At 41.0% G+C, this 144,179-nt stretch overlaps 3 protein-coding genes across 3 annotated transcripts; 2 read left to right on the top strand and 1 right to left on the bottom strand.

The window, feature by feature from the left end:
* The first annotated feature begins 45,036 nt into the window (after nucleotides 1-45,036).
* Nucleotides 45,037-75,152, top strand: mcm9 (minichromosome maintenance 9 homologous recombination repair factor). Its single transcript, XM_085373233.1, has 14 exons — nucleotides 45,037-45,207; nucleotides 47,216-47,381; nucleotides 49,671-49,777; nucleotides 52,653-52,859; nucleotides 53,022-53,103; nucleotides 53,395-53,595; nucleotides 53,683-53,808; nucleotides 54,889-55,008; nucleotides 65,090-65,264; nucleotides 68,284-68,486; nucleotides 68,633-68,836; nucleotides 69,617-69,699; nucleotides 73,049-73,194; nucleotides 73,634-75,152. The coding sequence occupies exons 1-14, from the start codon at nucleotides 45,037-45,039 to the stop codon at nucleotides 75,150-75,152; spliced, it is 3,510 nt and encodes a 1,169-aa protein (XP_085229359.1).
* Nucleotides 75,153-77,108: 1,956 nt separating this feature from the next.
* Nucleotides 77,109-77,867, bottom strand: LOC146617846 (gap junction Cx32.2 protein-like). The gene has a single exon (XM_085371796.1). The coding sequence runs from the start codon at nucleotides 77,865-77,867 to the stop codon at nucleotides 77,109-77,111; it is 759 nt and encodes a 252-aa protein (XP_085227922.1).
* A 5,014-nt stretch (nucleotides 77,868-82,881) lies between these two features.
* gja1b (gap junction protein alpha 1b) lies at nucleotides 82,882-85,866 on the top strand. Its single transcript, XM_085373159.1, has 2 exons — nucleotides 82,882-82,951; nucleotides 84,351-85,866. The coding sequence occupies exon 2, from the start codon at nucleotides 84,367-84,369 to the stop codon at nucleotides 85,531-85,533; it is 1,167 nt and encodes a 388-aa protein (XP_085229285.1). The 5' UTR covers nucleotides 82,882-82,951; nucleotides 84,351-84,366; the 3' UTR covers nucleotides 85,534-85,866.
* Nucleotides 85,867-144,179: the final 58,313 nt, after the last annotated feature.

The following is a 144,179-nucleotide window of genomic DNA, read 5'->3' as shown; positions in this document are numbered from 1 at the left end:
CAGTCACAATTTTCAGAAGACTGACGTGGAATTTTAAATATGTAAACCTGTTGAAAATAATAATTTAGATTTTTGTCTTTGTAGGATCACAGTAATGTATAGATTTCTAATACAGTCCAAGTTTGTCTACGAAAAAACACCAGCAAGCAGGGTATGTCCTACAACTATTGTATCACTGTAAATGACTAAGGCTATAATCGAACTCTCTTCCTTAAACAACGAGAAACATGAAGCGTACTCAGGAGCAGATTCGGGCACAGGCTCCGAGTGAAGTTAACAGAAAACGTTCTTTCCGTCATCATTTATTAATATAGCACTTTAAAAACACACCTGATAGACCAAAGTGCTGTACAATAGAAATATAAATATAGTAATAAAATAGAAAAAACCAGACAAGTATGTGTATGTGATGCAAAAGGTAAAATTAAAAACAAGGCTAGAATGCGTTAATGTTAACTTTGAGTTCTACAACTAGGAGCAAAATGCTATGAACATGGACTACGGTAGTTCATATTAGAGGGAACAGTAACATGATCTGTGGCCGCCGGAGCTTGGCAAGTGAAACAGTGGTGTGAGAGTTGATGGTGGAACAGCACTGTGGGAACCATTTTTGTGTTGTTACCTTACGTGTGCCGCTACAGGTCACCTTTTGTGTTTTTACGTATGGTGTGTTTATGGAAATGTATTTAAGAGAACCGTAACTCAAGCCAGGTGTTTTTGGTCAGAACAAGCAAACAGTTTGTAAACTCTGTGCCGTTATGATAAATGACATTGGTCAAAGACAAGCAAATAAAACTGATGACTATAAAAACAATCTTAGCCGTACAAGACAAGTATAGCTTGGAGTTGGGCTGTTACAAGTTTAATTCATAACAGTTACATTGCCTCACCCCTGCCATCAAACACTTCAGTGGCTTCAAGTGTAGGCATAGCCTCTACAGGTACTGCAACAGAGGGAGAGCAGAGTCAGGAGGGTCTTGGAAGAAGTTCAGAAAAGATCCAAATAGGCAGTCTGAACAGTCTTACTTGTTTGCAGGTGGAGTAATGCACGAATGGATAAAAAAGAGTGAGAGGTTATCAGCTGTTGAGGAGCAAGTGGAGATCCGCGTCCAGGGGAGTGAGGCTATTGCGAGTGTGAAAGGTTGTCCAGGAAGTAACTAAGAAGACATGAACAGAGAGGTAAGTACTACAGCAACGTGAGGCCAATAACTAACATATGTTAACAGATAATATGGCAAAGACTGGTTGTGAACGGTGGTCTTAAATACAGCTGGCTTGATTTGTCTAAGGTGGTGATCCTCAGTTAACGTTAAGGAGGTATGATCAAAGCATGATCGAAAACATTTAACATTTAAACTTGCATAAAATGTTTAAGGGGGATATGGCCTGAAAATATAACATGAATTAAGAAGAAATTTTTTGATATCTTTGAGGTTGGAGACAATGCAGAGAAGCCTTCGGTGGGCAATAGGAAGACTGATCAATGTAACTGCAGCAGATCAACTTCTGTGTGACTTGGCTGAATTGATTCAGGAGGTCGAACTGTCTACTCAGCATGGCCAACAAGGTAAGCACACACATTCCTTGACTCATCAAAAGTGTGAAATAAATTTTGACTCTGTCTTAACCTATTTTCCAAATACACCAAACATATATTTTCCGGCTGTTTTGGATACCAGGCACCTGTGGTTTTCAACAGAGGTAGAGGTAGATCCATTTTCCTTATCACTCGGGAACAGCTTTCATTCCTGAAGTCATGTGGATTCACTGCACCTCAGATGGCTGATATTTTGAATGTTTCACTTCGTACAATTCGAAGACGTCTGCTGTCAGTGACTTTTGAAACCAGTGTGACTTTCAGTTCTTTGTGACACACACACACACTCACTGTTTATTCAAATTAAATGGTATTGTGAAATTGTAAAAATTTGTATATTTGAATGTGCACCACTAGTCAAGTAATGAAGTGTGTTGTTATTGTAGTGATACATTACTCATGTTTTTTTGCCTGATTTCAGACAGTATCATTTCACCCGTGCATCAATGTATGCGGAACTGACTGATGAACATGTGCAGGACATTGTCGCTGGCAATGAACAAATTTGTCCTAAGGCTGTCAGAGCCTCCCTGCGAGTACGTGGACTATGTGTATAGCGAAGGAGGGTTCGAGCAAGCATGTTACAGATAAATCCTGGAGCAGCTGCCCTTAGAGCAGTTTTGCGGAGACCAGAATGAAGACCATATCAGGATGCAGGTCCAAACTCATTGTGGCACATTGATGGAAATCACACGCTGATAAGGTAACCAAACACACTGATTTGTTGAACACCTATTTTGACCAAAGTGAAATTCAGCATTACATCAAATATAATTGTTGAACAGTAAGATACGTCCAATAGAGCCAGGCCCTGGGATGGGCAGTCCTCTAACACAACTGATTATGTTTAAAGGAGAAGATGAGAGAACAGACAGCGCAAGCAACATACAGAGAAAAATTCTAACTTGACTTGCAATAGTGCCATGTAAATTAATTAAGAGTGTGTTTTCCATTGTTTCAATAACAAAGCAAATAATATTTCTCTTCTTATGGACCACTGTTTTTAGGTGGAGGATAGTCATTCATGGGGCTATTGATGGATACAGTCGTCTTCCTTCATGCCTCAAACAACAACCGTAGCAGTACCGTTTTATCAAGTTTCATCAGAGCCGTGGTATCCTATGGTGTACCCTTGAGGGTCCGGACAGACAGAGGAGGGGAAAACAATGCTGTCTGCCTGATGATGAACATTTTCAGAGGCTTTGATCGTGGAAGTGCCCTAAGAGGAAGGAGTATCCATAATCAGAGAATTGAGATGCTCTGGGGTGATCTGTGGTGAGGAATGACCAATGTCTACTGTGATTTATTTCACCGCCTGGAGGAGGAAGGCATCATTGACATTGACAATGATGCACCTTTGGGCTCTCCATTACATCTATCTCCCAAGGATCAACAGAGATTTGAAAGACTTCACTCAACAGTGGAACAATCATGGCTTGCGGACAGAGAGAGACACTTGAGCCCATTACAGATTTTTGTCTGAGGCAGCCTCCAGCAACAGGGCCGAGCCTCAACTGCCATGCAGGACATCTTTCAGACTAGAGCAGCTGCTGCAGATGGGACTATTGGTGGGACAGCTGATGGTAGTGTGACAGCCACTGAGAGTGAGATGACTGCTGCTCAGGGCTTAGGTACTGATTCTGGTGGTGCTCATGGTACAGATTAGCTGGGATTGCTGGTCGACTGGCCTGAGAGGATTACTGTGCCAGACATTGAATTTACTCTGGACGGACCGATGATTGAGCAAGTGGCAGAACTATTTAATCCACTAAGTGGCACCAGAGGGAGTCATGGTATTGAACTCATCACTGGCTTAATATCCTTTCTGGACTCCACATATCACTGAGACAGTTCAATTAATGACTGAAACATAATAGCAGCAAGTGGAAAGACTTCAAAATATCTAGGTGACTGGATACATAATGTGAAAAGTTATAATACGCGTTTACTATGTACCATTGAGTAGTGGAGATACAAGAACAAGCTGTGTGACACTGACAATAAAAAATGTTCAGTGATTTTTAAAGTGTGTAAGATGGAAGTTGTGAAGTTGAAAGTTTACAACTGAAACAATCTCGATAAAGTCAACTTGATTAATCTAAAAGTTACAGCTGTTGATATTGATAAATACAACTAAAGCATTGAGAGTAAATAATTAAAAAAAACTGTATAGTAGGTCTTGAAGTGGCTCAGTATAGTGTAGTAGATATAAAGTGTGTTGTGTGAAGGCTGTGTGCAGGCAGGAGTGGTAGTAGGAGGACCCAATGTGCAGACACTTGGAGGCGGAACGTGAACTCAAAACAGCTTTAATGCTGAACTCAAAAGGGTAACAAAACTAAGACTCCAAGGTAACCTTTACGCAAACAGACTACACAGCACGATAAGGGTAGATCGCAACACGGACACAGAGAAACACAGGGCTTAAATACACAAAGGGAGTAATCAGGGAATAGGTAACAAGAGGGGCAAATCAGGCCTAATGAGACGCAAAACCATGGAAGCAAAACCAGATGCATTTACATGAGTCATGGACTTTCAAGGTAAAACAGGAAACATAACACAGACTCACAGGCAGGCACTACAACAGAGGGAACAGAGATGTGGGACCAGGGCAGACACAGACACTGACTGGACACGGGGATATAGCAACTAAGGATTACACCGAGACATAAACCATAAGACAGAACTCTAAGAAACCAAAGACTAGAAATGATAAATAATATAATAAACTCAAAACCCTGGGTCAACGACCCAGGCATTCTAACAAAGCGGTTTAGCGTGTGTTTAATGTTGCGACAGTTCACAGCAGAAAAAAAGTGTTAACATTAGTGAGCAGATTATGTTTTGCTTTGTACAGATTATGCTTTTTACAAACATAGTTCTGAAAATACTGGACTCCGGTGTAAAATGTGAATAAAAAAGAGCAAGCAGTGATTTGCAAATGTCAAATGTTTACACCGAGACAACGTTGTTAAAAATAAGTCCATTTTAATTTGATGGCAGCAATATGTTTCAAAACAGTTGGGATGGGGCAAGAGAAGGCTGGAAAAAAGTGGTACTAAAAAGAAACAGCTGCAGGGATATTTTAAAAGTAACAGGTCAGTTACATGATTAGATATTAAAAGAGCATCTTAGAGAAGCAGAGTTGCTCTGGAGGAAATATGGGCAGAGGTTGATCAATCTGCAAAAAAACTCCATTAACAAATTGTGCAACAATTTCAGAATAATGTTCCCAAGTGTAAAATCTTAAAATATTCCATCCTCTAGAGGCATAAAAATATATTTTATCAAAAGATTCAGTGACTGGAGAAATCTCTTTGCGGAAACAATGAGGCTAAAAGCCATAATGTCAGTGATTTTCAAACGCTCATAGGAAAGTTATCATCATGGAGCATTAAACAGACATGATTCTGTCATGGAAATCAGTGCATTTCCTGTATCCTTTGGGGCAACAAACCTGAGTCACACTTGTAGAGAAGTACCTGGTGAGGTGGATTGAGAGGAATATCCATGATGCATGGCAGTTTGTTCACTCACTTCCTCTCCACCACAGCTTCCGAAGTGCAGCCAATCACAGAGCTTGCTCTCCTGATCCAAGAAGAACACATCAAAGTGCACCACTCACCTGAACTAACAGAACATCTGTCATTAACATTTTGATGCACACACAAGCTTGCTCACAAAAAACAGCCTGCCCATCCACTTCTTGTGTACAGCCTCTGTTTTGATCTTCCAGTTCAGCAAATGTATATATGTGGGTGTCCAGGTATTTGTACTCCTCCACCACATCGTATCAGCGGGTTCAGTATCTTATACTTTTGTCAAGATAATGCAGCCGATTGGTATCGACAGTTATCAGAAAGAAGCCATAACCAAGTTACATGGATTCTTTTTTTTTTATAACTTCATGTCATACAGGTAAACTAGTTATGTTATGTTCAATGCTGTCATGTGCCACTCTCTGGTTTTATGTTTCAAATTCGTGTAAGACATCCAGAGTACTCTGATGACATTGACAAGGACATCTCCAATTTACATGGGAAACTATTATTTCATGTTCTTGAGATTACTTATTTACATCACTTTTCAGAAAACGTACATACAGATCTGATTCAAAACTGCATATCTATTTTTTTAATGCATGTTGAAAGGGCAAAAATATTCCTGAGATACTATTAACATTATTAAATTTGAAGGCTATTATACAGTGGTATCAATTTAAACTGAGTAAAACGGTATTTTGATAAAAGTTAAGGTCTCCGTTTGTTTCAGAAAAAGCATACTGTCATTTATTTGCTTTTATTATTTATTTATATGCCCTCCGCGGACCATCTCTGCACTGCGTGGGTGATTGGTGGCTCCCTGCACACTAAGGGCTGCACACAGGGACAAGGCGCTCTAGGTTACGATCAGATCTTCCCTGGGCAGGGAGAGGTGATGAACTGTATGGCACTTTTTCATTGGCATACATTTAGTACAATGTTTTATTGCCTATGGTGGGGCAGGTCACATACTGGGTGAAGGTGGGCAGTGTGGAGTCCAGCGAGACATGATTAAAGTCCCCTGATATTAGAAGAAGAGCTCTCGGAGATTGCGTTTGCAGTCTGCGGACCACAGAGAGTCACAGGCTGCCTCCACGGATGCTAACGGCTAATAGCTCAATGTCTATGTTGCAGAGTTGTTCTTTCGCAGCGATGTGCCCAGGGATACCACAACTGTCTTTAACAAACACTGCCAGTCCCCCTCCTTTCCTCTCACCGCTGTCTCTCGTCTTGTCCGCCCGCAGCAGCTGGAAGCCGGGCAGCCTACTCACAGAGGGATTACAGGGCAGTGCCGGGGTACTGCCACTGTGACCGGGTTAGCGTCATTAGCTCCTCAGTCATATCAGGGAGCGATCTAATATTTACAGTAATTACAGGAAGGAGAGATTGTGTGTAAGGTGTCCTTCTCGGGAGACATCAACCCCGTCTCTTCCCTCACTGGGGATGTAGGGTCTGTCTGCCGGTAGCGCCTGCAGGGCGCAGCGCTAACAGCTGATCCCTAACGTAAACAAAGGAGCCATGCACCGAGTGTCCAAATACGGGTGAAAAAAGTGGAGACAAAAGAAGAGAAAAGTCAACATATAGCACGAAGCGGTAATGCATGATGGCAGAATCTGATTGTTAAGACACAAGTTAAAGGTTAAGAGAAGTAAAGAGGAAAATAAGAAAGAAGCTCAGAAATGAGCAGAGCTGCTATAACAGGTAACACAGTTAAGGTTTCAGAAAAAGCATTCTGTCATTTGTTTGCTTGATCATGCTTTAAACACATCAAAATGCATAGTGGGATTATAATACAAGTCAATACTGTGACAAGCACTGGTACTGAATAGGCAATCACTCAGCAGCAAGGTGAATTGGTGATGCATTAGTGTGGTCTGCACTTCCTCTTCTTTGATTGGGTGAAATGAGTTGAAAGTAATTGGATGAGGGAACCATGGGGAGTGCCCTGCATAATTTCAATAAAACGCAGTTTTAAACGCCTTTACAGCTGACACAGAATGCCGTAAAAAACGGCGTTTTCTGCCGAGTGACGTAAAAAGCGGTGTCCAAAGACAGACGATAACGCCTTTTTTTTCCGGTTTTTTAATTAATTAAACGGCATTTTTTATGCCATTTCTTAACCAAACGGGTTAGAAAAGGGGCGATATTTGGCACTAATGGCTTGCCATAATGGCTTGCCATACACACATACACCTGCGCGCGCACTCACACGCGCACACACATTGCATTAGGACAGCCTGGTAGCATCATATTCAAAAATTAATTAATTATCAGCACAAAAAACGAAAACAAAACAAAAACCAACCAGAATCACATGCATTTAAAGTCATTACCCCCCCTTTACCATCTGTTCACCCACAGATTTTAAAAAGAAGCTACAAAAGTGAACTCCCATCCTTTGTGCTCACTTCCTACTTACCTGGAGGCACCCTAAAGACAACCGGCCCCTCTCAACAGTTGGGAGAAATCATCTGGCAAATAAATAAGCAAAGGAGACCAAACACTGAGGAATAAATCCTCATTTCCTCCTAAGACAGATAGATAGATAGATCTTTATTGTCAATGTTACCAGAACAATGCAACACAGTGAAAAACATGAGGTGTAATCTTATGCAAAACATTAGACGCTATATATAGGCGGTGCAAAATTTTGTTCAGTTCAGTTCATTTTTATTTCAAACATGTGCCTTCACAATCATTACAAAATATCATTCCATTATATGTTTGAAAAGGAGTAGGCAGAAGTATTTACTTATTTGTCCCTACCCCCTCAAGTGCAAAATTTTGTATTGGGTTTCTCCCAAGTGGTTGCAAGTAAAACTAGATCTAGTTATGTGAATGGCTCCTTTCCAATCCTCATCAGTATATTGATTATTCAGATCTCTCTCCCATTTTTAAACAGCACTCATTGTACTGCTACTATGAGCATACAATAATGAATAAAATGCAGAAATAAAATGAGTTATGTCTTTTCACTTAATAAAAAACTGTCTCCAAATTATCATATAGCTGTTTCTGCAGATTGTGAAATTTTGGGATGAACAAATTTAGGAACCTGAAGAAAGCCAAAAAAAAAAAAAAAAAGTTCTGTAGGAATATTAAAATGTGACTGCAATTGCTGAAAGTTCATCAGTGTGTTGTTTTGATACAAGCCCCAAATTATCCTTAGCTCATTGTTATGCCACATGTCAAACAGACTGCTAGGCATTCCTGGAACAAAGTCTCAGTTTCTTAATAAAGGAGTCAAAAATTAAGTGCAATCTTCTCTACCCAACCTTTTACACATCTCCCTTCAAACCCTAACTGTATTATAAATAATTGGGTTATTCTTAATCTCTGTTTGTGATTTCTTTTTGTCACAGACAACCAAGCTCCAAAGTGAAGAAGTTAAAACAGACCAAGAGTGTAGGTGGGAAGAAGAATTGAAATAAGCATGTTATCACTCCCATAGAAAACAGGCATGACATGCCCAGTTATAGAAAATACATTTGGCAACCCTCAGTGCTCAGGAATAATAGAATACATGTACCTTCATTATGTATTTAAAATACAAAATATGCGTAACTGTATTCTGTTACAGTTACTGTTTAAAAAGGTAATAATTAGAATACTTTGTTGAAATAAATGGATTACATGGCTTTTCCTGTTTCATATGTTAAGCTATCCTCTCGCTATCCCCTCCTAATTTTGGTAAATCCACACATTGCTGGAAACCCAACCAAAACAAGAAATAAGAGGCTCTAATGTAAGTGTCCTGTTAATGTTGGTGTTCCATTCAATGCAAACTTTGCCAGGAACCAAGCTGCTCTCAGCGTCAAAAGACTTTTTTTTTTTTTTTTAAACTAATGTTAGCCAGTTAGTGGTAGCTACATGAGTTATGTGCAATTTCAGTATCTTCAATGTCCTATTGCTGTGTGACTTATTGCTATTACTGAAGGCTACTAGCCACCGAGCTACAATTGTTAGCTGACATTAGCTGAGGTTAATTCATAGACCACAGACTGTTAGACTTGATGGATAGCATTAACAACCTGCTAGCTGCAAATAATCCTGTGCAGTTCTGAAGGTAGTCTATGAACTAACCTCAGCTAATGGCAGCTAACAATATGAAAAAACTGTTCATGTCAATAAAATATCAAAGACTGAGAATACTCCTGCCATGGCACTCAGGAACAAAATGACTGTAAGTGGAGCATCCAGCAGCAATCCCACGAGCACAAGGGCTATTATTAAGACATAAGGGACGCCTTCCACACACTGTCTTATTCGCCTGCACGATTACTTAGCGTCTCTGTGTGTTGATCTTGCTGAAGACTGTTCTTCCATTGAGTCTGTTTATCAAACTGTTTGTGTTTCAATCCAGGGTCAAATTATGAACTCACTGTGACCGATTCCAGGGACTCTTATGTTGTGGCTAACCCTTGTATAAGTAAGGCTACGTTCACACTGCAGGTCTTAATGCTCAATTCCAATTTTTTGATCAAATCCGATTTTTTTGTCTGGTTGTTCACACTACAAATAAAGTGTGACAGCAAGCGCGCTCTAGTGTGAACCCTCAAAGCGGCCCGCATGCGCAAAGAAGACGTCACACACAACACGCTCTGTTTAGACCCAGACCAAACAGTATTGTTTGACTGATGGCCCTTAATATAAAGACTTTTTTCGGACTTTACGTTTCCCAATTTTGCTTTAAGTTATAAAGTTATTTATATATGGCCTAATAATTATCCTTATTGCTGTTTTAGAGAGGAGCGGTGCTTCAAAGGATAGCTGCAGATTTCTGTCAGAATCTGCAGATTATACAGTACAAATAAAATGTTCACGTTTCTCCAACGCTGTCTTCCCAACAGTTTCACTGGATGGCCAGGAAGCGTTCATGATGTCTTCTCGGGCGCTTCTCCGGCGCTGATAATTGGCGTCTGTCTTGTGTCAGTGACATAAAAGATGGATTTAATGCGACATGACCATTTAGACAGCAGTCGCTTTCTGAAACATCAGATATGTATCGGATTCAGTACCACATACAAAAGTGACCTGGGTCGGATTTGAAAATATCAGATTAGTGCTGTTCAAACTGTCATACCATGATCGAATATGGGTCGCATAGGGTCAAAAAAGTCAGATTTAAATTTGAAAATTTAAGTAACGTGCCCATAAACACTGATATGAGTGTTTTTCATGAGGCTGAACTGATTAATTTCAAGGTTGACACTGTCAGAGTCATGCTGTGAGACTGAAAGAACTGTGTTTAACTGTTTAGAGGGAGCATCTGAGGAAAACATGGACCATGTCAAAGACTCAGGAAATTCAAAGACTGTTTCAAGTGTTGCTCCCATATCAGCACCTCAAGAAGTTAATGTTCTGGACTCTACTCCTGCTCCAGGGCGGACCACTTGACCTCGCACCCACGTCTGATCCTTGGGCGGGAGGCAGTGGTCATCTGCCTGTGCCAGTTTCGGCTCCTAGGGTCAAAGCAGCCATGAATCAGCCATCTCTTGCACCTGTATCGATACCTCGGGTGAGAGTGGCTGGTGTCCGGTCTGTCCCTGCACCCACGCCAGTTCTCAGGGCGAGGCCAGTCAGGACACCAAGACACCCAGTCTCTCGGGTGGGAGCCATTGGTGCTCAGCAGGCGTCTGAACCTGATCATGTTTCAGCTGGAGTCTCTGGTGAGCTCTCTCAGTCACCAGCTGTCTCTGCTGGTGGTTCGGGGGAGTCCACACAGCCGCCTAGGGCTTCCTAGCCAGCCGGAGGCTCAGCCGAGCCCGTCAAGCACGGCCTGCCTCCCCAAATCCACGTTCAGTACCGCCTGTCAAGACAGCACGTTCATGGAGACCCAGTTATGTTTTTGGACTGGGTGCTCCAGATTGTTTTGTTTTGTTGGCTGTTCTAAATTTAATATAATAAAAAATATTTTATTTTTAAAATAATCTTAAAATGTTACTCTACAAAATTTGCAGCAATTTGTTTATTATTTTTAGGTGCGTCTGTGGGACCCAGGAAGATCGTATACCTGCATCTCTACCAACTTGCATTGCACTTTCTGTGCACTCCAGCCTCTTCTGTTCGATGTGAGATTATTTTCTCTAAGGCAGGAGAAATTATCTCCCAGAAAAGAAACAGACTCGGCCATCGCACAGTGGAACAAATTCTCTTAAATAAAACCCCAACATAATAACTTTAAATGCATCATGTTTTTACTTTACAAGTTCATAAGCATTTTCCCTTTCCAATTCACAATCAATTCCAGGTTCAAAAATATGTATAAGAAAATGGCCTAATATAATATTATTTATAAACATAGTTGTCCAGCTGTCCAGTGATTAAAGTACCTGGAGTCAGGACCTCACAGCAGAGGCATACTCCAAAATGTGTTGTACGTTATTATTATGTATTTTTTGTCTATTGTATTTACCAACATCAAGAAATCACAGCTCCCCCAAGAAAAAAACCCCATTCATATTCTTTGCCACCAATGGTCACCAGAGAGGACTGTATTGAAAAGAGCGTAATGAACCTTTTTTTTTTTTTTTTTTAAACACAAAATACAATGGTAAATGGACTGGTTCTTATATAGCGCTTTTCTACCCTTCTGAGCACTCAAAGCGCTCTATAAATGCTTCAGAAAACTTTGTTTGGCCAGAAATACCTAATACCCCCCTTCCCTCCCCAAATAAGCTGATCTTGTGATCCATAGGAAAAAGGAAACTGGGCCCCGTGAAACCAAGCTAGAGTCACCGACAGAGGCAAAAAGAGAAAGAAAAAGCAAATAAAATAAAAAATTCCCCTCCATACTTCCGCACACTACTGTGAAAATAAACAAACCTCGTTATTCAATTATATTTCTACCTTAAACATTCTAGTTTATGACAAAGACGTAAAAAAAAAAAAAGGGATGAGGGGGGGACGTCAAACTTTTGACACAATCCTCCTCCAACGAGTCTACATCTGGGCCAAGTTTCATCTCTATCCGCTGCAATATTCATCGAAATTTATAGAACAATTATGTGTCAAGGCTTGCTGTGTGCCTTTCACAGTTGCACTCAAGAGCAGAACTCGGGCACATCAGGGAATAATCCAAACGGTGATTTTATTAAACCACAACAACATACAAAATACCACGAGCAACAATACAAGGGGGGGGGGAGGGGGGGGGGGGATCAAGCCTTCCACTTAACTCATTCACTGCCATTGACGTCTATAGAAAAACTTACGTTGACTGCCATTGACGTCTATAGACGTCAATTGAAAAACTTACGTTGACTGCCATTGACGTCTATAGACGTCAATTACGTTTTTCAATGGGAGGGGCTAGAATACAACCTCAGGCAACTTGAAAAACTGAAGCCCACCAGCAGTAAAAGTAGACCTGCAAGGAGGTGCAGGGTTTGCGCACGTAAGGGATTGCACAGTGAGACAAAAATGTGGTGCAAGTCTTGTTGTGTGCCCTTGCATCCCGGAAAGTGTTATAATGATTACCACACAAAAGTGAATTATTCATTGTGAATAAATGTTTCACTATGTACATTTTATTTTTTCATATATTTGTAAATAAATTGTTTTGATATAACATAACCTTTCTCAGTGTTATTTCTGTTTTATAGAAGTGAAAAACTATTTTATATGTTAGAGGTGTCACAAAGCAAGAAATATTAGTGTTAAAGGCACTTTTCTGCTTGAAATGTATTTTTCACAAAAAGCTTGTTTTCTCCCTTTTTTTGGTCAAAACAGGCATTTTTGGTGGAACCCACCTCTCTTCTACAGCTGATTACTAAAGAATGGAAAATGGTAGAAACAAGCTTTTTTTTTTGGATGAAAGAAGAGAGTCTGTTCTTCATTTTGGTAGGTTCAGCGTTTATATGATCATAACACACAGTTTTCTGTGGCTCTTCAAAAATGAGTAAAAATGCTCAAAAACCCTGGCAGTGGGGAGTTACCTGATTTGAAAATGGCTGGCAGTGAATGAGTTAACAGGGAAATCATACTGTTAGTGTGAAAACACCCAGGAGGAATAACATGATCAAAAAACAAAAACTCAACAACATATATACGCCAGGTTATTAGGGACATGAGAAACACCAGGGAACATAGCTGAACAGAATCTTACTAACGAGACAAGGAAAAGCAAAACTAAACACAACACACACAACATATACAACATATCAAATAATAAAATTGACAACATAAATAAAACAGGAAGTAACAAACATAGACTAGGACTAAGACATATGAACTGAGTGGAAAAAAAGGGACACTTAGAAGCACAATGAAACAATATTATAGTGAAAAGACTAGAGACAGCCCAAATATAATCCACATCTAAAACTCCAAAAGAACAAGTCATAAGTTTAAGTTAGAATGGAAACGTCCTAAAACTGAAAATGCAGGGTCAAAGACCCAGGACATCATGTTCATGTTCTTTTATGATATTTATTGACTCAATGTCATAGTGTTTAGCTTATTTGCATGACAGGTCTAAAGTTCCATGGCTTTGAACAGCCAGAGAATCCAATTCCCAGCCCAGAGCAGCTAAACGTAACTTTTAACATTCTGTCATTCTGCTTCTATATCAAAAATCCACTTAAAATAGTAAAAAAAAAAAAAGAAAAATATTATTTGTCACTTTCTGATAAAAACACTTAAAGTTAAATGAAATTATTCAACACTATATACATTATTCACAAGGACACAAAGACTTCAAAATGATAAAGAAAATGTTAGAAAACCCATTTGTTGTCTTGACAACATACATTCATCTTCACACAGAGAGCGGTCCCATTCTCCAGCCTCTGCTTTCCAAAACTGCTCTGTGTTCATCTGGAGGCACTGTGTGTGAAACCACCTGGAATAGCTGTCACACTGGATGTTCAAAAAAACAAGTATCTTATCACCTCATTTTAGATGACTATATTGATTAATCTGCCGTTAGTAGGTGTTGGACACTGTGTTCCTTATCAAATATTCAAAAGCCAAAAAAAAAAAAAAATTACATGCAAGCTAAGGGTGAATTTTCCCTTTTGCTCACTTACATCACTACGAAAAATAATAATAAAGGCAAGTATACAAAATAGACTTTCTAAAATAAATTCCTCAATTATAAATAAGTCTTACCCATTTGGTGATTGAAGGCCCTGGAATCGGTGGTTTTCGAGTAGAACACATGGAACAATTGTTCTCTGCCTCAAACACTATTAGAAATATCTTTAAGTTAGGAGCTAGGACATATTAACATACAAGTGCTTTCTTTCTGCTTTAACAGTTCACACACCTGAGGCTTCCAGTATTTTTGTAGCAATTGCTCCACGTTGCTGTACCATTGCCTTCATCGTTGTTCGAAATGTAAATTTGATACTTGTCCACATCCTCGGTGTGGCATCCTTCACATACAAAAGCAGTAAATGTAAATTAGACTATTAAGCAATATCACAAAATAACCACCACCAATTACTTTTTGATACTCAATTATTATTACATAGGCCCACCTACAGTACTTTCCCAGTCCACCAATGGACCCTGGCCTACATATTTGGGAAGCACTGCTGCTCTAATGGAACATTTTTATTTATTCACTATACTACATTTACGGTATTTTTGAAAACACAGAGTCACCTGTGCAATACACAGCACAACGATCAAAACCTTTTTCACATATGTGGAAAAAAAAAGGTTAAGTCATTCAGTCACATCCACTCTGTGATGGCTGTATAAAAAAACCTTCTCCACTTTTTAAAGACTCAGTCATCAACATGTTTTTCACTTCTACCAAAACCTTACTGACTTTGGAAAGGGTACTGCGAAATTTAGCTGTAGAGTATGAAGTGATTGATGAGGTTCCAGTGGTTTCACCTCACTGTGGTGAACACCCTTTTATCTGTGATGGAATCACAGTAACAACAACTTCTGTTTCCTTTCTTTTCCACAGCACAGTGCCTATATGCCTACTTTGAGAAGATATTTAAAATTTCTGTCAAGTAAAAGTGCTTTCATTCTGTTTTATCATATGGAAACACATAAATTACTATACTGTAACATACCCTCATAGAAACCTAAAATATTTAAAGGCCAACTAATGCATGTATGGTTTTTGTGCACAGCATTGTGACTTTAACAATTTAAAGTTGGGAACGTGTCACGAGTTTCGTGTTTCATTTTGTATTCCGATTTATATTTAAGTCCACTTTGTTATGCTAAGGATTTATTCTATAGTGCCAAGGTTGTTCTTTTTAGCTTTTTGATTATTAGAGTCCCTCTTGTGTTTTTGCCCTCTGTGTGTCTGTGTTTATCTTTGTTGCGAGTTCTTGTGTCTCGCTTCCCTCGTGTTTCATTCTCTTCCCCCTGCCTGTCATGTTTATCGATGTTTCCCCAGTCATGTCTGTGTGTCTGTCTGCATCTATGTGTTTGTGTTCCCGCTACTTCCTGTTTTACTTTTGTAGTCTCCTGTCTGTGTGCACCATGTTTTGCTTTGCTTCTTTTACTTTGAAGGTACCTCGTCTCATGCGTTATGTTTAGCTTTCCATTCTCTGTCTCGTTGTGTGTAATTGGTCCCAGCTGTGTTCACCATCAGTTTCCCGTTCCCTCATCATTGTCTGTGTATTTAAACCCTTTGTTTTCTTCTGTTCAGCTTCGCGATCTCCCTCATGCCCGCCTGTGTGTTCTTTTCATAGTTTTCCAGTTTGGTTTTGTATTGACTCGTGCCAGCAATAAAGCTGAGTTTTTTGAGTTGAAGTTTCATGTCCTGGAGTCTGCATTTGGTCTTCCCTTCCTGCCTGCTGCACACAGATCATAACAGAATGCTAATTTCCTCAATTTGACATCTGTGTAACCTACCGCAATGAAAAATTAATCAGCAGGGGAAATCTATTAAAAGGAAGACTACTAGAAATGGAAGAGAAATAATTTTCAGCACAAGAGAACACAGTGTTGCACTTTGTTTAATACACAGCTTTCTGACTTAAAAATGCTCAGGTTCTTGTGATGTAACCGTCTCCTTTCTGAACTGTGTATGAAAGACAGAGCTGCACCTCTAGTGATCATTATGTTAGGACTGATCATTATGTTTTCATTAAAGTTTATAATGATTGATTTACCTGTAATTTATACACTGTGTTGCCCTTTCTCTCCTTGTGGTCTTCTCTGGAGGTGGCTCGTATATTTGATCCTTCCGTATCTTCTGGGCTCTATAAGACATGCTGTGACTTTAATTCAAGCAACAGTTGACCAATAAAATATTGTTTAATGAAGTGGTTCTTATACTTTTCTTGCTAGGCCCCCCTTTGGTTTTGTTTTCAAACTCCCGTGCAGTTTATTTCGTAAACAAATAAAAGTAAACTGCAATAAATTACAGGTAGCAATAAAATAAACTACTAACTCTTTTATGCTACGCTCACACCTACATGGGTATTTTTTTATAATGCAATATTTATTTGCTTTTAGAACAAAGGGAAACTGTCTTTTACAGCACACCAAAAACAATATATTAGGTTTCTCGAGAACATTACAGTACATGGGTATTTTTGAAAACGCAGCTTTTTCTGTGTTTGGATCTTGCGTCCACACATAAACAGCGTTTCGAATCACTGAAAACTGAGATTTTTTTTTTTCAACTCAGTTTTTGCGTTTGTGGACAAGGAATACGGAGTTCATCACGCAACGTCAAAGCTGTGCGCCACATTGTTGTTTACATGAGATAAATTTCTACAGTGGTAGATGGCGACAAAATACTGTTAATCTTAATATCTGCAGTTTTTTGTTTTTTTTACACACACACACACACACACACACACAGTCCCTCTATTTAGAAAGACAGAGGCGTCATGGTGTAATTATTTTACATGTAGTTGCTTTTTTTCCTGTGTAATAATATTCAACATTGCTATCAATACGTTTTTCAAAAAATACCTCTCTGTGCAAAATGGGTTCAAAAACATGAACAACTGTGAGATACTGTTTGTCTGTAATTTGGGCTGGAGGAACAAATTGTGACGGATCAGACTGATATTATTTGTATCTTTACTGTATAAAGAGCGAACATCTCCAAAATGTCAGGAGTAGTTAGTCAAGAAGTAAGAAGTGTTTATAAACTAAAAATCAAGAATGTGGGATACGGACAAACAGTGATTTGGACAGCCCACCGCGTGCTCCTGATGTAGGGGAAACTAATTCTGTCGGGGAGACCTACCTCGGCACTTGTGCAGGTGAAGCTAAAGGCAAGATATGCTTTATCATATTTTCTAGTATTTGACTTGGAAGGAAGTTTGTTTGGAAACATATTTGGCGATGCTTCATCTCTTGCTTTGCGTTTGTGTGGGAGCCCCATCAAAAACCTGTCCAGTTTTCATACTGCATCCCCCTTTGCAATGGCTCTGCGCCCCACACTTTGGGAACCTCTGGTTTAATGTGTGATGTTTAATGGTATATTGCATTTCATGGTTTTCAAGTGTTTAGTCTTGCAACACTTTTATGTTACCATATTTTTCGGACCACAAGGCGCACCGGATTATAAGGCGCACTAAGCGAAACAAAACAGTCAGATAAGTCAAATTTTGCTCAACTCATTCTAATTGCTTTCTCCACTTCCATACCATTGATTCATTAATGTTGAATTCTCTCGCAGCTGCATTATTCCCACGTTGTTGCAGTATATTAATGACTAACCTCGTATTGTGGATGGATTATCTCAGTAGTTCTCCTGACTGAAGTTTACAGCATCCTGCCAAGCGATTGCATTTGTGCCCAACCATCGGGAACCCTCACGTAACTTTATCAAGTGGAAAAAAGTTAGCAATTATCCTCCAGCTTCATTGTGGCTACGTCCACACGTACCCGGGTATTTTTGAAAACGCAGATTTTTCTATGCGTTTGCACCATTCGTCCACGTAAACGGCGTTTTCGGTCACTGAAAACGGAGATTTTTGCATTTACGTGTGGACGAGAAAAACTGAGAAAACGCAGCGTCAAAGGTGTGCGCCTTTTTTGACGTCACACTGTGCCGAAAATCTCAGTTTTCAAAAATACCCGTGTACGTGTGGACGTAGCCTGAGTTTATTATGCTAACATAGTTGTGTTGCTAGTGATCATTTGGACTAGCTTGTATATAATGATGTGCTACATGTAGCACATCATTATATACAAGCTAGTCCAACTTCAATAACCCTACAAAAGTCATTGCTGTTTAGTTTTCCGTCTTTATTTATCCTGTTAGTGATAGCAGAGCTGTATGTTTTAATTTTTTTTTTTTTTTTTTGTTGAGAGAAGTCTCTCAGTCAGAACATGGTATATTACGTTTAGGTGGAAACTATTCTGTTTTCATGGATGCGTGGATGTTAAACTTAATTGTTGCACCTGTTAAAGCAGCAACACAGATCATTTTATTAAAGATGAAGGAATTCAGACAGTTAACTCTCAGTGATGCCGCAGTGTTCGTTTGACTCTGGGACCTGAAGCAGAGTTTTCTCCCAGATTACTCCAAGGCTCCTGACTACGGTAGCTGTAAAGCTCCAACAATCCATCAAGCGGTATGGCTTCATAGCTTACCAAAGTCGTACTAAAACAGATTCTTGAGTGCCGTGTACCACAGAAAATCTGTTCAAGGTCAGTAAGCACAACCAGAATTCATAAGGCACACTGTCGATTTTTGAGAAAATATAAGAATTTAAAGTGCGCCTTGCACTGCGGAAAATATGGTAGTCTTGACATCAATGGAAACTGAATTACCATAATTAGTAAATTCATAAACCAAAAGCAATGATTACCTTAGGTCAACTTCTTAAAGTTGTAGTTGGATCCTCTGTCAGATTTCCTTGTCCTTCACTATCTGCAAATGAGTCACACAACAGTTCTCTGCATGCCCTCTCAATTTCCCCTATAGTTTCTTCCTCCTTATCAATAAGACAAATCTGAAACTGCTGATTTTTTTTTTTTTTTTTAAGTCACTTTTACATTATCATGGTAGTCTCAACAATGACATCAGCACATGCCCTGGTAGAAAAGTTGTAGATTCCAGAACTTATTGCCGGGATTGCAATTGAGTACAAAAATACATATGCCACAATGAGGATATACACAAATGTTTTAAATGGAGGTCCAAATGCTGTTTCTCGGGTATACCTGAGTTTTGGATCAGAGAGAGCGCTATGTCCAGTCTGAGCCTGGCAACCCCCTCCTCGTCAACAGGGTAGAGTATATTGGTCCCTGAAAGTATTTGTTCTGCAAGCTGAACATTGTCTACTCATTAGAATCTGTTCATTCAGGTACAATACACCATGAGCATTTTACTTACCTTGCATACAAAGACGCCACAGGATGTTAGGTCCTGCTGTTTTGGATGGGCAACAGTTGAACACGTCCATTTGCCAATGGTTGGACATTTTCTCCTAACCAGAGCTGTGTAAAAAAAAAAACCAAAAAACAACAACAAATACACCAGGTACTGAATGTTATTCAGTGCAGCAGCCTTATGTAATTCACATGTAGAAAAATGACTGCTGTGGTTAACATTAGCCTTTTTTACTTACCTTGTTACATTCCTGCACTTATCCATTTGTGCTTGTGTTGCCCCAAATGGGTCAACAAAGACAACCCGCATCTCTTTTAGATACATTATCTTGAAAAACAAATGGAGATCATGTTAAACCTAGTAATTTCATTTCAAATTCTCATGGTTGTGTGATGTCTTATGTTGTGAAAGCAGTTTCACCCCGGTTCGTTGATTCCTCAGGCCTCCAGAAAGAACACCGGGACTCAGTCAATTCACAACACTTTTATTAATCCACACTCATTGATTACACCTTCTAGAAGGGAGATGTACAGGACCCCGGAATTCCTCTGCAGATCTCAACTCCTTTGTCTGTTAAACAGTTTTGTATATGTGACCCACCCCTTCTAAGCCCTCTGCCAGGTGCCATAAAACTAAGCACTATGTTTACATGTTTGTGTGTGCGAGCATGTGTGTCATGCGTGTGCGCATTCCTGTGTGTAAGTGCATGTGTATACAGTGTTGGGAAGGTTACTTTTAAAATGTATTCCATTACAGAATACATGCCCCAAAATGTATTCTGTAACGGAGTAACTGTCAGGTTTCAGTTAACGGACTCAGGCGCAGACCGGGACTCCTTACAGGATTTACAGATTTTATTTACACAACGACACCAGGTGATGCTATTTACAAAGTGCTGGAGGGAGGGGAGGGGGGTCCAGGGTTCCGGGGTATGTGAGGGAAAAGACGGGAATCTGACGTCCTCCAAAGGCTCTCTCTCTTCACTCCCCACACTGGGGAAACACCATCCACTCACTCGTCCACGGGATGACAGGCAGGCAGGGAAAGGTCCGGGATAGATCTGTACACAGAGATTATAGTTAGAGGCGAACAGACAGAACGAACTCACAGATCCTTACTTACAATCTACTGAGCGACTGACGCTGATAACTCAACGATCCAGCGATCCATCCTGGAGCACTTCTGTTGTGTTTTGTACGTGTTTTCAGTTTTTACGTGTTTTGGAGTTTTTCCGTGTTTTGGAGTTTGTACGTGTTTTGGAGTTTGTACGTGCTTCAGAGTTCGTACTTGATTTGAAGTTTGTATGTGCTTTGTCTCTAGGGGCCACCGTAAATATACTTTTATTTATTCACTCCACATAAAATGCAATAAATAAATCATATAATACAAAAATCAACTATTCACATTTCAACTTTTAACTATTTAAATTTTCAGCTTTTTCCTTTTACAAATTTAAAGTGAAAACAACACAAAACACTGCAAGACACAACACAATTAAATATAAATTATAATATGAAAACAAAAAGAACATGCACATTCTCTGTCATATGGACCTGCATGAATAAACTTTCTGAATCCTTTATCACCTGCAACCGAAAATAGCTGTGGATGATTACTATACCTTTCTAATGTGACGTTGTTGTCCCTGGCTCTCTTTCTCTCTCTCTCTCCCTCTGGCTCTGATCCTGTGCTACTGAGTGTAACTACTGCCCCTCCCCCCTCTGCCCAGCGTAAAGCACAAGGCTGGCGTGCAGAGTGAAGCGGGAAAAAAGTGCGAGAGAGAGAGAGGGTGAGAGAAGAAAAAAAAAATACAACCCACGTGACGGCTCGCGATAAGGAGCCGGCTCGCGTCGTTCACGTCAAAGAGGCGGCTCTAAGAGCCATTTCGTTCGCGAACGACCCATCACTATTTTTGATGTACTGCAGATTATTTTTATAAAATCCCAGGCCAGGAAAATCACCTTCATGTTTTTCTGTGTTTTATCTTCAGCTACTTTGACACAAAGGCATCTGCTGTGATGCTCACACCTTTGATAAAGTCTTGCGTGTGTCAGCTTCCTTTTAATAGATACAAAAATATGTAAATGTATTGATCTGAATTATAATATTTCTGACTGTCAAAATTTCCCAGATTCAAATCGAATCGAATCTAATTAAATCGAATCGATTCGGGACCTTGTGAATCGGAATTGAATCGATTCTAGAAATCAGTGACGATACCCAGCCCTAATTTTCACCTATAAACACGGACCCCGAGACAGGCGCACCCACGAGCGCGCACAAACACACAGCCTCAGGCGCGCTCCCGTACACACATACACGTTTTTCCAGCCACGTGGGCACTTCCATCTAGGAGGTTACGCATGGGGACACAACATTTCTAAATGTAATAGAGGTATTATTAAGGCATAACTTGAACTCTTAATTTTTTTTTTAGGGCCCAAACATCTATTTTGGTACCACAATTTGTTAAATTTACAAAATCCAATTTTTGTCAGGTTTTTCTACCTGGTGGGGACACAGCTTTTATGTCTTTTCACAAACCACCACCAGGTGACACTGTTGCACGTTTACAACCCAGAGTAATCAAAGCTGGTATAATGAAAAAGCTTTCAAGTGCTGGTTGGATTTCAGAGAATGGTGTCTGCTACATATTTTCATTTATTGATTTTTATATTGTTTTTGTTATTTTGTCATTACGCCTTGTATTTGTGCACTGGCCTGCTTTCAATAAAAAAAAAAAAAAATGTTTCAACTAAAGAGCTTAGCTTCCCAACTTATCTTTCAGATATACAGTATAAAAAGAAATACTGAAATATCAAAATACCACAAGGGGATACAAAATACTGAAGATTTAATATGTATAATGTGCTCATACATTTAACATTCTGCTTCATGTGGTCTACCCTTTTAAAAAACAGTGAATGTGAGAAGACATTAAGACAGTTTTAATCACTTTGGTATTTTAGACCCCAGCCTAATCAAGACTACTTCAGTACCACAATTTTGCCTTAATTGTATGATTAATGTGGCCAATATTATCCAAATGTAATTTATCAATATTTTTTATTTATTTTAGATTTTGCAGACCCCTACTAATCATTATAATTAGCCTCCCAAATTCAATAATAATTTAAAAAGACACCACCAATCAAAAACAAATTCTCCATCTCATGCTTGCATAAACTCAAAGTATTAATACACTAAACCTAAAGGCACACATGGACTGAAAAGAAAATTTAGTATAAACAAGTATGGTCACATGTTATACTCGCATGGTTATAGAAAGGGTTCACAGACCCTTTAATTCTGTCCACAGCAAATTATATAGCTGCAGTTAAATGTGAGAGAAAACTCCCTGCTCAAACTTAACCTGAACAGCAAAGAAAACAATCTTTTCAATACTAATGTACCATTGCAGTCATGGCTGTGTGTAGATGGGCAGGAAATGGTGGACCCAAAATGCAGACTCACGGAGACGAAAGTGAACCGAAAAAGCAGCTTTATTGCTGAACACAAACTAACTTAACCTGAGAATACAAACTGAGGAAATAGCAGGCAGGATACACGGGCAGAAACACAGCAGGGTGAGGGTACGATGCGACACGGAACTGAGGGAGATGCCGACATAAATACACAGGGGAATAACAAGGAGCGTCAGAACACACGAGGAACACAGCTGATACAAATCACAAAGACGAGGGCAAAGCAAGAGGCACAGAACTTCAAAGTAAAACAGAAAACACACATGTGAAGACAGACTGAGAGACATGGGCTTAACAAAGGGACCTGACTAAACTGGAACAGAGGGAGCCCACAGGCAGGGATGACAGGACACAGAACAGAGGGGTCACAGCATAACACGAGCCCGCAATAATAACAAAGAACACTGGGTCCCCGACCCAGCACCGTGACAATTGCCTGGTTGAAATGAACAATCCTTTTTTTTTTCTCTAAACAGGAGAAAATTTTAACTGTAACTGGAGCTGTTTATGTTCCATTTGTTTGACATTAGCTTGTTTTCACTGACTCTCACTATATAGCATTAATTCGGTTTTTCACGTAAAACTTAACTCCCTCCCAACGTCTCTCTTTCAGTGCTAATGGTGAAGTCTCAATAAATTTGAGACACTGTCTTCCCAGGAACCTTTCCAGAGCTGATGTACTCCATTAGTGTCTTCTCCACAGCCTTTATTTCTGCTTCAGTCCACTTCCTTCTTGTGGTTTGTGATGCCCCTGAATAAAGTAGACAGTAACCGTGTTATTCAAAAAGAAGAGCATCAAGTTGGTGTGTAATCACATGACTCCCCTTATGACCAGATCTGATACTTGGAGTATGTCGACAAGTATAACAAAAGCTATAGGTACATTTGGACTATACTTTGTACTTGTTGGTATTCCTCAAGTATAAGTACAAGAAAATGCCCATAATGCATTGCATAAAAGCTTCACCTCTGACATTACCTCCACAGCTGCATTTGTGACAGACTGACAAGTTATAGCGTGAATCCATGATATGACTGCAACCTACATCTGGTATCTTTTTCTTGTGCTTAACCTGCAATAGCCCTTATGTTAATGGTAATACTTTAGCAACAGCAGAGTAATCCACAAGTTAGCAACATACCTGAAGATTTTGTCAATGAGAGTGCAGCAGCAGATGAGAGTGCAGCAGCAGATGACGCAGCATCTGTCACACTCGTGTTATCCTCATCTTCACTGTTTGATGCATCACTGTCAACAGCTACGTTCTCTGGGAAACACAGCAACCATTTGGAAAAAAAAAAAAAAACATTACGACTGCTCCTAAGCAATGTTAAGAAGTATCACACAATAGGGTATAGGGAGAGGATAGCTGTAGTTAAAGCTCTGTATACGTATTTGTCTGAAGGTTGTCAGTCATCCAGATAAAGTTTTCTAGAAACTGCATCAATTGAACTTCTTGTTAGGTTAAAGTGTTTTATTACTCTACCAGAGAGTTTCTTCAGTCTGCAGAAAGTTGGTAGAACACAAATGTATCCACCAGGTGGGTTTCATTTCACACATGACCTGAAAAGGCTTATTACAAATGAGCCCTTTTCAGTCTCCTATTTGAGGCCTCCTACCAATTTTCCTCAGAAAGAAGCTCCTTTCATGAGTAATAAAACATTTGTAGACAGTGTAGAAGAACAGAACTTATCATCCACCGTGCTTACGGACGCACAGTCTTAGCTACTCTACACCAATGGGAGCTCTCATCCCTCATGGGCCATCTGCATAATACTGCATGATTTTTGAAATACTTCGATTTTAAATACACAATTTATTAACACATTTTTTTTTTTTTACCTTGTGGATCAAGATTTCTTCCTTTGAAATCTGACAGCTGTCCTCGTTCCATGGCCATAAGGACTTTGCTTATCTTGGCCAGCTGTAACGTCCCCAGTCGGTAATATTTGCGATGCACTCGAATATCATGGCCAAGGAAGTCTGCCAGATTATCCATTTCATTGTCTTTTAAGTTAAGGATCTTGGACATGGTGGCCATGTGCTTCCTTAATTTAGTAGAGCACAACGCTTCTGGTTGTTTTGCTCCACAGCTCTGCGTGATCTGTCGAACAACATCTGACCCTCTGATGTGAGTAAGTGCTTTCGGTCTCGCAAACATGAAAGGATTTTCATCTAATACTTCACAATTTCAGCGAGTGTTCACGAGCAAATCCATTGATGTCATCATATCAGGTGTGAGGAGTATGGGGACTTTTCTTCCACGTTTGCCTTTTACGGAGCCCCGCAGGGGACATGGGAGAAAAAAAAAAATTAAGACTGACTTTTGCGAGATCTCGCTTTTGCGAGATCTCGCAAAAGTTTTAGCCGCAATCCTCGCGTTAGCTTCGAGCTAACAGGAGGTCGAGACCTACTACAGCCGGGAGGAACACCGCTTTCCCGGCACATCGTGCCTCGACCTCCCGGTCGGCTTCGAGCCGGCGTCCGAAGAATGCGGCTAAAACTTTTGCGAGATCTCGCAAAAAAAATCTGACACCATTTTCAACTTGCCATTTTTCTGTCCTTGGAGCACCAGTCGCCCTGTCTCACGCATCTTCTGTCTGATATAATCATGTTTAGTGACATCATGCCAATGCTTATTGAAAAGATGCTCCCCAAATTTCAGTATGCAACTCTGTGCGGACAACATTTGTTATCTCATCATCATGCATGACTTGTACCAATTTCCAAAATTGTACATTGGGACTGGCTCTGCATATTTACATGGAGCCTGGACTGTAGATGTTCCTGGCCTTAAAGCTTTGACCTTCCTGCTGAGATGACATCTCTGCATGTGCCTCCATAGTGACCTTCTCTTGAAGCAACCCTGACAATTAATACAGTGCAAGTAATCACTGGCTTTCACAGGTACACTAGATTGTTGACGAGGTATCAGCGTTCCTCGTCCTTTTTTAATCACCTCATTGTGGGCACGGTTCCCTTGATTTCTTAATAAACTCAACTGTATTTTCTGCTCTTTAGACCCTACTTGGAAAGCCATTGCTTTTGCCACTTCTGGTTTATCTTTGTGTTTTGATTGCAAATGGCGTGCCATCTTGCTGAAAGGTTTACAGCAAAACTTACAGTAGAACTTTTTGTTGTACAATCAGCCACCATGTTTCTTCTTCCTTAGTGTCATAACCGTCACGTCAGAACAATCAGGTGAAGAGAACTCTCTGGTGTCATCAAATGAAGCAGATGTGTTTGTGTCTTCTGCAGCATTTGAATTTGAGGAATTGCATTGAGTTAGGGTACACCTTCTCTTCAGTTGTCGGACATCTTCCTGAGAGTTACCTGAAGTAGTTTTCCGTGCTTTTTTTCTTCTTACTTTTGTGTCGTATGATACTTTCTGCAGAACTGTCACTTTCTTCAGCAGTTTGAGGAGCATATTCTTCCTCACTGATGTCAGGACTTGATATAGATAGGCATCCAAGCATTTGTCTGGTAAGCTAAAAAAAGAAAGAAAGAAAATAGTTAAATTTTTCCACTCACACAAGCATTTAAAGACCAGAGGTAGTACAGTAGTAGTTGTAACAGCTGTACTGGTATTGACAGTGGTATTAATACCATTTACCGTACCACACATGTCACAACTTAATTTGAACTAGTCATATTAAGTAATCTTTCCTCTGCTGCATCACATTTACCAAACAACCCTGGGTGGCTTTGTCTGGATATGCTGTCATTACCCAAAGACTGTCAATACAGCTGTGGTGTCACACTCATTAACAGTCACTTAGTGTTAGCTTAGAGATTACATTGTCCCAGATGTTTAAAACTAACCTGTTTCTAGGAAATTGCTGAACTTCGTTTTCTTTTTGTATATATACACTAATGTTTATAGAAATTGATTTTTTTTATTTAAATATATGATATAATTTTTTACCTGGACCAATAACCTTTGAAGAACATTGTTTTATGATTGTAAGGTAGAATAATATCTACTCATCTACTGTGTTCCAGGTAAACTGAAGATTTTAGTAGTGCATTGCATTTTAGGATTGTCAGGGGATGAGACTGACAAATGCTTAATTAGTAGGCGACAAAAGCATGACAGTCAGTTGTTGAGCTCCTTTTGTCAAATTCAAAGAAATAATTTTTAGTCATAGCGCATAAACAATAAAATGGGCATTTTGGAACCACCTCACAAGAAATAATGATCCAAACGATCCTATCACAATGAAGAATCCTGTTGCCTCACTACACAAAAGAGACTTTAAAATGTGTCACAGATAAAATATAAGTAGGCTTAAAAATAACATGTATCACCTTTTATGAGAACATACAGAATATACAGTTGATTCATTTTAAGTCATTACGTACTTTAAGCTATTCCTTAAAATCTTTTATTGCAAACGAAATGCAATCATACATTACTACCTATGCAAATGCAATGCTAATTGAATTTAAACTGCTGTTATTACTGTAGCTGTAACACCTTGAAAACCTTTGAACTTGAAGCACTAAAACCTCTGAACTTCAGACACTAGAAAAGACATTAAACATCAGTGTCCCTGACAATATTGATAAATGAGAAACCCCTTGTCTCAAGCTTACAGTCGTTCTATCAAGGCTTGCTCTTAATCCAAGAAGGTGACATGATTGTACAGGATAGTTATTGTAAATTTTTTTTTCACAACACTTAGTTGTTAGTTTTAAATTTGACTGTTACCATCTATTCACTTTGTGCTCTGTGCACAAGAATCTGAGATCTGTTGTGGAGTTATACGAATAAACTTACAATAACACTGTCTGTCCTTCTGAGCTCAGGTACACTTGTATCCATGTCAGAATCAGCTGAAGTGGGTTTAATGATAATGGTACTGTTGCTGTCACTGGACAACTGCTGTTCCATCTGAAAAGTAAATAGAAAAAGATACAAATAACAATTACAGATTAATATAAATTCCAGAATAATTATTGCTACAACACAGATTTGTAAATGTGTTAATGCATTTTTACAGCAGTTGCTCTAGCAATATCACAGTTGTTGTCAATTTCAGATAAGATGGGTCACAGTTTTGATTTGGCCAGCAAAATATAAACTCTAAACAAGGGTTTGTTTGTTTTTGTCATTGTGAAAGGCTCACACTTTCCGGCAGGGTGGAAAGACCTTTCTGAGTATTACACTGTTTAGCATGTTGAGTTATCATAAAACTACTTTCTCCTTGTGCTTCTGCACTGTACATAAAGCACCATTCTTAACCGCACACTTTATTATCAGCAGTCTGACAAGCTGTCACCACAATACACTACTATGTTCACCTTCCTCAACCTAAGCAAGTGAAGCAATAAAATCATACTGTAGCGTATGAAAATCATCTTCTGTGTGACTCAGTGTAGCACATCTAAGCTATACTACTGCAAGATGTAATATACCTAAATCAATAAGTACACATATCAGACAACCTCCTCTCCTTCAGCTCAAACCACTGCAGTGTATTTATTTTCTTTGTTAGAACCTGGAAAAAGTCTTACAAAGCTAAGACAGACACTGCAGCTGAAGCCAGAAATAATCTTTACCATGACAGAAAAAAAAAAAAAAAGGAAATATTTCAGCATTACACCATTTTGTCTAAAGTACATTATTAGAAGATGTAGTAAAACTCAGCCACAGGGGGGTGGGAGTACGGACTCTAGGGACTATATAATTGGTAAAGGGAGAGAGCTGGAAGTCATGATGGAAAGAAGGAAGGTAGATTAATTGTGTGTGCAGGAGCCCAGGTGCAAGGGAAGCAAAGCCAGGAGCATTGGAGGTGGATTCAAGCTGTTCTACCAGGGTGTTCATAGGAAGAGAAATGGAGTACGGGTAATCCTGAAGGAAGAGTATGTGAATAGTGTGGTAGAGCTGAAGAGAGAGGCTATGTTGAATGTTGTCAGTGTGTATGTCCCACAGGTTGGATGTCAGGTAGACGAGAAAGGAGTTCTGGAGTGAGTGAGATGAAGTAGTAGAGAGTTTTACTAGGAATGAGAGACTGGTGATTAGAGTAGATTTCAATGGACATGTAGTTGAAGAAAACAGAGGTGATGAGGAGTTATTGGTTAGGTATTGTGTTAAGGATAGAAATGCAGAAGGACAAATGTTGGTGGATTTTGCCAAAAGAATCGAAGTGGCTGTGGTTAACTCATACTTCAAGAAGAGGGAGGAACATATTGTGATGTATGAGAGTGAAGATAGGTGCACACAAGTGTGCAGAAGGTGCATAAGAGACTGTAAGGTGGTGTCAGGGGAGAATGTAGCTAAGCGGCATCATATGGCAGTCTGTAGGATGAAGTTGGACGTAACGACAAAGAAGCAAGTGAAGGCAGAGGCAAAAATTAAATGGTGGAAAATGAGGAAGGAAGACAGTTGTTCATGACGGAGCTGAGACAGGCGTTGGGCAGTATAGAAGAGTTACCAGATGACTGGGAAAGTACAGCTGAAGTGGGAGGGCAACGGCCAAGAAAGCGCTTGGGGTATCCTCTAGACAGAGAAAAGATGACAGGAAACCTGATGGTATTGTGAAGTACAGGAAAATGTCCAAATGAAGAGGTTAGCAAAGAAAAAGTGTGATAGTCAGAGAGATTAAGGAAGTAGACATGAGCATTGGGAGTACAGCCAAGAGAGAGGTGGCAAAGAAGAAAAAGGCTTATAGTGAGTTGTATGTGAGGATCGAAGGAAGGACTTGTACTGATTGGCTAGACAGAGATCGAGCTGGAAAGGATGCGCAGCAGGTTAGGCTGATTAAAGACAGAAATGGAGATGTGCTAACAAGTCAAGAGCGTGTGACAGCAGGATGTTAGGGATAGAGTGAGATGGAGGCAGATGATCCGCTGTGGCGACCCCTAAAAGGAGGATCCAAAAGTAGTAGTAGTACAACTGACCTTCGTATTGAGGCTACGGTGTAGAAACAAGGTCCTCTCCCTCTGGTCGTTTAACTTTTTACTATGTGCCCTCTCGTAGCGTTGCTCACATACACTATGTCTCCTGAGTTTCTGGAGGCTAGGCAAGCCACGACTTTGAACCTGCAAACAAAGAAATAAATCAAAACCCTTGTTTTATTGTTTTTTGGTTTATTAGATAGTAGTGGAGAGACAAGACAGAACAAAGAGGGAATGACAAACAGCAAAAAGCCTAGGTACGAAAAGAAGCCTTACTGCTGAGACAAGGCCTAATCATACCTTGTATTTAAACAACTGTATTATAATGAATGATTTGTTTTTAACGTTGTCCTCAAACATTTTAATGTGGCTGACATTTGTAATTTTTTTAAATTAAAATTAAGAAAAAACAAAAATCAAGGCCACAATTTGATTCCACTTAGCTCTCACATCACAACATGTACATATCTTGACATAAATAAAATATATGGACCCAATCATGAAAACAAATACTAAGAATATCACATCAGAAATCATGAATATGTATCTGCAGTGCATAAACTAATTTACTACCTTTTATATTGAGGTCCAAACTGGAGGAGTTTGCCTACTTAATCCTTCTACCAATTTAACCGTCTAAACACACTGCAGTCTAACCTTTGCTTTAAGCTGAATGAACTGTACATATTACACATCAAACTATCCCAGAATGTTTATTTTCAACGGCAAAAACATAATGTGTGCATGTGATATTTTCAGCAATCATTCTTAGTCATTCTAGCATGATGTACACTGAATAGTGAAAATTTCAATATTAATGGATTATTAATTGCAATATTGGCTTGACAGCTGTATAATGTGTAGATGAGAACTCAAACAACCCTAAACTGCTCCTTAAATAATAATGTAAAGTGAATATGTCAGCGTTAACAATGTGCAATGTCTATCACAGCTGTTTAAGTGCACAGCTGGTTTACTGGTCCATTTTAAGAACCAAAGAAAGATGACATATCCTACCTCTTTCTTGTGTGCAGGGTTAAAGGCATCTGTCCCATCAGCAACTGCAAAATTAAAAATTTTGACTTGGTTCAAGATGAACTAACAATAGCAAGTTGAGACTGTCTTTGAGCAATGTGTTTAATTTACAATATATTGAGTTTTGCCTTAAAATAGCCTAAACACTTGAAAGGCTGAATTTATTGGAAAAGAATAGTTGTTGCACAACCTCTACTTACACCAAATTTATTTCTAACAAAAAAAAAAATATTTCATGTTATTTACCTACAGTGACAGCAGAGTATCTGCTGAAGACACATCTGAATTGTAGCTTTTCATTTCTCTGGTGATTTGCTGTTCTACCTCAATGAGAATTATAACTGCATTTATTTGATATATTCAGGTTTGGAACCAATTGTACAATTTGCAATTTAAAAATGACAGAAGCCAATTTACAGTTTTACCAACAATGAAGGAAAAAAGCAAAATGTAGGGTAATACAGAGCTTTGTTACCTGTGCATTCAGCACTGCCATTGGTAGATGCAAAGCTTGGGCCATCCTCCTATCAGCACAAGTGAAACAGTTAGTCAAACTTTAAGGATCTACATAATCAAATTTCACTGTATTTCAGTGAGCTCCAGTTGTACAATTTGGCAGTATATTGATGTATGTTACTTTGTGACATGATAGCCTGTCATGGTGGTTATCATTACCCACAACATTTCCTAATATTTTCCTGTCTGTGACATCTTTATGAAAGTACAGTCATTGCCAATATACAGTCAAGTGACAAAGCTACTAACTTAAATTCTGATGTATGATTAAAGCAGTACAATGACAGGGGGGAAACAGGACGGAGGGCTCAAAACAAACCAAACAAAGAGCCAGAAACCAAAAAAAAAAAAAAAAAAAAAAAGTGCAAACACCGGAGCCCGGAAAGCAACATAACAAAACACAGGCTCACGACAGGCGCAGGCGGCCAGGAAAAACAGTTCACACAAAGGTCAGGGGGCCGGCCCGGAGGCTGACGGCCCAAGAGCCCAGAAAACAGTTCAGGGGGCCGGGCAGGCGGGAGGCACCGGCGGCGACGTAGTTCAGGGGGCCGTCCATGACGGCAACGACGTCCAGTCATCGGCCTGGAAAGCGGCCGGACAGGACGTGCAGGACGAGCAGGCCGGACAGGACGTGCAGGACGAGCAGGCCGGACAGGACGTGCAGGACGAGCAGGCCGGACAGGACGTGCAGGACGAGCAGGCCGGACAGCATGGGGACCTCAGGCGCAAACGAAGCTAGACGGAGCGAGGCTGGCGCTGCAGGCGACGGCTTGGGAGCCGCTGCAGGCGACGGCTTGGGAGCCGCTGCAGGCGACGGCTTGGGAGCCGCTGCAGGCGACGGCTTGGGAGCCGCTGAGGCTGGCGCTGCAGGCGACGGCTTGGGAGCCGCTGAGGCTGGCGCTGCAGGCGACGGCTTGGGAGCCGTCCCTCGGACCCTCCAGCGGAGACAGAAGGCTGAACGGGCCACTCAGACCCTCTAGCGGAGACTCAAGACGGCTGGAGCGGTTCTCCAGAACCCCCAGCGGGACCAACAGATGAAGGCCGGACGGACCCCTCGGACCCTCCAGCAAGACCAGGTTGCAGAACAGATGACTGGAAAACTAAACAATCCAAAGAAGCAACTTTGCTAACAGTCTCTGTATTAGCTGGCTCAGGTGAAACAGATTCCTCAGACTGAAACATAATGTTACTCACAGTGGGTGCGATGTCAGAATGTCCAGAGTCAGAATGCTTAAATGGAGCGTGCAATAAACAGTCACCGTCTCCCCCGAGAGGAGTTTGTTCAACGGTTCTGGAGTGGCGGCGGCCTGAACGCAGTTTCCTTTGGGATGAGGGAAGAAGAACCGGTGGAGAAAGAGACCTCCTCATCCTCCGACCACATAGCCGCCAGGAAAAAGGCAGGCGAACGAGAACCCGGCTGTTGTGGGGAGGGAGAGGAAGTCCGTGGCAATGTTGAGACAGGGGGAGAGTGTGTGTTGTCCTGGGGCAGCGGTGGGGAAGATGTAGTGAGTGAGAGAGCAAGCTCACCAGCCTTGACTTGCTCTCTCCAGGCAGTAATGGTGCCATCCAACTTAGTGTCCTTAGCAAACTGAGAAAGCTGAGGGTTATGACGAATGGTGGCATCTACTGCACTTAGCCCGACTGCCATAGTCCGTATATCCTGTGACTGGGCAATGCGGTCGAGCAGACTCACCATCCGCATCATCTCGCCGTTGAACTCCGAGGAAAAAAAGAGTCTGCAGGGTCCATGTTCTGGTTGCGATCTTCTGTTATGTGACGGCTGTGTGCAGGCAGGAAAAGGACCCAAGGTGCAGACTCCAGAGACAAACGTAAACTGAAACAGCTTTAATGCTGAACTCAAACAGAACAAAAGTAAGAATCCAAATAACTTATACAGGCAGACAAAACACACAGCAACATAAACGGTAGAACGCGACACAGAGAAACACAGGGCTTAAATACACAGAGGGAGCAATCAGGGAATGGGTAACAGGAGGGAAACACAGCTGGGGCAAATCAGGCCTAACGAGACAAGGGGAAGCGAAACCAGATACATTAACCTCAGACAAGGACCTTCAAAATAAAACAGGAAACATGACACAGACTGAACTAAAGACACAGACTCGCACGCACTGCAACAGAGGGAACAGAGACGTGGGACCAGGGCAGACACAGACACTGACTGGACACGGGGATATAGCAACTAAGGATACACAGAGATGCGAACTAGACAAGGGGATACAGGTGACAGGGGAGACAGAGCAACTAGAGAGGACAGAGACATAAACCATAAGACAGAACTCAAAGAAACCAAAGACTAGAAAGTATAAATAATATAATAAACTCAAAAACCCTGGGTCAACGACCCAGGCATCCTAACAGATTCAGGTGTGTTGACCCAAGTTGAGATCTAAAACCTGCAGGACACCGGCCCTTGAGGCCTGGAATTGCCCACCCCTGATCTACAGTCACGTAAGTCTAATGACTGTAAAAAAAAACAAAAACAAAAAAACCCTCGACCTTAACATATGTATTTCAAATTTAAAAATGTAGTTGTCCTCTGCTGCCCCTTCTACCGCTTCCGTAGCTGCCGCCATTGTTGGAAAGTGAATTGACTGGGCCGCACTATAAATTCTGGGATAGACTGGACCACGAAAGATACACCCGACCCATCCTTCAAATCCAGGGAAATGAAGGATGCATTTGGAGAAGCCCTCGAATTGGGAGTCTGGCTGTGACGTAATTGGCCTTCAAATGTGGCTTAGGAATTGGGACATAAGGTCTTTATGTATGTGTTGTTGACTCCTAAATTTTTTTGGGACTATGATATAAGACATGTAGCATCAGTTCATCCAAAAGAGAGAATGAGTATATCAAAGTTGTCTGTGTCTCTGTCCAGTGATAAGCTGAAAGTATCTCTCCAGAAGGTCTTCCAAAGCTACTCTGCAGAATGTTATTGAAATGGACTGTAGAAGCACAAGAGAGCCATCACATATAATCATCACTGGCCTTTTGTTTGTCCTACTTCTATACATCCTATAATCTCTTTTTGAAAAGCCTGAAGAAAATATGTCACAGACACAGTAGTGTGGTCACATGTCACATATGTTGCAACTGGTAGTGGTGATGATCCCTTGAATGGATTTCTCACGATGACTTCACAGACATAGTGCGGAGTAGCAGAAGAATTATCTTTACAGATAATTCTTGCTGTCGCATCAAAGGAAACAATGACTTCTTTGCACCTCTAGTAAAAGACTGAAAGAGTGTTTATCCCCTTAGGATGCAGGAGCACGCTTTGAATGACTTCATTTGGAAATCCTTGCTGTCTGTCTATGAATACTTGGCCATCTCATTTGAATGAGGTCTTTTTTTTTTTGTTCTGTGTGACCATGAAATATTTTAAAGGACATCTTTTGATGGCGCCTCATCCCGACACTCTGCTTCTTGTTCTGGGATTTTATGTTCTGGGATTTTAGGATGAGAATCCAGGTAAAGACTTTGTGGTAATTTGGGTTCCAGTTTTTCCACTATGACATTTCTGGACTCTCCACGCACCGCATCTTGTTTTCAGTTCTTTTGTGTTGTGGCACATCTCACCTCCTGGGAAAACACTTCAGGGTTTTTTCATTGTTTCCCATAGTCACTGGACAATCCTGAATACGGCAATATGCCGTACAAGAAAATACAGGTGCCTTAGTCCTTGACTGACTGGTTTTGATGCTCTGCCTCTTAAATACCAAAATGCAAAAGGGGTGTACTGACTTTATGCCAGTGGCTATAACATTAGTCCACTGCAGACCTTGGAAAAGCCTCCCTTTCTGTGTTTTTTTGCCATTCTTTCTGATCAATGACAAAAAAACCCCAAAATGGTTGCTGTGGCAAAGAGCATTTGAAAAAAATCCTCTTCGGCATTACTGTCAGCACTACTATTGGTCGATGAATTTGTATTCCACTCCATCAGTGTGTGGCTGTTTCAGTTCAGCAGAAACATTTTGGACATTGCCATTGTCCTCACTGGCCTCCAAAACATCCTTTAAATAACAGTAGATTTGGCAAATAAACATAGTTTGTAACTAGAGACACTGTGTTCATAGAGGGAAAGTCATTTAAAATCCAACCTGTTTGAGGGAATACAGAGTCATTCTCTTCCTTTGAAGGTGGAGACATGTTCAAGTTGCCAGTGTGAGTGTGAAATAATTAACAACTTAAGAGCATGCTTTGGTAAAACAAGAACAAATTGTTTAAATTATTTAACATAGCATAGCACCTACTGTATAGTACAAATATAATAGATATTTAAATTACAATTTTTATGGATTTCTTTGGTGCTGTTCTCACACGAGCAAGTTCATTCTCACCACAGTTAATGCAGTTATCAAAACAGTTAAGGCATATTTCATAAGTTATGCTCACAAAATACAAAGTAAAGTAAAATTATTAAAAGCTTTCGGTCAAAAATGGAAAGTCAGTCACTGATTTGTCTCAGTGAATGGTGAATAAAAACCCTTTTACTATAGTTTTAAGACTTTTAAACCAAACGATTTCATACTCTAACTCAAAGCTGTCTGAATTTGGAAAGAGTACTTCAAAAATGTATGCCTAATGTAGAGTAAAAACTGCTATTAAATATCACATATTTATTTGAAAACTACAAAAGATGACATGTAGGCTTTTTGTGTAACTGGTGGTGCCATGACATGCATTTGTGACACAAGAGTATGTATATCTCAGGAATTCATGGAAACATGGAGGCCTGAGCTAAAATTGTTTGTTATGATTGTTGACAATTGGTTGGTACAATGTCTGCAAAAAGACAAATTCTAAACTCTTGGAAACTAGTTTCTTCAGCACCACACTGTTATGATGGGTGAGCTGGCTGTATATGAAAATAGTCTTCTGCAGTAGTGAGAGAATGCAAGTAGTGCAATTTCACACCCACAAATATAGAACATAGACACAATTTAGATTTGTTTGATACAAGATTTCAATACTAGGCAGTGCTAAAAGTATTGCTGGTTGACATAATTTACATTTTCTCAAAATTTTTTGAAATCTGTAAAATGTGTAACTCCCAAACAGAAAAAAAATTGCTTTGATGAAACAGAAGTGTTGAAATACAACAAAAGAATAATCGCACTTTTTGTCAGGGTATGGCTATGTGGTAGGCAGGATGTAGGATCCAAGCGCAAGACACTCAACGGAGAAATAAACTCAAAGAGGCTGCTTTATAGCAGTTCAATAATTTTCACAAAAATAAACTTAAAACTAAAAACTCTGTAATACCGTGACTGGGAAACCTGGAAACTAGGGACAGAAATCTCAGGAAACACAGAAGGAGAAACACACAGCATGGTGAGGGGACAACGTGAAACTGACAGAGAGAAACACAGAGTTAAAATAAACTGAGGGAAATGAGACACATGAGGGGAGCACAGCTGGGAGCAATCAACATGATGACACCAGGGTGAAGCAAAACTAGAGACACTAACATCAGACAAGGGACTGTCAAAGTAAAACAGGAAGAATAACACAGATGTGGACTTGACACTAAACACAGGGAACATGGAGCACGACTGGAGCAGTCGGAGCAACGAGCAAAAACAAAACAGAGTCCAAAAATACAATTCTGGAGGCCGGCCCGAAGGTTGACTGCTCAATTGTCCAAAGCCAAGAAGCTCCGGGGGTTGACCAGGAGGGCAAGTGAAACAGTTCAGGGGGCCGGCCTCGTGGGGAATGGTGGCGACTCAACAGTTCAGGGGGTCGGCCTCGTGGGGAGGGGTGGCGACTCAACAGTTCAGGGGGTCGGCCTCGTGGGGAGGGGTGGTGACTTAACAGTTCAGGGGGCTGGCCACGTGATAAGCGGCTGCAACTGAAGAGGCCAAACCGTGGGGACCGATAAAGTGTTCCAAACCACGCCGCTCTTTATTGATCTTTGCGTCTAGGTCTCCAATAAGCAAGACTATGTCATGGTGAGGGATTTCGCGTAAGGCTTCATGAAGGTGGTTGTAGAAGGTCTATTTGGCAGTGTAACATATACTTGGAAGATCGTGATCTTCGTGACGTTTGTGCGAAATCAGGCTGTGAGTCGTTGACAGACTTCCAGCCTACGAGAGCTGTCCCCACCTTCTTGGACATGACAATGCCTACTCCTCTGATGTGTTCCGGTACTGTGTACCAATTGAATTCAAGCAGCAATTGGGCCAGTTTCCTGCATTGGAGGAAAGTTCTTACATTCCATGCCTCAATTCTTGTTAGTGACTTTGCGTTGAAGACAGAGTCTCGCGTTTAGTCACTAAACGCTGGCCAGTCTAATTTTACATTGGTAGCAATATTAGCTATATTATTTACAGTTGTTGCTGTTTTCTAAAGTTGCATGTACATCAGCTATACAGATACAATGGTCCAGCCATGATGTACTATGCCAGGCTTCACTTATGTATATGTAGCTATCTGGAGGCAGTAACAATTTGATAGAAAGGATAAGATTATTATCTTCACAGAAATGGATTAAGTGGTTAGCAAACCGAGAACTGATGTCTGAGTGGCATTAAAATCACCCACAACATATATACTGTAAGTATCATTATCTTGAATAAATGCATTAATAAAAGCCAGACTACTGAGGTATTCCTCCTCATTTTCAAAAGATTCATAGGGAGTAAAAACATTAAGAATAATAAAGCTATTATTATTCTGTGTATATTGTATACCAATACACCAGTCTACATCCAATCTAATGGGCTTTATCACAGGGTCTATTTTTTGTCCCAGAGAACAGCAACCCCTTCTGGTATTGTGCTTCTGACTATAGTTGTGCTGGGATCAGTTGTTGATTCCCCCCACTCCCAAAATCTTGCATTAAGGCAATTGAGTTTTCCCAAGTCCTGTTTGGACAACCCTGTCTCTTGCAAACATAAAATGTCTGCATTCCGACTGTCTATAACAATCCATCGAACTTTATCCCCTGCACTCTGTCCTAAACACAAGCCACGACAGTTGTAAGATAATCTCCGAAGATACATTAGCACCAGAAGGTGCAGTTATCTCCCCTGCTGGATCCACTGTGCTTGACCGGGCCTGTGTGGTTCATAAAAACACCAGACCAGAGCCCCTGTGGAGCCCCTTGTGGAATTCAGCAGTAACCTTGAAAGAATCGAACCTGCTCTCTATAAGATGCTCAGTAAGTAAGATGCTCAGCTTGGACCTCAGACTGACACTTAAGAGCAGTCGCACGTTGTTTGACCTCAACGTCGTTGGCCAGAACGATTGAAACGAGACAGTCCATGGGCCGGTTGCAGAAGATTTTGCTGCTTGGTGTGATAAGGCATTCCTTTCATTAAATGTGTCAAAAACAAAAGACATGATTATTGATTTTAGGGAGTCTTCTTATAGCCCATCACCTACTATCATTAAAACTGCTGATATTGGGATTGTGGAGAGTTACAAGTATCTGTGGGTTGTTCTTGACCACAAACTGTGTTTTAAACCTCATGCTGATGCCAGTACCAAAAAAGTTCAGCAAAGTCTGTTCTTTTTATCAAAAATGAGATCTTTTAATGTCTTATCTGAAATGGCCAGATATGGCAGTCTCGCTTCTGTCAGTCTGCCCCAGGGCAGCTGTGGCTACAACTGTAGCTGCCTCCACCAGTGTATGAATGTGAGAGTGAATGAATAGTGGTATTGTAAAGCGCTTTGGGTGCCTTGAAAAGCGCTATATAAATCCAATCCATTATTATTATTATTATGTTGTCCTTGTTTTACAAAAGTTTTACTAAATATGTTTTCTTTCTGTATCGCTGCCTGGTTTGGTAACAGGACTCTGAAGAACAAGAATTGGTTGGGACTTTTGGTAAAAACTCCCAGCAAACTCTCAAGGCGTTTGCAAGATGGATTTATGGCCATTTATAACAAGCACGTGCTGGGAAAGGCTTATTCTATTAATTGTTTTAACCATCCACTTTACAATGAGTTTGACCTCTGGCCGTCGTTTTAGAGTACCTGTGAGGAATACCAAAAGACTCCATATTTCCCTTATCCCCACTGCAACCCGTCTCCTTAATGGCAAATAACTGTCTTGTACCTTTTTATTATTGTTTTGTTTACTCTTATTGTTGCCCTTGCAGCTAAACTACACTCAACAAAAATATAAACGCAACACCTTTGTTACTGCTCCCATTCCCCATGGGATGGACGTAGAGACCTAAAATTCATTCCAGATACACAATATAACCATCCCTCCCAAACAGTGGTCACAAATCAGTCCAAATGTGTGGTAGTGGGCACATCTGCTATATTGAGATAATCCATCCCACCTCACAGGTGTGCCACATCAGGATGCTGATCTGACATCATGAGTAGTGCACAGGTGTACCTCAGACTGCCCACAACAAAAGGCCACCCTGGAATGTGCAGTTTTTTGCGCTATTGGGGGTCTGGGGACCCAGAACCGGTCAGTATCTGGTGTGACCACCATTTGCCTCATGCAGTGCAACACATCGTCGCATGGAGTCTATCAGATTGTCAATTGTGGCCTGTGGAATGTTGGTCCACTCCACTTCAATGGCTGTGCGAGGTTGTTGGATATTCGTGGGAACTGGTACACGCTGTCGTATACGCCGGTCAAGCACATCCCGAACATGCTCAATGGGTGACATGTCCGGTGAGTATGCTGGCCATGCAAGAACTGGGACATTCTCAGCTGCCATCTGCCCTGAACAATGTGAACCATGATTCATCCGTGAAGCGCACACCTCTCCAACGTGCCAGACGCCATCGAATGTGAGCATTTGCCCACACAAGTCTGTTATGGCGACGAGCTGGAGTCAGGTCAAGACCCCGATGAGGACGACGGGCATGCAGTTGAGCGTCCCTGAGACGGTTTCTGACAGTTTGTGCAGAAATTGTTTGGTTGTGCAAACCAATTGTTCCAGCAGCTGTCTGGGTGGCTGGTCTCAGACGATCTTGGAGGTGAACCTGCTGGATGTGGAGGTCCTGGGCTGGTGTGGTTACACGAGGTCTGCGGTTGTGAGGCCGGTTGGATGTGCTGCCATATTCTCTGAAACGCCTGTGGAGACGGCTTATGGTTGAGAAATGAAGATTCAATGCACGGGCGACAGATCTGGTTGACATTCCTGCTGTCAGCATGCCAATTGCACGCTCCCTCATTGCTTGTGGCATCTGTGGCATTTTGCTGTGAGACAAAACTGCACATTCCAGGGTGGCCTTTTGTTGTGGGCAGTCTGAGGTACACCTGTGCACTACTCATGATGTCAGATCAGCATCCTGATGTGGCACACCTGTGAGGTGGGATGGATTATCTCAATATAGCAGATGTGCCCACTACCACACATTTGGACTGATTTGTGACCACTGTTTGGGAAGGATGGTTATATTGTGTATCTGGAATGAATTTTAGGTCTCTACGTCCATCCCATGGGGAATGGGAGCAGTAACAAAGGTGTTGCGTTTATATTTTTGTTGAGTGTAATTTCCCCTGGCGGGACAATAAAGTATTGAATTGAACTGAACTAGGTTAGTTCACTGAGGATTAGGGTGTTTTGTTTTTCACTGTCACCCTTTAATAAATCACTTGTGTAAAATGCAGCTGAGCTCATGGTGTCTGCTTTTGGATCCGAACCTCTCGTGCTGGCCCCTGGCTGTCTGTGACAATGTTTTGCAAAACCCTCTGCACTTCTACATGACAGTCATGATAATTCAATTCAGTCATAGAGCTGAATTAAGCTTTTGACCCTCATTTCATGGAGTGCCAACTCTTTAATGAGCACATAGCAATGTATAAAAATAATTAAAAACAGCTTTATTTAATCCTAACAAAACCCATCTTTCTTTACCACAAGAAAAATGGGGCTACACCAGGCTCTGTGTAACAGTTAACATTATTTCTCTAATTTAGGATTATGTGTATGATAAACTCATTGCTTAGATATTAGTTTTCACAGACAATCATTTTCACTACTCAACCTAAATTTCTCATTTATATATTGATCAAACTTATTTTGATTTATCTTTGTTTCTGAATAAAAATGCTTTATTATGAGGAAATAAAGAAAAGCTCTGTTTTAGCACTCTGATCATTCTTACTCACATTAGGCTGTGATGTAGGGGTGACCAGGGAGGGAATTAGAGAGTCTTGGGGTTAGGCTTGTGCTGTGAAATCCCTGCTGCCACGTGGTTATGAAATTAACCACTGGACGGGTACAATTATGTATATAATACATTATAACTTCTATGTAAAGTGTACTTTTTTGTATGTTTTTGACTTGGGGGTAGATTATGAAAAAGTAAAATACAAACCTAACACATAAGGTTATTCTTATTCTGATTTTAATTTAGGAACAAGCAGAACATCTCTCAATATGTTGCACACTTTCTCATGGTTCTTTGTCTTGGTCGCAGCATTTTGAGTTTCTTGTGTTTTTGTGATTGTTATGCATTATGATCACGATTTAAGGTTCATTAGCAGTCTATGTTTCTGAGTTCCTTGTAATCCCTGTTTAGTCTTCAAGAGGTGAGGGTCAGCAAGGGTTTGTGTGCAGGGACCTGGGTGTTGTCTGCTCCAACCATAAAGCTGGCTGTTAGACTAGTGGGAAGAAACATCGGGAACAACATCTCCGAAAATATCAAAGCACTTTTGCATATAGGGTTCATTTCGACTGATTGCCCAGATGGTTGAAGTTTACATCACAAAATTGTTGCCTAGAAAAAAAATATCAGAAGTGTATTTGCTGACACAAAAACAGTAGTATTTTAAAAGATTACTGACAGTCTGGGTTCCATTAACAACAACAACAACAATCTTTATTTATAGAGCACATTTAAAAGCCTTGGGCATACCAAAGTGCTTTACATAAAACAATAAAAGGTTCAAACATTGATAACGGATAAAAAAAAAATAAGGAGTTATGTTCATAGATAAAAGCTACCAATAAGAATGACTACAGCACATGGGTAATAGCAAGATAAAAGCTGTACCACCATAATAAAAAACACCAATAGAAAGATAGGAGGGAATTAATACAAGAGGTCAATAGGTCACAGCAACCAAACAAACAAACAAACCAGCAATTAAAAGGTGGAGAAGGCAAGTTTAAAAAGATATGTTTTAAGCTGTGATTTAAAAGAATGAATAGAATCAGATGCCCGGATGCCAATCGGGAGATTGTTCCAAAGCACAGGTGCAACAAGAGCAAACGATCGATCACCTCTAGTCTTAAGTCGAGATCTGGGCTGAGCCAGCAGTAACTGTGACGATGACCTTAAAGCCCTGGCAGGAGCATAAGGGTTTAAAAGGTCCTTAAGGTAGCTGGGTGCAGTGTTGTTAGTAATTTTAAAAGTAAACAACAAAATTTTAAATTGAATACGATATTTGACAGGCAACCAGTGCAGATCGGCAAGGACAGGAGTAATGTGGGCAAACTTGCTGGTTTTAGTTAGAATGCGAGCTGCAGCATTCTGAACTGTCTGTAATCTCTGTAAAAGGGAAGAGTGGAGACCACAATAAAGTGAATTACAATAGTCTAGCCTCGACGTTACAAAGGCGTGGATGAGCTTTTCGAGATCTTTATGCGGGATATAGCGCCTAGCCTTAGAGATAAGACGAAGCTGGTAAAAACTAGATCTGACAACAGCAGACACTTGTTTGTCAAATGAAAAGGAGCTGTCAAATAAGACACCCAGATTCCTGACAGTATCAGAGAGAGAACAACTAAGAAAACCAAAGGCATCCCGGAGTTTGGCACGAAGGGCATTACTACCAAAAATCATAATCTCGGTTTTCTTCTCATTAAGGATAAGAGAATTCGACAACAACCACTTCTTGGCCTCAGACATGCATTCTCGGAGGCTATTCAGAGACAGAGCAAGATCGTCGTTTAGCTCAAAATAGAGCTGGATATCATCTGCATAATAGTGATAAGCAATATGGTATTTCTCAAAGATGGCACTTAAAGGAAGCAAGTATAATGAGAAAAGGGTAGGGCCCAGCACAGATCCCTGGGGGACACCACAGCAAACAGGTACAGCCGAGGAAGAGGATGTAGCCAGATGTACCGTAGAGAGCCGATTGGAGAGATAGGATTTAAACCAATCCAGGGCAGCGCCCTTGATGCCTACAGTGTGCTCAAGTCTCGCTAATAAGATATTATGGTCAACCATGTCAAATGCCGATGATAGATCCAAAAGCACTAAGACTGAGGGGCGTCCGTTGTCAGCCATTAGTAGGAGATCATTGAAAACACGAAGCAATGCTGATTCTGTGCTGTGATGTTGTTTGAAGGCCGATTGAAATTTATCATTTATATTATTCTCATCAAGGTAGGTCTGCAGTTGGAGCAGAACCACCTTCTCAAGTATTTTAGCCAGAAAGGGAAGCTTAGAAATTGGCCTAAAATTGGCAAAATCACTAAGTCCAAATGAGCTTTGGGTATTGAGAAATGCCCACTAAACAAATCGGCATTGACCCCGCCTTGTTACTTTGATGAGCAAGGTTGAAATTCATGAACACTGCATCAGCGCCAGGAGTGTCAAAATGTTTGAACTAAATATGTCAATATTTTATGGAAATTACAAATAAACACATTTATTTAATGTTTCAAATGAAATAAATCAATATTTAATGAATTATTATTTTCTACCTTCATTATTAATAAATGAAATATTAAATTAACTGTGTAATTATTTATTTATATCCTTTTGGCACTTGTAGCCCTCCATACACACCGTTCCAAGCTCCTGCATGAGAATGTGCCGATACACACTCCATACCAGTTGGCGGCAATGACAAACTCTTTTGTTGTTTGCCAACCGTTTACAAACAAGAAGAAGAAGAAGCAGAAGCCAGTTTAGACGTAGAAGAAGACAGCTGTAAGCCCGCGCAGCACAAGTCGCTGTGGCTGTACAAGTGGGTTTCTTATTAGAAAATGTTCGTGTGTCTGACAAACGGTATGTGAGCCTTTACATTATTACAGCGAGACAGGATATGAACGTAATTATCAGCGGGAGAAACTTGTTATACAACTTTTAGTATGCAGGGTGTTTACGCTAATAGATGACATGTAAAGTGGTATTTTTGTTTGAAATCAATGTGACTGACGTGTACTAATCCAATTACAAAGAAGTGCCTTTTGTAACTCTCGGGTAGACAGTAGGAGTGTCTATAGTTAAAATCTCTGTCTTTGCCTGATGAGCACCGGGAAGACATGGGAACATTATTTGTTGCTTTGTCGCGCAGTTTTAGGCAGTTAGAACAAAGGTGATAACTTCTAATAGAGCAGTATTGCATTTGAATTTTATTTGTTTCCTCTCTCCCACACGGCTTCTTTAAATGTGCAATAGCTGTGTTGCAATTATGTGTTTAACCTAATCATATTTTCTAACGTTACGGGTTTTTAATATTAATATTAATATTGAGAGTGGGCCACTCTGCTGCCAATAGACCTGTCCACGTTTGTATTCCATGTCTTTTGTGTGCAGCTAGCCAGCAGCTTAACATCTTTGTTTGACTGCTGAGCACGCATAAAGAGAGATCTTTAACTGTGAATGCACATGGATATGGAATATTTAAAATGATGTTTAAGACCAGCACACAACGTGTTTGTAACATTAGTCTTTATAAACGTCAGTTTCATTGTTTATGTTCTTGCAGGGATTCAAATTGTTGCATCATGTTGATAAGCCCGGAACAGGAGGCACTGATTGATCGGGTGTTTGAAACCTATCTGACAGATCATCATCACAATGACATTCTTCAACTTATTGAAGAGACTGAAGATAATGAAGACACTCATCGCCCTCTAGTGGTTAATGCCATGACATTGTTTGAGGCCAATATGGAGGTAATGTTAACACAGGTTTCTGTGTTTGGGATATAGATAAAGTAAGCTCCTTGAGATTTGTATGTCTGTTTAAAAAAAGAAGAAAAAAAAGTCATGTGTCATGGTTAAACTCAGAATAGTATTATTATAATCCCGGTTCCTAAAATGATGGGCATTGGAGTGTAAAGTTTAAATAACACAGAAGGCAATGATTTCTAAATCTCAAACCCACATTTATTCACAAAAGCACCTCAAAAACATATCAAATGTTTAAACTGACCAAATTTAACATTTTAAGTTGGGAACTGTAGAAAAAAAGGCTGGAAAAGTAAATGATACTAAAGTGAAGCAATCATAGAAACATTTTGCAACTAATTTGATTCATTGGCAACAGGTCAGTAACATGATTAGGTTTGAAAAGAGCTTGGAGAGCTAATGTTTCTCAGAAATAAACATGGGCAGGGTTTCACCATTCATCCGCCAAACACTATGTCTACAAATTATGGAATATAGACTTTTTATATCTCCTTATAATACAGTACATAATATCAAATAATTCTGAGGAGCAGGAGAAGTCTTTGTGTGACAAGTCTGGAAGCTTGTGATCTTTAGGCCATCAGGTGGCCCTGCACTGTCAGCATGTGCTTAGGAACACTGCCAGAAAACACTATTTGTGAGTATAGTTCATCATGCCATCAACAAATGGCATGTGGAAAAACTATTTGCTTCCTGATTTCTTCCTTTTCTGCATATTTGTCACTTTTAAATGTTTCACATCAAAGTTTTATTTGTTTTAGTTAGGGTATATTGACGGTGGGGATACTTTTTTTTCTGTTAAGCCGGGCTTTCTGGGTTAGCCTCTGTGAACGCTCATATAAAAGGGGTCTTCTTCAGTTCATTAATCTTTTTATACACAAAAATCATCCCTAGGAACACCGTCGAACATGAGACAAGAGATTAATCCTTTTGGGACTTAGGGCACAGAGTGGTTACTTATTAGTTAATTATTATATTGCTGTTTAAACTGGATAAATTTAAACATTAAATGCTACTATCCCATATCTTAATAAAGGAGATATGGTTTTACAGTGGACCAAAGTGAAATTAAATATGTTAAAATTAATTAATTTTCAATTGACTATACAAAGATATTTTACTATGTATAGTTAGAGGATATTGCAATCAATTGAAAACTGATAGCATAGTTTAAAAAACAAAACAAAAAAAACTTATTTTGGGGTGGCGGGGAGTGCTGCTTTTTGGCACCAGATTATTAAAATAAATTGCAAACGTGATATACTAAGATTAGGGCAGACAGCTTGAGTAACAAAACGATAAATCATCTATTCATTTTCTTCTGCTTATTTGAAGTCAGCAGGCCAAACAGGGAAGCCCAAACCTCCCTCTCCCTGTCCTACCTTCCTCTGGTAGGACATGTCCAGCTGGAACAGCTTACCCAGGAGGCAACTGCCTCATGTGGCTCCTTTTAATGTGGAGGAGCAGTGGCTGTACTCTGAGCCCCTCCCCAATGACTGAACTCCTCACCGTATCGGTAAAGGATCCATCCAACCCTCGGAGAAATCTCATTTACGCCACTCGTACCTGCGATCTCATCCTTTCGTCTTTAATAGAACGAACAGTAATATGTTAACAAAATGATCAGGCCCACATGATCAGATTTGTTTCTCAACAATGATGCTCCATCTGGTAAAAAGACAAAAAGTATCTTATTTTATGGCTTAGCTGACATGTCTGTACTTGGGTTTTTTTAATTTTTGCATTTTAAGAAAAATTTTCTTAAAATGTTTATTTATATATTTTTAACAGATGCAGTTAAACTATTAAAAAGGAATTTTCTAAATTGGAATCCAGTGAGCAGTTCATTTTGAAACATTGTTTTTCTTTCTTGAATATTTAGCCTCTAAGTATTTCTTATCCAAACACTCATTTATTATTTTGACGTACTTACACTTCATTATTTAATGTGGATTTGCACTAATGTCATGGTTATTGTACTGTCTTCCCACAGATTGGGGACTATTTCAATGCATATCCCACTGATATCCTGGCTATATTTGATAAAGTATTAAACAGAAAAGCCAAAGCGGTAACAGACGACGGCTCACTCAAACATAATGAAGGGCAAAGAAAACAAGACCAGAGATCGGTCCACACTCTTCATGCTCGCATCACAGGTTAGTCATGCAGTTATACTAGTTACAGCTCTCAATTTGGATTGTGTGTCTATGTCAACCAAAATGCTGTCAAGCCTAAATAAACTGAGTTATAAATCTATGCTATAGATCCGGTCACTCTCTACAAAAGCAGCACATAGTTTCAAAAGCAGTTTTTTTTTTTTTAAAGATGGTGACCAAGTTTGTTATTGTATTTTTCAGGAAGCTAAGAAAAAGCCTTTATATCAGTCTGATTTTTAAAATATTTAACTGGATAAACTGTTATTTTAATTAACTAGGAATAGTTGCCTTTCTTTGTCTGCATAAAGAGTTTGAGTGCTTAATCAGATGTGTACATTTTAATAAAGATAACAATACAATTTCCCAGTTTGATAGTTTAGCAGGTGCATTCAAATTAAATTAAAGTTTATATTAATATAAAATATTTCATGTTAATGTTATATTAAAAACAAGAAGCACTCTGAGTACAAACCTCTGCCTTGGTAGCTCAATCTCTCTGGGGAGTATTAACTTCCAATTTTAGTTTGTATATGTTCCTTTTGTTTCTGAAATGTAAAGGTGAGGTCAAATGTGATGTATTTAGTTGAAAACTATAATGTGATATTTAGAATTCTCATATGATTTTCTAAATATTGCCAGTTTGACCCTATTTGACCTTGAATCCCCAAATATCATTTTCTAATAGTTTATATGTTGTCAATGCAAACAGTGGCAGTAAGAATCTGAGAGTCCAATATAGGCTTATTATCACTTTGACATTTAGATCAGTTTGATTGTGAAGGAGAAGTCAGTTATTTCAAATCTTTATTCGGCACATTACTTTTTCGACTAATAATTGACCTTGAAGACGCTGGTAAATGCAAGCTACATTTTAACGCAATGACCCCACTCTGTACTCCTGCAAACTTTTATTCGAATTCATTCAAAACCTTTTGAGCTGTTGTATTCACAGAGGCACACATGGAGCAAAGGGTACTGAAAATATAACCTTCTTGGCAGAGATCAAAATTTTACACAGAATCCCAACTTGGAAACAGAATTCCAACTATTGGAAACATGGTTATGCCGTCACAAAGAAAAATATATTAGAGAATGACACTCAAAATGTTTTTAACCTTAGTTCCCAGATTTCAGCGTGCAGCTGTACGTTAGTTGTTGCCTTAAGCTCTAAGTCCAAGTCCCCACAGTTATATCAGTAAAGCTGTCCAAATAACCAAAACTGGAATTATGTATATATCTAATGCAGGGGTGTCCAACTCCAGTCCTTGAGAGCTACTGTCTGCAGCTTTTAGATGCATCCCTACTCCAACACAGCTGAATCAATCAAATGGCTGAATTACCTCTTCAGCATGCCATCAAGTTTGGTAAAGGCCTGGTAACGAGCCATTCATTTGATTCAGGTGTGTCGGAACAAGGATGCATATAAAAGCTGCCGGCCAGTATCTCTCGAGGACTGGAGTTGGAGACGCCTGATCTAGTGTTTATGTGCTTGCACTTAGTTTTTGCATCTCCTATATGGTGTACCTAGTTTTATAAATCTGAACATTACGGCTAACAGCTATATTCTCCCATTTTAGTGCAGCTAGCCAAACAACAAAGAACTATTGACTGCTTAAGAGACAAGCAGTGAAAGTGGACAGTAGATCCTTGGTTTCCTAAGATAAAACTCATTGCTACAGCCAATGGTAGTACAAAATTGACCCCCTCTTAGTAGAAAATAAGACAAAAAATAAGGAGCCACCTGAGTTATCGGCTCTGTCACTAGTTAGCTAACATAAAGTAATGTTAGACTAAAGTCTATTGACCACAACCAACCAAGCTGGTCACGTCATGTTTTGTACTGACACAAGATGGCACTAAACATGTTCTATCAGCATTTCTCTCTTAAATCCAGCTTCACAGACAGTGTTACATCAGTATCAGTTTTTCAGTGCAGTGCTCCAGGGTGTAAATTACCCTTTATACTTGTAGCGTTTCATGTCCAGTTTAAAAGCAGTATGGGAGTTAGAGCCTTCAGCTTTCAGGCCCCTTGTCTGTGGAACCAGGCTCAGGGAAACAGCCATCTACTGTGACCGTTTCGGGGTCACCCCCCTTAGCAACAACAACTACAATCAGGCATTTGTGTCGACTGGTAATGAGTCTTTTACACCACTGTAGATGAATTTTGGCCCACTCATCTTTGCAGAATTGTTGTAATACAGCCACATTTGAGGGTTTTCGAGCGTTGCTGCTCTTCACTGTTGCTTGTTTGAGTCACTTCACATAACTTTTTTTTTCTCCTGTGTCCAGGTCTGCCAGTGTGCCCAGAGCTGACAAGAGATACAATTCCTAGGACTAGAGATGTAGGACACTTTTTGTCTGTAACTGGTACTGTAATACGTACCAGTATTGCCAAGGTAACAGCATTTCATATATGTACATGTGCTATTCAATTAAATGGAATGCTGCTTCCAACACTGCAAAAAACATGAGCAGTATACATATAAGCCACCAGTTAATAGTGGAGTAGAGATTTAGACGGCCACACATCGTGTCAATATTTGAATTAAATATTTGTGAAAGGACCCAGTTGATACAACCCGTCTTTTTTGGGTAGGTCAGGGTGCAACATGTGACCATCATTTTTTTATCACTTGGTCAAAGACCTAGCATATAGTGTCATCATAAGACTGCTTTAGTGGGAAGTCTTCCATGGAGGGAATTTCTTTAGCTGATGAGGCATCACAAGAAGGCCCTGCCGTCTCCTCCAGGCCAGAGTCAGTGTTCGATGACCCCACGTCACCGCTTAGTGCAATGCAGACACTACACATCATTACTGGTTGTGAATGCATCCCCACACACTGCCCTAACAGGGGGTCAGTGTCCACCAAGGATTTGGTAGACCAGGGTGTGCGTGCAACCCATATCCACCATAGACTGGCATGTACCCCCTTCGCACCTTACCGTTATGCTGTACGTACCTCTTAGACCGAAGGAGGGTGTTGGAGGGCCAGCAAAATGGAACATCTATCTCACACGTCTGTGGGCGCTCCCAGCAGACGTGTCCTGGCCCCCCCCCCGCACTCAACACTCCTGCCCCAGCGGCTCCCGGTGAGTGGAGGATGGTGTCTGTAGAGGGGAAAAGGGTTAGATGAACCATCAGGTGCTGCTCTGCAGATGATGCACTGCAGCCTGCTACTGATGCATAGCGGCTAGCTCCACCACCATCTTCGCCAGCACTTCCACCAGCCGAATAGGTTGCGGTCCATCATCCCATGACTGGGTTTCGGCATCATTGTGACAAAAAGACCCGAAGCACACAGCATTGCAAGTCGATTGATATTATACATACAGCACACTTTTTGGTTTGTACAACTTCCCAGCTGTCCTCCTGTCAGGTCCCGGCATCCTACTGAAATGGGGAAGGCATGATCAGGTGATTGAGAACACCCCCGTTCTCTGCGGCCTGCTGGAGCGGGGGGGCTAGGAGGAGGAGTTGGCCGTCCGACTGCGGTCTGGAGTGTGGGGCCTCCCTGCTGTTGCGGAGTCGGGGCGGTCTGCCTCTCCCCACCGCAGGGAAAAGGGTAACACCACCTGGGTCTGGGTGCAGTTCCCCCCTCCAGGGGCAAGGGTACCTAGACCCGGTTCGTAGAGTACGCTTGGGGAGTGTGATCGTGTGTACAGCGTCTCTTTATGTCTGTCTCCACGTTGGTTGAGTGTGGAGTAAGTGCATATGAGAGCATGAGGGTGGGAATGGATGTTTGTATCTCTGTGTGCCTGTATGTCTGTGTCTATATGTCAGGTTGGGTATCAGATGCCACCTCTCTGGGGGACATCTCAGGCCCTCCAAGGTTTGGAGGCCTATCTCCCCCCACCACCACTTCCCCTGCCAGTGGCGGACTCCCTCAGGTGTCGGTGCGTTGGTGGTTCTTTGTGTCCGGGGATGGGCGTCCAGGTACACACCGGCTCACTCCTTGGCGGCCGCTTATCGGGGCCTGGAGCCTGGGGCTCGCTCGGGCCACTTCGGAGGTGGGGTGCCCCCGGCCTCTCGGCCTGGGGCTCGGTCACTCAGGCACAGCTGGCTGCCGGCGGAGCTCACGGGCGCGTCACTGCAACCCCCCCTGGCTTCTGCTCCGCGGCTGCTGAGTGAGCCCTCATCTGGGACTCTCCTCAGCTCCTTCTGGGACAGTGGCGCGGCTGCCCCTCTGTCGGTCTTCCTTGGTCTCTTGTGTTCTGGGGGCCTCTGGATGTCTGGAGTTTTGATCTCCTCCATACCTGCTTCATGCCCTGGAGGACGGGGCAGTGGCCCCCCCACACCCTCTAGCAGATCATTACATGAAGGAACCTTTTTAAAAAAAAAACAAGCGCGTCCATGCTCACAGGTGTACACACGGGTGATCACACCCACAAACTACACCCTTTTTGGCTCCTACCTCAAAGCACACTGTGTTCTGTCGATCTTACGTGCTGCACAATAATGTTTAATATTTAGTATTTACTGTCATATTCCCATATATCATTGTGATGCTGTTTATTCTATTACTCTTGTTCTCTTCTGCTTGTTTTCTTTTTTCTTTCTCAACAGGTGATCCAGGTGATTGATATATGCATTTTTTTTAAAAAATTTTTCTGCCCATTCTGTTGGTTTTTGGTTTTTGCCCTTCTCCCCCGTCGTCCCTCTTCTCAGCTGTTTCTCTTTCCCTCTTTCTTTCTCCCCTTCTTTCCCCCAATCAAATTTGTCCTGTATTCAGCAAGTGAAAATAAAATAAACAATAAAAGGTGAATCAAATGGACCATTACGGCAAGGCTGGGATGGTCAATTTGGTAAAGTAAATCCGTTGGGCATCTTTCTTTGCCTTTAGACAATAATTCTGATGGCAAAAGAGCCAAACGGGACAGGCAAAAAAAAAAAAAAAAAAAGTGATTGAGAACAGCTGTGTGGGTTAGCCTCCCCTGACGTCCCACCCTAAACCCACTGCTCCATGCCTCCTCTGCAGCTTAGCCAAAACCACACCTCCCTACAGACAACTTCCAGTTTTTATTCTTATTCATGACCATTGTTAGTTATGTGTAAATGTTTCTTAATGTCAAACAAGCCTTCTACAGTTAAGCTTAACTGTTGAAACAGTTATTCGATTAAAAAATTGAATGCAAGTTAAAAATTCAACGAGACACAAAAAGTCACTTTGTAAACTTTGAGGTGGTGTTTGGACAAGGAGCAGAGCCTTACGCAGATCCACTTTGGTTTCTTTGAGTTTTACTGACAGCCGTGTCTTTTTCCTCCTCTCGTAGGTTCTGGAATATGAGCGTGATTACATGTGCACAAAGTGTCGTCATGTTTTCACAGTGCAGGCAGAATTTGAGCAATTCTACACGTTTGTCCCACCCGTAGCCTGCCCTAACCCCGATAGCTGTAACTCATATAAATTCACTTGTCTGTCTGAAGGATCTGAACCTGCTGCTTGCAGGGATTACCAGGAGATCAAAATTCAAGAGCAGGTTAGGCTTTTAAACATGAGCTTCTTGATTTTATTTAATTAATTTATGTATTGATTTTAAAAATTTCTAAACATAGTTAAAGCGTTAAGTTATGTTGTTAAAACTTCACATGCTGAGTGCGTAAAATGTCATTTTTATCGAATTGTACCCATCTTACAACAGGTGCAGAAACTTTCAGTGGGCAGTATTCCTCGTTCTTTACTGGTAGTTCTGGAGAATGACCTCGTCGACAGTTGTAAATCTGGTAAGAAACATTAATGTGTAAGAACTGTCCAGATACGCTTCTCCTGATAGCTTACAGTTTGTGGCTCAAGGCAAGTTGAGTTTAAAATGAGTAGCAAAGCAAACATAAGTTTGTCACTGGAAATCCACATCAGTGCTGGAAATGTATGTTTTCTAACTCTTAATAGATGTTTGTAGTGAAAAACGATGCAACAAAGGTAGTTGTATTATGATTACTTTGCCAAAATCAGAACTGAAAATAAAATTTTAATAATTAATCTCATGTATTGGCTTTTGGACTGTATGCTCCCAGGAGATGATGTCACTGTTTATGGAGTGATGTGTCTGCGCTGGAAAACCTTTTATGATGGTGCACTTTGTGATGTGGAGTTGGTCCTCAAAGCTAACAATATAGAGGTAAACAACCAGCAGGCTGCTGCTGGACAGCTTGTAAAGGATGCTCAGGAAGAATTTGAAGAATTCTGGAATAGCTACAAACATAATCCTATAGCTGGTATGTATAATTTACTGTGTAAGACTATTATATTTGTGTATCTTGCTCTATATCCATTTATTTTGTGTCCCTCTCTCTTATTTGTAGGTAGGAACCATATCTTATTGAGCCTGTGTCCACAGGTTTTTGGCATGTATGTAATTAAACTGGCAGTGGCCATGGTCTTGGCTGGGGGAGTTCAGAGAATAGATTCTTCTGGGACCAAAATTAGGGGTATGCAATTTTTCTTTTTTAAATTTTTAAATAATACATATTAATATTCTTAAGTATCTGCAAAGAATGACTCCTACAAACCAGTAAATAAACTTAAAAAAACCCCCAAAACATTTCTAAGCTGTGCCTTTGAAGTGGAATCTGGCCCTTTGCAGTTCATTTTCTTTTGAACCAACCATCAATCAAATTTCTGCTGCTCATCTGGGTTCTGGTCGTGGCTGGAGCAGAAAAACTGAAACTTCCCTTACCCCAGCCACCTCCTCCTCCTGGGCCTTCTCCTGGTAAGACAACCGGAATACTTCACCTAGGAGAAGTCCATGAGGTATCCTAGTCAGATGTCAGAAGAACCACCTCCTTTTGAGTCCCTCACCCTACCTCCAGGGGAGAGCCCCGCTACGCTTTGCAGTAAACTCATTTCTACTGCTTGTGTCTGGAACCTCATTCTTTTGGTCACTCCCCAGAGCTTGCAACAAGAGTGTAGGAACATAGGTTGACTGGTAAATGGACCACTTTCGTTTTATGCTCAGGTCTCTCTTGTCTACAACCGATTGGCATAGCATCCGTATCACTGCAGACACCTCTCCAATCAGTCTGTCACTCTCGCACTCCCCTGTCCTCTCACTCGTGAACAACAGATACTTGAACTCCTCCACTTGGGGCAATAACTCATCCGTGTCCTGGAATCAGCACTCCACCCTTTGCCGACTGAGAACTTAGACTTGGAGTTGCTAACTCGCATTCTCGCCGCTTCACACTTGGCTGCATACTGCTCCAGTGTGAGCTTGAAGTTCCTCACCTGATGAAGTCAAGAGAATCACATCATCCTCAAAAAGCAATGATGAGATTTTGAGGCCACCTGTGGGCTCACCACCCACAGGAGGGGCCACAGAGATGGTCAGCCCACAGGAGGACAGACCCATGTTGCTTTTTCGGGCCCTTTAAATAGCTTCATGAAAATTAAAATTGTGACTGTCTTGTGACAGAATGTAAACTCTGACAAATCAGTGCCTCTATGTTGTTTTTTGTGTTTTACAAATGGCCCTCTGTGAAATGTGTGTATTCATGATTTGCTCCTTCTAGGCGAGTGTCATATGTTGCTGGTTGGTGACCCAGGTACAGGGAAGTCTCAGTTCCTGAAATATGCTGCCAAGATTATGTGTCGTTCTGTACTCACAGCTGGAATTGGCTCAACAAGTGCAGGTAGGTCCTGCTTTTCCCTTTAAAAAAACAAAAAAAAAACCCAAACAAACAAAAGAAACTATATATACACACACAAAGGAGACACAAAATGCCGCTTCTTATTATTAAGGGGAAAAAAATATTGTATCACATCTCGGAAAACTGAGTTCAGTTTCTCTAGCCACACCCAGGCCTGATTACTGCCACAGCTGTTCTCAATCAAGAAATCACTTAAATAGAGCCTGCCTGACAAAGTGGAGTAGGTCAAAATATCCTCAAAAGCCAGACATCATGTTGCGATCCACGGAAACTCAGGAATAAGTGAGAAATGAAGTAAGTTATAAAGCCATGTCTAAAGCCTAGGGACTCCAGCGAACCACAGTGAGAGCCATTATCCACAAATGGAATGATCCAAAACACACCAGCAAGTTCACCTCTGAATGGTTTAAGAACAACAAAATGCAGACTTTGGAGTGGCCTAGTCAAAGTCCTGACCCGAATCCGACTGAGATCCTGTGGCATGATCTTAAAAAGGTGGTTCATGTGCGAAAACCTTCCAATGTGGCTGAATTCTGCAAAGACGAGTTGGCCAAAATTCCTCCACAGGGCTGTTTTTTTAATTTAATTTTATTGTTATTATTTTTTTTAAAAAGGTGTTGTTGCTGAGGGTGGCCCAACCAGGTATTAGGTTTAGGGTGTCATCAATTTTTCACACAGTCACGGGTCTTCATCCAGGTCTTTTTGCGTTACTGAAGTTCACCAGTGCTTTCTTTCTTTCTCATGAAAGAAGGGAATTTTTTTTCAGTCCAGTGTCCAATTACTTGTGATCCCTTATAAAAAGAAGGTGGCACATGTTAAGGAGCAGAAGCTCCTAAATGATCAATCCAATTCGAATGTGGATACCCTCAAATGAAAGCTGAGAGTCTACACTGTCCATGTCCATTATAACTATAATTGGAATGTTTCAGTAAACAGGTGAAAAAAATAATAATTCTTTTGTGTGTGTGTTTGTACCTGTTTAGACATACTTGTGGGGACCAACAGTCGTTGTGGGGACCAAAATCCTGGTCCCCACAAGTTTGAAGAGAATTTTGAGACTCAAAATGTGGTTTTAGTGTCAGGGTTACAGTTAGGTTATGGTTAGGTGTTTAGAAATTGTGGCTCAGTTTGTATTTCTTTAAAACTTCGGTGCACGGTCTAAGGGTTTGGCTGTAGCATCCTGTTACCCCTTGGTTCCTCTTCTTCCTTCTACCACCATTCTCCTCCTCTTCTTCGTCATCTTTTGTGCATACCATTCTTGTGTATTACTGATATTGTTCATCCCCCCCCCCCCCCCCCCCCCCCCCCTTTTTTTTTTCCCCCAACACTCTCTGGAGGCGATTCAGCCACAGATTTCTTGAACTTCTTGATTTTAGTTTTTTATTTTTATTTTTTTTCATTAAAAATTGCAATTTCCAAACTCATGTGATTAGTAAATCACCGAATATAACAACATACTGTTAGTATTTAAACTCTATTTGTCAGCCAAATGCCATGCAGTTTCTGTGGAGGGAGCCTGTGTTTACTAGGATTTCTCACAACAGCTCTCACATCCTTAACCTTTTAATTAATTTGTTTTTTTTTTGGTAGATTCATACACATGAAATAAGTCTGTTCAGGGCTCTCTTGGTGTTTATTTCACTTTCTCACATGAAGCACTTGTGGTGGTTTTTCACATCTCCTCATCTCTGCTCCTGTGGCACCGAAACAGTAGGCCTTCAGTCAGTTTTCTTTTTTTTGAAGCTTCCTTTGTTTATTTCACACTCTTAGTCTATTAACCATACATCACATGGATGTAACCTATGCCTTTATTTAGGTCAGAACAAAGATTAAGAACAGACAAACCACCAATATACGGGCAGGTCCTCCAATCTTGGCTCCTGGAGTATCACAGCAGGTCATCCACTCCATCTCCCATCCCTCCCCCTCTGGGTCCTGATGGATTCATTAGTGTCACATATTCATTATATATCATAATCACAATACCTCAGGCAACCAATACAAGAGACAACTAAAAAGCAACCCCTTTCACCCATACTGTATATCCATCCATCCATCCATTCGCTTCCGCTTATCCTTTTCAGGGTCGCGGGGGGCGCTGGAGCCTATCCCAGCTGTCATAGGGCGAAAGGCGGGGTACACCCTGGACAGGTCGCCAGTCTGTCGCAGGGCTAACACACAGGGACAGACAACCATTCACACTCACATTCACTCGCACATTCACACCTAGTGACAATTTGGATTAATCAATTAACCTATCCCCACAAGCTGCATGTCTTTGGACGGTGGGAGGTAAAATCCTGCTTGCTTTTTTTTTTTTTAAACGTTTAACTTACTGAACTGTAAAAATTTTAAAAAAGGAATATATTTTCTAATTTCTAATACTGTATATGTGGTCCTCTAATTCAAGAAGAAAAAAAGTACAATCCACATCTCATATGGGTACATTCAGGCCTAACAGAACACAAGTGTTTAGTCGCTCTATCCACCCCCTCTCCCTCCTTCTCCGCTGACCGACCGACCACCCCGGATTAACCTGCAAACCCATGATGATCAATGCTCCTTAAAGTGGGTGTACCACTGTACCACTAAAGTACACGACTCCGCCGAACGGATATAGGTGTTGTTGAAAAACGCACTCTCAAACGGGCCCCAGTCTCCCCTACATATATCATCCACCTGTTTGGCATAAACCACATTTTTTTTATCTCCAGAGAGAATTTCCCCATAATCGCTCAGGAGGCTATGAAGGTTGCTGATCATGTGCTTCTGTACCAAAAACTGCCTCAGTGTCTCAGGTGGTTGATTTGCCCTCCCCTCCAATGAAATTCATACCGTGAAATAAATCTGTTAAGGGCGATTTTGATGTTTATTCCACTTTCTCCCATCCCCTGATCTCTATTCCTATAGCATCAAAACAGCAGGCCTTCAGTCCATTTTCTTTATTAAAGCTTCCTAATTTATTTATTTCACACTCTTCCTCTGTCAACTATACCTCTATAGATATACCTATGGCTTCTTTGAGCTCAGGAGTTTCACAGCAGGTCATCCACCGCACCTCCCCTCCCTTTCCCTCACCTTGGGGTCTTGATGGATTCATTAGTACCATATATTCATTATACTTCATTTTCACAATACCTCCGGCAATTATTACAAGAGACTTCTAAGAAACAACACTCTCAACCCACATGTATGATCCTTTAGGTCAAAGAGAAACAAGAGTTTTTACAACCCGCATCTCATGCAGGTACAGTGGGGCAAAAAAGTATTTAGTCAGCCACCGATTGTGCAAGTTCCCCCACTTAAAATGATGAGAGGTCAGTAATTTGCACCAGAGGTACACTTCAACTGTGAGAGACAGAATGTGAAAAAAAAATCCATGAATTCACATGGTAGGATTTGTAAAGAATTTATTCGTAAATTAGGGTGGAAAATAAGTATTTGGTCACCTCAAACAAGGAAAATCTCTGGCTCTCACAGACCTGTAACGTCTTCTGTAAGAAGCTTTTCTGTCCCCCACTCGTTACCTGTATGAATGGCACCTGTTTGAACTCATCATCTGTATAAAAGACACCTGTCCACAGCCTCAAACAGTCAGACTCCAAACTCCGCCATGGCCAAGACCAAAGAGCTTTCGAAGGACACCAGGAAAAGTATTGTAGACCTGCACCAGACTGGGAAGAGTGAATCTACAATAGGAAAGCAGCTTGGTGTGAAAAACCAACTGTGGGAGCAATCATCAGAAAATGGAAGACATACAAGACCACTGATAATCTCCCTCGATCTGGGGCTCCACGCAAGATCTCATCCCGTGGGGTCAAAATGATCATGAGAACGGTGAGCAAAGATCCCAGAACCACACGGGGGGACCTGGTGAATGACCTGCAGAGAGCTGGGACCAAAGTAACAAAGGTCACCATCAGTAACACACTACAACGGCAGGGAATCAAATCCCGCAGTGCCAGACGTGTTCCGCTGCTGAAGCCAGTGCATGTCCAGGCCCGTCTGAAGTTTGCCAGAGAGCACATGGATGATACAGCAGAGGATTGGGAGAATGTCATGTGGTCAGATGAAACCAAAGTAGAACTTTTTGGTATGAACTCAACTCGTCGTGTTTGGAGGAAGAAGAATACTGAGTTGCATCCCAAGAACACCATACCTACTGTGAAGCATGGGGGTGGAAACATCATGCTATGGGGCTGTTTTTCTGCCAAGGGGACAGGACGACTGATCCGTGTTAAGGACAGAATGAATGGGGCCATGTATCGTGAGATTTTGAGCCAAAACCTCCTTCCATCAGTGAGAACTTTGAAGATGAAACGAGGCTGGGTCTTCCAACATGACAATGATCCAAAACACACCGCCTGGGCAACAAAGGAGTGGCTCCGTAAGAAGCATTTGAAAGTCCTGGAGTGGCCTAGCCAGTCTCCAGACCTCAACCCCATAGAAAATCTGTGGCGGGAGTTGAAAGTCCGTGTTGCTCGGCGACAGCCCCAAAACATCACTGCTCTCGAGAAGATCTGCATGGAGGAATGGGCCAAAATACCAGCTACTGTGTGTGCAAACCTGGTAAAGACCTACAGTAAACATTTGACCTCTGTTATTGCCAACAAAGGTTATGTTACAAAGTATTGAGTTGTATTTTTGTTATTGACCAAATACTTATTTTCCACCCTGATTTACGAATAAATTCTTTACAAATCCTACCATGTGGATTCATGGATTTTTTTTTTTTCACATTCTGTCTCTCACAGTTGAAGTGTACCTCTGGTGCAAATTACTGACCTCTGTCATCATTTTAGGTGGGGGAACTTGCACAATTGGTGGCTGACTAAATACTTTTTTGCCCCACTGTACATTCAGGCCCAATGGAGCATAAGTGTTGAATCTGTCTATCCAACCCCTCTCCATTCTTCTCCGCTGACCGACCGACCATCGCGGATTTGCCTGCAAGCCCATGATAATCAGAGCCCCCACTGCATGCTCTTTAAAGTGGGTGGCCACTAAAGTACGCGACTCCGCTGCATGAATGGCATATAGATGTTGTTGCAGCCGCGCTCTCAAATGAACCGCAGTTTCTCCCACATATATCGTCCCACACCTGTTACATTGAATGGCATAAATTACATTTTTTGTATCTCTAGAGAGAATTTCCCTCTAATCGCCTAAGAGGCTCCACTGTACAGATTACTTATGATGTGCTTCTGTACCAAAAACTGCAACAATGTGTCAGGTGGTTCGTTTACCCTCCCCTCCAATTTAGCTCTAACCAAAAGGTCACCCAAGCTTTGGTTTTTCCTTAAGCCTCTGATCCTGTGTCCTTAAGATAACTTGGATGTTTATTAGAGAGGGCTCTCAGTGTACTGAGAGATGTTATGTATTGCACCACTGCAATCGGAGACTATAGGTCTTCCAGGTGGGATCTCAGAATAGGATAAGCGTGGGTGGGGATCATCAGGACCTAAGAAATAGTCGCGCTGTTTTGTGGAAATAACTCTTGTGATGTAGTGAGTGGACAATCCTCCTAATTTGCTGCTGCACCTCGGGCTGGATTGAATTTGAAATGCATTTGTAATATTTCTCATTTCCCAGTTGTCTCTGGGCTTCCAGTCTGTACTGCTGCTTGTCCATAATTACAATTTTTGAGCCTTTATCCGCCGGTTTAATCACGATGTTCTGATTAACTTTTAATTCTCTAAGCGCCCGTTCTTCCTCCACCATAAGACTACCCTCCCTCCCCACCTGCGGCCTTAACGAGTGGAACAACCGAATATCTTTTTTTATTAGCTCTTTGAGCGACTCGCTCAACGCCCCCCACTCCAGTTCCCACACAGATGGTAGGACGAAGGGATCCCTGTGGAAGTTGTCGGTTTCAAAAAAGTCTTGTAGTTTCGGTCTTCTATGGTACCAATGTAGGTCCCGGCGAAACTCCTCACGTGAAAATTTTTATGGCGCTGGAATGAAAGTCAGGCCCTTTTCTAATAAGCTTATTTGTGCTGCAGACGGAGTAAAGAGTCTTGATAAATTTAAAATATTAGAAGAGGAAGACCAAGTTAAATCTGGTGGGGGAGTGGAGTTTCTCCCCAAACACCATAGGCTTGTTTGCTTTAATTTTCCAATCCTGTAACTTGAGGCTTGCTCGCGCCCGATGGTATGTAGGTGTGTGCCACACGACCCCGCCATTCCCCGCTCCGACACCTCGCCCGGTCATCTCCTCGTCCCGTGTCAAATCTACCTGGAGGTGCTCCATCGCTTGCATTTTTTGGCCTTAAGGCTTTAAAATCGTCAGCAGACCCGTCACCTTCCCTGCCGTCCTCACTCAGGTGGAAATTTACATTTAATTTCAAATGGTTGGGATCTGTGCGGTCCAGCGAGTCACTGCTCATATTGGCCGCCTGGTCATGTTGTTGCGGGACCTCGATTATCATTTCACCGACTTCCTCTTCACCTGTTTGAGTAATAGTTTTGATTTTTAACCATTTTTGCTGATTCGCTGCGGACGCGTCCTCCACGGGTGGAGCTTCCATGTTCATTCGCTCGCCTATGGGAGGAGACGAAAAAGGGCCTGAAGGAGCATCGCAGCAGGAGCGGCCCGGGGGGGGGGGGTCACAACCCGCGGCACCCACAGAGCATGCAGAGGGAGAACACAGAGAAGCAGGCAGAATATCATTATCCACATCTAAATCCACCGCTACATTCGATCTAATCCACCCAAAATTTCTCCCACTGGTCTGGTCTCGCGTTTCTGACATTTTGCGGATCTCCTGCTTCCTCAGAGGGATACATGCTACTGGGGCCAGGAGAGAACGAGGGATTAAATCATTTCCTGAGAGACGCCCAATCCTGTGGGCCTCTCCCAGGATAGGTTACCATTAAGTCACATGGGAACGCCTATTGTGCTCCCATGCAACATGCTCCTCTCAGGTACCAAAAACAAAAATCCTAAAACTGTGTGGTGTCACTCCTACCTTGTCATGCATTCTACTCGGGGTGTTACTTAGATATCTCATCTGTGTGAATAAAATGAGACTGTTCAGTAACAAAACTAATCAAAATATCAAAATAAATCTGAAAAAAGGAAAATAAGGGGGGGGGATAAAAAAGAACTAAAACTAAAACCGAGACACTAATTAGTCACTGGTTAGGGGAGTGGGGTCCGTGAGGGAGTCTTAGGACTGTCGCCGACCAAGGGGGAGAACCCAAGGTCTGAACTGAAACCAAGATTCACTTATTTATACCTAAATAGAGAACATTAATAACTAAATAAAAATCCATATGACAAAAAAATCACTAAAATTATGATAAATAAGTAATCAATATAAAAACCAAGTAGAAAGGGACCCCCCCCCCCCCCCAGGAGATATCACTGTGATGCATTCAAGCACCCTCGGAAAAAACAATACCACTTCTCTTCACCTGTCTAGCTTTACAATATGAATGCACACCATATTGACAGCGATCTCAATCACAAGGAAATGTTTGGGGGAAGGCACTCACCCTAATAAAACCAGGAGTCTGGCCCTGTCGGTCAGCGGAAGGCCCAAAAACAAGGAAAGCAGATTGCTTATGTGCCATTTATAGTTTCTCTTATTTAACTAGGCTTTATGATCCCTAAGCTTCTCCTTTTCTTCTCTGTCCCACTGAATTAGAGGAATACAATATCTCCTAGAGTTTTAATGTGGCCCAATAAGGGTTACTTCCTCTAGGGGTCTCACAAATGTCTTTTAAAGCCTGAGGGTTGACTAAATAAAGATGTTAAATTTTAGATTTTAAACATCCCAGAGCAGGCTTATTTCTCCTCAGGGTTTGTCATAAACTTTATCAGGTCCCCAAAAAGGTTAGGCTTAGGGTCATACAGCCTGAGTAGGGTTATCTTCTAAAAATCTCACAGACTCTGAGGGTTCTTTTAAACAAAGAGGTTAGGTGTAGGTCTTTATACGTCCCAGAATGGGACTTCCTCCTTAAGGTTCCCCCATGGTCCGTTCCCAGCCCTCCCAAAAAAGTTTAAAATTCGGGTTATATTCTCTGGGTCGGGTCATAATTTCCTGCAATTCTCTCATCCTAACCACTATTAAAAAAGAAAGCAATGGTTTCAATCTATTCATTTGATATCACCCAAACAGTTTGTGTAACCTGGGGAGGGGCACAATATGACCTTGAAGGAAACAATTCTTTTTATTAAAAATGTCTTTTCAGTTCATTTCAGGGAGTATGTCAGACACAGACCCCTGGCACAGCTGGTTAGGGTATTTAGAAGTTCTGGCTTAGTTTGTTTTTCTTTGAAACTTCGGTGCACGGTCCTAGGGATCGGCTGCACCATCCTGTTTCCCTTTGGTTCCTCTTCTTTCTGTCGCCATCCCCCTGTGCATACCTTCTCATGTATTGTTAACCTTGTCCATCACCGCCATTTCTTTAATCCTCTCGAAACACTGTGATCTCCGTCAAAGTATGGTAAAGTACGCCCTTTAGGTCTCCCAACACCCTCTGGAGGAGATTCAGCCTCCAAAGATAAAGTTTTATCATTTTGGTTTTTCTTTTTCATAATAAAAAACATAATTTCCACACTCATGTGGTTAATAAATCACAATATGACAACATATTGTTAGTATTTAAATCTGTTTGTTCAAACAAATGCTGCCATGCAATTCTGTGGAGGGAGCCTAGAGTTACTGGGATTTCACACTGTGTCTCACTTTTCTTTGACACACTGTGTGTGTCTTTTCTTTGACCTTTAGTGTTTTGATGGTTAGGGTTAGGTTAAGCGGCTAGGGAAAGCACTATGTCAATGAGATGTCCCCATAAGGATATGAATACACCCATGTGTATTCATATCCTTGTTAGGATTAGTTAGGTCCATATATATTTGGACACTGAGACAGTTTTTTTTTTTTTTTGTTTACTGAAACCTATTCCAATTACAGTTATATAAAATTATTGGGCACATAACCAATGTGTATTAACGAAAAATGAAAGGTAGGGAAAAGTATTGAGCACATGAAGAAAAATAGGTGCAAAAAGGAATGGGAAGACATGGCACCAGCTAAAATCTGTCAGATTAGAAAACAATCCTGTCACTTAACACTTGTGAGTTAATATTATCTGGCTCTGTCTCAACTGATGGCCTATACAAAGGTGTTGTATTTGCAAGATTCCACTTCTCAGAAGGTGAAAAAACAAAATATCGCCATGACCAGATACTCCCCTGCAAGATTTCAGACAGAGGTGTAAAAAGTAGTTTTATGAGCTAACCCTAACCCGAGTTCATAGATGGGGCCCATTATTACACATAACTTAATTTATGGTCATGTATAGCTTGACTTCTTTGTCATGTGTGTTTGTAACAACTTTCAGATGCTGTTCATCTGTTGTAAGCAGTTTTTTAGGTCTGCCACTTTTGTCCTCTACTTGTCCCCTTTCTCACATTGTTTAAGACACATTGAAACCTTTTCGAAATATTGGGGTGGAGATAGCTCAGTACGTAGAGTTCGCTCCATGATCGGAAGGTCGGGGGTTCAAATCCACCGAACGGCTACCCTGAGGTGCCCCTGAGCAAGGTACCGTCCCTACACACCGCTCCCTGGGCGCTTGATTGGCTGTTCACGGCTTCACTGAGGGTTAAATGCAGAGAGTAATTTCCCAACAGGGGATTAATAAAGTATACAAAATATACCAGGTTTTGGGCTAACAGCTCTTTTGGAATCACCTTGTTGATGCAAAAATACTACTTTTTGCTTTTCAAACTGTGTTGTTTCTTTGAGTAGACACAACAGTGATTCATTACTTTACATGTTTTTGTGTTAAGTGGCTTAACAAACAATAAAATATTCCTCTGATACATGGACTGGACTGAAAATGAGCTAAAACACATCCAATTTACCCCAAAACTTTGAAAGGCCCGAGAAGTATCGCTCATGATGATTAAAAAAAAAAAAAAAAATACAATAAAATCTGCCTTGTTGGAAGCAATGTCAAGAAATGAAGGGTGACTCGGACATGTGATTAACTATATATTTTTACATATAATACCAATGTATTACTTCATAAAGTGAATGTGTTTCCAAAGGACTGACAGTAGCAGCTGTGAAGGATGGAGGTGACTGGCACCTGGAAGCAGGAGCCCTGGTCTTGGCAGATGGTGGTTTGTGCTGCATTGATGAATTCAACAGCATCAAGGAGCAGGATCGCATCAGCATCCATGAAGCTATGGAGCAACAATCTATTAGTGTTGCTAAAGCTGGGTAGGACTCTCATGCATTTACATATAAATTCACATCACCAGAAGTTAGGAATTTCAAACACAGAATGACCACGATCGTATACAGTGCTGTGGGAAACTCTTTGTCCCCCTCCTGGTTTTCTTTCTTTGTTTTTGTTTTTTCATCTTTGTCACACTTGAATGTTTCCAATCAGCAAACAAATTTTAATACTAGACAAACATAACTTAAATAATGATTTCATTTATCACAGGAAACCTGCCTGGCCCTGTGGGGAAAAATAACTGTCAAATCATGAATTAAAGAGAACATGAAAAACTAATTTACATAATGGAAATATAGCACTGTCTGTTAAGCTTGATTTAGGAAATAAGTGCTTAAGGTTTTAAAAACATGTTTAGCGCCAGCTTCTGTCAGTACCGAACATGTGGTTGGTTGGTTGAGGCTAATTGACACACATTAGTTTATGTTAGTTAACTACTGACAGAAATTACAAGTCAGAGGAAAATAAGGACACTAAAACTAAAAATCAGATTAAAGGGCTCACTCCAGTACTGCCCTTGACAGCAACAATGAGTTTTATTCTAAGAAACCAAGGATAGAGTGTCCACTTTCATTCTTTGTCTCTTTAGCAGCAAGTGGCTCTACGCTGTTTGGCTAGCTGCACTCAAACAGTGCACCTGTTAGCTGTAATGTTTGGTTTTGTAAAGCACTTTATGAATGAGGAGTGTGTGGAGGAAGAGAACCTGTTTAGGTTCTCCCTAACCCTAGCTGAATCCAAACTGGGAGCTGGTTTCATAGAAGAGGGGCCTGAAAACTGAAGGCTCTGCCTCCCATTCTACTTTTAAATACTCTAGGAACAAGAAGTAAGCCTGCAGTGTGAGAGCAAAGTGCTCTAATGGGGTGATATGGTACTATCAGGTCATTGAGATAAGATGAGGCCTGATTATTTAAGTCCTTGTATGTGAGGAGCAGGATTTCAAATTCAATTCTGGATTTAACAGGGAGCCAACGAAGGGAAGCCAATATAGGAGAAATCTTCTCTCTCTTTCTAGTCCCTGTCAGTACTCTTACTGCAGCATTCTTATTATAGGATATACCTTACAATTTAAAATGCCTTGAGTTGTGATTTGGGGCTATATAAATAACATTGAATTGAATTAAAATAAATTGAATTTTGGATCAACTGATGGTTTTTAGTTGTAGAGTTTTAGGACATCTTCTTAATAACAAAATGCATTAGTCCTACCTAAAAATAATAAATGCATGAACTAGTTTTTCAGCATCACTTTGAGATAGGATGTTTCTCATTTAGAGATATTGTGAAAGTAGATGAAATCATTTAATATGCACATTGAGTTGTTTTTGACCAGGATATAGCCTTCAAAGATTACTCAAAGTGTCAGCTGAGAGGGGTTTCAGGGAATACTCTTAAAATGACTTTTTTTTTTTTTTTTTCAATGCCGTATATCAGCAAAAGACTCTCAAAGTGTTTTTTGTTGGTTTTGGGGCAGACACAGTCTCTAAGGAGATGCAGGTTTTGGGGGAATACACTCTAAATTCAAAATTGCTGACCAGCAGGTTAAGACTGACCAAATATGACGTTTCAGTTGTAGACCTTTGCCTTATTAATATTTACTTACTTTTGATAATGTCGTTTATTATCATTGGAGTCTTATTGTCTTGATTTTGCTATTGTTGAAACTTTTTTTTGTTTAGTATTGTTTATTTTAACGATTTATAAAAAATGACCTCATTTTTCTGTTCTCAAATATTCTACACTACTACCAAATATAATCTGCATTGGGCATTAATTAATTCTCCTACTGAAGTAATTTTAGTCATTATAATATCTATGCAAACTCTCCTTTAACAATGTCCACTTTTAAGTATGTTCATAAGGTTCTGGCATCTAGTCACGGTTATCAGTGGCTCGTTTTGTGTTTATGACCTCGTCCACTCATGGGTGTTTAGCAGGGTTTCCTTTTTTTCTTGTTCTACTTGTGCCAAGTGGCTCATTTTGTTAAGACCTTGTTTATGACCTAGTCTACTAAAGGCATGCTCATTGGTATTCAGCAGAATCTTCTCTTTTCTTTATCCTATTGGCTCATTTTGCTGAAGAGCTACATGTGAGCTGCCAGTTTGGATAGAACATCATTTAATCCAGCCGACAGTTTTTTTGTTTGGTTTGTTTTTTCTGGTTCTCATCAACGGGGCCTCAGGACCAACTCACTCCACTTTCCCAAACAACAGCTCAGCTCATGGGTCTCATTTACAGTCTTCTACATTCCTCTCCTTCCTATTGTTTAAACATTTACTCACCTTGTAAGTTTGTAAACATCTCCTAAGTAGCACTGAGATCTTAACAACTCTTTCCTTTCCCCTCCTTTTTTATTTACACTTATTTCACACGACAATACTGTACTCAAACTCTGACAGTAATATTATACAGCTTTTTTTTTTTTATACATTGTCACAAAACGGCTGTGTGCAGGCAGGAAAATGACCCAAACGCAAACCTTACCGAGGCAAACGTGAACTCAAAAACACAGCTTTATTGCAAGCGTGGAGGTGAAACAAAGAACAAAACTAAACTGGGAAACTAACAACAACAAACTCATGGAAGACAGGGAGAATAACACACAGCTATGAGGGAAGTGGGAACACATGGGGAAACAGCTGACACACATGAACATAATGACGTCACAGGGGAGGAGTAAAACTAAACCCATTGAACGTAGAACATAGGACCTCTTCAAAATAAAACAGGAAACATAATGAAACGCAGACATGACAACATGAATTTCACGACAAAAGACATGCAGACATGAAACGCATAAAGGACGAGGGAAACTTAACACAGGGGTAGAAAACACAAGGGGAATCTAATACAAAATGAACCTTGATAAACTAATAAATCTCCTAATCCACATACTGGATTATTTAAATGGATCATTTTAATTTAAAAAAAAAAAGTGTTTACTCATCTGTTTTTTTTTCTCGTTTTTTTTTCTGTGTGATCCACTGCTCTCTCTTTCTGCAGCATGGTGTGTAAACTGAATACCAGAACTACCATTCTGGCAGCTACCAACCCTAAAGGCCAGTATGATCCCAATGAGCCACTGTCTGTGAACGTAGCTCTGGCCAGTCCTTTGCTAAGTCGTTTTGACCTGGTTTTAGTTCTGCTGGATACCAGAAATGCAGAGTGGGACCACATCATCTCCTCTTTCATTATGGAGGACAGAGGTAGAAGACATGTTTTTGAGTTTGGAAGTGAAATATGACTAAAACAATAAAGTCTGTTGTTATAAATAATTGATTATTATTGTTCTCTCACATACCCTTCAATGGGGAGAACGTGGTAAAAATGCCCCTTCTCTTTTTTTCTTAAGGACTACCTGATCAGTGTTCGAGTCTGTGGTCTATGGAGAAAATGAAAGCTTATTTCAGCCTGATTAAGCATTTAAAACCAGTGATGTCAGAAGAAGCCAACTGTATACTGACACGCTACTACCAGCTACAAAGACGGAGTGATAGCAGCAGTGCTGCCCGCACAACTATACGCACATTGGAGAGTCTGAGCAGGCTGGCTGAAGGTAAGATGAGAAGTTTGACTTCAGACTAGTTTGGTCATATTTATTCATAAGTCAAGTCATTGATTGTGGTCAGGTCTAAAACGAGTCTTCTGATAATATTTTACACGCTGCTCTTGCAGCACCGAAAGGCATACAAGATGTTTTTTGTTTTTGTGTTCTTTCTTCCTGTTGTTGCTGCCACTTTAGTATAACTATATCTATCCCTGTAGCCTCCTTCCTCTGCTTGTCCATCACTAGTATGTTTGGTTTGTAGCCGTCCATTTGTATGTGGAAGTCCACATGACTTAGCTTAGCCTTTCTCAACCACCCTAGGAACTGCATCCCATTTTGGCCTTCTGACTTCTCAAACTCTGCTCAGGTGTTCATGTTCTTTGTTATGGCGTTCCACGTATGCCCTGTTTGCTAGAATCTTGCACCCTGCTGTTATGTGCTTGATTGTCTCAGGGGTGTCTTTGCACAGCATGCTTTGCCTTAGGGCTGGGTATTGTCACTGATTTCTAAAATCAATTTGATTCAGTTAGAGGACTAGATCTTGAAGGTTAAAGACCATTCACAGGAGCAAGTGGAGATTTTTTTTTTTTTTTTGTTTAATCAAATATTGTAATTAGTTACTAAACATTCATCATATGATGATTTAAAAGCAAAATGATTTTAAACTAAAGTTTTGTTAACTATGAAGTTGCTGATGATATGTAATAACAATAAAGCTTGTTGCATATACAAATCTGAAAAAAGTGGAACAGCAGCAGTGGCAGAAAACTTTTTTTGTTAATTTTACAGCCCATGCCAAGCTCATGTACAGAGAGACAGTTACCATAGAAGACGCTGTCATTGCTGTTTCTGTTATGGAGTGCTCTATGCAGGTAAGGCTTTTATTTGTTACTTTGAAAATTAAAACCTGTCTATGAGGCTCTTTCAATTTAAAGGGTTTTGTATTCATTGTATTTATTTTAGCAGGAAATCCCAAAAGGTTTTTTTTTTTTTTTGCCTGTCCCATTTGGTTCTTTAGCCGTCAGAATTGTTGTCTGAAGACCAACAAGGATACCCAATGGATTTATTTTGCCAAATGGATCATCGTGGCATTGCTGTATTGGTCCATTTGATCGACCTTTGTTTTTATTATTTATTTTATTTTATTTTCAGTTGTTACAGACGGGACAGACATGAGTGAGGGATAGGAAAGAGAGAAAGAAAGAGGAAGGAAAAGAAAAACAGAAGGGGAGAGGGACATCTTCACAAGCATATCCTATGTGGAGATTGAATAAAAATTAGTTGACACTAATTAATGGCACAAATAATCCAGTAAACAATTGCAGCACAGTAAAAAAAAAAGGAATCCTCTTTGAGCCGTTACTTGTGTAAAGTATTTTCCCAAAAGACAAGGACACAGACAACAGGTAATACTGAACTAAATGTAAAACCTCAACCTTTTTCATTTTTACCTAAACCGTGTGCACAAAACTCTGGAGGGATCTAAATGCTAACGTAGAATCCAGTCAGGACGTCAGCTACTGCTGTTTGCTCGTTTTGTTTTATGGGCGATCGTTTTCAGGCTTCAAGTAGCACCATTATACCAACGTTTCACATTCTAGACATTGTTTTAGGTGTATTTGACCAAAAGTTTGACTGAAAATTCACATGCAAGCTTTTTTTTCAAGGCTGTGGTATTTGCCCGCAAACAATACCTTTCAGCTAGCTAAAACAGAATATTATGCTATCACCGAGCAACATGGCTAATGCCTTTCACACAGCTTTGTCTCAACTCCAAAGAGCAACAGAAGTAAAAGCTCATAATAATAATTGAAACAATCTTTGAAAAAATGACTTACCAAGTATGGCAAACAACTCAAATATGTAGAGCAAAATGTTCTGAAACGGCTTCACTTCAGCTTCGATTGGAGCCTATGGTGCTGGGGGCGGAGTCTGTGAATTTACTCTGTTGGTGTCATAGCCCCTCTAGGAGTTCAGAGTTAAGAGGTCAAGAGTTAATGTTTCCATTGTAACACCTCCAGATTTGACAGAGAAACACTCATTTTTAACACTCGATTTTAACTACTATCATTTTACACCTCAGAGTTACATTAAAAGAATGTGACTCTACTTAGAGTAAAATTAACTCTACTTTTGCAAGAAGACTATTAACACCAAACATTTAACACTTTTGAATTTGCTGTGTAGGATAACCACATTTACTCAGGGCCTTTTTGATGTGATGTTCTTCTGCTTCCCTGGCCGTTGTGTCAGTGGGGTTGGCGTTCGCTCTGTGTTGTAGTGTCCTGATGACTCCAAGTTTATGCTCCAGTGGAAGATGAGAGTCAAACCTTAAATACTAATCTGTATGTAGGGCTGTTCGATATAACGATATATATCGGATGACGATATAAAAATGTCTATCGTTTCATTTTACGCAATCATTTGTTTTGTGGTGTCGCAAAATAAACCGTTTATGGCAATATTTTTTCATCGTTTTGATGGTCACTGTAGTGGCTATATTAATTTCTTAAAGTTCTCTCTTTCTCTTATATTTAATATAACCACACTACAGACGGACAAGCGCCTGTTTTTATGCATTGTCGTTAGCAACAACGACGGTAACACCATCGCGTGTCCACTTGTTTATTTTCCACATAAACCTTTCACAATAAAGCTCAAGATCCTATTGAGACTTTTCAAAATAAACTGAATCACGCGAAAGAGCAGATTATTTACGGATGAGAAGCAAAAAAGAGCCGTCAGGTGCTAAAAAATAAACCTTAGACTCAAACGTTAGAACAGGCTTTTCCCGGCAGCACGTCGTGTAATAAATACTCACAAGGAAAACGGCGGCCATTACAACTTATGTCTAAAAATGTATCGTTTCATGCATCGGTTAAACACTCGAGTCCAGGTACACGACGCCCAGCTGGAAACACTTCACGCAAGTCGAGCTGCCCGAGATTCACATAATTTACAGAAAATGTAAAATTTTTGTGATTTATATCGTTATCGGACGGTAGATGTCTTATATTGGGATATGAGATTTTGGTCATATCGCACAGCCCTATCCGTATGCGTATGTTTACAGTACACATCAACTTTTAAATGTCCCCCATTACTGATGGCGATCTCACAGTCTAAGAAGGCTAACCAGCAACTTTTCATATCCTCCCTGGTGAATTTGATGTGGTTTTCCAGCGAGTTAATGTGATCCGTGAATTGTTGCACATCCTGAAATTTGATTTTCACCCAGGTGTCATCCACATACCTGGACCAATGACTTGGTGGTTTTCTAGGGTCGGATACCATAGCCCTCTTTTATACTTCTTAGGAGAAACAGGAGAAGTTTTGCCAGAAAAAATTGTTGTTATCGGTTGACTGTAGTACTGATCCTGGCATTTATGCTCAGTCAGGGCAAACACGTTTTCACACCACTTGTATGTACTATGATCATTATACTAAAATAATTAGCAGCGGTGTTTACTAAAGGTAGGATACTAAAGTCTGTGCAATTTTTTTGAATGAAACCAGCTGTTAAGTTTGAAAAAATAAATTCCACATCTGATCATTTCTTGCCTAATTTTTTGGTTTTCATTGCCTTTACTGAAACAGAATCCTAACATAACCGTGTCTAAAACAGTTTTACTTGCTGAAAATCTACTCACATTGAAGCTTAGACTTGATGCTTTAGCCTAAAGTTGTATACAATACTGCAAGCAATCTGTTCGTTGTATATTGTGTTGAAGCTCCCACTTTAATTGCAGCATTGGTCTGGCAAGACTCCAATCTGGCCCACTGGACATCTCTGAAAATGTAGAGGAGGACATAAACTTTGAATTGTATTTCCATAAATTTTGGTGAAGTGCTTATAAAGACTCTCACAGCTATTCATACTACACCAAAGTAATCAAGAAATGGATAAACAATTAAACGAGTGAAAAGTTATCACTATCTAAGAGTGAGTGCTGACAGAGCTTTCATAAGTTACAGCAGCATTCACTTGTTGTAAATGAGTGATGAAGTCACACTTCTTTTTGATATACTAATTTTCAGCATTCTGGCCCACTTAAAAGTAAAGTGGGCTGTATGTGGACCACAATGTAAAATGAGTTTACAGATGACATTCTCACTTCTAGTCTCCTTTGTTTTCCAGCTGGTTGATATCATTCACTTTGTGGTGTGTTGTCATCACGCTGCTGTGTCAGTCTGTAACTGCATATTACGTTCTTCTTTTAGGGTGGCGCTCTGCAGGGAAATGTGAATACTTTATTCACCTCATTTCCTGCTGACCCTGTTGAGCAGTATCAAACTCAGTGTCAGATACTGCTCGAAGGACTGAACCTCCCACTGTTCCTTAAGAAGGAGCGAGACAGACTATCCAGGTGAGTAAATTGGTGTTTTGTTTTGTTTTTTGTTGTTGTTGTTTTTTTTTTAATTTGTTAACTTTCAAAGATAATCCCAATGTTAGATTATTACCTCCTGCTACACAACATTTGAATGCATAAGCAGTGCTGCTAGTAACTGTCTCTTTTCTGCAAAGAAATCCCCCATGACATCAAAATCATGACCTAATGATTTGACGTCCACTGATAATCTATAGTCTTTTAGGCCCCATTTTCTGTCTTTACTTGTATAAAACGTATACAAAAACACATAAGATAATTATTCTTTGACACTTAATGACATGATTCTTTGTGATGAATGTAGCCAGTGGAGTTCAAATTGGGAGCAGATTTGAAATGTTTATTTATGGATTCAACTTTGTGCACATGAGTGTTTGGAGCTATCATCATTTTAACTGCAGGCTGTTTTTCTCTTAAGGTCAAAAAGCCAGACATCAGAGTCTCCTGAATGTGATTCATCAACTACTAAACTGAAGCATCTACTCAGTGACGCAAACTCCAAAACACACACTAGCAATTTGGAAAGTGGTAATACAGTGAGGAGTGACTCGAACTGGTTCCACACCTCTCTGTCACTGTCCCCAAATGATAGGACCTCACCCATAACTACACCTCAAGAAAATACAAAAACTATTTCAAGTGGAACAGACGTGTGTAAAGTAACCAGACAATCAAGCTGTCGATCTGAAAAGTTGACTTCGAGAAGGACCGTTGCTCCAGTTGTTTTTGGAAATATTACCTCTGTTTCAGAACAAAACATACAAGGTAAGAAAAATGAAAGCGTTACAGAAGAAATCTCTAAAAGCCAAGAGGAGATACTGAAATATGAGAGAAAGAAGCATGAAGCACATCCAGAGCCATTGGGATATCATTTTCAAAAGGTTTCTAGAAGCACAATGGACTCTAAGAATATGGGAGATAAAGGCATTGGGCAACTGGACCTGAAACATCAGCGATTTCACAAAGAGGTTGGAAAAGGACACAGAGAAAGGCTGGTGTTTGGGGATGAAAGTGAAAATGTACTAGAGACAAACCTGTCCACTGACAAAGACAGCTATGTAAAGGAGGACAAATTGCACCTGACTGAAAGTAGGAAGAGCAGCGCTGTTCCAAGGGAGAAAATGGCAGTCGAAGCTGAAACACACATAGACTTGCGTGGAAAGTTGTCAAGATTCATGTTCAAACCAAGTAAGATGAGAACTTCAGTTGACAACCATAACAATAATGCCAGTCCAGAAAAGCAAATGACAGTGAGCGTTAACACAAAGAAACCAATTAGTCATAATGACGCACACCTGTGTCAGAGAACCAGAGTCAGCACTGGTGATGACAGAGATGTATTTACTTCCACCCCACTTTCAAAATCAAGTGCTTGCATCACTAATCAAACTACATTACAATCAGAACAGATGAAGACCAGTATAACTTCCTCAAGCTCAGAAATTAAACTCTCAGGATTCTCATCTATCTGGACAAGTGAACCCACAACAGCTCAAACAAAAATGGAAAAGAGTACGCTTAAAAAAGGTGATGCTGATTGTTTGAGAGCTAATTCAAAAGTCCACAAAATTCTAAACATCGCCAACCACATAGGCAAGAAGTGCCAAACCATACCCCCAGCAACAGATTACACACCAGCAAAGAAATGTGAACTAGGGATGAAGTCAACGAGTACAACAATGTCCGAGTGCAAAGTAAAACAGACCAAATTCAGTCATACTGAAAACAACACTGTAAAAATGGTAACTAGGGATTCAGTTAACTGTCAAAGGACTGCCAGTCTAAAGAGAAAGTGTTTTACGAGTCCTCAGGATAGTAATAGTAGTGGTTCCAAAGGCCTATTCTCAGGATTGTCTCTGTTTGAGTCTGCCGAGTTAAATAATGATGTTCTTGACACTGACTGGGACCAAGAGGTTTTGAAAAAAGCCAAAGTCTGAAATCACAACGTTTGTGGATAAAGAACTTTTTTCCTGAAGAAAACATAATCTGGTTGTAGGAAATGAATAAGTTTGACAGAAAAGTTTCCTGGGATATAAACTTGAGTTTAGCTCTTTAGCATAGTGTCTAGTCACACAGTTTTCACCAGCTAGCTGCAGTGTGATTTTTTTTATTTTTTTTTTCTACTCCTGTACAATGAAAAAGTACTGTGTTCATAATAGTAAGATATCCTTCCTTACATGTGCTCAATACAACTTTTTTTTTTTTTAGTTGCTTGTTCTGTATTACACCTACGTGTAACACATTTAACACCTGTTAAAAGTGAGTTGCTCACCGAGATCTTTATGTACAGCAAATAAAATAAACATAATGTGAGACACATCCATGTGTTTTGTTAATATTTTTCTTAAAGGCCTTTATTTATATTCAGTTTTAAGTGAACCTAAAAAATTATGTATATATTTTTTCAGCTTTTTGTTAGCATTGTTTTAGCCTATTATGTGAAAATATGTGTTCTGGAACACATATTTTCAAACATATAATGTAAACTGCAATCAATTTAAAAAAAAATGTTATTCAGAGAATATTTGGTAATGTTTAACTAGGCACCTGCAACAAGAGATAAGGCCTTGATTATACTTTCTGCAAGTTAGCTAGGATCAACTTGGGTTCACGTCTGCAAAAAATTTATCATCACACAATGAGCATGGAGTTTATGTGACTACGCAGACTGGTTCACCGAGACGTTATATTACAAAGGACAAACTGTGTAAGCGACCCAGACACCGATCATCAAGCATACTTCAAAGAAATATAAGAGGAATGACTACTCTGCCATTGCGCCCTTTAGCTATCCCATCAACACTGTATAATTAAGGCTTACTACATGGGTCAATGCTCATACACGGGAGCCAAGATTCAGAACTGGCTAACAGTATGCTGCTCCTGAACTTTGCTGACTTGTATTTTTAAAATGTGCACCATTTCCAATACCAGGACCAACTTGACACATAGCATTTCAGTGTTTGATTGATTGATGGTTTATTTAGAGCACATGAATACATATATACAAAATGGCGCATTTGCTCCCACTCCCTTCACATATTTATAGCTCAGTCATGTAGTTATGTAGCTTCTTCCTGAGTATATGTAATACACATTAACAACAATATATAACAGTGATGACTTGTCACATTGAAAACACCTCTTGTCATTTAATGACCCCTCTCATCCCTGTCATGAACTTTTAATAATTTCGACTGTAAAAATAAGTTTGTATGAAGAGGATATTGAACTTTATGTGTAATACCAATTGTCCTTTTTTTGTAATATGAAAAGCGAATTTAGTGTATTTTTATAATTATTTCCCCGTACCTCTACACAACAAGTTAAATACGGGAGAATTAGAGAACAACACAAAATCCAGAGAGAATTATAATCTAGAACCTGTTTAATTTTGTTCATGATTGAGGTGCTCTTGGACACTTTATTTTGTTTTTCGCTGTTAGATGAAAGTTGAAGTAAATGACCAAATAACAGATATTAGAATCCCAACATTTTTGCAAATGACATTTGTAGATCATGTTCAAGAGAAGGTTACGTTTCTGGTTTTCCGGTTGAAAATTGATGCGCAACATGGGAATGTAGTGTACATGTCAGGTGTGTGCTTGCTTAGCCATGATAACCCCTAACTACTAGTAACTACTAGTACTTTTAAAGATAGATGGATCAGTATGTGAGCGTTTAATACCGGCAGTTTATAACTTTGAATACGAGCACATCTCATTTTCAGTAGTTTCTGCATTTAACCTCGTTGGCTGTCTATGTACAATTTAACCGATGTGGGTGATTTATTTTAAACCTGAAATAAGATGTAAAATTCAAATGAAGATGTTGAGTGATGTTGTAACTAACGATAGTGACCTATGTCAATGTTTACGTCAGCTCACTGTCTTTCAACACCATGTAACTCTCTCAGTTGGGTTGTTGAGATTGAATCCCTCTGGTGGAATGGAGCTGCTGGTCCTTCTTTTCCTCTCCTTTATCTTTGAGATCATCAGGTAAAATATCTCCACAATGTTTAAAATGACAGAAAACACAGCCATTGCTAACATGAAGATAATAAAGACGCTTTTCTCTGTGGAGCGACTAATGAAGCAGTGTACCTCTGTCTTACATGGGTCCTTGAAACAAGAAACCTTATTTGGCATAAGTATGAAGCCATAGAGGTAGTACTGTCCTACAATGAATGCTACTTCAAGCAAAATCTTGAACAGCAATTGAAACGTGTAGCTGACCAGCAAGGCGCCTTTGAGGTGCACTTTGCCATGTTCATTTGAATACTTGGGGGCTTTAATCATCTCCTGCTTTTTCCTTTTTTCCTCCAGGCGTCTTCTCCGTTTGTTCTCTTTACGAATCACTAGTAAGACGTGGCCCAGATAGATAAGCGTTGGCGTGGAGACAGTGAGAATCTGGAGCACCCAGAAGCGTGTATGAGACAAAGGAAAGGTGTGATCATAGCAAGAATTCTTGCATCCAGGCGTTAGGATATTACACTTCATGTTTGATTGTTCGTCTCCCCATATTTTATCGACACCAGCTGCCAGAATGAAGATCCTGAAGAGAAAAAGAACACTCATCCAGACCTTTCCCAAGAAGGTGGAGTGAAACTGCACCTTGTCTAACAAATCAGACAGAAAGGACCACTCCCCCATAATAGCAGCCTTTAAGAGAGAAAACAAAACACAACAATGAATATGCAGTTGTGTGACAAAAGTCCATCTCGAGAAAAAGACGAGCAATATATAGTCATATTTGAAACTGGGTGGATTATTTAAGGTGATATATTCATACAAATTTCAATCAAATGTATGCTGAACAATGATGGATCATTCAGGAGTTACATGTATTATTATAGTAATACAATTATGAATACTGCTTATTGATCATTCAACCTCCACTTTATAATACAACCCATGACTTCTACATTACCACGTATATTTTTCTGAATTTAGGCTTCTCAATTCTCATTAGCTAAAACTTGAACAAGGGAGTAATTGGCACACTTTAAACATATAATATTACATATATAATACAATATTTATATATACATGTGTCTCTGTATATACACATACATAATTTGTAAAACGTAATTAAATGTATAATTATTTTTAAGTACTACTTAGAACATAATTTTTAAATAAATGATTACTTTTTGTGCAATTCAAATGAAAAGAATATGCTGCCTTCAAGGTTGTCCTGAAGCCAAAGTCCTCCTGTTGGAAGCTATCTCCACCTGTAATCACAAAAGCTGAAACAAATTACAAATTTTGAAACTGGCAAATAGGCAGAATGGAGAAGACTCGACCCACTCTAGCCTGCCTGGCTTCCTCTCTTGCTCACTGTCTGTTGTTTTGGACGGCTGAACCCAGGCATGTAAATTCAGCTACCCACACTATTTCTCCTCCTTACATGTTCACCTTTCTGTCGTCCTCTCATTTACATACATATATTCCATCTTGTTTCTACTGAATTTTATTCGTCCTCTCTCCCAGAGCATACCACCACTCCTCCAGGCTCTTTTCCACCTGCTCCCTACCCTCATAATGATGTCTGTTACCTGTATAGTTCACAGAGACTCCTACCACACCTCATCAGTTAATCTGTCCTTTATCACTGCAGAAAAAAAGGGCTTAGAGCCGATCCCAGATGTAATCCAACCCCACTCTTCATACATATCCTGTATCACTATCACATGCTTCTCTGCTACTCCTGACTTCCTCATGTCATGTTCCTCTTTTGGCACCCAATCATATGCTTTCTCCTGTTCCACCAAGAGACAGTGAAATTTAATTTACTGCCGCAGATATTTCTTTGCTGATAGTAACCAAACTAATGTAAAGGAGTAAAGAAGGATGTTATAAAGGTTTTCGATTCTGAATTACATCGACAGTATCCGATTGTGTGTATGTGTGAAATCCGGTTAAAATTAAATTCCTGAACACTGTCAAATATAATCAGAGAATTAAATTCTGTTTTCATAATACAAACAAAGATTAAGTTTTATTTATACAAAATTGACTCTTCTTGTTTTGAAAACTTTCCTACCTCGCTAAGAGTCCTCTCTAGTCCAGTCAGTTCTTGGGTTGTAACTCAGATTATTCTCACTTCCTTGTTATAATTCAGGCTAATCTTGCTAAATCATCAGATTCCTCCCTGCTCTGCCTGACTGTCCCACCCACACTCTTTACTGATGTCACTACTGTCACCCAATTATAATGACAGGGACAGCTTCACCATTTTCATCCAGTTTGGAGTGGCTAACCAACAGCAATTATAATTATTAACGACATGGTAATGTATCATATTCATATTATTTCGCTAAAAGGATGTAAGCTGTGCAGTATATTTTAACAATACCTCATTAAGAATAATTTAACCTGGTTTTTAGCCTGAATAATTGAAACAAACTGGAAAACTTAAACATAACTTTTGCTTTATCATGTCAAATGTCACCATTTGGTTACAGCACATAAATATTAGTTTTTGCAATATTTTTTCATGAATCCTGTTTCTTTTTGTGAGTTATCAGCAAACTGAGATTTTAGTAAACTGGATCTGATACTATGGGCAGTTTTTGAGTGAAGAATACAGTGAGAACATTTTCAGTCCATTCAGTAATTCATTTTCCATTAAAGCTGCATTACATCGGCCGTTAACAGGAGATCGTAGTGCACCATTTTATAAATGTTAGTGTTGGTGTTAATGCTTGTGTGGAGAGAGACAGAAACACGCTTCTGTTTGCACATATGTAATGATCAGCTCTACGCAGAAGGCTGAAGTAAAGTTCAGCTAAATAATTATTACTATTACAGTAAAGTTAGTTGGACACTTAGCAGTTCCAGTGACTTTTCTGTTTCTGCCTCATCTTCAGCTGCCTGCTGCAGGTCTCTAAACTTCTTGCTGCTTTAATATCTAACCCATGACTTTATTAACATTTAAGGACAATGGAGTGATTTCTTTAGTAAGGGCAGCTTCATTCATATTCATATCACGAACTTTTTCCAACAGCCAATGGCTCATTTTAGCTACCTAGCTAAGGACATACATTAGCCTTGAAAACACAGATTTCACTTACTGGGAAAAAAAATGCCAGCTGGTTAGTCCAGCTGTCAGTTTGAAACAGTCACTCTTTGCTTTTAGAAAGTAAATGGTGGACCTCCTCTCAGCGTTCCTACTCTCTCTGCAATTCACAGCAGACTGCACCTGCCAATCAAAGCTCCTGTGACTTGCGGTGGAGTCAGCTCTGTCTAATTCAACTACTTCTCCACCTCAGCTTTCTCTGCCAGAGCCCACTGAGAAAGTTCTGACATAACTCGAAACTTTCTCTGGTGAGGTGGAGAAAACAAACTGGGTTTTATAACTTTGTGTATGATGATCTTTGAATGGCTTTGCAAAACTTGTGCCTCTGATTTTGCATGAGAGGCAGAGCGCTGCAGTGGGCACAGGCATTTATTAATTCCAATGAGATATCTCTCACTGGAATGAATAACTGTTTCAAATGAAGTGTTGAGCAGTGCTGCTCTTTAAAGTGTTTCATTTGACACTTGAGGAGCAGAGCAGGAGGATAGTGGCTGGAAATAGGGTGATTGTTATAAATGAACTCATCCCTACCTTGATTATTGATTCCTGTTACGATCCATTGTAAAATATTAACTCCAGGCATTAGTCAACTCCAGGGTAGAGCAACGTTTTTTTTGGATTCTAATCTAGCTAAGCAATTAGGCACACCCTTGGTTTCTCTCCCCGAGACTCTGAACGGCCAAGATCTCACCAACATCATACTTCACATCAAACCCATCTCACTTCATCTCTCAGGAAACCACTGTGAGTACATCACTATTTATTTTTGATTCCCCACACTTTCCTTTGGTTCAACAACATAACCCAGTCAAAGACTGGTGTAGAAAATCTTTAGCCACACCTGTTATCAGCAGCTCTCCTCTAAATACGTGTACTTGGTAACTAACTGGGTTTAACTTGGTAGCCTGGACACTAAATTAATGGGAGACCCCAAGGATCTTGTAACCTGTAAGAATCCCTTTGAGTGATCTTATAATATGCAGGTTTTTACTGTTACTCCTTCACAAGAGATTAAAATAGGAATGTCCACAATTTAGACTTGTTGAATGCAGTATTGTTTTATTAGACCATTTAGTAGGAGAAAAGCAAAAGCCAAATCAAAAATAATAAAATAATCAAAGCACTTGAATTCTCCATTCTCATTTGTTGTGGTCCTTGAGATGAGAGAGGTTGAGGAGAGAACAATCTATCCAGGCCTGAAGATGCACTTATCTCTGGTTCATGTTGATAATAATAGTCCAGTGGATTCAATCGAGCAAGAATACAGTGGAAATCTTCTCAAAGTTATAATCCATAGAAAAACAGTAGAATTCTTTGGAAGTTGTAATTCAGCAGGAAGACAACAGAAATCCAAATCCTCTTGAATCTAACATGGCAAAAATAAGCAAAGAAATCTCAGTTAGCAGCTGATCCGTCTAACATCTCACAGAGATGAGTAGAGATCTCTGAGCACTCCAGTCACCCATATATATATATACATGTATATATATATGTATGTATATATATATATGTATATATATGTATATATATATATATGTATGTATATATATGTATATATGTATGTATATATGTATGTATATATGTATGTATATATGTATGTATATATGTATGTATATATATATGTATATATGTATGTATATATATATGTATATATATATATATATATATATATGTATATATATATATATATATATATATATACATATATATATATATATATATGTATATATATATATATGTATGTATATATATATGTATATATATATATATTCCTGTTGTATTCTATTTATATTTTGTTCCTGCACAATTGGTGTGGAGCACCACACACTATTCTATTTGATACAACACCTGCATTATTTTATTTTCATCACTAGATGGTGCTGTGTACCAATCAAGTGTGTTATGGGAGCCCAGAATGGTTTAATGGAAAGTTACTAAAAATTAAATGAGGAATTTCAGTTTGAGTGCTCGGTGAAGCATAACCAGGACCCTGTGTAAGGCCTAAAAAACGGGCTTTATTGGCAATATGAGCACTATATTATACACAGTGAAACAGAAACCGCCCAAGTATATATGAGTATATAAGTAGTAGAAGGTCCTGTTTTAAAGTGTTTGTGTTTTTTTTGAACTGATAGGCAGGTGTGTACGTTACCTATTGTCTTTTTCACATGGACCCCTTTACCTTTTTTTTAACTATCATCTGCACAGTAGCAAGTATTCCCAGCTGCCAGAGAAATGTGAAGAAGAATTGTAGCTACATAGTTACATTCTCCTACTGATGTACTGACGCAAATACATGTCAAAGTAGTTTGCACACAGGAGGTATATCTGTTGGGTCGAGGTATTTTGTATTTGTAACCCTGCGTTTTAACATTAGTTCCACGTGATGGTACGTGTTCTCATGTGCTTATGAAGCAATAAAGCCCGAAACACCACACATTGGCTGTTTCTGTAGGAGTCTTTTTTTCTTTGCCCTCCCAGCAGCAGGGGCTTCGGTCTTGACGTGGAGATCAGGTGACTGTAACTTCTCTGACGGCACCGTTATAAGGGAAGTTTGACAAGTTCGACTCAGTTTTCCTACTGATGCCAAACTTGGATTTTAACTTTGCCAAGTGGCGGGGAACGGGCCACCTTTTTTGTCTCTGTAACTTTCCAGGTAAGTAAAAGAAAGTTTGGCTTTAAAAAAAAAACGCGTCCGAAGGAAAACGCTGTCCGCCTGTTGCTCTTAGAAATATTCGGATAAACTCCGGTGCGCTCTAGACCACATGCGTCTTGTCTTAGAAACTTTGAGTATCCCTTTCTCCAAGGTGAATGCTTTGTCAGCTTTTTTCGTTTTTACAACCTGGTTTACATCTACAAGGAGCAATGGCTGATAAAAGCCAGATTTATTTATTTATTTGTGTGTTTTTACTATCTCGATTTTTTATTTATGTAGTGGGCCAATGACCTCTTTTCGATTTTAATTTAATGAAAGTTCTTTTTATATTTCAAATTCTCTGCCTCTCTTGTAGCATTTATTGCTTTGCTTAAAAGCCACTGAAGTCAGGAAACTCAGAGTTAGGGCTCACTCTCTTTTCCCTTGAACATTGTTTCTTTTCAATGAAAACCATAGTACTCTTAGTACTTTTGAGTGGTTTGCTGAGTAGGTCATTGTGTTGGAGTCCATTGTTCTGCTTTGTCTTGATCATTTCACTCAAACAAACTCATTCATGTGGAAAGTGGCGGGATGTGTTCCCTATCTAATACCAATGAAAGCTTAATTTATCTTAAATTCTTAGTAGCTCAAATTTCGCAATTCTTATATTTAAATATAAAGGCCAAACACTCCCAAACTAAAGTTAATTTTCACATTTCCAATTAATGTTCACAGAAATACATTGCATTGTGTATAACTTGTCAGCTAAGGAGACAGAACAGGTCATCTACTAATTTGAAGACTGGTGGTTCAACTCCTGGCTGCACTAGTCTGCGTGAGACATGTCCACTGGAGTGTGAATGTGTGTAATATTAGATAGAAAGCACCAGTGCATTTACCATTTACATGTATAAGTGAGATCACATGCAGTTACTTACTTACTACAGGCACCATGGGGATTAGGCTGCTGTTTCACACTTCCCCGCAAAAGTTGCCTTACAAACATATATCCAACGCTGCCATTGCTCTCTGAAGTAACATGTCTTAATGTGTGTGTATTATGTGTTACAAGCATGTGATTTATCATTTGGTAGTATAATTAACAGTACAGTCTACTTTTTGGTGTGCCTGCTGAAAACGATTCCGTGACGTCTTAAAATAGTATGACCTCTTTCAAAGGCGACATTAAACTGAATATACCAAATTATTTTGAGTACTGATGAGACATCAGACTTTGTATTATTCAGCGCAATTTAGTTTTTTGGATAGTTGTGGAAAAAATAACCCAAAATAAAGCTAATGGCAAGAATCTTAGGGATCTTTCCTAAAAACAGGGTTCCTGCTCCTAACTTTGATAACTGTTTGTGTAACACAGTTTGTACACTGCAACCACTTCAACATTGTTCTTTTTTCCCACTAGCTAATACTCCCTGAACATGGGTGACTGGAGTGCTCTGGGTCGTCTGCTGGACAAAGTTCAGGCTTACTCTACTGCTGGTGGGAAGGTCTGGCTGTCGGTGCTCTTCATATTCAGGATCCTGGTGCTCGGTACTGCAGTCGAATCGGCCTGGGGAGATGAGCAGTCAGCCTTCAAGTGTAACACCCAGCAGCCTGGGTGTGAAAATGTCTGTTACGATAAATCCTTCCCCATTTCCCACGTTCGCTTCTGGGTTCTCCAGATTATTTTTGTGTCGACACCTACACTTCTATACCTGGCTCATGTCTTCTATCTGAACAGGAAAGAGCAGAAACTCAACAGGAAAGAAGAGGATCTCAAAGCTGTGCAAAATGACGGAGGTGACGTCGACATACCTTTAAAGAAAATTGAGATGAAAAAGCTAAAGTATGGTATTGAGGAACATGGCAAAGTCAAGATGAAAGGAGCCCTCCTTAGAACCTATATAGTGAGCATTTTTTTCAAGTCTATGTTTGAAGTGGGCTTCCTGGTTATTCAGTGGTACATATATGGGTTCAGTCTGAGTGCAGTCTACACCTGTGAGAGGAACCCATGTCCACACCGAGTGGACTGTTTCTTGTCTCGTCCCACAGAGAAGACCGTATTCATTATTTTCATGTTGGTGGTCTCACTGGTGTCATTGCTGCTCAATGTCATTGAACTTTTCTATGTGTTCTTTAAGAGGATCAAAGATCGTGTAAAAGGCAAACAACAACCCACACTCTACCCCAGCGGAGGCACCTTAAGCCCTACCCCTAAAGAACTCTCTACTACGAAGTATGCCTACTATAATGGCTGCTCATCCCCAACTGCCCCACTCTCACCAATGTCCCCCCCTGGCTACAAGCTTGCCACAGGGGAGCGGGGAACTGGCTCGTGCCGTAATTATAATAAGCAGGCCAACGAGCAGAACTGGGCTAACTACTCTACAGAACAGAACCGTCTTGGACAGACTGGTGGAGGAAGCACTATTTCAAACTCCCACGCACAAGCCTTTGATTTCCCAGATGATACCCACGAGCATAAGAAACTGTCTTCCTCAGCAGGACACGAGCTGCAGCCGATAGGGTTGATGGATGCCAGGCCTTGTAGCAGGGCCAGCAGCAGAATGAGCAGCCGAGCCAGGCCAGATGACCTGGATGTTTAAAACACGGTTTCGTCTCTTTCCACCTCTCTCTGGCTGACAGAATTTCTGGTTGAAGCCAGAAACATCAGGAAACACTTTATCACATAGGTTTATTTGAGAGGTGTGACTAATCTCAATCACCGTCTTCAATATAGAGACTTTTAGTCAGTTCAAGAAACATTAAAACCATTATGTAATAATATCAAAGGTACAAGTATTTTCTGACTGAGTTTTACTTTTTAGTGCTTTTAACCCAGCCTCAAGAGAATATTGTAGCCACACGAATTGGGATTTGAAAGAGTATAACACAACCAACATTAATAATCTGTTCAAGAACACAGCCCCATAAGTTGACAGCTTTGGTTTCAATTTACTGATATTACATAAAAGATTTACTGTTTTTGTTTCTTTCAATGTTCCTCATGTTTTTCCAGTTGATGATGTCCTTTTTCATGAAATACGATAGTATGAAGCATTAGTAGCTTTGCAGCATTAATGTTTTGTAAAGTGGCTACTACACACTCAGTTTCATTTATGTTTAGTCGAGATCAGTGAACACTGTATTTGTCTGATAAACGACAGCGAGCCACAAATCTTCATACCTGTGCATCTAAATTTCCTAATGTTGTCAAATGATATAAATGTCATGCAATAGAGAATTTGGGATAACAAAAACACACTGTTTAAAATTGAGTTTTGTAGTGCAGTTATGAAGTGTGGTACCACAACCAATCAGTGCAGTTTGGTTCAGTTTCTTTACTTTCATTCTCATTTTCATTCACCCAAAGATGTGTTGATTTCTTCTAATTTGTCAGTTGCCCTAGTCACAACACAAAGTTATTGCTCAATGCTGTTGTATAAATAACTTGGTTAATTCTTTGACAGTGACTAACAGTAAAGGGTTTATATGTTTTGTAAATTAATATTTATTGCCAGGATCTTTAGGAGAACTACCACTAAGACAGAAAATTGACTACTACTCAGTAAAGCAAACAAGTCCCCCACAAACTGTTTATTGCCGTTTATTATCAGGTAATATGTCAGATAATATTGTTTATTATCTGATAAACTTTGAATTTGTGTAGTGTAAGGTTTTAGTGCTTTTATCATGTTTTGAAGTGTGCACAGGGGTGGCAGGGATGATGGTAGCAAGCTGCTGTCACTCAGCAAAATATGTTTGTTCTATTAAGAAAGGCTTTATTACTGTCAGTCATTTGCTGAAATGTGTTCCTTTTTTTTAACCTATTGTGAGAAACAAAGACACTCGAATGATTTTCTGCATTTTACATATTCGATTTTTTTTTGTTTTTCAAACTTAGTGTAGCTCAATTTAATTTGCTGCTTGAGAAGTAGATATTTAGGAATGTAAATCAAGCTAACTGTGTCGCAATCAAAATGTGAGTTTGTAGAAGACTGCTTATAGATGCGGACTAATATTTAGTCATTTCTAATAAAGATATGCCAGTGTAGCTCCACAACTACCAAACACTAAGATAAATCTCAATTTGAATGTCTTTTACTGCGATTTTGCTTCAATTGCCAGTTGGTCATTGTTTTGGAGTATTTGCATATGTAACTGATATTTTGGCTACAATAGGAGTTGCACTGAGACATGGGAGACTGAGAAGCATTATGATACACATAGTATGTGGTTTTCTGATGACATGATGAACATGTTACTAATTTATTTTATAACACAGACATTATTATAATCAATAACATCAGACTTTTATTCACCAAATATCTCGGTGAGGTACAGTAATGTTGTTCAATGACAGAAGAGAAGCAATAATTACTGCTTGCAAGTATTCAGACAATGCTCATGTGTGGGGTCCACTGCTGTAAAGTGTGAGTATATGACGGTAAAATAAAACGTTTTTAAATACTTCTTTAACCAATAAACATTTTTCTTTCTTAAGCAGTGATTGATTTTTTTTTTAATATGTGGCCATTATTAGCCATTGCTGTTGTTAGAACTAAACACCTGCCAATAAAGAACTGTTAAAGTACATTATGTCATCTATGTTAAGATGTTTTCAAAAATACTTATTTACCTCACATAAAATTTTTGGTGTTGATTAATGTTATGTTAGTCAAGGTTTATTCTACAAAAAATATTTTTCATCTTTAACATTTTTAGAACAGACATATTTAGACATGTATAGAATAGCCCTTTATTGTACAACATGTCATTACAGTTTACTTTTATGGTAAGTTAGGTTTCAGTTTTTTCTATCTTTATTTTTTGTTTTACAAGCTTAAAGAGAAATAACACTTGCCAATTGCAAGTCCTGCATGTAGCTGGAGATGAGCAGGTCAATTGTCAGACAGTGTGACTAATTTATATTTTTGACAGCTCTTATTGCTAGAGCTGTCAAAAGGTTTGCCAAGTAAAATTAATATTTTTTCCTTAGCTAAAGTTCTTGAATTATTATTTTTGAATAAAAAAATGTGCCCTGCCTCAGCTGACAGCTGAGATAGGCTCCAGCGCCCCCCGCGACCCTGAAAAGGATAAGCGGAAGCGAATGGATGGATGGATATATGCTTATGTTTTTTGTAGTTTGTTTCACTTGTTTGGTGAATTATATATTGCTAAAATGTATTACTATGCATAAAAATTTAACTCCTTGAATTATAGATCAAAATCTTCACTTCACATACATCTTGATTGTTTCATTTAAAATCCACTTTTGTGGTGTACAGAGGCAAGATTACAAAGAATGTGACATGTGACTTGCGCTACCAAATATAAACAGACATACATTTTCAATTTTAAGATTAGATGTTTTATAACGTCACTGTGATGGCATTTGTAGAATAGTCTACACTTAATGCTTTCAACACTTTCTGATCACCTCTTAAACCAAGTCATAATCCAGATCCATGAGAGTTGTTTGGCTCCAGAGGTAGTTATTCTTAAAGGGTACCTTTGGTTTCTGACAAATTGAGTTAAATTTCATAATAGGAAGGACATGGCTCTTTTTCACATTTCCAACTTTCCCATTTAATCTTTCCACAGCACTAAATCAAACCACATGTGTGCAGAGAGCTAAGGTGCAGCTTGAAGACCACATGTGACTCAAGTTAAAAAGGCAAAGAAGTGTAAGTGTGTGTGTGTGTGTGTCTTGTGATGGGGTCAGTGGTATGCTGAACTTTTTATTCTTTCCTTTAGCCTTCTGAGCCAGAACCATTTTTCTTCACTTTTGACAAAATGTACAAATTTTTACCTGAACTGAGCAAAATCTGAGCATTCCTCTGCTACAGCCAATTCTGTCTCACCTGAAAATCTGTCACATGGCTACTTTCATCTAGTACTACTTCAGAACAGCAGATTAAAACAGTCTGTGTTGCTCAAAGAAGAATAACCTCCTTGTGTATTGCTGGTAAAAACTCCAGTGCAACAGAGCCACAGCCAAACATTCAAACACTGAAAAAAAACTCTCTGAATCGCTCTTATTAAATTTAGGGAACAACTACAAGTTATGCAGAAAATCAGATACCAGACACTTAATGCCCAACGTCCATGTGCACAACACCATCATTCAGCATGCCTTCTTTAACTAAACTCCACCTCTGGTTTTTACTGGTTTTAGATTTTCCTTTTCCAAAGCTTCTTTTATTTTTTCCAATTCCAGTTTCTTCAAAAAAAGTCACAAAACAAAACTCCAGGGCTTAACGATGGTAAGTCCTCAGTGTCCTTGAGGAAGAAGCAATATCTAAAGCCTCACACAACACATTTAATTATTATTAAAATACTTTTACAATGTACTTTCACACATTCTTTTAAGACTTTATTCCCAAAACCTATTTTATAATTCTGAGCAGTTGTTTAACAGATAGTCTTGAGTATACTTATCTAAAAACTTTTCACTGGGTGCCTCCACAAAATTTCTCACAGTCTTGTCTGTAGGTTACACCTTAAAAAAACACACACACATCAAAGTTAACAAAAAGACTAATGGAATAATAGTGGTCCACTCTCAGTTTTAACATCAGAGAGAATGTTTGCTGGAACGCTTTGGAAAAAGTGCTTGTGTGAATGAGGCATGTAAGTGCTTAGGTAAAGTAGAAAAGTGCTGTTTAAGAACTAGTCTCACTACAAATGGCAAACGCCCAACTTCCATAATACAACAACATTATTCTATAAGGTTCATTATGTAATAGAAGGGAATCCCCGAAATAATATATTATGCTCTAAAAAAATCACTTTCTCTATCACCAGTCCGTCAATCCTGCCTCAGAAATTAGCAAATAACAGCAAATCACACAGTCAGTTTCAACAAATCTAACACCAGCATACTTAAAATTTATTGTCAAATTATTAGACAGACCTTCAGGAGTTATAAACAACCCATAGCCACAACAGAGAATGCAGTGCACTTAATCGTAATCATATCTGTTCAGATACTCATGTTGCCACTTTATTAGATACTCAGCTTGGTACATGTGTTGTTGCTTTATTACAGACACCGATGATGACCTCCTTCAGCTTGTCCGTGGAAACACCGGTTCCCATGTGTTCCCATGCCAGCAGAGAGATATAGTCCTTACAGCATGTCCTGGGTCTGCCCTGAGTCCTCCTCCTCACCTCACCCAGGAGGCGCCCAGGAGACATCCTTGACAGATGCCCAAACCACCTCAACTGGCTCCTTTCGATGTGGAGGAGCAGCAACTCTGCTCTGAGCCCCTCCTGGGTGACTGGACTCCTCACCTTGTTTCTAAGGGAGAGGCCAGCCACCCTTTGGAGGAGGCTCATTTCCGCCGCTTGTATCTGCGATCTTGTTCTTTCAGTCACGGCCCACACCTTGTGACCACAGGTGAGGGTGGGGATGTAAATTGACTGGAAAATGAAGAGCTCTCACACTCAGCTCTCTCTTCACCACGACGGACCGGTGCAGCGTCTGCATCACTGTGGCCACAGCCCCAATCCATCTATTGATCTATTGATCTTCTGCTCCCTTCTCCCGTCACTAGTGAACAAGAACCCGAGATAATTAATCTCCTCCATTTAAAGCAGGAACTCGTCCTTGACCTGGAATGGGCACTCCATCCGTTTGCGGCTGAGGACGATGGAGGTGCTGATTCTCATTCCGACCACTTCACACTTGGCTGCAAACTGTTCCAGTGTGAGCTGGAGGCCATCACTAGATGAAGCCAATAGAACCACATCATCTACAAAAAGCAGAGTTGAGATTCTGAGACCACCCAAGTGAAAGCCTTCCACCACTTGGCTACTCCTAAATTCCGTCCATAAAAATTCTAAACAAAATCGGGAACAAATGGCAGCCTTGACCTAGTTCATCACCCACTGAAAATGAATCTGACTAATTGCAGGGTATGCGGACCAAGCTCTTGCAAAGGTTGTATATGGTTTGAATTGCCCGTAGCAAGGGCCCAGACACCCTATACTCCTGAAGCACCTCTCACAGGACACTCTGAGGCACACGGTCACATGCCTTATACATGTCCAAAACACATGTCGACTGGTTTGGCAAACTCCTATGCACCTTCAAGTAGCCTTGAAAGGATAAAGAGCTGATCCAGTGTTCCATGACCAGGACGAAAACTGCATTGTTCCTCCTGTATCCGAGGTTCGACTCACAGATGCACTCTCCTTTCCAGCACTCTGCTATAGACCTTCCCAGGGAGACTGAGGAGTGTGTTCCCCCATAGTTGGAACACACCCCCAAGTCCCCCTTTAAGATAGGAGCCACCACCCCGGTCTGCCAATCCAGAGGCACTGCCTCTGATCTCAACACAACATTGTAGAGTTGTGTCAACCAAGACATTCCTACAACATCCATCCAATTGCCTCAGTGACCTCACCCCGAGAGTTAGGTGAGTCATCCCCCTTGTCCCCAGACCCTGCTTCCACCACGGAAGACGTGCCAGTGGGATTAAGGAGGTCCTCAGTCGAAGTCAGCAGCGCTCCACCTGCACTATACACAGTACAGGTAGAACGCCACTTCCCCCTCCCAAGTTGCCCGACGGTTTGCCAAAATGTCTTTGAGGCAGTCTGAAAGTCTTTTTCCTTGGCCTCTCTAAACTCCTCTCACTCTCAAGTTTTGGCCTTAGCCACTGTCCGATCCGCATTCCACTTGGCCTGTCAGTACCTGTCATTCTTCAGCCTACTGGCTTCCTTCACCTCTGGTGTCCACCATTTGTTTCGGGGGTTACCACCATGACAGGCACCAACCACCTTGTGGCCGCACCACAGTGCAGATGTTCAGATGTTCCTCGGCCTGGAGCACATTCTCTTGTGACAACCTCTCCAACATGTGCAGGTTTGCTCTCAGGTCCAGGAGGCACTGAATTTCATTTTTAGCTGGGCTTGGAGCTTTCTTCCAGTTTCCTTTAATTAGGTCCAACATCCCCTGTGACTTCCGGCTGAACGGTCACTCGGTGGGCGAAAATCCCATGGTGGCCTGAGGAACCTCCCACACTGCAAACAACGTAGGATCTAATTAGCAGTTCCAATTGCGTTCGTCTGTGTTAATTAACGTACAAATTATGAATTTTAAAGTCTTATTCAGCTGCTCCAGCAACCCTTCAGTCTGAGGGTGGTAGTCACTGGTCTAAAAAGATTTAATGCCCAGTAATTTGTACATTTCTTTTAGTGTGTGAAACCTGAACAATGTCCCCTGGTCAAATCAGTATCTCTTTTTCATCACAAAATTGCTCTAGTGGGAAATTTCCTTTAGAGTAAATTGCTAGAGGTGGCAGGGCCTCGCAAGAAGGCCCTGCTGTCTCCTCCACAGAGTCAAGGTTGGACAACCTCGTCTCCCCACTGAGTGCAACACAGACACTACACTGCACAATTGGTCACAAAAACATCCCCACATATTACCCCAACAGGTTATGAAATCCCAGCCAGTCTGTCCCCAGAATTAATGTGTCAGGTGCGAGCTAACTGCTGCCTTGACTCTATATATTCTACCCTTATATTTTATTTATATTTTATAGCGACACTATGGGACATTTGTGTATGACCCAAGGCACACACCTGACCTCCACCCACTCTGCCTCCAACAATGCCCCTGCCCGAACAAGGGTTTGGTGGACCAGGGTCTGTGTGCAGTCCAAGTCCAACATAGTCACCATGACAGTCGGATAGCCACCCCGCTCATGTGTGCTTTTCTTTATATTGGACATACACCTTGCCTGGAAGTGTCCGGTTATTTTGCACAGATTTGGCATTTCCAGCAGGGTTAAGCCCATTTAATCCCTTTCTAATGAACCAGGACTCAATACCAAAAATGCCAAAGTAGCAGTCAGAAGTGACCTCTGTTGCACATCCCAGCTGACACCTGGCCCCTTGCTCAGTGAGCCAGCAGGTTAGGTTACCCTCACATTTGTGACACATATTGTGACACACATATTACTCCAAGCTAAACACATGCAACTATTTATTCCAGCATGTATTTATTTCATAACTTATTTAAAATGTACATTTGAACTAAGGGGATTCTGTAGTTTTGGGGATGTGGGGAATTCCCGTTGGTTAGACATCACCACACGCACACCTTGCCTAGACATTAAGTCACGTTCTAAAATTCAAGAACAGTGCTACATGTTGCCAACAGTTCCATATTTTCTCTTTCTGTACTCTCCTCCTTTTCAGCTCACCTCATCATAAACTCATCATATTATGTGTCATGATTTACTTTTGTTTGCGTTTGACAAGGTCTGCGGTATTGCCACAAACTGCAGATTGGCTGTTTGTGGAGCTGAAATAGCTCTGCACATTCCTTCACTTGTGATCAGCCCTTATTTTCAACTGAGTTAGGACACAAGAGCCATGGCTTATGAATCATGGATTTATGAGCCATGGCTCATGAAGAGAAGCTTTATGAGCTACACAACGTGCTTCTGAAAGAGAAGCTCCATGGCTTCTCTTTCAGGTTTTGGGTTGTGGGGTGCCAGGGAGAAGGTCTCTTGCACAGTCACAGTTCATGTGGAGGGAGAGAGAAAGTCAGATTCTTACAAAAACTTCAGCAAGATCATGATAGATGGGGAAGGTTCAAAACTAGGTGCCACGATCTGGGGATAATCAAGGTGTGTTCAATATATGGCAGCGTGAACGTGTATTGGTGATTTTATAGTTATATAAAATGGTGATGGGTATAGTTACCCAAGAGCAGAAGCAAGATGGGGTTTGTATTATGGTTGGTTGTAGCAAGATTTTAGGAAAAAGATGTAAGAGGGATGTTAAGACCATTCAGGCTCAATGTTCTCAGTCTCCCTCAGAATGCTGTCAAAGCTCTGTCAAAAGTGGGGGTTGAAGATCTTGCAGATGGGGGCTTCTGCCAGACATTTATTGTTGGACCAATCAGTGATTATGTTTTTGAAGCAAGGGGTGTGCAAGGACAACAGGTGTGGGGGGCATCAAAAATGAACAGAGTTAAGTACTCACAATGGTTACCCAAGAGCAGAAGCAAGAATTGTTTTGTATTATGGTTGGTTGTAGCAAGATCTTAGGAAAAAGATGTAAGAGGGATGTTAAGCTCTTAAGGCAGATTTATATGCAAAAAGTTTTGTTTTGCCCCAGAATCATTAAAAGCACATAGAAGAATAGAGTAATTTTCAATTCCTGAGTTGCAGGACTCATTAGCTGAGGTAGGGAAGATTCATTCTTGAGTTTACCCCCCCAGGGTCCCTACTTCGACTGACAGGCTTGGGAAATGCTGAGGTTCTTGGTGGTGTTCATTAAGTCTCACACAAATAGAAGCAAGCTGATAAAAGGTACCAGGCAAATCTTTCGAAACCAAATTGCTTTTCATTTTGCCCTATACTGGGATATTTAGTTTAGTTTAGTTTAGTAATTTAGTTTAGTTAGTTACTGTTCTTAATGTCTTGGAGCAACTGTGACCACATAATTTCCTATGGGATTAGTAAAGTATTCTGATCTTATTTTGATATCCGAACTGTGGCCTAGTTCCATAGAAGTGGGGCTTAAAAGCTTAGAAGGGTGGCTGTTGCTCAGGAGGTAGAGCAGGTCATCTACTGATTGGAAGGTTAGTAGTTTGATCCCTGGCTCCCCCAGTCTGCATGTTAAGTAAGCAAACATAAAGCGTAGTAATTGTGTGAATGAGCAAATGTGCCATGTTGTATAAAACACTTTGACTGCTCTGGGAGAGTAGAAAAGCGCTGTATAAGATGTTTACCAAAGCTAAAGAATCTGCATCCCTTTCTACTTTTAAAGACCCTAGGAATCTCAAGTAAGCTTGCAGTCTGAGAGCAAACTGCTTTATTGGAATGATATGATAGCTCTTTAAGATAAGATGGGGCCTGATTATTAAGACCTTGTGAGGAGAAGGATTTTAAATTCAATTCTTGTTTTAACCCTCTCAGGCCCGAATTAAGTTTTTTGTTGCTAATGCACAACCAAGTCCTGCAGTGGTACTTCTGAGTAAAAAAAACCTCATAAAATATGTATGTGGCGTAATCAGGTTGTTAGGTCTTAACTGTTGCAAATCTGCAACGTCTGCTTTTCCACCATCCCTGGACTCGCACCAGTTTGCATACAGGGAGAACCGGTCAACCGAGGATGCGATCGCCACAGTGCTGCACACATTACTGAAGCACTTGGAACACAGGAACACCTATGCACGGCTCCTCTTTGTAGACTACAGCTCGGCTTTTAATACCATCCGGCCATACAAACTCCGTCCCAAACTCCACCAACTGGGACTTAACTCCTCTCTGTGCAACTGGATTGTGGACTTCCTCACTAACCGTAGACAGAGTGTCAGAGTGGGTAAGAACACCTCTTCCACCCTTGTGGTCAACACCGGTGCCCCTCAGGGGTGTGTTCTGAGCCCTCTGCTATACACTCTCTTCACCCATGACTGTATTTCCTCCTGCGCGTCCAATCTCATTGTTAAGTTTGCAGATGACACCACAGTGCTCGGACTTATATCCAACAATGATGAGACAAACTATAGGACAGAGGTGCAACAACTAGAGTCATGGTGCCACGACAATAACTTGGTCTTAAACACCAAAAAGACCAAGGAGATCATTGTAGATTTCCGGAAGAGGGGCCATAACAACCATCTGCCTCTCTTCATTGGCAGTGAGGCGGTGGAGAGGGTGAGCAGTTTTAAATTCTTGGGGGTAACTGTGACCGAGGACCTGTCCTGGGGCAACCATATCACCTCAGTTGTACGGAAGGCCCAACAGCGCCTCTACTACCTGAGGAGACTGCGGAGCGCACACATTCCCAGATCTCTGATGTTGAACTTCTACAACTGTGCCATCAGCAGCGTTCTGACGTATGGATTTCTAGTGTGGTTCCCCAGCTGCACCAAGGCCGATCAGCAAGCACTCCAGCGGGTGGTGAAAGAAGCTGGCAGAATTATTGGAACAAGTCTGCCAGAGATCAGTAATATCTTCCCCACTCGCTGTCTGAGGAGGGTGCACAGTATCCTGCGGGACCAACATCACCCTGCGCGCCACCTTTTCCATCTGCTGCCCTCAGGGAGAAGGTACAGGTCTATACAGGCCAGAACATCCAGACTGGCCAACAGCCTGTATCCACAGGCTGTGAGGCTCCTGAACTCTCTGCCCCCCTCTCACGGACAATAACCATATCCAACTTCTTAATAGCAATGAACTGGTCTGCATTGGTGCATCATATCTTTATTCTCTTCCCCCTCCTGCCCCCCCCTCTTTCTTAAATAGATAACTATCATATCTGATATCATATCTCACAGTACAATAATATTGAATGGGTTGCATTGTTGTATTTTGTCATGTTTCTCAGGTCTTTGTCTGAATTTCTACGAACATTATTGCTAAGGATTGTCTTATTGCATTGGAGTCACACTGGGTTAAATATGTACACTTGGGTTTTAAGGGGTATTTATTATTTTCTTCTTTTTTTTGGGTTGTATGGAAGCCCCAAACGCAATTTCATTGTTCTTGACAATGACAATAAATAAATAAATACTAAAAAATACTGGAGAGGGTTAACAGGGAGGCATAAAGAAGGAGGCATGAAGAAAAGCTAAGATGGATGTAATAACTTTATTGTAAATGAACCTAAAAAGCAGACTCAATATCACGATGCAAGTTTTTATATATATATATATACAGTGGGGCAAAAAAGTATTTAGTCAGCCACCGATTGTGCAAGTTCCCCCACTTAAAATGATGACAGAGGTCAGTAATTTGCACCAGAGGTACACTTCAACTGTGAGAGGCAGAATGTGAAAAAAAAATCCATGAATTCACATGGTAGGATTTGTAAAGAATTTATTCATAAATCAGGGTGGAAAATAAGTATTTGGTCACCTCAAACAAGGAAAATCTCTGGCTCTCACAGACCTGTAACGTCTTCTGTAAGAAGCTTTTCTGTCCCCCACTCGTTACCTGTATGAATGGCACCTGTTTGAACTCATCATCTGTATAAAAGACACCTGTCCACAGCCTCAAACAGTCAGACTCCAAACTCCGCCATGGCCAAGACCAAAGAGCATTCGAAGGACACCAGGAAAAGTATTGTAGACCTGCACCAGACTGGGAAGAGTGAATCTACAATAGGCAAGCAGCATGGTGTGAAAAAATCAACTGTGGGAGCAATCATCAGAAAATGGAAGACATACAAGACCACTGATAATCTCCCTTGATCTGGGGCTCCACGCAAGATCTCATCCCGTGGGGTCAAAATGATCATGAGAACGGTGAGCAAAGATCCCAGAACCACACGGGGGGACCTGGTGAATGACCTGCAGAGAGCTGGGACCAAAGTAACAAAGGTCACCATCAGTAACACACTACAACGGCAGGGAATCAAATCCCGCAGTGCCAGACGTGTTCCGCTGCTGAAGCCAGTGCATGTCCAGGCCCGTCTGAAGTTTGCCAGAGAGCACATGGATGATACAGCAGAGGATTGGGAGAATGTCATGTGGTCAGATGAAACCAAAGTAGAACTTTTTGGTATAAACTCAACTCGTCGTGTTTGGAGGAAGAAGAATACTGAGTTGCATCCCAAGAACACCATACCTACTGTGAAGCATGGGGGTGGAAACATCATGCTATGGGGCTGTTTTTCTGCCAAGGGGACAGGACGACTGATCCGTGTTAAGGACAGAATGAATGGGGCCATGTATCGTGAGATTTTGAGCCAAAACCTCCTTCCATCAGTGAGAACTTTGAAGATGAAACGAGGCTGGGTCTTCCAACATGACAATGATCCAAAACACACCGCCCGGGCAACAAAGGAGTGGCTCCGTAAGAAGCATTTGAAAGTCCTGGAGTGGCCTAGCCAGTCTCCAGACCTCAACCCCATAGAAAATCTGTGGCGGGAGTTGAAAGTCCGTGTTGCTCGGCGACAGCCCCAAAACATCACTGCTCTCGAGAAGATCTGCATGGAGGAATGGGCCAAAATACCAGCTACTGTGTGTGCAAACCTGGTAAAGACCTATAGTAAACGTTTGACCTCTGTTATTGCCAACAAAGGTTATGTTACAAAGTATTGAGTTGTATTTTTGTTATTGACCAAATACTTATTTTCCACCCTGATTTACGAATAAATTCTTTACAAATCCTACCATGTGGATTCATGGATTTTTTTTTTCACATTCTGTCTCTCACAGTTGAAGTGTACCTCTGGTGCAAATTACTGACCTCTGTCATCATTTTAGGTGGGGGAACTTGCACAATCGGTGGCTGACTAAATACTTTTTTGCCCCACAGTACATATATATATATATATGCCTTCTTGTTTTACTTTTACTAAGAAGGCATCGGTGGGCAAGAGACGAAAACAGGGCGTTGTTGGAATGCCACTACGCAAGTAACCCCGGCGGAAGGGGCTACATGAATAGGAGCACTAGGTGCGGTGACTCCCAAGCTAGGCGAGTGGCTCCAGCAGATCCCGGGAATAACATCGGAGATCTCTGTCCAGAAGAGCGCAGTCCTGGGAACAGCTAAGATACTGCGCAGGACCCTCAAGCTCCCAGGCCTCTGGTAGAGGACCCGAGCTTGAAGGATAAACCGCCCGCAGGGGCGTGCTGGGTGTTTTTTTTTTTTATATATATATATATATATATAGATATATATATATATAGATATATATCTCGGTCGTTGTGTCCTTGGGCAAGACACTTCACCCGTTGCCTATTGGTGGTGGTTAGAGGGCCCGGTGGCGCCAGTGTCCGGCAGCCTCGCCTCTCTCAGTGCACCCCAGGGTGGCTGTGGCTACAATGTAGCTTGTCATCACCAGTGTGTGAATGGGTGGATGATTGTGTATAGTGTAAAGCGCTTTGGGGTCCTTAGGACCAAGTAAAGCACTATACAAATACAGACCATTTACCATATATATGTCTCCTGTTTGATATTTATTCCTGTTGTATTCTATTTATATTTTGTTCAAAGTGCGGCTGGGAAGAAGGCAAGCTGAGCAGGCAGAAACTATTGGCTGTGCTGAGGAACAGAGGGGTTCTGTGAACAAACAGGATGGATTTTGGATCACCACAGCCATCTCCTAACCCTCACGATTAACAAGTACCTTCAGGTGTGAGGAGGTGAGCTCAGGGAAGCACTGCTAAACTACAGGGAGTGCAGAATTATTAGGCAAGTTGTATTTTTGAGGAATAATTTTATTATTGAACAACAACCATGTTCTCAATGAACCCAAAAAACTCATTAATATCAAAGCTGAGTGTTTTTGGAAGTAGTTTTTAGTTTGTTTTTAGTTTTAGCTATTTTAGGGGGATATCTGTGTGTGCAGGTGACTATTACTGTGCATAATTATTAGGCAACTTAACAAAAAACAAATATATACCCATTTCAATTATTTATTTTTACCAGCGAAACCAATATAACATCTCCACATTCACAAATACACATTTCTGACATTCAAAAACAAAACAAAAACAAATCAGCGGCCAATATAGCCACCTTTCTTTGCAAGGACACTCAAAAGCCTGCCATCCATGGATTCTGTCAGTGTTTTGATCTGTTCACCATCAACATTGCGTGCAGCAGCAACCACAGCCTCCCAGACACTGTTCAGAGAGGTGTACTGTTTTCCCTCCTTGTAAATCTCACATTTGATGATGGACCACAGGTTCTCAATGGGGTTCAGATCAGGTGAACAAGGAGGCCATGTCATTAGTTTTTCTTCTTTTATATTCTTGCCAACCACGCTGTGGAGTACTTGGACGCGTGTGATGGAGCATTGTCCTGCATGAAAATCATGTTTTTCTTGAAGGATGCAGACTTCTTCCTGTGCCACTGCTTGAAGAAGGTGTCTTCCAGAAACTGGCAGTAGGACTGGGAGTTGAGCTTGACTCCATCCTCAACCCGAAAAGGCCCCACAAGCTCATCTTTGATGATACCAGCCCAAACCAGTACTCCACCTCCACCTTGCTGGCGTCTGACTCGGACTGGAGCTCTCTGCCCTTTACCAATCCAGCCACGGGCCCATCCATCTGGCCCATCAAGACTCACTCTCATTTCATCAGTCCATAAAACCTTAGAAAAACCAGTCTTGAGATATTTCTTGGCCCAGTCTTGACGTTTCAGCTTGTGTGTCTTGTTCAGTGGTGGTCGTCTTTCAGCCTTTCTTACCTTGGCCATGTCTCTGAGTATTGCACACCTTGTGCTTTTGGGCACTCCAGTGGTGTTGCAGCTCTGAAATATGGCCAAACTGGTGGCAAGTGGCATCTTGGCAGCTGCACGCTTGACTTTTCTCAGTTCATGGCCAGTTATTTTGCGCCTTGGTTTTTCCACGCGCTTCTTGCGACCCTGTTGACTATTTTGAATGAAACGCTTGATTGTTCAATGATCACGCTTCAGAAGCTTTGCAATTTTGAGACTGCTGCATCCCTCTGCAAGATATCTCACTATTTTTGACATTTCTGAGCCTGTCAAGTCCTTCTTTTGACCCATTTTGCCAAAGGAAAGGACGTTGCCTAATAATTATGCACACCTGATATAGGGTGTTGATGTCATTAGACCACACCCCTTCTCATTACAGAGATGCACATCACCTAATATGCTTAATTGGTAGTAGGCTTTCGAGCAAATACAGCTTGGAGTAAGACAACATGCATGAAGAGGATGATGTGGACAAAATACTCATTTGCCTAATAATTCTGCACTCCCTGTATAGGTAGAGGTGGAGATCGAAGTGAATCTGCTCTGATAGTGCCTAGATGGATAAAATGGAAAAAAAATTAAGTTTGGGTCAGTTCCAAACATAATTATAATAATATAATTGTATTATTATAGTTATGTTACACATTTGTGTAGGTCGAAAACCCCTCTCAAATTTGCCTTGTATTGGCCTATAGACAACCCCAGCTGTCAGTAAACAAATACCTATGGAAATCCATAGGTATTTGTCTTCCATCTTCTTTGACTTATCTGGGGGCTGGGTTGCAGGGACAGCAACCTAAGTAGAGAAACCCAGCCTTGCTTTCCCCTGACACCTCAAGCTGGTCTAAGGGGACACCAAGGCATTCCTATGTCAGCAGAGAAATAAAATCTCTCCAGTGTGTTCTTGGTCTGCCCCAGGATCTCCTCTCAGTGGGACATGCACCTGTAGAATAGGAAGTCCTCGAACACTTCACCCAGGAGGTGCCCAGGAGGCATCCTTGACAGATGCACAAACTACCACAACTGGCTCATTTTAATGTGGAGGGGTAGTAGCTCTGCTCTGAGTCCCTCGAGGATGGCTGAACTCTTCACCCTGTCTCTAAGGAAGAGGCCAGCCACCCTTCGGAGAAAGCTCATTTCCGCCACTTGTATTAGCAATCTTGCTATTTTGATCACAACCCAAAGCTTGTGACCATAGGTGAGGGTGGGGACATAGACTGGCTGGTAAATCGAGAGCTTGGCTTCTAAGCTCTGCTCTCTCCACAATGGACTGGTACATGGAACGCATTACTGCAGCTGCAGTAATGCATCTGTAGATTGTCTTCTCCCCTCTAGCCTCAGTCCTGAAGAGGACTGTTACGCCCCAGTCTAGGGGTACAGGAACGCAACACAAGTTTGAAAGAATTGCCCCGCCCTGGTCCCCAAAACCATACACAAAGGGAAACCAATTTCTTAGTGAATCGTGATTTATTTTTCTGCACTGCAAAAATGAAGCTCCGGGGTGAACAAAGGCCAAAATAACAAACAAAACAAGCTAAGTCAGGAGGAGGTGTTATCTACAACCAGTGTTGGGACTAACGCGTTATTAAGTAACGCGTTACAGTAACTACGTTATTATTGTGGTAACGAGCACGGTAACTAGTTATTATGCCAAAATCAGGAACGCGTTACTCGTTACTGGGATTTAGATAGGGTCGTTACTCGTTACTTCGTGTGGTGGCTATCGCGGAGCTTCCACAGATTCAGTAACATTAGCAAGTGGTGGAGGCCAGCAGGTGGATGAAGGAAAAGGGAAGCAGAAGGAAAAGAGACCCGAGGCGGCCGCCGGTCCAAGTGTGAACTGAACTTCAGGTAAGAAGTTATGACCTGCAGTCTCTCTGGGTCAGATATGAACCAAGTTTAGGTGGAGTTTATTTTCGTTATTCTGACTTTTTCCGTACTGCGTGCTAGCTAGCATGACGGAGTTTCTAGCTGGGTGGGTGCTATGAAGTTAATGATGTTGCACTTTATTTTGTTCATAAGTTATTAGAGTTGCCAACCGTCCCGTCTGGTATTCAGAGAAAATATTACGCGTTTCTTATTGAGGTGAAAAGGAACAGTTTGTCCCGTAATTCAGCTACAATGAAAAAGACACAAAGCTGGAGTTATTCTGTGTCTTTGCTGCACAGCTGCCTCTTCTTCTCTCATCCTCTCCCCTCCCTCTCCCGTTTCTACTTCAATCATGAAACTGATCAATGATCAGCTGATCGTCTTTTCTCTCTTGTTTGTTTATCGCTCACTTTGCGCCAGAAAGAGGAAACCAGCGGATGTCGCGCTAAACAACAGCAGCACGTTTAAGCTTGATCAGCTATTGTTAGAATTTATTTCATATTAATTTCTAGTATCAGCTGATGTTTGCTGGAGCCACAGCTGCAAAAAAGCTGCTGGTCATGATGTCGGTTTGGTTATCTGGTGAGAGGGAAACATGAAGATGAAACCAGGAGATGTCCTTACTGAATCATCAGAGCTGAACAGTGATGGAGAAACAGGTTTACCTTTTAGGTGACATGAATGAGTTGAAGGGAAGTTATGAACTGTTTCTGAGAGACAAATAACACCAGGATCCTTTTTTACGTAGCTGACAGCTGGTAACTGTGCAGGTGCGGATCTAGCAAAGTGTTGCCAGGGGGGCATGTAGGGCATTAACAGGGAAAGGGGGGCACAAAGAAATACTTTTCTTTCTTATTCTCATTTAAAATGTCTCGCTTTTAAAAAATAATTATCTGAATCTTACAACAAACGATTGATAGATTGATGCATATATACCATCAAAACAGTGTACATCACTGTCACAACAGTGTTTATTTTCATTCAAAGGCGTTATGATTTTTCCTATAATGGTGGGCCGGTCTCTAGTCAAAATGCCCGGGACGATTTATTTGTCCCAGTCCAGCTCTGTATGCAGCTCATCTGCAGTCTGGTGTTGCCTACATCTTCCTATTCAGAAGGCAGAATTTCCGAGTTCTGAGTACAATCGAAAGCACCACGACTGCAGTTTTTGTGTTGGATGTAAAAGGCGCACATGACACTGTGACGTAGGCTAGAATCATGGCAGCAGTAAATGACGGTCCAGGCGTGGGATTTCTCTCGTGGAAATATGCACATTATCTTTTCCTTTCTATTGGTAGGTGGCACAGTGCACTTGTGGCAGGTAAGCAAGCTAGAAGACTGGCAAAGTTATGGAAGCAACACATTAACAAGAGAATTCTGAGTAAAACCAAAGTTACTTTCCCTAGTAACTAGTTACTTTGAAAGTAACGAGTAACTTGAAGTAACTGAGTTACTTTTGAGAGAAGTAACTAGTAATGTAACTAAGTTACTATTTTAAAGTAACTTACCCAACACTGTCTACAACCCTATGTGAAATCAAATATCAAACAAAAGACAAGCGCTACACCTAACTCCCTAACTGAAATAAACAGGAGAAAACAGTGCAAGGAAAAACAATAAGGCAGCTCACCCCTTCTGTTGCAGTGCTATTTACAAGGCTATTTACAATGAAAACTAATGTACACACTATATACAAAACTCCAAAAAAGTCGCACAAAGTCACAGGCACAAAAGTCTCAGGTTTTGGAGGCCAGGGTCAGGTCTGCTGCTGCTGTCAGTGGCTGCCCCGGGACAACTGCTGGTGAGGGATTTGAATGAAGATCACATGGCCAGGGGACCAGTCAGCAGCCGTCAGCTCATCCACTCCGGGACCTGCAAAGACTTAAAGGCACAGACAACAACAGCCACCAAAACAGATTATGGACAGGGCCATAGATTTTGCCCTCCATTTGGGCAGTTACTCACCCCTGTGCTGGAGTGGGTACCGGCTGAGAACTACTGTGTCAGACTTGGAGGTGCTGATTCTCATTCTCACCGCTTCACACTTGATTGCAAACCACTCCAGTGCAAGCTGGAAGCCACTCCCTGATGGAAACAACAGAACCACACTATCCAATAAAAGCAGAGACAAGATTCTGAAACCACCCAAGTATAGGCTTTCTGCCACTTGGCTACACCTAGAAACTCTGTCCATAAAAATTAGTGAGAATCAGTGAGAAAGGGCAGTCCAATGTCCATCAGGAATGTGTCTGATTTATTGCTGGCTGTGTGGACTAAGCTCTTGCGATGGTTGTATAAGGATTGAATGGCCTGTAGCAACAGACCAGACACACCATACTCCCATAGCATGTCCCTCCAGTGCCCCACTCAGGGGCTGGGTACTCTGAACTGCCGCTTGGCGCATAAGCACTAATGACAGTCAGGACCCGTTCCCTGACCCGAAGGCGAAGGGAACAAACCCTCTTGTCCACTGGGAGAAACCCCAACATACCAGCAGCAAGCCGAGGGGATATTAGAATACCCACCCCAGCCTGACGCCTCTCACCAGGGGCAACTCCAGACTAAGACAGAGTCCATCCCCTCTCCAAGAGACTGGTTCCAGAGCCCAGGTGTTGAGGTGAGCCCGACTGTATCTAGCCAGTATATCTCAACTTCACGCACTAGCTCAGACTCCTTCCCCACCAGAGAGGTGACATTCCATGTCCCAATTGCCAGTCTTGGTAGCCGGGAATTGGTCTGCCAGGGCCTCTGCTCCTGGCTGCCGCCCGACTCACATTGCATCCGACCCCTACGGAAGATGAGCCCATGTCCCTTTTTCGGGCTGTGCCTGGCCGGGCCCCATGGACTAAGGCCCAGCCACCAGACGCTCACCCTCAGGCACCCTCCCTGGGCCTGGCTCCAGGGTGGGGCCCTGGTAACCCTATCCCGGGCAGGGTGAACTGTTCCCTTGATGGTCTTTTCATAGGGGTCTTCTGAATTGCTCTTTGTCTGGTCCCTCACCCTGGGACACACAAACCCCTCCACCACGATAAGGTAGCGATTCGCGGAGGGCAAATTTGCAAAAATTTGACACTACTTCCATCTAAAAACAGATGGGCAGGTAGAAAGGCAGTACACCACCAACAAGCTATAGCTTGTTGGTGGTGTACTGCCTTTCTACCACTTATATCTTATATCTACCACTTATTTCTACCACTTATATCTCAGTGGTATACCCCCACTGAGATATAATTTCCTCATAGGAAGGTAGGCCTTCAGGCCCTCATAGTTTAAATTAAGTGGTGTATAAAATATTCAAGCCATAATAATAATTCATACAGTTCTACCTGTCCCCTGGGTTAAGCCTAACCAGATGGCATTTATAGTGATATGTCATTATTAAGGCTGTTGACAAGATCAACCATATGACCAAAAGCATCAAAATTCCCCTCTAAAGGGAGCGACTGTCCTTAGGTCAGTAGTTTTGTTTACAATTGTGTCAAATAATTCCTTGTTAAAAAACTTGTGTTGAAATGTGGAACAGAACTACAATTCCGTGGGCGCTGTGGTGCCTGATCTTTAATAGATCTGATTACATTTCTCTTGGGAGGGGTTTCTGGTCCTCCTGATTTTCATTTTCTTTTCGCTGATGTAAAACAAAAAAATTGATGCATGTATTTATTAATGATGGAATATCCACTTTTGTGATGTAGTACGCATGACATCTATCCCTCCTACTCAATCTCAATCTGCACCTTCGCCTTCAAAGCAACTTGAGCGTGAATGCGCAAAAACTGTGGAGTTTATTTTTAGATCCACTGGCATCCAAGTTCACGGTCATTTTAGTGAACTTTTAGTGAAACTCTTTTCTTGCTGCGTCACGACTGACTTTTTAGCTAACGCAAGCTAAAGTGGCAGTTTCTGTTTTTGTTTCTGACGCTGTCGCCGGTAAGAGATTCCGGAATGGCACCACTTACCTCAACATCCAGCTGTGAAAGCTGCATCAACCTGAGCCAAAAAGTGATCGAGCTGGAACAAAGGATATCCACGCTATACCAAATCCAGGGGGCTGAATGCGAACTTGACACGATCCTCCTTGGCAAAGCTCAAACCACCGCTACTAGCGCTGAGCTAGCCGACACAGTGCACCATCCAGCTGCTGTGTCCCAAGATCCCGCCAACAGTTAACACAGGCTCTCAACTTTCGTCGCTGGTGCTTCTGCCAAGGACGAGAACTCCTGGTTTCAGCTAGGGGCCAGATCCAAGGCTCTGGTCAGCTCCACTCCAACCAGCGCCATGGACCGTGGTTGAGACGCGTGGTGGCTGCAGAGGGGGCAGGAGGATCAGTCTCTCGCACCCTCACCCCTCCGGCGCGGTAGTACTGGAGAATAAATTCAATGTCCTGGATCCTGTGGACTTTCCTCCTCTGACCGCTAGCCCTCGCCATCCCGCTGTGTCGCTGAGGTCTGCGCCATCTCCACCACTACGCCCCCGGAGCCGCAGTGGGCAACCCGACGCTGTGGTGCAAACTCACCGCGGAGAGCTGTGCTTTACCCCGGCTTCTCGGAGAAGAGGACCCACAGCGCGGCTACTTGGGAGTCACTCACGCAGTCCGGCTGGCGCATCTCCATCTGAACACCCCCGGTGCCGCGGCGCGGGCGTCTCAGATGGCCAGCAGCCCCCGGTAGCACCTCCTCTCTCCACGCTGGTCCTCGGGGATTCCATCGTCAGGAACGTGCGGATAAGGGGGGCGCTCACGCTGTCGTTCCCAGGAGCCACTGTTGTTGACATAGTGGACAGAATTCCCAACATTCTGGCATCCCACCCACAGGTTAACCGGCTCATCATCCACATCGGCACCAATGACATCCCCAAACAGCAATCTGAGCTGCTGAAGTTGGACTTCCTCCAACTCTTCAGCCTCCTTGGTCAGTTGCAGGTGAGTGCTTTTATCTCCGGGCTCACCCCCACCTGTGGCAGAGGGATAGGCCGTTTCAGCCGGCTGCTCAGTCTTAACACCTGGCTTTCCTCCGCCTGTGTCTCCCACGGCGTGGGTTTTATTAACAATTTTGATGCCTTCTGGGAGAGGAGACATCTTTTTGGGGCAGACGGGCTCCACCTCAACGCCTGGGGACGCCGTTTGCTGTCCGCCAATTTGGCATTTGGCGTACAGCACTCCCGCACATCGCCCTGTCACTACCCCAAATTGACATTACCTGCTGATCTGTCTGCCACTGACTGATGTTCCCCTGGTCCCAGCTCCTATATTTGTTCCACTTTTAACAGTAATACACAAAACTCTGGACTCGGACCTCTCTTTCCCACAGTCAACACAATACCCGTCATAATCACAAACAGAGAGCAACAGAATTATCATAAATCCAGTAACTCCAAAAACATTAATAACCTCCGGCCTCTTCAAAGATGTCAACATCCACTGAACTCTATTGTCAAAAATCCACCAGTCTCAATCAGTATGGCACTTTTAAATGTCCGCTCTCTGTTGAACAAGTCTTTTATTATTAATGATTTAATTTTAGATAATAAACTTGACTGTTTATTTTTAACTGAAACATGGCTGGGTTCGGATGCACCAGTTGTTCTCACTGAGGCCTCCCCACCAAATTTTAATTTCTCTTTTTCTATTAGAAGTGGTAAGAGAGGTGGTGGGACTGCATCTTTAGCCAACAACACACTCACCTCCAAACAAATTTTATTTGATCATTTTACCACTTTTGAATTCCACGCTATTGTTTTCAGCAGCCCTCCAGTTTTATCTGTCACAATTTATAGACCACCTAAAGACAGTGCTGCTTTTATCAAGGAATTCTCAGAATTTTTAACAAACATACATTCAAAATATAATATGATCATTTTAACCGGTGATTTTAACCTGCACATAGATAATCCTTCTGACCCTGCATCAAAAGAATTCTTAAACATTCTTCACTGTTTGGATTTTACCCAGCACGTCACGCAGCCGACTCACAACAGAGGACACACTCTGGACCTGGTCATCACCCATGGGCTGTCCACCAGCGTGTCCTCTGTTGTTGACTTGGCTGTCTCTGACCACTACTGTGTGTTTTTTAACATCACCGGTTTTATTCAGCGGGAGACCTCGGTGCGAACTGTGAAGAGGCGCTATCTAACCTCTGAAGTGGCTGCAAATTTTACCAGGGTTTTAGACGAATGCCCCCCTGTGATTTTACCTGCACCCTGCGATTTGATTTTTAATCATTTCAACAGCAAACTGAAGAAAAGCCTTGACTCCGTTGCTCCACTCACCACCAAAAAGATTAACGTAAAACACGTATCACCCTGGAGAAACTCAAAAGAAATTGCAGGGCAGCAGAAAGGAGGTGGAGGAAAAATAAAAATACTATCAACCATCAAATATTTTGCGAGCAACTTAAAATGTACATTAAGGAATTCAAGAAATTCATACTTCGCCAAAATAATCAGTAATAACAAAAATAATCCCAAGGTCCTCTTTTCCACCATAGATCATTTATTTAACCCTGATTTTAACAGCTCCCAAAGAACCCCCACAGACTCACTCTGTGAGCAGTTTGCAGACCACTTCAGGGGAAAAATCAGCGCCATCAGATCTGATATTTTATCTAATCGCGATATGTTTGTAAACACATCTGAGGGCTCAATTGTACCTGAGGAGACACTGGACAGCTTTGTCCTGGTTAATGCTGAGAACCTTCAGAAAGTTTTCTCCACAGTGAGACCCACCACATGTCTTTTAGATCCAATCCCTTCTTCACTCTTTAAAACACTTTATGGATTTTTTGAGGCTGAGCTTTTATACATGATGAATTGCTCTCCTCAGTTGGGTGTCTTCCCTGCTGCCTTTAAAACGGCGGTGGTGAGGCCCCTTCTGAAGAAGAGCAATTTGGATTGTAATGATTTTAATAACTACAGACCTCTATCCAACTTACCATTTTTAAGTAAAATCTTAGAAAAACTTGTTTTTACTCAGATTAATGATTTTCTAAATGATAGACAGATCCTGGAGATATTCCAGTCTGGATTTAGGGTGAACCACAGCACAGAGACGGCTCTCCTAAAGGTTTTAAATGATCTTAGATATACTGTAACTGGGACGCCCAAAAGCTCTCAGTCCTGGTGCTACTGGATCTAAGCACAGCCTTTGATACAGTAGACCACGCTATTCTTTTAAACAGACTGAAACACATGGTAGGCCTCTCTGGTGCTGTACACAACTGGTTCACTTCCTATGTGTGTATTCACATCATTTATGTTAATGAGAGTGTGGGGAGTGAGTTGGAGGGTGGGGTGGGCTGCTTTTAACTATGGAAAGCACTTTGTGCTACATTTTTTGTATGAAAAGTGCTTTATAAATAAAGATTGATTGATTGATTGATTGATCCTCCTTCTAGTGTACAAGAGCCATAGCAACTCTAGCTCCTCTGTTAACTATTGCTTACTACCATTATGACAACACTGATGATCATCAGTAGACAGGGCCAATGCATCCAGGTTCCTATTCCAGAAAACAGTCCACTTCTGTAATACAGCAGACTTTGCAACTCTTTCATAATAAGCAAAATGGAGAATTTTCAAAGTTTAAATAATTCATGTCAGTCAGGTTTTGGAATATCTTGTTGTCTAAATCTACTTGTGGTAGGGTGTGGCTTGTGTCTCTGCTGCAGTCCTTAAAGGCCATAACCAATTCTTTTTTGCCCAGCAGGAAAGGCACTCAGAAAATTCTTCAGTGAAGTTGTTTTAGCACAACTTTAAGAAAATCTCTCAAAATGGCATTCACAAGGTCTTGGAAGACTGCAGGAGCAATGGTGAGGCCAAAGGGCATCGATAAATATTCAGAGTGTCCAAAGGGGGTGATGAAAGCAGTCTGCCCTTATCCACACTAGGTGATATGCATTACACATCTTCTTCAAAAAGCTGAAGAAATGGGTATTTGTTTTTAACAGTGATATGATTCAGTTTTCAGTAGTCTGCGCATGGCCTGAGTGGCTTATTCTTAATTCTTCACAAAGAAAAAATCACAGCACACTTTAACAGTGAAAAAAACAGCACATTCTTAATCCACTTATTTAAGGAGATAATTGGATTATTCTTGCTGCCAGTGACTCCTTGATATACTTTTCCATTCCTTCTCTATTGGGATGTGGGAGGTTGTAGACTTTAGCTGGCCGGAGAATCACGGATTTCGCAATCGTAAGGGTGGTGTAGAGAAATGGACAAGGCTTGTTTTTTTGCAAAGATTATAAAAATTAGTCTTAGTTGCCATGGAGAACTCTAAAACCACCTTAAAGGTTATTTCACTTTGAACTGACGACAAACTACAGGAGTGCAGAATTATTAGGCAAATGAGTATTTTGTCCACATCATCCTCTTCATGCATGTTGTCTTACTCCAAGCTGTATAGGCTCGAAAGCCTACTACCAATTAAGCATATTAGGTGATGTGCATCTCTGTAATGAGAAGGGGTGTGGTCTAATGACATCAACACCCTATATCAGGTGTGCATAATTATTAGGCAACGTCCTTTCCTTTGGCAAAATGGGTCAAAAGAAGGACTTGACAGGCTCAGAAAAGTCAAAAATAGTGAGATATCTTGCAGAGGGATGCAGCAGTCTCAAAATTGCAAAGCTTCTGAAGCGTGATCATTGAACAATCAAGCGTTTCATTCAAAATAGTCAACAGGGTCGCAAGAAGCGTGTGGAAAAACCAAGGCGCAAAATAACTGGCCATGAACTGAGAAAAGTCAAGCGTGCAGCTGCCAAGATGCCACTTGCCACCAGTTTGGCCATATTTCAGAGCTGCAACATCACTGGAGTGCCCAAAAGCACAAGGTGTGCAATACTCAGAGACATGGCCAAGGTAAGAAAGGCTGAAAGACGACCACCACTGAACAAGACATACAAGCTGAAACGTCAAGACTGGGCCAAGAAATATCTCAAGACTGGTTTTTCTAAGGTTTTATGGACTGATGAAATGAGAGTGAGTCTTGATGGGCCAGATGGATGGGCCCGTGGCTGGATTGGTAAAGGGCAGAGAGCTCCAGTCCGACTCAGACGCCAGCAAGGTGGAGGTGGAGTACTGGTTTGGGCTGGTATCATCAAAGATGAGCTTGTGGGGCCTTTTCGGGTTGAGGATGGAGTCAAGCTCAACTCCCAGTCCTACTGCCAGTTTCTGGAAGACACCTTCTTCAAGCAGTGGTACAGGAAGAAGTCTGCATCCTTCAAGAAAAACATGATTTTCATGCAGGACAATGCTCCATCACACGCGTCCAAGTACTCCACAGCGTGGCTGGCAAGAAAGGGTATAAAAGAAGAAAAACTAATGACATGGCCACCTTGTTCACCTGATCTGAACCCCATTGAGAACCTGTGGTCCATCATCAAATGTGAGATTTACAAGGAGGGAAAACAGTACACCTCTCTGAACAGTGTCTGGGAGGCTGTGGTTGCTGCTGCACGCAATGTTGATGGTGAACAGATCAAAACACTGACAGAATCCATGGATGGCAGGCTTTTGAGTGTCCTTGCAAAGAAAGGTGGCTATATTGGTTGCTGATTTGTTTTTGTTTTGTTTTTGAATGTCAGAAATGTATATTTGTGAATGTGGAGATGTTATATTGGTGTCACTGGTAAAAATAAATAATTGAAATGGGTATATATTTGTTTTTTGTTAAGTTGCCTAATAATTATGCACAGTAATAGTCACCTGCACACACAGATATTGTCATGGTCCTGGGCCATGTTGGCCCAGTGTTCTTAGTTTTCTTGTATGTTTGTATTTTGTTCCTTGCTTAGGCCATGTTTTCTGAGTTGCCCTGTTGTGTTGTTCCCTAAGTGTTTTCCCTTCATGGCTTTTACCCCCTGTGTGCCCCTCTGTGTATCTGTGAGCCCTCGTCTCTCCTTATGTTTTATTCCATGTTTCCCCTGCCCATTATGTCTAAGTTCTCCCCGTGCTCTCTCTTCCCCCTGTGTGCCCTCTATGTATTTATGAGCCCTCGTCTCCCTTTGTGGTTGTTTCATGTTTTCCCAGCCCGTTATGTCTGTGTTTTCCCCGTGCTCTCTCTCTCCTCCTGTCTGAACCTCTGTGCACTTCCTGTTTACTTTGTGACTCTCACGCCCGTACATGTCATGTTCAGTTCACCCCGCCCTGTCTCGTTATGATTATCAGTGTCACCTGTGTTCCCCGTGTGTTCCCACTTTCCTCGTTAACCCTCTGTGTATTTCTGTCTGCGTCTCCCTCTGTTCAGCGTGACGTCGTCCCTCATGCTGCGTGGATCTCCCTGTGTCTCTCTGTGAGTTCTTAGTTTGTGGTTTCCCAGTTTAGTTTAGTTTGTATATTTGTTCTGCCAGCAAATAAAGCTGAGTTTTGAGTTCATTCCCTCGTGCCTGTGAGTCCTGCATTTTGGGTCCTACTCCTGCCTGCCGCACAGCGATTCGTGACAGATATCCCCCTAAAATAGCTAAAACTAAAAACAAACTAAAAACTACTTCCAAAAACATTCAGCTTTGATATTAATGAGTTTTTTGGGTTCATTGAGAACATGGTTGTTGTTCAATAATAACATTATTCCTCAAAAATACAACTTGCCTAATAATTCTGCACTCCCTGTACATGTTTTTATGGTTATGGAAGAGCATCAAAACTGGCTAATGGTAAATTGAGCTGGAATCTTGGCAAGAAACCCAGGTGCTAAGGTTTGGGGCAATGAAGTGCTGCAAACTTAGCACTTTTCTACTCTGAGGACTCAAAAAAGCACTTTAAAGACACCTCATTCACTGATTACTTTCTAACATTCACAGTCTAAAGCAGGGGTACCCATCTCACCCTGGGTCAACACACCTGAATCAAATGATTGGTTCATTACCAGCTCTCTGGAGAACTTCAGGACATGTTGAGGAGGTAATTTAGCCATTTGAATCAGCTGTGTTAGATCAAGGACACATCTAAAACCTGTAGGACACCGGCCCTCGAGGCCTGGAGTCCGACACCTGTGCTCTAAAGGCTGTAACACGGTGTTAACATCTTGAAGAAGAATACTTGGCTTGCAGACTAGAGCTGCCAGGCATTGAACGACCAACCTTCCGATTCGCAGATGACCTGTCTCTACCTCCTGAACTAACTGGTAGATGATTGATGGGCGACAGAAAATTGTCAGTGTCACCCGTAGAGTGACAGTAACAACAAACAATGCATCTGTGTCAAAGCACTGAAAAGGGCTTTAAGTGCATTAGGAGGAACCACATGACATTTAAGTCCAAACACAAGATCACTGTTGTAAAGGAGCAGAAAATGGAAACAGGCACAAATTTAGTTAAAGGATGTTCAGTGAAAGTTTCTCTCATACGGAATCACCTAACTCATACAGAAGAATTCCAAATAAGTGACTCTTTTTCTTTTCAATGGATTACAAAAGGAAATATTCTTGCCTCCATTTGTCATTTTCTTACAAATTCTAATGGCTCATCATTAAACGGGTCTTTGTACAGAATGAGTGATTTAACACAAGACTTGTGTTACAAGTATAGTCCTGTTTTTGCCTTCTCTCTCAGCTTGGTGCTACTGCTCTCATTCTTCCACTGCTGACCGTGTGTGTGCATGCATGTGTGTGTGTTTTGTGCTTTGGAGTAAAAACTGAGCCAGACCATTTGAAGCTATTGAAGTTCCCTTCAAGAAGCTCTACTCTACCTTGTTTTAATTCCATCTGTTAATTTTTAGCTCTGTTTGTCATTCCACCAATTGCTGTGTTAAGCACTGCTTACTTTAGTCAAAGACATTAGAGGGCTATAATAATCTTCTCACAAAAACAAAATACTCTGGCCCTCATTTGCAAAGAACAAGCAAAAAAAAAAACCTATGTAAAATATGAAACAATCGTTATTAACACTGCAAAACAAACAAACAAAAAGATTGGTTATTATTATTATTACGATAAGATAGGATAGGATGAAATAAGATAAACCTTTATTAGTCCCACAAGTGTGAAATTTGCTTGGTTGTGGTATAAAGTGCACAGTACAAAGTTAAGAGCAGCAAAAGAAAAACAATAGAATAGTAACATATCTTACTCTCAATTATTATGATTATTAGCAGGATGCTTCTAATAAAGTCACACAATTACATAGTGAATTCTGCTCAAAGAAGTCCTGCCATTAATTAATGCTTCAGTCTTAAATATGATCAACCTATCTCTAATAATTGGCTATGTGCCACAGGCCTTCAAGCTGGCAGTAGTTAAAGAGTTACTTAAAAGCCTATCTCTTAACCCAGTCATCTTAGCTAATTATAGGCCAATCTCTAACCTTCCATTCATATCAAAAATTCTTGAAAGAGTAGTTGTCAAACAGCTAACAGATCATCTGCAGAGGAATGGCTTATTTGAAGAGTTTCAGTCAGGTGTCAGAGCTCATCACAGCACAGAAACAGCTTTAGTGAAGGTTACAAATGATCTTCTTATGGCCTCTGACAGTGAACTCATCTCTTTGCTTCTCCTGATAAACCTAATTGCAGCGTTCGATACTGTCGACCATAATATTTTCTTAGAGCGATTAGAGCATGCTGTAGGTATTACAGGTACTGCACTGCAGTGGTTTGTATCATATCTATCTAGTAGACTCCAATTTGTTCATGTAAATGGAGAGTCCTCTTCACACACTAAGGTTAATTATGGAGGTTCACAGGATTCAGTGCTAGGACCAATTCTGTTTACATTATACATGCTTCCCTTAGGCATCATCAGAAGACATAGCATACATGTTCACTGCTATGCAGATGACACACAGCTGTATCTATCCATGAAGCCAGATAACACACATCAATTAGTTAAACTGCAGGAATGTCTTAAAGACATAAAGACCTGGATGGCCTCTAATTTTCTGCTTCTTAATTCAGATAAAACTGAGGTTATTGTACTCGGCCCTGAAAATCTTAGAAATATGGTATCTAACCAGATTCTTACTCTGGATGGCATTACCTTGGCCTCCAGTAACGCTGTGAGGAACCTTGGAGTCATTTTCGACCAGGATTTGTCCTTCAATGCACATATTTAACAAATATGTAAGACTGCGTTCTTCCATTTGCGCAATATCTCGAAAATTTGAAATATCCTGTCTCAGAGTGACGCTGAAAAGCGAGTTGATACATTTATTACTTCTAGGCTGGACTACTGTAATTCAATATTATCAGGATGTCCTAAAAACTCCCTGAAAAGCCTTCAGTTAATCCAAAATGCGGCAGCGAGAGTACTGACAGGGACTAGAAAGAGAGAGAGAGCAGATTTCTCCTGTATTGCCTTCCCTTCATTGGCTTCCTGTTAAATCCAGAATTGCATTAAAAATCCTGCTCCTCACATACAAGGTTTTAAATAATCAGGCCCCATCTTATCGTAATGACCTTAAATGGGGATTCCCATGATGCATTGAGTATTTCTTCTTCAGTCACCTTTCTCCCTCACTATGTGTTAATAGACCTCTCTGCACTGAATCATACTTGTTATTAATCTCTGGCTCTCTTCCAAGCATGTTTTTTATCCTTTGTCACACTGGACGGAGGCCAGCAACTTGAACAGAACCCGAGCGCAGACACCCAGAGCAGAGGCAAGGGCGCGTTTTAACACAAATTATTGGTGAATGTACAATACAGGTGTAAACACAGAGACGTGGCAAACTGTGGCTTGGAAGCGTAGCTGTGAATTAGAATGGCATGAACGTAAGGACACCTGGATCTGGGCAGGTAAGTAATGGTCACACTGGGGAGAGAGGAGAGCAGAGTTAGAGCTGGGTTAAAGTGGATTACCAGAGAGGGTGAGTATAACAGTCTTTCCAGCTTACTTGCAGGAGGTGGAGGTGTGGTATTGAGGGGGAGGTGATGTAATTCCTCAGAGTTTGGAAAAGGTGAAACGGCTGACCTGGGGTTCGTTGGATCCAAAGTGGTGAGTGAGCAGGAGGGCAGGCAGGTGAGGTTTGGAGATATTTCCCAGTGTGTGGAAACAAACCAATATCCAATTGGTGAGCAGCAGTCGACACTGGAGAAAAGTCTTGAAGCACAAGAAACAATGTGAGTCAATCTACTTGAGAACAGAAGCATGAACGTGCCGAGCCGGATGATCTGATATCCTTGTGTCGGTGTTGTTCCCACATCATCATAATAAATGTTGTTCCAGGTTCAACATTGCAAGTGCCCAATCACATTGTTGTGACGTAATACTTTTGCAAGCCAAGCGATTCATTCATTTATGAAATTCCAATGTTGCAAGGACAATATGTATAATGCTTACCATTTATTAAAGAACAGTATCCTGAAATGCAAAGAATTCAAATTGCTGGATTGGCGGACAGAGGCGGTTTCTCGCAAGTTAAGCAGATTTTTTTTTAAGGCAGTTTTTTCCAAAGTCGCAAAAGTATTACGTCACAACAATGTGATTGGTCACTTGCAATGGTGAACCTGGAACAACATTTATTATGATGATGTGGGAACAATACCGACACGAGGATATCAGATCGTGTGTGAGAGCCAGTTACCAACATCAGGTAGCTGATGAACTGGCCGGGAGGAGATGATTGCCCCAATTAGCTCCAGATGCGTGAAGCTGAGGTAGCCCTTCCCACGGGCGGATCCAAGGATGCTTAGGCACATATGGAAATTTCCAGCTGCTCACTCAGACCATGACATCCTGTCTTCCTTCTCTCACTCCAACCGGTCACAGCAGACGGCCACCCCTCCCTGAGCCTAGTTTTACCGGAGGTTTCTTCCTGTTAAAAGGGAGTTCCTTCCCCCTTTTCCTTCCCAGTGTGGCCAAGGTGCTTGATCATAAGGGGTCATATGATTGCTGGGTTTTTCTCTGCATGTGTTATTGTAGGGTCTACCTTACAATATAAACCTCCTTGAGGTGACTGTTGTTGTGATTTGGCACTGCATAAATAAAACTGAACTGCATTAAATTGAACAGTTGGATTCTCCACATGAAGTGGCTCCAAACAAAGCTCCTCCTAAGCAACATGCATACTGATGTATTTCCATGGCACTGTGTATTCCACTATTTCACAGCATGCCCAAGAAGGCCACTATATGAGTGTGTCCCTTCTCTCCTTTCTGCTTTCCTGTCCTCACTGCACCTTGCAATACCATCAACCAGATATCACTAGAAAAAGGAATCACTTGCCAGGGTTTCTGTGCAGTAAATGTGTAGACTGTAATTTCTTGCATGACAATATTTAGAAAATGTGATGCACATTCTTCACTTACAAATTATATGGAAAAGTCACAGTGTCCAATCGTTACCTGGGATAAATCTGTTCAAGTTTTTTGAGAGAGGGAGAGAGTGTGAAAGAGAAAAAATATTTCATAAAAATACATACGGCCTAATTTGTTGTACAGCAGTAAAACCCCACTGTCAGTGCCAGCAGTTCTAGTTTAAGTAGATCTAAGTTGGATTCAGCAGACAGAGCTGATGATTAAATATTAATTAATTAACAAACAATGCAGACAAAGATAGTAAAGGTTGTTGCTAGGAAGTGGAGGGCTGTGAGGAAATGGCAGCTTGAAATGAAGCAGCTTTGTCTCTGGCTTTTTGAGGCTCTTGCCTCTATCTTGAACTGAATAGTATAGCCACCCTCAGGATAGTCTGACATGTTCTTCTGTAAGGCTCTTTTATTCACATGTTAATACAATAATCAGAGGCTCCAGACTTATCTGATGCAACCACATATGCACCATAACCCATTGCATTTTCAGCCAACAACTGAAAAGTCTGGCTCTTGAAGATTCCAGTCTGCAGCTGATGTTGCCCAAGGAGATGTTGTTTATTATCAGCGTCCCCACCACGACTCAGAAAAGCCATCCTCGCTGACTCTTTTATCTTCTCAAGTGAGAAAGTTCAGACCCATGGCCCCTTTTTCCACCTTTACTTTCTTAGTCTCTTCTGTGTCAAAGAGACTGGCATGGACATCCCCCCGCCTTCTAAATTTAGGATCCATTCTCTGTGTTTATCAAAAGAGAAAAGCTTGGTCAACCTCTCATATGGCAAATACTTCATATTATATTGCCAAAGTTCCCCCCAAATCTATAGTGTATTTCACTTCTCTCTACTTTTTCATATCTAATTTTATTGTTTTAATTTCATAGTTTCTAGTGTGTTTTACTAATGATATTGAACCAGATAAAGAATGAATAAAGAATATAAGAATGTGGAAAACTCTCTCTTTTCCTATTTTCTACCCTTGTATACTGAACTTCCATTTAACAAAACTAAAATATAATGAAAACTAAAGGCAGTCGCTAATTCTGTGCTTTTTGTCCAACACTGACACATGGTCACACTGATGGATGCATCAGAGAGCAACTTGGAGTTAATATCTTACCCAAGGATGTTTGGCATGCAGATTGGAGAAGCCAGGAATTAGACCACGAACCTTTCAATTACCTGCTTTACCTCCTGAGCTACACCCATCCTCACCTATGTTTACAACCCTATGATAATAACCAAAAGAATCTGGTTGTGAAATAAGCCAGCTGAGGTGGTTTAAGCTTCCTGGGCAAGGTGTCCCAGGCTTGCCCTACTGAGAGGAGGACCTAAGGTAGACCCAGGAGTGATTACATCTTATGGTTTACTTGGGAATGTTGCAGTGGATAAACTGAATTGATTGTGTGACCAGAGTGAGGTTTAGATTTCTCAGGATGCCTTTGTGATAAGCAGTAGAAAATGGATGGATGGATTTATTGTACCATGGGATGCACTCTTAGATGCAGTTTATTTCTGAAGTGCTAGTTACGCATCAGAAACTGTAATTTTAAGCTTGATAATTGATAGATTCGGAGTGTTTATTTGTGACACTCTTCCATAATATCAAAAAGCTGTAGTTTGTCATCAGATCAAAGTGAAATTAATTGGGATTGAAAACTACTGGCACTCGAGAGCCTATTAATGCAACTGATAAATCTTTAGGTGAATCCATTATCTAGCAGGATTAGTTTATAAGTTGAGTTAATCTTTTTTCAAAAACACAGTTATGCTATGTGGTCAGCAGAAGTTACCATGATGTGGCCATGTCAAAAGACACTGAACACTGACTTTTAATGGTAAATGGACTGGTTCTTATATACCATTTTCTACTCTGTCTGAGCACTCAAAGCAGTTTAACACACTTTTCCTTATTCACACCAGCACTTTTTTCTATCTAATATGACCGCTGCAGCTGCTCATGGCTCAGAGCTAACAGTAGTGATCATCACAGCTGTGTACATTCCACCTGATATCAATGTAAACATGGCGCTCTCCATCCTGCTGAACACAATTAAGAAACAGCAGCAAGCGCACCCTCACGGTGTTCACATAGTTGTAGGTGACTTTAACAAGGCCGACATAAAGACTCTATTCCCAAAGTTCTAACAGCATGTCAAATGTCCCACCAGGGGAGAGAACACTCTAGATCATGATTACTCCAACATTAAACATGGATATAGAGCCATACCCCTCCCTCAGCCAGTCCAACCACCTCTCTGTCCTAGAAACATTTGCAGGATCAGCAATGGGCTATATATCAAGGTCTATATTGTGACTAGATGACCAGCCAGGCACACTTCTCAGAGACCGCAATGCTGCCTTCAGGTCAGGCAGCAGATCTCTGTACAGGGCTGCTTGAGCTGTTCTGAAAAGGGGAATAAAAAAGCCAGGAGTGACCATAGAAGAAGCATGTCCACCACCTGTCCAGCAACAACACACAAAATATTGAATAACACAAATTAAAGTGCTAGTAGTATTTAAGCTTAAAAAAAGTGCAAATAGATATAAGTTCAAATAAAGTGTCAAATTTAAAAAAAAAAAAGGTTTTATTTTCCACTCCAAAATAACAAGTTTCCAAAAGTTACAGACAATTCAGTTCTTGAATTTACGATTGCAGAAGACATGCTCTGGAGGCTTGCTCTTATTTTTGAGGTGATGTTCCCAGCTGTTGATGACCATGCTTAAGATGCTCTCTGTCATGACTTCAACCATTTGAGAGGTGCAAGAGCCTTTTTCAGGACAAACTCATCTATACTTTTTGCTTACTGCTAGTAAAGCAGAATAAAGCAGAATCAGAAAATAACGCTACTAATCACAAATTTGGTTGTACTCGTTGGTTCATTTTGTGTTACACCATTGAAAACAACATACAGTTGAGAGTAGGTGAAGAAGAAAGTGCAGGCACCGTGGAGCGAATAGAGACACGTGTCAGAAGTGATTTGTGTGTAGCAACAAGAACAAAAGAGATGGTTTACTAGATTTCAGCAGTAGACATCTGCTATTATGTATAGCTTGGAAACAATGGTACTCACAAAAAAATGAGTTTGGAGCTGAATGTGGCAGAATTAAAGATATCTTCTTTTAAATTGACCAGGATGGACAAGATTAGAATTGAGCTTATCAGAGGTGCAGGTTAAATAGTTTGGAGACAAAGTTAAGGAGGCAAGACTGAAATGGTGGATGATTGGACATGTGCAGAGGAGGGATTCTGGATTTACTGAAGAAAGTTAAAACATGTTGAGTATGAAGCTGCCAGGCAGGAGGAAAAGAGGAAGACCCCAGAGAAGGTTCATGGCTGTAGTAAGGAGGACATGCAGAGGATTGGTGTGATTGAGGAGGATGCTAGGTATAGGGTGAGATAGGGGAAGATGATCTACTGTGGTGATCCCTAATTGAAGCTGCTGAAAGAAGAAGTTGCTTCCACAGAACACATTTATTACTATCTTTGTCGAACTTTGAAAGAGTAAAGCTAATTGTTTAGCAGTTATGGGAGAGTTAAGATAAGACATTCACATGTCTATCTTATCTTACCTGATCTACTTACATTGATAAAATAACTTCTTACTAGAGGTATCTGTGTAATGTTATAGTACAAAACATGCACCAAGTGACACACAGAGAAAGAGAGAAATACAAATGTCAGAGACCAACTTTAACTTATATTTTAAAGTGAAGCTTTATAAAGGTGAAATAAATATTTATGTGTCTTTAAATGCCTATGTGCTGCTGTTAAGTGTAACAGACTTCCTTGCACCTAATAAAAAAGAATTAAACATCTTTTTCAAGTGGTGAACAATAGGAGGCCCAGAGGCCTCCGACATACCCACTCCTCAGTTACTATTCACAAGAATTCATTGCTACCACCAGTGGAGCTACAATGCCATTACCTTTTGTACCTGATTGGTCATTCTGTGGCGTTAAATCAATAACCACTTTGGCCAAGCTGAGTGCTGTGGTGTTGCTGAGGTTGTTTTTATTCAGATCAGACAGCACAGTATAACTGTTCAATCTGGCCAAAAACAACATACATGAAAACACAACAACCCTTTTTTGTGTGGTTGTGCAGATTGTGGTGTGGGGTTATTTTTCAGGAGTTGGGCTCGGCCCCTTAATTCCAGTGAGAGGAACTGATAATGCTTTAGGATACTGAGACATTCTGGATGATGTCTTGATGCACACTCAATCATCCAGGTAAGTACAAAACGCTACATCCAGATGAACAGAATCAACTTTTGGAGATTCTGGATGATATTATGTTCCCAACTGTGTGGAAAACTGTTTATGGACGGCCCCTTCCTATTCCAGCGTGACTGCGACGTAGTGCACAAGAAAAGGTCTACAAAGACGATAAGCGACAGTGGTGTGGAAGAACTTTATGGGCTTGCACAGAGTTCTGACCTCAACCTGGTAAAACACCATTGGGATTAATTAAAGTGGAGACTGCAAGCCAGGCCAGGTCCAACATCAGTTTCTGACTTCACATATATGCATCTGGAAGAATAGTCAAAAATTCCCATAAACACATTCCTAAACCTTGTGGAAAGCCATAGCAGAAGATTGGAAGCTGTTATAGTGGAAAAGGGTGGGCTGACATCATAAACCTGGTAGATTAAGAATGGGATGTCACTCAAGTTCATATGTGTCTGAAAGCACATGAGCAAACACTTTTGGCAATATAGTGTGTCAAAATGAGTAGTGAAGGATTAAACATATGAAGGATAATAAAGTTTAAATTGACTTGTGTAAAAATGCCTATGCTTTAAAAAGGTTGGACGGTGAAATTGTTATAAAAGGTCTGAGACTCGTTGCCTGTAGCTGAGACTGTTTATTTGATTTTGTAGTTATCATGTTCCTGGGTCGTAAATGCCTTGTGAAATTGGTGTTTCCAGGCAATGCAGTCAGCATGAAACAGAAACAAAGAAATTATCCTTTTCCAGTTAAATGTTTTTGGCTGTTGACTGTACACACACACACACACACACACACACACACACACACACACACACAAACAAAATCAGTTTTCCATCACATCAGAGTAAAAGACATTGACTTATACTTGGGGGTGGTAGATCAGGTCATTTACTGATCAAAAGGTTGGTAGGTTGATCCCTGGTTCCTTCAGTCTGCGTGCCAAATATCCTTGTGCAAGATACTAACCCCAAGTTGCTCTCCAATGCATCCATCGGAGTATGTATGAATGAATGTGTGTGATTGGTAGATAGAAAACACTTAAACATAGAAGAAACTGTGAATGGGTGGAAGAGGCATGTTATATAAAGACCTTTGAGTGTTTGAAATGCTTGCCAAGAGGAAGTCTCTGCTTTCTAAGAAAAAAAACCCATGCCAGCTTGTTAATGGTTTGAAAAAAACCCCCAAATCAACAAGAATCCCATCCATCCTCTTCTGCTTTTCCTTGTCAGGGTTGCTGGAGCCCATTCCAGCTACCACAGGGCAAAAGGCAGGGTACACCCTTGACAAGTCACCAGTCTGTCGCAGGGATAACACAGAGAGACAGACAGCCACTTGCACCAATTTAGAATTACCAGTTAAAAGACTACAGCTCCCCTTTCAACACCACAGTTCCATCCAGGCTTATCGAAGCTCGGAATCTGCGCATCAGTGTCTCTTTATGCTGCTGGGTCCTAGACTTCCTGTCGGACAGACCACAGGTGGTAAGGATTGGACATGTCATGTCATCTACACTGACACTCGGCATCAGTGCCCCCAGGGATGTGTGGTCAGTCCCCTGCTGTACAAACTGCTCCACAACTGTGAGGCCACACACAGCTCCAACAGATGCAGATATCACCACCATCATCAGTTGCATTTAAGGCTAAGGGAGGTTTGGCATGGACCCCAGAATACTCACCAACATCTATTGATTCATGACCTGGTACAGCAGTTGTAATGGTCTGTAAAGCTCTGTGGAGTGTGGCCAGGTCTGTACAACATATCGCCAGGTTTGAACTGCCAGAAAGCTCACTGGATCTTCCCTGATCCCAGCCACCCCAGCCATAAACTCTTCATCCTACTACCTAATGACAGGAGGTACAGGAGCATCCACAGCCGCACCAGCAGGTTCAGGAAAAGCCATCAGGCTACTGAACTGCAGAAATATTGGCCAGTTTATTTTGCACATGTGTATACATGAGTTCAACTTCTTTTCTCAAGCAAAACTGAAAATGTACAGCTCTATTTTGGTAAACGGACTGGCTTTTATACAGCACTTTTCTACTCTATCTGAGCACTCAAAGCACTTTACCTCACTAACCCATGCTCTTCCTAGGTAAGAGCTTGCTATATATTGCTGATGTCTAACATTTGCATATTTCCTATCATTTCCTCTTACATACTGATGGAGGGATCAGAGAGCAACTTGGTATTAGTATCTTGCCTAAGGATATTTGGCATTTCGCAGACTGAAGCAGATGGGGATTGAACCACCAACCTTCCAATTAGTAGGTGACCTGTGCTGCCTCTTGAGCTTCAGCCACCCCAGCTGGCTGCACTGTAGAAGGTGACTTTGCCTCTAAACAAGAAAATGAGTAGAGAAGGGGTTAAAGTGGGTTTCAGCAGGTGGAGGAGCCCTAAAAATAATCAAAATGGCTCATTGTGGGTAAAAAGATCACAGAAATATACTGTTTACACTAACTGTATACTAGGCAGTATAATCAAAGTAATATAAACTAACCTGCAGAGTTTTTTCAGGCAACCTTTAGATAACACAGTTCATCTATCGCAGTTTGTTTTAAGCATGTTTCACAATATGAAAAAACATAATGTCACATGGACTTACATGTAAACTTTAAATTTCAAGTTTATCAAATACGACTGAGCAGTCCTTGCCTCTAAATCTGACCTCTCTTCTTCCTCTCCTGTCCTTCCTTTCTTGTCTTTCTCCATCTCTGAGTAGATTTAGCTCTCACGTGGTTTTCCCTCTTTCAACCATGTTTTGGGACATCTTCTGGCGATTAATATATGAACAGGTTTGCCTTTTATGCATTACTGTTTAGGCTCAAATCGGTTTGATGTGTGAAGGCCTGCAGTGATATAAACAATAACTCCCCTCAAATGTATCAAACCGAAAGTAGTGCCCTCAACAGAAGCCCCGGACTTGTTCATGTTTTAATCTTTTTCCTACTCTGCCACACCCAATGAGGAAAACACTCTGGTTATTGGTTACTTTGTTTTCGGTGTCATGAAGTTAGAGGCACCAGCAGCCATTGTTCATTGTCTTTAAGGGACCAGAGCAGGCGACACTGAAGGAACCCAAAGAACCAAAAGAAGTCAAAAAATGTTGGACCCTGAAATTTTATGTGGTCCCCTCCACAAAAGCCGTTTCTCTGCTATGATGACCTGTGAACCCTGACCGAAACTCTTCAAATAAGCTATTCCTCTGATCTGTTAGCTGTTTGACAGCTGGATCTAGAGATGGCTTTACTACTGCCAGCTTGAAAGGCCTGTCTTACATAGCTGATTATTAGAGAAGGGTTAATTATATTTGAGATTCTTCTCTTCATTACACATGACAATAACCCCTAAGCTGGAAAGGGAACGACTTTTCAATAATTTACAAGATATTTATTCAGCATCATTCTGATGATAATCAATCACCCTGACCTGTTGTACATCCTTTCTAGCTTAATCTCTGCCTAGCCAATCGATGCAAGTGCGTTTGTATATCTAACCTCACTATAATTTATTCCTGTACCTTTGCCACCTCTTTCTTTGCCGTACACTTAAAGTATTCCTGTGTACTTTCTTCACTTCACTGACTGTCCTGCTTTTTCCTCTTCCTTCAACAAGTTTCTGTATTTTCTCATCCCACTACCAAGTCTCCTTGGCCTCTTTCTGTTTGGATACACCTAACAGGTCTTTACCTCATAATGAACAGGCAACTGTTGTTGTGATTTGCTGCTATATAAATATTTGGTGCTACAGTATATATATATATCCATCCATCCATTCGCTTCCGCTTATCCTTTTCAGGGTCGCGGGGGGCGCTGGAGCCTATCCCAGCTGTCATAGGGCGAAAGGCGGGGTACACCCTGGACAGGTCGCCAGTCTGTCGCAGGGCTAACACACAGGGACAGACAACCATTCACACTCACATTCACACCTAGTGACAATTTGGATTAATCAATTAACCTATCCCCACAAGCTGCATGTCTTTGGACGGTGGGAGGAAGCCGGAGTACCCGGAGGGAACCCACGCAAACACGGGGAGAACATGCAAACTCCACACAGAAAGACCCCAGCCTGATGGAGGAATTGAACTCAGGACCTTCTTGCTGTGCGGCAACAGTGCTAACCACCGTGCCACCGTGCTGCCATATATATATATATATATATATATATATATATATAAAAATAAACTTAACTCATTCACTGCCATTGACGTCTATAGCCATCAATTGCAGTGAATGAGTCAATGGGTTTAACTCATTCACTGCCAATGGCTGGCAGTGAATGAGTTAACTGAATTGATCCTTGGCACTTTTCCTCAGGACTACAGCTATATTTTCCCAATATTCCATTTCCACATAATTTCCCCCCCAAGCTTACAATGCTTAAACTACAAATGAAACTATGTTCCTTCCTCTGCTGTTTCACCCAGTAGTAAAGCTGCTCCAGGCCTGACAGAGGAGTCAAAGAACAGCTCACACCAGATTACTGTGATTACAGTTTTTGCTGATTATAGTTTTCAATAGGGTTATTGCTGAGCTTCATCTCAGCCATCTCACCACTTTACATGGGTGTTGTCGAACGAGCAACCAGGAAGTATCCGCAGACAGACCAGCATCTTTCATCACGTTTGGTTCTGGTCAGCAGAAGTGTGGGGTTCATGACTAGACAGATTTTTTGTTTAGGCTGACTCAACTCATGCCAACAGACATAAAGATCAAGACTAAACTTATATAAATTATAAAATCACTGCTTTTACAATGAGGTTTTTAATTTTTTTTCAATATTTTCTGATGCACAGTTTTAATAAAAGGATAGTACAAAAGAGAGAAAAAAATGAAGTACAATCCTCTTTAGCCTCTTTATACACGAGGAAAAAAAGGCATGGCACCACATCAGACAAGAAAACAATGCCCACAGCTTGTAATTATGTTTGAAATGTGGTAACTTGAATATCGAGATTTCCAATTAGTTTCAAAGAAGACAAGAAAAAAAGAACCTTAAGCAGATATAAGTCTTTGCTTCACATGGTTCCACTTTACAGGCTTGAAGAGAAACAAACAAATTGCACCTCATTTGGTTGGGCTGGGTATTTATAACTGCTTTTGGCTGGCAAACCACAGCACAATCAATTGCAAGAACAGCACTGACTGAGCAGCAAAGACCCACACGCACGCACACACACACACACACACACACACACACACACACACACACACACACACACACACACACACACACACACACACACACACACACACACACACACACACAAAGAGAATGTGAGAGAGAGATCTTGTATAGCATCCAGTTGTTTTACATGAGAACTGTTCTTTCTTTTTGTGGCCTGGCTTGACTCTAACTAACAAGACTGAGTCAGCAAGTTGCTAAAGTAGTAAACTTATTGGCTGGCCTTGGGAGTAAAACCGATTACTGCTTGCAAGTTTTTATCGTCGAAAGACAACTCTGAAATTCTCATCTTGCAAGAAACAGTCAAATATCGTATCCAGTTCATTTACCATCTGAAATTCTTCGACCTTCTTCTGTTGAGTGTGTGTGGGCTTTGAGTGATATTCTTCCAGTTCTTTCTGATGCTCTTAGACACAGCCAGGATACCACACATACCATGATACTATACTAAAAACCCTACATACATTTGTTGCACACGATAAAGTTATATTTGTCAGCCTTATTTTTCTATGCTATAATTGCAGAATTCTTATGTATTAAATGAGAATGATTTTCTTACGTTATTGTGTATTTTATTCCTGTCAAGTCTTCATAGTTGTCTGACTGACATAGAAATGTCTACATTTAAACTCATTTCCATTTTGATGTAATCACTTAACAACCTGTATCAGCTTATTTAATACTAATAATTATATACCGTATGCTATTATTATACCCGCTAAACCACTATTTAACATATACTCAATGGCCTTTTTCTTAGATGCATGTTGCTACTACTGGATAACGCCCACTTTTTTATAATTATTTGGGTTTTCTTCAGTCTTTTAACACCGGTTCTTACCTGTGAAATACAACTTTTTTAAAAAAAATCTATATACCAATAGGCAAGTGTACGCTAATATAAAATATATATTAGTGCTATCAAAGAATTTAAAATGTTTAATCAGATTCATCGCAGGAATATAGTGGATTAATTTTGATTAATCACGTTTAAATATCATTCATTTTTATTCTATATTAATTGCATTGCATTTTGTGTGAGCAAACAGATTCGAGGAAAAAAGGGAAAATATAAGAACTTAACATGTTTATTGAACATCTTGCACATTCATGTTAACAAAAAACTCTGTAAACATTTATCCACTCTCTCTCTGTCACTCTTGGGGAGGCACCTCAAGTCCTTGAAACAAGTACCAAAGTTATGTAAACCGCTTGTTCTCAACAATATTAATAGGTCTGCAGTTTGTTGCAGTCCACTTGGCAATTGTGGATACATTTCGGGGAGTTTAAGTCATTTTGCACTCCGGATGCGTTAATTGCATTAAAAATTTTAATTGCGTTGACTGTGATGGTGGATTAGTTTGCGTTTGACAGCACTAAATAGAATATATAACAAGAGACAAAATATAAGAAATAGCTCTAATGTATACAAATAGCCAGAATATTACAGAGATTAAATATATGTGATTGCCATTTACTCTGTAAACTGTAAAACTTTGCTAGTTTTTATTTTACTGTACAGGATGTGCAAAAGGGTGTGTAACTATTGCACTGTAACTGGCCAGCACATCATGGAGTGGGTGGGAGGTATTTTCCAACATTGTCCTTATCTTGGACAACATCTGCATCTCCGACACCACCTTAAGGGAGTCCAGCTCCATCCCCACAACATTAGTGGCCTTGCGGATCAGTTTATTTAGTCTTTTATCATCTGTAACCCTCAACCTGCTGCCCCAGCATGCACCAGCATAGAGGATCGCAGCAGCCACAACAGACTGATGGATAATCCTGAGCATTGTCCGACAGATGTTAAAAGAACTCAGAGACGACTCTGGCAACCCAATAGGGTGCAGTGGTGTTTTTAACCTGGTCCAGTTTATTATCTATTTGTACTCCGAGGTATTTATAGTCCTCCACAATATCCACATTGGCCCCCTGAATTGAAACAGGGGTCACAGGTTTCCTGGTCCTACAGTCCACAATCAATTCTTTGGTGTTCTGTCACATTGAGCTGCAGATGATTCTGCTCACACCACGTGACAAAGGACACATCAACAGCAAGTTACTCTGTTTCATTACCCTCGCTGATGCATCCAACCACCGCAGAGTAATCTGAAGTCTTCCTGGGCCAACATGACCTGGGAAGTAAGTGCCACAGGCCTGTAATCCTGTTGGCCACTGGGACACGGCGTCTTTGGTACAGGAACCAGGCATGACATCTTCCACAGCACTGGGACCCTCTGCAGACTCAGACTCAACATAAACAGTTTATGAAGGACTCCGGACACAGGTCTTGAGGACACAGCGAGAGAGTGATTACAGTGGATTGCAGGCTGATTACAGATAAGTCAGGTAAGTCAGGTGAACATTCACTGCTGTATTGAATCTGCTAAAGAACACATTCAGCTCTTTGGCTCTGTCCTCACTGCCCTCAGTTCCCCTGCTGTTGGATGGCCTGAATCCAGTGATTGTCTTCATTCCACTTGACACCTCTCTCATGCTGTTTCCACTCCAGTTTCTCCTGTAATTATTTTTAGCCTCTCTGATTTTGCCCTTCAATCACCCATTCTCACCTCCCCCCCCATTGCCCACACTGAAGGCCTTCTTCCTGTCATTGAGGAGGGCTTTGATGTCTATGGTGCAGTTTATGTAGTCAGTGATACACTCAGTAAGTCCATTGATGTCCTCACTGTGTGGTTTGCAGAGTCTCCCAGTCTGTAGTTCTGCTAAGGCCTCATCTGACCACTTACTAATACTTCCAGTGGTCACAGGCTCCCTTTTCACAATAGGAACATAGCAGAGGGTAAGGTGAATCGAGTTATGAGCTGACCTACCCAGTGGGGGGCAGGAGGAGGAACTGTAAGCATCCTTAACATTAGCATATAGTATATCTTTTATCCTGTCTTCCTTCTCTCACCCCAACCAGTCGTGGCAGATGGCCGCCCCTCCCTGAGCCTGGTTCTGCTGGAGGTTTCTTCCCACTGTCACCAAAGTGCTTGCTCACAGGGGGTCATATAATTGTTGGGTATTTCTCTGTATGTATTATTGTAGGGTCTACCTTACAATATAAAGAGCCTTGAGGCAGCTGTTGTTGTGATTTGGTGCTAAATAATTCAAATTGAAATTAAATAAGTCTGAAATTCTCTCCTCCCTGGTGTGACAGAGCACATACTGTGTGAAAGTTGGCAGTGTAGTGTCCAAGGTGACATGTTTGAGCCAACCTGAGACAGCAATGAAGACACTTCGGTGCTGAGTCTGTAACTATGGCAGAATGAATACTGTCACAGGCAGCTGTGCGGTTAGCAGCAAAGATTACATGGGTAAATTCCCTGGGCAAATAATACGGCCTGATAGTTATTATTATTATTATATTAATGATGATGATGTCTTAAGAGGTATGCAAGCCTCCATGACTTCAAGTTTTTTTATGCAAACATCAACATATCCACAGAAACCTTAGAATCTCAGCTAAATGGTCATATAAACTATTTCTACAAGCACCAAACACAGCGAAAACCAGCAATGATTAAAAGAGCAGTACCGGACCGGTTTCCTCTATTGTTCTCCACCGATTGCCGCTGTAGCTATTGATAACGGTAGTGCTAACACAACGCATTAGAGCCACTTCCATCAACAATCACCATTTTAGGACCAGTTACGCACGTGACTGGATTACGCCTTGTAACCTCTAGTTGGTGGAAGTGACGTGAACGCAGCCTCTTTACTGGGATTCTGTTGGCTCAAATGATTAAAAAGAGGTGTCAATCATGTAAATTGGCAAATACATGTTACAGCCCCTCAGAATTTAAAGCGCCAGAGTCCATTTAAACTGTCTATTACACACAGCAGAATGGGCCCGCTGATTGTGTTTGGGTGGTTCATTCTTAAAAAAATATTCAAAAAACAAGCATTTTTAGGCTTGTCAGTTCCCAGTTTCTGCCTGATTGTGAGTCTTGCATCGGGGTCCTTTTCCTGCCTGCCAAATAGCACTTCTTGATACCATAAAGGTTACAATATACAGATACTGTGTAAAAGGAAGTAGGTAGGAACCAAAACACTGTTTAGACTGTAGAAATCATACCCTTTGGTCTTATACTTACCCACCCAAACATTTATACACAAAAAAACACAGTGGCAAGTCTTTTATTTTTGTTCCCTGGAGGAGGAATACTAAACAAGGTATAATAGGGGGAAAAAACTACTCACTTTTCAACCTGAAGTACTACACGGGAGTTCTGGTCATCTACTAGTATACTAGCATATACTACCATTAAAGCAGAAACTGTTCTTAGGGACAAAAAAACTAACTAAAAAAAACTAAAAAACTAAAAAAATGTAGAAAAGTTAGATTAATTTAAAGTTTAGTTTTTCTTAATTGCAGTCTGCTGATCTCTAAAGACATTTAAATACCAGGCATACACGTAGGAAGAAAGCATTTAGAAAGCAATCTTTTTTCTTTCTTGTCTCTTCAAATAAATGTATATTAATAAATTTCATTGTGTTTGAACATGGGTCTATTCAATTAAATGTCTGTACTATCACCTACATTTCTCATTAATTCCAATTTGACTTCTCTGCATTACCACAAATCAATTGGAGATAAACTGTCTAAATTTTAGGAGCGAGACCACCTCTCCAAAGACGCCCCTTCCAGGTCTTATCTATGTATGCCCACCCAGTTCTACAAGTTGTTCATTCTTGTTTTCATGCTCCACCCTCCCTCCCTTTTTTTCAGTTCTTTCACTTCTTCACTTCTCATTAGTACATGGGGATCTGCCAGGCCCAGGAGCTGCCACTAGGCCCCATCGAGGACTTCTCCAAATCACAGCTCAATTCTTGTTTAAGTCATTCGCCTTTATTTACTAAAAACACGTTTAGAAGGTGATAGATTACTTTGGGTCATCAACAGGTCTGCAATAGATATAAAAAACTGAAGTTGGTAAGATGGTAATTTTTTATGGACTAAGGGAAACAAATTGTCCTTTTTTGTATTGAGACACTGTTGCTGTTATATGCCTCATTCCTATGCTGTATGATTCATTGTGGACTTCATAATTAACAGCTAACTTTAAATCATTAATACCTCATCCTCCTAATTAATACCTTGATTAGGCATTTTCTATTATAACTGTTAATTTCTCTTTGACACCTTAAGCAGGGATTGGCGTGCCTCTTTGTAGGCTTGCTGGACTCCTGGTTTGAAGGTATTGTCACGTGCTCTTTCTAGAGCTCGCACCTGGCTGTTGAGCCATGGCTTCTGGTTGAGGAGCACTTTAAGAGTAGTTGTAGTTATAACACTTTTAGTGCAGAAGTTGACGTATGAGAGTACGGCAGATGTGTGGCCCTCCTGTTCGTTCTGCAAATATACTCCATACTGTGTTGTCAAAACCATCCTGTAGGGCTGTGGTGGCTTCCACGGTCCACACTCGTACTGTTTTTACAGATGGTCTTTGTCTTTGAATTAGAGGTCTATAAGGAGCAGGTGCAATATAAGCAGGGATCAGGCACAGAGAGAGATGATCTGAGGTTCCGAGATGGGGCAGGAGGGTGGCTCTGTAATAGGGTTGCCAACCGTCCCTTAAAAAACGGAATCGTCCCGTATTTAGAAACAAAAGTACACGTCCCGTATTGAGCTAATAAGGGACGCACTTTGTCCCGTAATACAGTGAGAATCAAAAGTAGTCTATAAATGTTAATGGAATTAACGCTTTGTTTGAAAACACAATTCCCAGACCCTCTCCTGCTTTGTGACCAATGAGCTGACAGCACACTTATGACAATTCGAGTATGACAATTCAGATTACCGCTCATCTCATTGGTCGAGGAAAGGTCGCTGGCGGAGAAAATACCAGAAGACAACAGATGACCACAACAAGAAGCATGGCCAACAGGGAAACAAACGCCGACACTGCAGTGCAAGTCTCGGACGACAGTACACCTAAAGCTGGGCAGACACTGTGCGATTTTTTTTCAGTCACGTTATTCAGCTCCTGCTCAAACTGCACGATTGACTCGCAGGGGTTAGAAGTTGGTAGGTCACGATGCAGGGTCTCACACTATACGGCCCGATGCTCCGATGCGACCCGAGTGCTCACACTGTGCCTCCATAAAATGAAGGTTATAACAGAAAATCTGTCGCTCTCCCTCTCTGTCTTTCACTCACACAGACACGCACACCACCACCATCAACTTTGCTAAATTGCTAATGAAAAACATTGATCAGGCAGCTGTGATTGAGCAGCATGTAAATCCAACTATTTTCACGGTTGTTGTGGTCGTGATAATTTTGTGATGCCACATCGAAAAGGCTCGGATGAGCTTTCCAAAGTTCTACAAGTTGTGCCTCCATCGCTTGGGTCCAGATCACAGGCTGCACAGCCGTGCTGCTCCATCTTTTTCACCGACGTTTACGTGTTTGCCCGTGATTGATGATCGGGAGCTGGTGCTGAGGTGTTAATCGCTTCTCGTTACCCCACGTATACTACACGATGCACGATGAAGGCCAAAATCGGGCCGATCACCAAATCAGTCGCAAAAATCGGCTCAAAATGGGCCAAAAATCGCACAATGTAAGCCCAGCATTAGAGCAGCAATGTTTGTTCGCTCAGAGAAAGAAAAAAAAGGCTGCAAAAGTACAGGGAGGAATGGGAAAAGGAAAACACCTGGCTGGAAAAGTGCACGATAACACCTATACAGCGCACTGCACTGTGTGCCGGCGCACTTTTTCCATAGGCATGCTTCTAGTGGTGGGCACATGAAGAACATGAGGGGCGTGAAAGCTCAGGGAACCCTTAACCAATTTCTTGTCCACCAGGCCACGGCAGAAGCAGATATGGTATGTAAACATTGGTTTATTTTTTTAAACCCTCTGGTTAAGGTTAATATGGGCATGTGCAGTGAATATCAGCGCTATGTGGCCAGAAGTGTGATAATATAATTTATTTTGTGTAATAAACAACTGCAAGGATAGATGATTACAACAAATAGATCACTAATACATAAAAGTAATACATAGATGAATAATGATGATGAGTTATGATGCGTAATCATGGGAACAAGTGTGTTTACAAACAGGAGCAGCTGATTAGCATTAGAAAAGATAAGATAAGATAAGATAACCTTTATTAGTCCCACACGTGGGAAATTTGTTTTGTCACAGCAGGAAGTGGACAGTGCAAAAGTTATGAGGCAAAAATTAGAATACAATAAGAATAAATACAGTACACAACTGTACAGAATAGAATAAAATAAAATACTATATACAGTAGAATAAAATAAATATACAATAAGATAAAAATAGAATACAAATACAAATACTATATACAACTGAGTAAAAATACAACGATGACAGAAAGGATTATTGCACTTAGTATTATTGCACATGTATGGATGTGTGTGCTTGATCAGTTAAAGTCTTTATTATGGAGTCTGACAGCAGTGGGGAGGAAAGACCTGCGAAATCTCTCCGTCCCACACCGTGGGTGCCGCAGTCTCCCACTGAAGGAGCTGCTCAGTGCTGTATAAAAGCTGAAATAATACCTCAACTGAAGCCAATTGTACTAAATGCACTATATGTGCACTGTTACAAGAATATTTTTCGTTCTATTGCTTTCTATTAATTTATATAATTTTAAGTTAAGCAGGACGGAGTTCTTTTAAAAAAAGATTTACTTATATTCTCAAAAGTTAAGCATGACAGGCTTCTGTTTAAGAAAGAGACCTGTTTTATTGTGTTAATGTTGTCATTTTGAGCTAAAAATAAATGGCTAAATGATCATTTGTTTCCCATATGGTCATATCACAAAGAATATGCATCTGCTTAAATCAAATTCAAGTCAAATGCTTAAAAAATAATTTCACACACAAAAAAAAGAGCTACCACACTGGGAAGGGTGAAGACAACTGGGTTGCCCGGCCCTGGCCACGAGGTGTCCCTTATTTATTTTTCAGGGAGTTGGCAACCCTACTCTGTAAGCATCTGGAAAGTTGGTATAGACCTGGTACAGTGTGTTATTTTCCCTCATTGGAAAGCTCATGTTCTTAAAGAATCCAGACAGGACAGATTTCAGGTTTGCATGGTTAAAATCTCCTGCCTCGATCACAGCACAGTCCAGGTGTGCTGTTAGCCATTTTTTAAAGAAGCTAACGCAGCTCCATGGCTAACTTAGCATTAGCTTGCAGTGGCACATAAACAGCTACTTAGGCATATAGAAAAGTACTCATGTGAATGGATGAATGAAGGATGTTTTATAAAGTGCTTTGAGTCCTCAAGAAGAGTAGAAAATTGATATATATATTTGATTTGATATTTGAAAATATTTGCTTGCCTCAATTTAATTCAGAATTTTCAAATTTTATATATTTTATCCACATACCACTAATACACAACACAGGAATGGATAAATCTCTACTTTTTCACTGTGGAAAACTACAAAGATAACACTGGGAGTAGTCGATTATGTAGCTTTTGTTCTGTAAGAGGTCCAAATGTAGCCAATTCCACAATTTTCTCTGGATAAAGACACTAGATGCCACATATATAATATTTTGCAAAAATAATTCCTTCACCCATCTATTCCAATCTCTTCCTTGGCCACAGGTGTATAAAATCAAGCACTAAGGCATGCAGACACCTTTACAAACATTTATGAAAGAATAGGTCTCTCTCAGGAGCTCAGTTAATTCCAGTGTGATACCGTGATAGGATGCCACCTGTTTAACAAGTCCACTCATGAAATATCCTTATGAAGTCATAGGCCACGTAAAATCACAGAGCAGTCTCAGCAGATAATGAGGCACATAGTATACAAAGGTTGCCAGTTGTTCACTACAGACCTACAAACTTCATGTGACTTTCAGATTGGCTCAAGAAAAAAATGTGTAGAGAGTTTCATGGAATGGGTTTCCATTACATTACCATGTGCATTGCAAAACGCTGGATGCAGGGGCATAAAGAATGTCACCACTAGACTCTAGAGCAGCGGAGACCTGTTCTCTGGAGTGACGAATCACGCATCTCTGACTGGCAATCTGATGGATGAGTCTGGGATTGGCAGTTGTCAGGAGAACAGTAATTGTTTGACTGTGCAGTGCAAAGTTCAGCATACCAAGACATTTTGGACAATTTCATGCTCCCAAGTTTGTGCGAACATTTTGGGAATAGCGCCTTCATATTCCAACATGATTGTGCATCAGTGCAAAAAACAAGACCCATTAAGACACGGATGAGTGAATTTGGTTTAGAACGCAGTCATGTTGGAACACTAACACAATACACAAACTGGTCCCACAAACTTGGGGACTTGAAATGAAGAGGTCCTTTCACTGGAACTAAGGAAAACTCCTGAAAACAACCCCACCCGTAATTCCCCATCTAACAGAGTTTGCATTTAGCACAGTGCAGTTATGATGAAGCGCAATGCAGTTCTCCTGGCAACTGCCAAACCGAGACTCTTCCATCAAATTGCCACAGAGAAGCGCAATTTGTCACTTCAGAAAACAGGCTTCTAGAGTCCAGTGAAGTCATGCTTTAGTCCAGCGGTGGTGTGCTTTACACCACTGCAACCAACTCTTTATGTTGAAGTTAGTGAATCATCTAAATGTAAAGGTAAATGCCACACCAAGTGCAATGCAGAGTGTATTATAGCAATGTAGTCTAGATATAACAAAACCATGGCGCTTATGAAGCCTCATAGGAAGAGGTTCGTTTCCAGATTGTTATTCCCAGATTCTCATCTGTTTAGTACCAATTTACATAAATTTCAATATAATATGACCTATGGCATATCTTCAATAGCCCTTGCTGTGTGGATATCAACAAGGAAACATCAATCTAAAAATATGACAAACTTATTCGAATGAGTGCATTCATTTATACAAAATACTGTCACAGTTACCTATATATGAATGGGTGTGATCTGTAGATGACCTGCTGCTACCTCCTGAGCTCCAGCCACCCCATACCCTGAGTGTAATGAGAACCTTAATTGCGCTAAAAACAATTTTACTCTGGAGAGCATCATCATCATGGGAGCACCACGGGGGTCTGTACTATCGCCACTGCTCTACTCCCTCTATACTTCAGACTGTGTGGCCACCCATGGCTCCAACACCATTGCGAAGCTTGCTGACGACACAGTGGTGTTGGGCGCTATCTCCAACAATGATGAGTCGGCCTACATGGTTGAAGTGAAGAATCTGGCATCGTGGTGTCAGGATAACCACCTCCAGCTGAACGTCGGCAAGACCAAGGAGCTGGTGGTGGACTTCAGAGGGAGTAAGGATAGAGACTACAAGCCCATTATCATCAATGGAGCTCCAGTGGAGAGGGTGCAGTCCTTCAAGTATCTCGGTGCCCACATCTCCTCAAACCTGATATGGTCTGCCCACATTCAGGTCAGTTCAAAAAGGCTAGGCAGTGCCTGTATCATCTCCGACAACTGAGGAAGTTCAGGGTCTCTCCAGGGATCCTCAGGACTTTCTATACAGGCGCTGTGGAAAGCATTCTCACACAGAACATCAAATCCTGGTAAGGGAACAGCTGTGTCAAGGATAAAAAAGCTCTTCAGAGAGTGATCCGTACGGCAGAACGCTGCTGCAGGTCTACTCTCCCTTCCGTACAGGACATTTACACCAGGAGATACTAGACTAGAGCTGCTCAGATACTGAAGGATTCGTCCAATCCCAGCAATAAACTGTTCCAGCTTCTGCAATCAGGCAGAAGGTTCTGCACCATCTGAGCAAAAACAGAGAGGCTAAAGAGGAGCTTTTATCCTCAAGCCATCCGTGTTTTGAATCAGGACATTTGCTTTTGGAACTCAGTATCTTGGATTTGGGGCCTCACCTCTACACACTGTGCATTTTATTACAGCGATTTACAAAAGTCAGTAGTAAATATAGCTGTAAGTCCTCTACATAGCAATGACAACAGATGTTATGTTTGCAAATAACTTATCGTTATAGAATGAGCATGTAGAAGGATAAGGATAAGGCCCCAAGAGAGACATTTCTGAAACTCCAAGTGTCTTAACTGCTAATTCAGATTAAAATTTTACAATGTTAACTCAGAAAGTCATTTGTTTAAGATAGGATTTAAACCTTTAAAGAGTCAAACCAGAATCCAGAATCAAATTTAGAATCCTTATACTCACATACAAGGTCTCAAACATAAAGACCCCATCATGTCTTAAAGACCTCACACACCATATCACCCCAACAGTGGACTTTGCTCTCTGATTGCTGGCTTTCTTATAGTTCCTATGATATTTAAAAGTAAAATACAGAGCCTTAAGCTTTCAGGCCCCTGTTCTGTGAAACCAGCACCCAGTTTGGATTTGGTAGAACAGACACCCTCTCTATCTTTAAGATCAGGCTTACAACTGTCCTTTTTGCTAAAATGTATACAGTGGGGCAAAAAAGTATTTAGTCAGCCACCGATTGTGCAAGTTCCCCCACTTAAAATGATGACAGAGGTCAGTAATTTGCACCAGAGGTACACTTCAACTGTGAGAGACAGAATGTGAAAAAAAAATCCATGAATTCACATGGTAGGATTTGTAAAGAATTTATTCATAAATTAGGGTGGAAAATAAGTATTTGGTCACCTCAAACATGGAAAATCTCTGGCTCTCACAGACCTGTAACATCTTCTGTAAGACGCTTTTCTGTCCTCCACTCGTTACCTGTATGAATGGCACCTGTTTGAACTCATCATCTGTATAAAAGACACCTGTCCACAGCCTCAAACAGTCAGACTCCAAACTCCGCCATGGCCAAGACCAAAGAGCTTTCGAAGGACACCAGGAAAAGTATTGTAGACCTGCACCAGACTGGGAAGAGTGAATCTACAATAGGCAAGCAGCTTGGTGTGAAAAAATCAACTGTGGGAGCAATCATCAGAAAATGGAAGACATACAAGACCACTGATAATCTCCCTCGATCTGGGGCTCCACGCAAGATCTCATCCCGTGGGGTCAAAATGATCATGAGAACGGTGAGCAAAGATCCCAGAACCACATGGGGGGACCTGGTGAATGACCTGCAGAGAGCTGGGACCAAAGTAACAAAGGTCACCATCAGTAACACACTACAACGGCAGGGAATCAAATCCCGCAGTGCCAGACGTGTTCCGCTGCTGAAGCCAGTGCATGTCCAGGCCCGTCTGAAGTTTGCCAGAGAGCACATGGATGATACAGCAGAGGATTGGGAGAATGTCATGTGGTCAGATGAAACCAAAGTAGAACTTTTTGGTATAAACTCAACTCGTCGTGTTTGGAGGAAGAAGAATACTGAGTTGCATCCCAAGAACACCATACCTACTGTGAAGCATGGGGGTGGAAACATCATGCTATGGGGCTGTTTTTCTGCCAAGGGGACAGGACGACTGATCCGTGTTAAGGACAGAATGAATGGGGCCATGTATCGTGAGATTTTGAGCCAAAACCTCCTTCCATCAGTGAGAACTTTGAAGATGAAACGAGGCTGGGTCTTCCAACATGACAATGATCCAAAACACACCGCCCGGGCAACAAAGGAGTGGCTCCGTAAGAAGCATTTGAAAGTCCTGGAGTGGCCTAGCCAGTCTCCAGACCTCAACCCCATAGAAAATCTGTGGCGGGAGTTGAAAGTCCGTGTTGCTCGGCGACAGCCCCAAAACATCACTGCTCTCGAGAAGATCTGCATGGAGGAATGGGCCAAAATACCAGCTACTGTGTGTGCAAACCTGGTAAAGACCTATAGTAAACGTTTGACCTCTGTTATTGCCAACAAAGGTTATGTTACAAAGTATTGAGTTGTATTTTTGTTATTGACCAAATACTTATTTTCCACCCTGATTTACGAATAAATTCTTTACAAATCCTACCATGTGGATTCATGGATTTTTTTTTCACATTCTGTCTCTCACAGTTGAAGTGTACCTCTGGTGCAAATTACTGACCTCTGTCATCATTTTAAGTGGGGGAACTTGCACAATCGGTGGCTGACTAAATACTTTTTTGCCCCACTGTAGTTAGGGTATCTGGCATGCAGTATGAAGGAGCCAGGGATTGAACCACCAACTTTGGGATTAGTACGTGATTCTCCTGAGCTGCAGCTACCCCTGCTAACAGGCTTAGGCTGGTGTATTTTTTCTTCACTCACCTTTTTTGCATTTATACACCACTCTCCTTTAATTATTAGTTCACTAGCTGGGCCCACGTCCTCATTTTAGGTTTGAAAGCGTTTCAGTAGGAAAAGGTGAATGCTTGGACATGAATTGAGCAGTGGTTTGGGGAAGCCTTGAAGGCGACTGGCGACGGCTTCCGGGCCTGGCAGATCCTCATGTACTTAAAGAATTAAAAAGGGGAGGGAGGGTGAGCACGTAAACGAGAATGATTAGCTTGCAGAACTGGGGAAACCTAGATAAGAACTGGAAGGCACGTGTTTGGAGGCGTGGTCCCGCTCTTGAAATTCCGATGCATAATCTCCAATTATTATTCATCTCTGGCTAACTTGTGTAATTTTTATCTTGTCTTCCACCCCTCAACCCCAGCTGGTTGCAGTAGATGATTGTCTGAGTGATGGGGTTTTCTCTCTACTACTGTAAAGTATTTTCCTTACAGTATAAAGCACCCTAATTAAAATCACATTGAACTGAAGCCACTGACTCCTGCATAGTGTTCCAAATGCTCAATAAGTAAGCCATAATTGGCAGTGTGAAAAGCAACACTCAGTCCATACCGTTTGTGCATGAAAATTCTCATATGAAGGTGAGCTCTGCAGCACCTCCGTTCCAATGCAATGTTTTTTTAACATAATAAATGATTGAGGTACACTTTTTCACATTTCTCAGCAGCCTGTTTGTTGAATGGAATCATTGTTCCAGTTATAAGTGGAGAATTAAATATTGTGTAAAATTGAAACAAGCACATTGAATGTTGAAGTCTAAAGTGACTAAACACGGGGAAAATGGTCAGATCTAACAGGGGTGGCTAAAATTTTCGTATTTCTTATTTTAGCTGTTTAGATCTGCTTCACTGTTGACAAGAAAACACAGCTTCAGATTAGTCACAGCGTCTCTTACTGTACTCCTAGCTATTAAAGTAATTAAGATAATTACTATCATTTTCTTCAGGTTTTATACTGTAATTAAGTGAGTTGGGAGAAGAATAGTAATTTGGCCACAACATAAGCCAATGAGGACATGAAATGAAAAATATAATTATTTACTGTGTGATTTCAGCAGCTAGCCAGGCACTAAAAAGGGGGTTTGATGTTTGCACTGACATCTACATACGTGGATAATTACTGTTCTTAGGCTGGATGATGAGATGGCACAGATTACACTGTCTCACTGCTGACCGAAAAAAAAATAGACAGATAAGAAGAACACTGTCTAGCCTGGTCCTACAAGCGTATGCATAAAGTGTGTGAGCCTGTGTGTGTGTTTCTCATGTATGTATGTTAACATACATACATGAGAAACCCCCCTCTCTCACACACACACACACACACACACACACACACACACACACACACACACACACACACACAAAGAGAGGCAGAGTTTCAAAGGATTTAACTTTAATTTAACCTTTACCTCCACCGCTTTTTCCCCCTGTATAAGGAAGGCACATCTCCGTAATGTGACAGTGAGTTGATTTAGGTCCCCACAACATAAGAAATACTCAGTAATACCACAGATGCACACACACATACAGTTATGCTTCCTCTATAATGAATTTCCTCCATTTCCTGGAAAATTTTCCTAACCGTAAACACAATTACTACTTACTGTAACCTAACTTATACCCTAACCTTAAACCAAGTCTGTGTACTAAAACACAATGAATAATGTCGTGGTTACTTCATAATGTGACTGTAAACAGATGTATGTTCCCACAACATGGTATTACATAGTATTACACAAAAATACACGCAAATATAAATTATCAAATCATGCCCTCTTGCTATGTCACAGTACCCCTGACTCATTGAGAACAAATTACAGAGCAGAGCACGCTCCATTAACAGGGAACAGAGATCAGAGGAAACCACACCAAAGACAGATGTTTCCAACCATCACTGGTTGTAATTTGGATTCCAATAGCACATTGTCTGTGTCTACTTGTGTTAATCAATCCAGCTGTCAAAACCAGCATAATATCTATGTTTATTTTGCTCTCAGCAGCACTTATAGGGAATTAAGGGACTTAAGGGATTATCAGTCAGAAAGAACCAGCCAAGAAGGTATAGCTTGATTTACAAATAATTTAAGATCAAAATGACAGTACGCATGACAGTATGGATAGAGGTAATAGACGCTTCATTTACCTCCATTATACTGATAGAGACAAAGATTTTTATAAAACTGTAAAAATAAAACCAAATCTACTTAGAAAGATAGACCTAAAAGATTATGAGATGATATACTGTATAATAGGGGTGGGCAATTCCAGGCCTCAAGGGCCGGTGTCCTGCAGGTTTTAGATCTCACCTTGGGTCAACACACCTGAATCACATGATTAGTTCATTACCAGGCCTCTGGAGAACTTCAGGACATGTTGAGGAGCTAATTTAGCCATTTAAATCAGCTGTGTTGGATCAAGGACACATCTAAAACCTGCAGGGACACCGGCCCTCGAGGCCTGGAGTTGCCCACCCCTGCTGTATAATATAAAATAATATAACTGACTGAGCCTTTCATCATCAGTCTTCAGGAAAAAGTACTTGTATAATATTGTTACCTCTAGGGCCGATGTGTCTTTTTAACAGAGAGCATTCTAATTCCCAATGTGTAACATACCGACGATACCGAGGCATCTCATAGTAACACGAAAAGTACCCTTCCACATCCTTATGGGACGCTCCGGGTCCTCTGTTGAATCCAACAGAATGCCGGTGGTAACACACGCTTCAAGCAGAGACTCCAGCCATAACCACACCCCTAACCTTAACCCTACCACATAGTGTTTTCCAAAGCAATTAATGATCAGAATGTAAAAGACATTTACATCTATACATTAATTCCATCTGGCTCTCATGACTCTGAACGTGTAGCATGCCGACGATTTGTCAAATGAAAGTAACTATTCACAAAATCTATTTGTAATTTTACCAAATAACAGTCATTGCTATAATGACATACTTTATTTTATTTTGATAAAAAAATGTGGTAAATGGTTGAACCCCATGAACCTCATGGGTTGCATATACACATCGTATAGAGAACTATAGTCACTTTCTTTCCTGCTCCTTAGACTGTGGAGGAACCTACAGAGGCACATCTTATAGTCCAAAGCTGTATGGGTGACAGTTGTGTTTAATTTTAAGGGGACTTTGGGTTAAGTGTGTGTGTGTGTGTGTGTGTGTGTGTGTGTGTGTGTGTGTGTGTGTGTGTGTGTGTGTGTGTGTGTGTAGAAAATGACAAACTTCACAGGGTAGAGTCTTGATATTTATGTATAATCACCTCTGTAATATTCTTAATAATTGTATGTATAATTGTGCAATTTGTATATATTAGTGCTATTCCTTACATTTGTAAACTCTGTACCATATTGTATTATTTAAATAGTTTAGTCTGTTACTGTTACTGTCTTGGAGCAACTGTAACCCACACAATTGCCTTAGGGATTAATAAAGTATTCTGATTCTGATATGCAGTTGTCAATGTATATACAAAGGTCCAGTTCCAGTCAAAGAAAAGCAGTATGTTTTGTTGTTGTCTCGCAAAGACATCAGAGCATTTGAGCCCGAGTGGCTCCCTTCCACACAGTAATACAGGGCTGCTCCTTTGACCTCTTGTGTAACATTCCTGAAGGACATCCTGAAAGAGAACAATAGCAGAGAACAAAGTTAGACAGTGGTTCCCAAGCTTCTATCCACCCCAGGCTCTGCACTGACGTAATATGAGGACAGACATGATGGAAATAATACAGTGAACTTTTGGAGCTTTACCCCTCCTGTTCTTCCTTCAAAAGCAGGTGCAGAGTACCACCTTTGGCACCTTTGAAAACAACTTCCACCTTTTTTGTTTTGTTTTATTTTTTTGCCATTTTTGCATGAATAGTGGAGCAGTGAAGATGGACAAGAAAGTAGGGAGAGAGAGAGAGAGAGAAGGGGAGGAAATGCAGCAAAGACGCAGGTCAGACTCAAACCCAAGCTGCTGCACTCCAGCTATGTGGCTACTTAGCTCATTTAGCTCAGCAACCGCTGAGCTAAATGAGCTAAGTAGCACCCAGCTACTGTTGAACCCATTTGTTCAACAGTTGTTCAATGATTTTTGCTAATATTTCTGCAGTTCTTCTTTGTTGTTAATGTCTTTAATGTCTGTGACTTTTTAAAAAAAAATGGTTTTGGTTGAATTTGCCTGACAGTTGCCACAAGACACAAATTTAATTTCTGAAAGTACTGTATGAAACCTCATCTGACTGAACCCTTCCTTATTTACACTGCAATAGGCCTGAACTGCTGGGGGCTTTCCACGATACACAGTTTCTTGTTTATTCACCTCTTTTCACTCTCTAATACTAAGAGTGGTGGTTTATACACCACTTCACATTTA

The sequence above is a fragment of the Diplotaxodon limnothrissa genome, linkage group LG15 (assembly GCF_057381915.1).
Source record: "Diplotaxodon limnothrissa isolate DT_005_m linkage group LG15, D_limnothrissa_male_GT1.1, whole genome shotgun sequence".
Taxonomy (NCBI): Eukaryota; Metazoa; Chordata; class Actinopteri; order Cichliformes; family Cichlidae; genus Diplotaxodon; species Diplotaxodon limnothrissa.
This window is presented reverse-complemented; position numbering and strand designations above follow the sequence as displayed.

Excerpts from the sequence above, each read along its gene's own strand:
- mcm9 (XM_085373233.1), top strand. The coding sequence starts at position 45,037 with ATGTTGATAAGCCCGGAACAGGAGGCACTGATTGATCGGGTGTTTGAA. Across the intron at positions 47,382-49,670 it reads TCTTCATGCTCGCATCACAG|GTCTGCCAGTGTGCCCAGAG; the intron begins GTTAGTCATGCA and ends TCCTGTGTCCAG. Across the intron at positions 53,596-53,682 it reads CAAACATAATCCTATAGCTG|GTAGGAACCATATCTTATTG; the intron begins GTATGTATAATT and ends TCTTATTTGTAG.
- gja1b (XM_085373159.1), top strand. The coding sequence starts at position 84,367 with ATGGGTGACTGGAGTGCTCTGGGTCGTCTGCTGGACAAAGTTCAGGCT.
- LOC146617846 (XM_085371796.1), bottom strand. The coding sequence starts at position 77,867 with ATGGGGGAGTGGTCCTTTCTGTCTGATTTGTTAGACAAGGTGCAGTTT.